This window comes from Mustelus asterias, chromosome 1, assembly GCF_964213995.1.
Source record: "Mustelus asterias chromosome 1, sMusAst1.hap1.1, whole genome shotgun sequence".
In the NCBI taxonomy this organism is placed as follows: Eukaryota; Metazoa; Chordata; class Chondrichthyes; order Carcharhiniformes; family Triakidae; genus Mustelus; species Mustelus asterias.
In genome coordinates this window covers 115110959-115255137 of record NC_135801.1, presented here as the reverse complement: position 1 = coordinate 115255137, position 144179 = coordinate 115110959, and the positions used below count along the sequence as shown (strand labels likewise).

Genomic DNA, 144179 nt, shown 5'->3' with positions numbered 1-144179 from the left:
GCCCCAGCGCGCTCGAGCACGCAAGTCAAAGGCAGCACTGACAGGACTGCTGTCTGCGCTGCCTTTGACTTTCCCTGGTGGGGGGGTGGGGGGAGGGGGGGTGGGATGTGACATCTCTTCCCTGGGGGTGGGGGGTGATGGGGGGGATCTGATGTCTCTTCCCTGAAGGGGGGGGGGGGGTAGAGGGGATGTGACATCTCTTCCCTGAGGAGGGGGTAGGGGGGGGATCTGACATCTCTTCCCTGAGGGGGGGGCAGGGGAGGATGTGACGTCTCTTCCCTGAGGAGGGGGCAGGGGGGGATGTGACGTCTCTTCCCTGAGGGGGGGGGTGGGAGGGATGTGACGTCTCCACCCCCCCAAGGGGCAGAGACGTCACATACCCCCCCCCACCCAGGGGCAGAGACGTCACATCCCCCCCTACCCTTCCCTCAGGGAAGAGACGTCACATCCCCCCCTGCCCCCCCCCCTCAGGGAAGAGACGCCACATCCCCCCCTGCCCCCCCCTCAGGGAAGAGACGTCACATCCCCCCCTGCCCCCCCCCCCTCAGGGAAGAGATGTCACATCCCCCAGGATCGCTTTCGACGGACACCAGCGATCAAGGTAGGTCGGGGGCGGGGTCCGATCCCGGGGGTGGGGGGGGGGGGGGGGGGGGGGGGCAGCAGGAGGGGTGGGCTGCTGGTGGGGCCTGCATCCCAGGGTGGTCCAATCGCGGGGGAGGCGGGCTGCTGGCGGGGCCTGCGTCCCAGGGTGGTCCGATCGCAGGGGGGGGCGGGTGGGCTGCTGGGGTGGTTCGCGGGGGCGGTCCGCGAAGGGTGGTCAGGGGCGATTCGGTGGTTCAGCTGCTGAGTTGAAGCCCTATCGGACTTGAATTCAGCAACACGGTAAATGCGCAGGCGCCGATCGGATCGGAGCCTCGTAAAGTGGGAATCCTAGGGTAAGTTGGGCGCGGGCTTCATTATGACGATTTAAATGCATGCAAATGCATTTAAATCGGCCCGCTGTCCAATTCGGGCGCGCGCCGGATCGGCCGTTGGTAAAGGGTCGGGTCTGGACAGCGTTTTAGGCCCGACGCCCAACTTTACCACGATTTCACGCCCAAAAACGGGTGCGAAGTTTTGGTAAAATCAGGCCCTACGTCCTGCCTCCGGATGATCCTCTTTTTCCATCGGCTGAATTGAACTGTGAGGATGATTAGGTATACCAGGGTGAACAAAATCAGTACTACCGCCAGGTTTGACATTATGCGAAGAAATGGATGGAGTTGGATGTTTGAGCCCCAGTTCCAAAGGTCATCCCACCAAGAGGTGACTTTAATTTCTTTAATTCTCCTCTTCACCTCTTGGGTCTGCTGTATTACTTTGGTGAAGGTTCTGTGGGCTGCAGCCAATTTTACCTGAATCAGGTTCAACTCCTCCGGCAAGGGTTTTAGGCTTGTGTCATATTTCTCATTGTACTCCCCGAGAGTCTGTCAGAGCTCGTCAGTGGTGTTCAAATCTACCCTCTCCCTCTTATGGATGTCTATTAGTTGAATGAGACCCACCCTGGCTGGTGTGTCTGGTTTGATACAGAATGTAGTGTTAGTAATGTTACAATGTGTCACGCCATTCTGATATTGTTTCAGGGAGGTGGTGAGACAGGATCTCCCTGCTCCCTTGTAAGCCACCCGAGTTATGTCTGTGTCCAGGCTACGAGCTTCTACTGAGCAATTTAGGCTAGTGTTTGTTCTGAAGCCACACAGTGAATGCTCATTTAAGTAAACTGGGTATGGGCATGCGATTATTTTGTCAGTTTGCTGACATCTGTCCAGAGTAGTGCCTATGAGCCTCTCTTCTTTCTCCACTGCGTACGGTAAAGTGCCGTTGTACCCTATCCAGATATCCTCATGGATAGTCCCTATATTCTCCACTTCAAAGACCCTCAGTCCGACCCAGTCGTCAGTGATTATGGGGAGCCCTAATATCATTCCCAGGGCTTTTCCTGGAGTCCCTTTGCAGTCATCATTGAACCAGACTTTGGTCAACTGTCGCATCTGGCAGCCAGATAACTCGGGGTGTTTCTTACCCGTAAATAGGTGTTCCATCTGTTCGTCACTAATCCAAGATGGAACCTGTCCACTGCGTACCTGCTCTAGGTTTTCCCTTAGCTGTTCTACCATCCATTGTCCATATGCACTACATAAAGTCCGGTTCTGTTGTCGGTCATCATCCTCTAATTTTTCCCTGATAATTTGATTGATTGTCTTGGCGTGTCCTTCTAATACAGCTACCATGTGGCTGCTGGCTGTGTTCCTGGTCAGTTCCCCTTCAGCATCTTGCTGATTGTCCTCATTGATAGAACTCAGTGTCTGTTTAACCTGTTGGGTCAGAACCCTAAGTTTATTGTCCAGGTCGGCTAAATCAAGGGTGTTGATGGTTGCTACCCCTGCCCTGTATGCTGTGGCCATGTCATTGACTAACTCCCTCTTGGATCTTTCCTGTCTTTCATCCATTCCTACCTTCCATCCTAACAGTCTGCGAGTTAAGTGGAGGTATAATCTCTTAAATTGGGGAGAGCACCACACTGGCAGTTGGGTCCCAGCTACATGCACCATCACAGGTACCAATTCGTGGTGAATGTTGTCATACAAGGTTTTCCCTGTGTTTCAGTATCAATCCATTCTGTGGTCTGGGGGTGGCTTCAGGACAAATCGAGTGGGATGGGTCTGGGGTTGGCTTCGGCCCAGTTCTTATTTCATACAATGCAAAGTTCCCCTCTGAGTGTCCCAGGGCACCACTGCCCGAACTCTAATCCTTTTTCTGGGCTGTTGGCCAGACATCCAATTTCAGGGCACCCATTATTTGAAAGTCCCCACCCCAATCCCCTGCTATGGTGACACTCGTATAACATTCAGTTGAACTGCCATTTGGTTTTTTGTATACCAGCCGCTGGCTGTTACACCTAAACATTATACTCTTCTCGGGGTGCACCTATAACACCCCCTCCTCACATTCCCCCGCGTCAGGTGGGGCAAACCATAAATAACCGGGTTACCACAAGTTCATCTAGCTTGGAGTGTCCTGTGTGCTTATCCCGATGATGAGTCCGATGAGGTAGATTGTAGGTTGCATCTCTGTCGTCGTCTGTCGCTGTCCTGAGGAGATCAATGTAATTTCTGCTGTTATTGCATCCAATATTTGATGTATATACATATATTTAAACTGTCCATGCCCCCCCTTTTTTATTTGAACACTTATTGACAGTGGTGTGGTCAGGAGGACCCGGGTATATCAATTGTCACTTGCATGTCGTTTTTTAAAATTCTAATTGTGGAGCACTACGGAGTAAAAATTTTTGTTCAGATCGATAAATAGATGAGTCGTGGGGTGGTCAGAAAACTGGCCAGCAAAACCAAGGTGGCCAGTTTTAGTCTAGCAGCAGTCACCATTAACTATAGGGATTCGAATAGCACTGGAGTCAGTCTGTAATGACCTGAAGAGGTGTTCGTGCTATAAGTGTGTTGGAGTTTGAAGGTAGGCCGCATGTAAAATTTAGCACAAGTGCCTCGAAGAGTTGAAAATGTAGCTCTGTAACATTAGGGGCAAAGAGACGGCCCTTCCATCCTTAGAACACTGAAAATAAAATTCTCAGTGTCACTTGGGACGCTAAGGAGCCGGGTTAAGAGCAGCTGCATCTTGTACCAGGCTTTTGCACTGTAAGAGTTTTGTTTGTTTTCATTTTCTGTTGAAAATGTAGTCCAGTCGCCTTGACGATTTTAAAATTTAGCACAGCTGCCTCAATGACGTTAGAATTTAGCATAGCTGCCTCAAAGATTTGTATAGCTGGCTTAATGATGTCTCAATTAGAGAAAGGTAGTGAAAGAGCACGGCGTCAGTTTGTATCGATAACCTGGTTAGGTTAATCGTACTAGCAGTATACAAATGAGTCGGGAAACGAGTCGGCTGTACTTAACCGTGGACATTTTACTGTCGGTCGGTCACGGTGGACCAGCAGGTTGTGGCGTTTTTTTTTAAGTGGGTGCTTCCATCAGAGATTCTTGTACCTTGCATTGGTCTGTACTGTAGGCTGAATTTCATCATTTGGAGCAACTTAGATTCCTTCATTCAGCATTTCCGTTAACCAATTGCCCAACAGAGACTCATCTTCTGAATCATTTGTCTCATGGGGCTCCATCATTATCTCCTCACCTGGTTTCCATACCCGTGTCTGTTCATTGAACTGCACTGTGGTGTCTGCGTTTGAATCAGGGTTCAGGGGTCCTTTATCCTCGTGTTCCAGTCTAATTAACCTATGTGTCTGGTCCCTTATCCATGTGGGGGATGCAGCATCGGGTGTCCCCATCAAAATAACCCAGTGTCATTTAGTCAGGGCCGCACTGTTGGGTGTGGGGCTGTTAAGGCTTATGTCTATGGGAGAATCCGTAATGCTGCGAGGGCCGATATCTGGTGAGTCGCGCCAGTCCTCTAGGGTGCGCAAGTCTCCTGTTATGTCTGGGTCGATCAGTACCCCTAGGGGCACTTCAGGTGTGGACGAGGCTCTGGGCTGTAGCATGGTAGGGGTAAGGGTCTGGTCTGAACCTGAAAGTGGATGAGAAGGTGTCCAGGGGAATACATTTCCTGGATGAGGCCTAGTGTCATCCTCCCCTATCTCTAATGAGAGATGGTGGAAGTGATTATTCTGAGTCCCGTAAGCTTTCAGTTGATTGACATGGAACCAATCAGTTTTCCCGTTGGCGATTAGGACTTTATACACTGAGGGGCTTATTTTGTCGGTGATTGTGTGCGGACCTGCATATCTCGGGGACAAGAAAGAACTGGGGTTGTAGAGGGAAATCATCACTTGCTGGCCAACCGTATATTCTACCGGGTGTACCCTTTTATCGAAATATGCCTTGCTCTGTCTCTTTTTAACTCCTAATCGGACAGCTGCAGCTAACTGGGCTGCTTTAATGTTTTTGGTTATCTGCTGGACGGCTTTCTCGTGGGTGAGCACTGTGATAACAGGCTCAGTTACGTCAAACCCCAAGTCAAACTCCAATAGTCCCCAAAGACTATTTCCCCGGGTGGATGGAACTATTACAAGGGGGCATAACTATAGGGTTCATGGTGGGAGGTATAGGAAGGATGTCCGAGTGGTTGGGGTGTGGAATGGACTGCCTGCAGTGATAGTGGAGTCAGACACTTTAGGAACATTTAAGCGGTTATTGGATAGGCACATGGAGCACACCAGGATGATAGACAGTGGGATAGCTTGATCTTGGTTTCAGATAAAGCTCGGCACAACATCGTGGGCCGAAGGGCCAGTTCTGTGCTGTACTGTTCTATGTAAATAGCTCCCCTCATAGGTCGGCCAGTCATTAATGTGTGGGGGGTGAATCCAGTACCATCATGAGGGCAAAGGGAAGTACTGTATCCCAAGTTGTGTTATTTTGCTGCACTGTGTTCTTAATGATCCCTTTTAGCGTTCAGTTCATGCGCTCTACGATTCCACTGGATTGTGGATGGTAGGCGATATGGAATTTCTGCTTGATGCCAAACATAGCCATAACGTTCTACATCACCCTCCCGGTGAAATGTGTCCCTTGGTCGGACTCTATGCTGCGGGGAAGATCCCATCGAGTAAACACCTGCTGGGCTAATATCTTTGCGGTGGCCTTAGCTGCGTTGGATCTAGTGGGGAATGCCTCGACCCATTTGGTGAAAGTGTCTATTATTACCAGGACGTATTTAAATCCATTCCTATATGGCGGTAGTGGGCCGATAGAATCAATTTGGAGATTTGTCCAGGGGCCTTCTACTGGGCGTGTGTGTCTTAGCTCCGCTTTTCTGGCATACCTATCGGGGTTGTTCTGGGCACAAATTAAACAATTGTCGATATAATGGACAACATCATTGTGCAGTTCAGGCCATCAACATAATTCTTTTAATCACTTGGTTGTTGTCTCTATGCCCTGATTGCCATGCCCGTCATGGTACTGGTAGATGAGCTGATATCTGTCCTGGGTAGGGACTACGTATGTGCCTGCCTCTAATATCAAACCCTCCTGAATCTGTATTTTGTCCTTCCATTTCTCATATGGGGCTGGGTAGACTCCTTCTAAAATTTGTTTTAGGGAGCTGTCAGTGCGCTGCGCCTGGACCAGGTCAGCTATATTAGTTTGGCAAATGGTCTCAGCGTTTACTCGCTCTCCTACAGGTGGCTGCCAAAACTGTCCCATACGAGCACCGGCCTTGGCTAGTGCATCAGCCTTACAGTTACCAGGTGGGGAGATCCTGTGGTGGCTTCTAACCTTAATAATCCCATATGTGCGCCCTTCAGTGGCCTGCAGAACGTATTTTAATAAAGGGGCTGACGGTAGGGGCTTTCCATCCGCAGATACGAAGCCTCTGGCTTCCCATAACGGTAGGAACTCAGTCAGGCTGTTGTACACGTACATACTATCGGAGTGTATGTTGGCAGGGGTTGGAAATAGGTCTGGGTGACTCACTACGTGCGCGACTGCTGCTAGTTCAGCAGCTTCAGCACTCAAATGGCTGGGTGGTTTGAGGGCGAGTTCTATTAGTGGCTGTCCCTGTTGATTTTTCACAAATGCCACATCCTGTGATTCTGGTCCCATTCTCTATGGTGGATGAACCGTCTGCATAAATTCTCATGGCTGATTCTGTCCGTTGGGTGGCTGTCTGTTTTGTCGCTGATCCTGTTGTTTTGGGATAAACGGACCTGTGGGGTCCATTGTGTCTATAACCTGACACTCATGTGGATCTCCCCCATAATTTAAATTATCTGCCAGGGACGTGGGCACTTTGGTTCGCTTCACAGTGATGTCCCTACCCTGCAGTAGTAGTGTCCAACGGGCAGCGCGGACCCGGCTTACTGAGCCATCGTTAAGGCGGCCATCCAGCAGAAGCTGGGTTGGGGTGTGTTCGGTGAGGACGGTTATTGGGTTCAGTCCGGTGATATCGGCGAAATGCTGCACGGCCCAAAATACCGCGAGCAGGTGTCGTTCACACCCGGAGAAGCCTTGTTCGACTGGGTCCAATACTCGTGAGGCATAGGCTACTGGGCCTGGCCTACCATGTCTTTCTTGTAATAATACTGCTGAAAGTGTGTGGTCAGTGGCAGCAACTTCTAAGGCGTATGGTAGATCTGGGTCAGGGACTAGTAATGCTGGCGCTGTGGCGAGGGTGAGCTTTAAATCGGTTACTGCAGCTGTGTGCTGCACAGTCCACTTCCAGGTCACGTTTTTCTTCAGCAATTCGGACAGTGGGGCTGCCTTGGTGGCGAAGCCATCTCTGGTTCCGACAGTACCCTACTAGACCTAGGAAAGATCGGAGGGCAGTCACATCCCGGGGCAGTGGGAGGGGCTCTATGGAGTCTATCCTTTTCTGTTCAATCTCCCTCTTCCCATGGGTAATCACTGTACCTCGGTATATAACCTTGGGTTGCAAAATTTGGGTCTTTTTCGGGTTGACTTTGCAGCCTAATGAGTGGAGCAGTGCGAGTAATTCATCCAGCAATGTTATATGCTCCTCTTTGGTGTTAGTCTGTAACAATAAATCATCTACACATTGGACCAAGCACTCGGGTCGGGAAAACCTTTCTAGTCCAGTAGCTAGTCGCCTGTGGAAGATGGACGGGGAATTATAGAAACCCTGTGGTAGGCAAGTCCAAGTGTATTGCTGTCCTTGGAAGGTAAAGGCAAACTTGTACTGGCAGGACTGATTTAAAGGGATGGACCAGAAGCTGTTACTGATATCTAGTACCGTGAAAAACTTTGCCTGGGCTCCCTGTCTCATCATGGTGACAGGGCTTGTGGCTACTGTGGGGGCCGTGATTGGGGTAACCTTATTTAATTCCTGATAATCGACTGTTAATCTCCATGATCCATCTACCTTCTTCACGGGCCATATCGGCACATTATTTGTGGATGCCAATCATCTCAACACCCCCTGCTGTAATAGACTATCAATTACTTTCGCCACCTCCCCCTCTCCCTGTCTGGGGAAACCGTATTGTCTCTGTGGTTTCGGATCCGGCCCTTCAATTAACACCTCCCCAGGTATCTGACCACAATCATGTTTATGCCGCGCAAACACCCCATTGTTTCTTTGAAGCACCTCCCTGATGGCTGGATCACTGCTAATCGTTAAGGGATCAAACCAGAATTCCCCTATTGTGCTAATCCTATTAGCATATGTCCCGAATGGAATGATTGATGGCGCTCTGCTAATCGTAGCCATCTGCCAAATGCATCGATTAGCTGGATCAAATGAAAGATTACATTTATTCATATAATCGGACCCAAGGATGTGTTCAGCGTTTGGGGGAAGGTCAACTAACACCACCGGATGGTCACACACCATGTTACCTAGACGGACCTGTACAGGGGCTGTAATGCGTCCCTCCTGCATGTGTCCTGTGAATCCACTGAGTGTAATTGTGCCTGTAGTTGGCCAAGGGATGTCTGTTTAAAATTTTGATACATTCACGGTAGTTCGGGAGCCTCCGGTATCCCAAAGGAATTCTACAAGGTGGCCTCTTACCTCGCCGTTAACTTGGAGTCTCCCTACGCTATCCCACCTGGTGCTACAGACCCAAGTTGGGGAGGCCAGGCACTGTCAATCTAGGGTTCCATAGGCGGGGACAGTTGGATACAGTGGTGGGCTCATGCTTACGGTATACATGGGGTGGCCAGGACCTTCTTTCGGTGGTGGGCAGTGTTCTCTCTCGTACCTAGGAGCTGCCCTAACTGGTGGAGCCGGTGGTCCTGGTAGTCTCGGGGACCGTGTATATGGTGGCGGGGGTCTCCTACAATTTCGGGCCAAGTGTCCTGGCTGCTCGCAATTAAAACATGTCCCTCTATCTCTCCCCGGGGCTGCTGTGTAAGGTGGAGCTGTACCTCTCTGGTGTTAGTGATGCCCTCTACCCTCGTTTCTCCATACTGGACCCTGGCTAGCCCGCATCGGAAGCATTCTCACCTCCCTTTCTGACTGTGACATTGGGGCTCCCTGAACTTCCTGTTCCCACTCTCGAGCTAAGCGTCGGAGAACCCATGCTTCATTGTGTGTGGTCTCTGCGGGGTCAAAATTAGCGCAGGCTTTCTTGCCTTCCTCTGTGGTGTGTGAGACTAATGTCCTAGCCCATTTGGATGAATCAGTTTCATTCAATCTAGCCCGATCTAATTCCCCATATACTCCCGTGAAGTGGATCCATAAACGACCGGCAAAGGCAGTCGGATGTTCCCCTTTCCTCTGTCTACATTTATTTAACCCATCTACAGGATCCCCTTTGTTAAAACCTACCGCGGTCAATACCGCTTCCTTAATTTCGTTTAAGGTTCCTTCCCTGACATTTTGAGGGGCTGGCAGGGCAGACAGTACAGACTTGCTTAAGCACATGACTATCAGCTTCACCACTTCCCTTTCATCTAGCCCATGCATTATCTTCTGCTGCCTAACATCCTCAAAGAAACTGTGTGGTTCAGCCAATGGCTCAAAGGTTGTGATTTTATTTGCGATTTCGGCCAATTGTGCCACCGTAAACGGGGTCGTGTATGTAACAGCTGGGCCCTGAGACTCTCCTACCCGACGTTCAGTTGTCACTGGGTGCATGGGTACTGGAGGTGAATCGGGGGGTGCGGTGGGTATGACTTCCCCTGGGAAAGATGGTGGTGGACCCCAATCCTTGGTTTGCATAACGTAAAGTCTAGCATTCTCCTTTAACTCTCCCCAATCCGCATTCTCTATCTCCTCTACCTCTACTGTCCCGAAGGTACAAATAAATCCGTTTTGAACTGATAATAGGGATTCCAGAAGTGAAATTTCTCGCTGGCATTTGGAGTGGGCAGCGGTTGCCTGTCTCTGTTCTTCACTGGCTTGATGTAGCGCTTTTATTGCCGCCTGCAGATCAGTGCACTTAGCTTCCAATCGCGCTACCGCCCACTTGGCTTCACTTTTGGCCAAGACAGCGCGCTGGGTGTCTTGGTAGGCTCTCTCATACTGGGTTTGAAAATTGCCCAGATGTAATAAATTTGCCTGGTTGGTTCTCTTTCATTCATCTACCTCTCTGTCCTTTTCGGCTCTTATTTGTTCTATCCTCTCCTGCTGCTGTTCCTTTAGTTTCTTAATCTCCTCCTCCTTTTCCTTCTGTGCCCACTTTGATTCCTCCAGTTCCTTACAAACTGTGTTTAATTCCTTTTCTGTTCCTAGCAGCTGTCTTAAGCAGCTCACAACGGCAGTCACTTTCTCACATTTGTCTGCCCATTTTCCCTGAACTTTCCTCAGATCATCCCAATGCTTCTGCCCTAGGGATCCCGGTCCCATCTCAGTATTGGCACAAGATTCTGCCCATAGGGGCCACACTTTCTTCTCAATATATTCTCTGATTTTTGTTTCCCATATGGGACACTTTGCCTCTGTGCTGTTTCCTGCCATTCTATATTCAACAACAAGAGGTAGGGAGTTGATCGGACTGCGGGTACAGCTTTGGGCTATGTTCCAGTCCTAATCCTTCCGGATTCTAATGCAAACCTACGGAGTTTACCCTATCTTCCTTGTTATTAACAATGCATGCACAATAAACTATTTCCCAAAAGCAGTTATTTGTCCAATAAGGAGTTTACACCTGTTGGCTCTGAGTTTTAAATAATCGTTCAATATAGATTCTGCGGGATTCGGTATCGGAGCAACAAAGTTACTTCTTGTCGATGTCCCGGCGGAGTCGCCAATTGTTGTGTCTGCCGCACAGTCTGTTTTAACCCTTATACGATGGACAAAGAACTGCGAGTAGACGTCTGGTTAGTACAACCAATATTTATTTAAAACACACAATCCATAATCACCCACCCAACCAACAATAAGTTATCTTATAGAAAATACTGAAGTTCAAGTCCAATACAAGACCTTGATTTAACTTTGCGTGACTGGCAAGTACCCAAGCAGATATTGGCCTTTATCTGTGCGCTGGTCTCGGTCGTCCTCTGCGTAGTCTGGTCCTTTGGTCTGGTCTGGCACTCTGGCTCTGGTCTTCCTTCCTTCTCGGGTGTGGTGGCTCTCCTCGTGCTGGTTGTCGCTGGCGACGGTCACCGTTGTTATAGCTCGTTCATGGGGTCAGAGAGAGAGAGAGAGATTCTTGGTTGCACAGCACCCTTTATACCCCGTTGGGTTTCGCGCCCCTTTTGGCCATTGCCAATCAATCGATCAGGACTTGATCACCCTGATCAATAAAGTCCAATCGGGTGCTGCCACACCAATCTCTGGGTGTGTCCCCAATGGCCATGTCTGTAGGTGCTGGGGGCACGTCGAATACACATCTCCCTCCCAAATAAGGCGTTACGGTGCCCCTATGTCTGGTAAACAACCCAGTTTGACCAGAAAGTCCCTTTTGTCCTGGAGATGACCCATATCCTGTGTATTCACTCGTCTGGGTTGCAGCCTGTTTATCTCTGTCTTTTAAGTTGCATCTCACTAACTGTCCTGGATGGACAATCTCACTAACTGTCCTGTCTGGAGACAATACACATCTCTTTATCCTGTGCTTAACGCTCTCTCCACTCACATTGTCTGTACCTTTAAGACTTGATTACCTGTAAAGACTCGCATTCCAACCATTATTTTGTAAATTGAGTTTGTGTCTTTATATGCCCTATTTGTGAACAGAACTCCCACTCACCTGATGAAGGGGCAGTGCTCTGAAAGCTAGTGGCTTTTGCTACCAAATAAACCTGTCGGACTTTAACCTGGTGTTGTGAGACTTCTTACTGTGTTTTAGGCTGCAGCCTGTCGTTTTAGTTCTTGCCCAATTGTCCCAGAATGCTTTACAAATCGCCATTTTAGATGGCCCCGTTTGGCCACAAAGTCAACTGAGTGCAGAAAAATAACAAGAAAAGCTAGTAACAAATAATTAAGTTGTAAAAATAATTAAAGTTTTACATATGAATTCAGAAAGCCAAGAAAGCAAACAGAATTTCAGAATTTAAAAACTATTCCATAGTATCACCTTGTGGCTAGAAACTGGAACTGCTGCAGAACCAAAGTTGTCTTCCACTTGCTTATCAAAGGCCTTCCTAAAGGCAAAATACTGTGGATGCAGGAAATCTGAAATGAAAACACAGATTACTGGAAACATATTGTAGATTACATTACATTGCTAGTTACATTTCCTGTCGCCCCTCCCACCCAACTCCCATAACCCTTGACTCCCTTGCTAACGATAAATCTGTCTAACTCAGCCTTGAACATATTCAATGACCCAGCCTCTCCTGCTCTCTGAGGAAGAGAATTCCAAACACGAACAACCCTCTGAGAGAAGAAATTCTTCCCAATCTCGGTTTAAAATGGAGACTCCTTATTTTTAAACATTTTTTTCTAGCTTCTCCCACGAGAGGAAACATCCTCTCAACAACTAACCTAAGTCTCCTCAATAAGATCACTTCTAATTCTTCTGAGCTCCGAAGAATATAGGCCAATCTATTCAAACTTTCCACATAAGATAAACCTCTCATCCAGGAATCGGCCTGGTGAACCTTCTCTGAACTATTTCCAATGGAAGTATGTCCCTGCTTAAGGTGACCAAAGCTGTACATAGAACTCGAGGTGCAATGTCATTAATGACCTGTACAGTTGTAGCAAGACTGCCCTAGTTTTAGGCTCCATCCTCCTTGAATTAAAGGGCAACATTCCTTTTGCCTTCCTAAATACTTTCATTGTGACCTTTTGTGATTCAGATATAAAGGACACTCAGATCCCTCTGATGCAGCATTCTGTAGCCTATCCCCATTTAAATGATATTCTGATTTTCTCTTCTTCCTGCCAAAGTAGACAACCTCATATTTTCTGGCCAAATTTTTGGCCACTTACTTAACCTATCTATATCCTTCTGTGGACACTGAATCCTCCTCACACCTCGCTTTCCTACCTATCTTCTTATCATCGGCAAATACAGTTGGTCCCTTCATCCAAGTCATTAATATAGATTATAAATAGTTGAGGTCCCAGCACTGACCCCTATGGCATTCCACAAGTTACGGTTTGCCATCCTAAAAATTAACCATTTATTCCAGTTCTCCATTTCCTCCTAGTTAGTCAGTCCTCTATCTATGCTAATACATCACCTCCAAAACCATAAACTCTTATCTTGCGTAGTAACCCATTATACATTGAATACCTTTTGGAACTCCAAACACGTTACAATTTATAGTAGTGATAGGCAACCTAGGCTAGCGAATGGGCCACATGAGTGGCGCTCCTTCATCCAAGTGGGCCACAAGGTTGAAATCAGGCTTGTTCGTTAATTATGACCCCCACAAATAAGATTAAATACATTTAATACACACCACAAATTTCATAGTGAGTTATAGAAAATGCTTAATCATTTTTATATTAATAGAACTATCAACTTCAAATGGTAAAATGGAAGAAATATTTTTGTCCTTCCAAAATGTCAAGCACCCTTGAACATTCAGGTCATATCCTTGATCATTTCCAACCACATTGATGGAATGATTATCCGATAATATTCATTTATTTCTATTTGTGAAGCTGAGTTGTTGACTGGCAGGGTCCATGATAATGTCCTGCTCCTTCATCCTGATTGTTTTCCACATGACAAATATATTTAAGATAGAAATAGATAAATTTCTGGACTCTAAAGTTGTCAAGGGGTATGGGGAGTATGGTGTTGAGATAGGCAATCAGCTATGATCATATTGACTGCCCGTCTTGAAGGGCTGAATGGCCTACTCCTGCTCCTATTTTCTATGTTTCGATCCTCTACTTTGATGAGATTCCGAGGTTCCAAGAGCTGCAACTACAGATTTATGCAGGAACTTACCTTTAAGGTGGCAAGTTGAGAACTTCTGTAGATCAACTTTAACACATTAATATAAAGATTTGAGTCTGCTGGATCCCAGCTGTAATGATTTGATTGTTGCTGTTTCTCATAGTGGTGGTGAGCTGTCTTCTTGAATCGCTGCAGTCCATGGGGTGATTCTCCCAGCCCACTGCGCTGCTCTAGCAGCACGAGTCACCGGCTACCAGATTTCCTGTGATCTCCATATTTAAATCACAATATAAATGCCATTAGCGAGCCTGGGACTGAAATCTCCGGGCCCGCTAGCCTCTCACCCCATCGGCCAGAAGTATTTCACTCCAGCGGGGTTTACAACAGCTCCCCACTAATGGGCAGCTGGTGGCTGGACCCCACTGGAGTGAAGGGGGGCCCTCCTCATGAGGGAAGGGATAAGGGGGGTTCCCCCTGGGCAATGCCAGCCTGGTATTGGCAGCCTGCCCCAAGGGGCAAAGTGGCAATGTCCACCGAGCATCAGGCAGTGTCAAGGGGTCGGGGCCTAGGAGGGGCAGGACCTAATAAGGGTGGGGCCTTTGAGGCAATTGGTGGGGCTGGGGGGTCCTATTGCCACTCTGCAATCGGGATCAGTGGGGGAGGGAAGATAAAGGTACACAGAGTTGGAGGTAAAGTGTTAGCGTGGATTGAGGATTGGCTATCTAACAGAAAGCAGAGAGTCGGAATAAATGGGTGCTTTTCCGGTTGGCAATCAGTGACTAGTGGTGCGCCGCAGGGATCGGTGCTGGGGCCTCAACTATTTACCATATACATAGACGATCTGGAGGAGGGGACCGAGTGTAGGGTAACAAAGTTTGCGGATGACACAAAGATGAGTGGGAAAGCAAATTGCATGGAGGACACAGAGAGTCTGCAGAGAGATTTGGATAGGCTAAGTGAGTGGGCAAGGATCTGGCAGATGGAATATAATGTTGGTAAGTGTGAGGTTATCCACTTTGGAAGGAATAATAGTAAAATGGACTATTATTTAAACGGTGAAAAATTACAACATGTTACTGTGCAGAGGGACCTGGGGGTCCTTGTAAATGAATCACGAAAACTCAGTTGGCAGGTGCAGCAGGTAATCAAGAAGGCAAATGGAATGTTGGCCTTTATCGCGGGAGGGATGGAGTATAAAAGCAGGGAAGTCATGCTACAACTGTACAGGGTACTGGTGAGGCCGCACCTAGAGTGCTGTGTACAATTTTGGTCCCCTTATTTAAGAAAGGATATATTAGCTTTGGAGGGGGTACAGAGAAGGTTCACCAGGTTGATTCCGGAGATGAGGGGGTTAGCTTATGAGGAGAGATTGAGTAGACTGGGTCTGTACTCATTGGAGTTTAGAAGGTTGAGGGGAGATCTTATAGAGACATATAAGATAATGAAGGGGCTAGACAGGGTAGAAGCAGCAAGGTTATTTCCACTTACAATGGAAACAAGAACCAGGGGGCATAGCCTCAAAATACGGGGGAGTCAATTTAGAACAGAGTTGAGGAGGAGCTTCTTCTCGCAGAGGGTATTGAATCTTTGGAATTCTCTGCCCAATGAAGCAGTAGAGGCTACCTCGTTAAATGTGTTTAAGTCACAGATAGATAGATTTTTAACCATTAAGGGAATTAAGGGTTATGGGGAGCGGACGGGTAAGTGGAACTGAACCCACTATCAGATCAGCCATGATCTTATTGAATAGTGGAGCAGGCTTGAGGGGCTAGATGGCCTACTCCTGCTCCTATTTCTTAAGTTCTTATGAGGGAAGGAAGGGCTGATAGGGGCTGCCCTTCGGGATAGGAGCCAGCCTGCCGGAGGGTGTCAGGGCTGTGGGGAGGGGTAAATCGGGAGATCGGGACTGCCGGGGCGGGGGGGGAGTCGGAGCTGGCCCAGAGACATCCGAAAGGATAGCGACTGGGCCATGTGGAGGTCGGAGGAGCAGTGATACAGATTGCTGTGCTGGCCAGTGATGCAGCTGGCCAGCAATCAGGGGGCTGGCATTGCGGGGCTACTGCAATCTCCGCTCTGACAGATTGGCACATGTGCAGTGGCCCGCTCAACGCTATGCTCCCAGCCTCTCCAGTGGGAATAGGCCCCACCCACAGGTTTTTGTAATGATTCACACGTGTGCACCCTGTGATGTATGGAGTGTGGGAGATTCATTTTGAAAATCACGCTTACAAATGCAGGATTTACTCCTATTTTTATGCAAATTCAGCACTTAGAATTTTGGGGGGAGAATGCTGACCCATGTGCTGTAGGTACACCCACAGTTCTGTTAGGGAGGGAATTCCAAGATTTTGATCAGCGACAGTGAAGGAATGATAATATATTTCCAAATCAGGATGGTGTGTGGAGTGGAGGTGAACTTGCTGGTGGTGATATTCCCATGTAACTATTGCATTTGTCTTTCAAGGTGGGAGAGGCTACGGATTGGAAAGTGCTATCGGAGGAGCCTTGGTGAATTGTTGCAGTACATCTTGTAGGTGGTACATAATCGCTGAAAACCTCCATCCTCGCTGGCGGCTGGGATTCTCCAGTGCTGCTGAAAATGAATAGAGCTTTGACTGGTGTGGTGAACCACTGTTACTACATATATGTGCCTGGACACATCCATGCTGCACCTGGCCCGAGACTCCTCCCTTTCCACCTGGGACCCCTCCCTTTCCACCCAGAGTGGGGTATAAAGGTGATGGTCCCTCCTCCTTGCCTCAGTTCAGACCAGGTCAGCTATAAGGGTGTGCTCCTGTTCTCAGTGAATAAAAACCTATTACTTTTCTCTCACTCTCAGAAGTCTTCGCTTCGTAACTGATAGTGCATCAACTGGAATGACAAATTCTCCATTCTCACCTGCAGCGGGCAGACATGGATAAGATCGGAAAATCCCGCCCCATGTGCTTAAAGTGGATGTTAAAGTAGTGAATGGGGTGCCAATCAAGCTGACTGCTTTATCCTGGATGATGTTGAACTTCATGAATATTGTCAGAGCAGCACTAATCTTGGCAAGTGGAGAGTATTCCATCGTAATTTACCTGTGTCTTGTAGATGGTGGACAGGCTTTGGGGAGTCAGGAAGTGAGTTATTTGCTCTGATTTACTCTTATCGCCACAGTATTTGTATGGCTAGTCTAGTTCAGCCTCTGGTCAATAGTAGCGCCCAGGATGTTGCTAGTGGGGAATTCAGTGATGGTAATGCCATTAAATATCAAGGGGAGATGATTCGATTCTCTCTTGTTGCAGATGACCATTTCTTGGCATTTGTATGGCATGAATGTGACTTGCCATTAATCAACCCAAGCCTGAATGTTGTCCAGGTTCAGATGTTGTCTTGCTGCATATGGACACGGACTACTTCACTATCTGAGGAGTCCCAAAGGGTATTGAACATTGTATAGTGATTAAAAAACATCCCCACCTTTGACTTTATGATGAAGAGAAGGTAATTGATGAAGCAACTGACGATCACAACCATCTTTCTTCGTACTAGGTATCCAACCAGTGGAGTGTTTTCCTTCTGATTCCCATTGACTTCAATTTTACTAAGGAACCTTGATGCGATATACGGTCAAATGTTGCTATGTTGTCAGGGGAAACCACTCCCAAGTCACCTCTGGAATTCAGCTCTTTGGACCAAGGCTGTTAGGAGGTTAGGAGCCGATTAACCATGGTAGAACCCAAGCTGAGCATCAGTGAGCAGGTTATTGCTGTCTGACAGCAATGTCGATGACACTTTCCATCACTTTGGTAATGATCGAGGGTAGACAGATGGGACAGTAATTTGCCGGATTCAACTTGTCCTGCTTTTTGTGGGCTGGACATACCTGGGCAATTTTCCACATGGTCTGGTAGGTGCTCATGTTGTAGCTGTATTAGAACAACTTACCTAGAGGCATTGCTGCACAAGTCTGCAGTGCTACATCTGGAATGTTGTCGGGGCCATTGCCTTTGCTGTATCCAGTGCCTTCAGCCTTGGCAAGAAATTCACCATTTTTTCTTCCCAAGAATAGTTTGCAGATGTGCATTCAATGTAAACACAAGGCTACAGCCCTAAGGTTCAGGGTGTCAGTCTCCATAACTTCTCCAAGCAGGAATCAGTAGCTACAATTACCTCGCTCTGTCTGGGTAAGGGATGGGGAAATCCAATGTATGTGCGTTCACTGCCTGTACTTACACCTGAAGCATGGCCAGTTAACCAAGATACAGGAGAATTGTTGGGTGCCAGGGAACCTTAACTCTAGAGGTCTCCATTATCTTCAGCAGAGAAAAGTGAAGAGGTTTGACATGAACAATTAAACGGGAGGCTTTTGGCTAGGTAAGTTGATCTGTTCGTTAATGAAATTAGCCAAATTAATATTTCTAAACTATGTGCAAAAACACCCAAAACATTCATCCGTCCAGTGAAATTGACATTGATTTCAAAAGAAATTCTATCCTGGACCCATCTGGTAAATCCTAGCATCATGTCACATGACTATTTTCCAGCTGAGAAAATATAGCTGAAACTTCTTATGTTTCCAGGCCTATATAAATTCATTTTACTTTTTCAAACCCAGTTATAAAAAGCAGAGTAAAATGTCCTGAGAATGAAGAATGAATGGACATAATGTATGTCGATATAACTTTGAAGTGTGAAAGGCAATCAGATGCTCTTCTATCTTTTTACCACAACATTGTGGACAGTCTTTCCCTCATTGTAATTTATGCAACCATCCCCATTCCATCCTTCCCATGCCATACTCATCCCATTCATTTCATCCTTCTTAGATCATACCCATCCCATCCCCATCCTATTGCTTTTCCTGTGCCAACCCCATTCCCCATTCCATCCATACCATGACATCCCATTCCCCATTCCACACTTCCCAGGGGAACTCTGTTAATGTGCTGAACATGCATCTGGTAAAGGAAGAAGTTGCAGCCAACCTGATATTTTAAAACTCATTTTCAGGGTGTGGGTTTAGCTGGCTCGGTCAGCATTTATTTAGCATTTAGGTCGCCCATCCCTTGAGAAGATGGTGGTGAGCTGCCTTCTTGAAATGCTGCATTCTGTGTGAATCAAGTATTCAACATAGGTCTTCATAAAACTCAGTATAACATAAGTGCAGGCTACTTTTTCCATCCAAATCGATATTTTTCCCCTACCCAGGCTGAAACTTGTTCTTATATCTGTACCTTAACCTTTCCCCAATTAGCATCAGCCATCCTGAATCACAACTACAGCATGCACGCAATTGTCACAGGATTTGCAACTTTAACAACCCCCTCCTTCCATGCCATTCAATCCCCCCCATGCCCTTCCAGCACTCCCTCCATGCCACCACCAACTGCTACCAATGCCACTACCCACTTACTCCCACACCACTTCCTAGCCTCCCATGCCACCACACACTATCCCACGTCTTTCCCCATTCCCATTCTAGGCTGCTCCCCTGTGTTGTTCCACTATCTCCCATGTCAACCCCTCCCCTCCTATGTTGTTACCCCCTTCCTCAACCTTTCCATTCCATCCCCTCTCCCCCTTTCCCATGTCATTCCCCCACGTCATTGCTCCCTTTGTCTCACCCTTCCCTGCTGTCACTCCCTCACCTAACCTTCTGATCCTACCCCATTAACCCTACAATGTCGTACCTTTAAGGCCAGATCACCTGCCCCCACCCTCCCAAGCCACCCCCCTCCACCCCATAATTCTCCACTGCCTCTGTCCATCTCATGTCGTCCCAATTCTCCCATTCCAGAGGGCGGAGAACAGCAAAACTGGGGAGCACTGAGAGAGCTGGGGGCCAAAGCTCTAAACCAGAGTCACACAAACTCAAAACATTAACTGTGTCTCCCTCTCTACAGATGCTCCCAGATCTGCTGGGTTTTTCCAGCATTTGCTGTTCTTATCTCAATAATGAATGAGAGCCCAGTAATCAAGATGAGTGTGCCAGGATCTGCCCACAAAATCAGCCCACTGACCGTGCTATATATTAATCAGCTTTCTCACCAGTAGGTGACACTATTGCACCATAGAAATGCCCAAACTCAAAAAACACAATGAAGCAATTATGTAAAATATTTTGCGTAAACCAAGCATTTCCATACCGTCCCTGCTGTGCTCCAGGACTCTCTGCCTGTTTGAAATTTAGGAAGCACAACAAAAAGCCCCAGCTCCAAAATCCAAAAACAACTGATTCAAACCAGACCAATCTATTGTACTTCACTCTTAATCCCAAATTAGTGGTGCTCTCCTCTCTCTGCTGCTACCTTCACCACATCACCACGACTCTCTCCAAGTGGCTTCGCTGATGCAGTCTTACCTGAGAATGCTGCCAGGTTCCGTCCTGAACCTGCCACCGCCATTGCTAAGGCCATTATCACAATCACTGTCCAGCCAGTTAGTGAGCAGTTTTGACTCAGGTTCTAACAAACTGACTAATTGATTTGACTCAGGCTAACAAACTGACGAATTTGTATTTCCAGTCCTACTCCAATATATCATCCTGCAGAGTCCACAACAGAAAAACCCACTCAATCCCGTGAATGAGCTCCACTTGTGCAGTGCATGGCCCATGTTCAGTAGGCATATTTAACAGTGCTGCAAGACAATATGCAAACACGAAGCAAAATGGTATTTTATTTTCAGCCCCCCTTTGCTCAAATATTTGGAATAGCTGCTGCTCAGGAAAGAGAAAAAGCTCACTATCACATTCTCAAGGGCAGCCAGAGATAACAACAACTTATATTTATATAATGCCTTTAACAGAATAAAATGTCCCAAGACAGGTCACAGGGGCATTTCAACAGCAGATAAGCTGAAACAAGGACAAAGTCAGGTCATAGAGCCATAGAGGTTTACAGCATGGAAACAGGCCTTTCGCCCCAACTTGTCTATGCCACCCTTTTTTTTTAACCACTACGCCAGTCCCAATTGCCCGCATTTGGCCCATATCCCTCTGTACCCATCTTATCCATATAACTGTCTAAATGTTTTTTAAAAGACAAAATTGTACCCGCCTCTACTACCTCTGGCAGCTTATTCCAGACACTCATCACCCTCTGGACCCTTTTGTATCTCTCCCCTCTCACCTTAAACCTATGCTCTCTAGTTTTATACTCCCTGCCTTTGGGAAAATATATTGACTATCTAGCTGATCTATGCCCCTCATTATTTTATAGATCTCTATAAGATCATTCCTCAGCCTCCTATGCTCCAGAGGTGATGGTGCAGAGGTGGAAATAGGTGGCCTTAGTGATGGCATATGTTCCTCACCCTCTGGGTCAATTATTGGTTGTGAGATGTAAACAGACTGTCTTAATCTCGACTTATTGTCAGGGAGAAGGTTGGAGTGAGTAATTAGGAGATGGAATTTGGAGTGGGTCCAGAAAACAATGGCTTTAATCTTCCCAATATATAATTGGAGGAATTTATTTTTCATCCAGTACTGGATATCAGATAAGCAGTCTGATAATTTAGGAAGAGTGGAGGAGTGGAAAGAGGTGGTGGTGAGGTAGAGCTGGACATGGTCAGCATACATGTGAAAACTAGCACTGTTCTTTCTGAAGATATCTTTGAGAGGTAGCATGAATGTAGAGGTTGTTGGGTTGTATAGACTGATGACAAGGGACTAACAAGTGGAGAGACTATTCAACAATCTAAGCAGCTCTTACATGCTGTGTGTCTGCCCGCGCTGGGGGAGAACTCCCACGCTACTGACACATCACTTAATATGTCCACATCATGTGATGTACACGTGATCACCCAGTCTACAAAGTAGATAAGAAATAGGATGGGGTGGGCAGCACTGGGCCTTTCGCCTGATGGGCCAGCAGAAGGGAGGGATGCAGCAGAGGCAGTTGATCAGATAGCCTCCAACTTAGTGACAAATAGGTGGGTGGAGGAAAAAAGGGAGAGAGGTTTTAAAAGATGGTTAGCAGTGGAGAAAATAAGTTTTGGGAGCCACCTTTGCATTAAAGGGGTAATTGTGAGCAGTTTTAGCTGACGAGAGCCGATGCTGATAGTGTTTGAAGTGGTCCAGCCATATCTGATGGTTGATGGTTAAACCAGTTATCTGCCATATCCATTCAAGATTGCATCCTTAAGGGACTTGAGGAAGTGAGAATGAAGGCCATAACAGAGGCAATGGTCAGGGCGAGAGATGGTAGTAATTTTATTGGGGGCTATGGCATCAAAGGTGAGCATTTGAGCAAATCAGCTGCTGCAGAAATGTTGGGTCAAACAGAGGGTCAGAAGTTAAAGAATTGAGAATTTGAAAGTGTCAACGTAAGTGAATAGAAGGATAGCTTTTTCCAGGGTCAGATATAGAAAGAGATAGAGTCAGATACAGAAAGAGATAAAAAGTTTTATAGTTTATTTATTATTGTCACAAGTAGGCTTACATTAACACTGCAAAGAAGTATTGTGAAAATCCCCTAGTTGCCACACTCCGGCGCCTGTTCGGGTACACTGAGGGAGAATTTAGCATGACCAATCCACCTAACCAGCATGTCTTTCGGACTGTGGGAGGAAACTGGAGCACCTAGAGGAAACCCACGCAGATACGGGGAGAATGTGCAGACTCCGCACAGACAGTGACCCAAGCCGGGAATTGAACCTGGATCCCTGGCACTGTGATAGGGTTAGGGTTGGGGCATGGAAAGGAGATGTGGGTGGTGAGTGAATGGACAATAAATGTTGGCCTTGTCAGTGATGCCCATGTTCTGTGAATGAATTTTTAAAGAGTCATGTGATACATGATCCTTTACATAAACGTTGCCAAAAACTCTCTAATTGAACGTTCCAACAAAATTTGAAGTGCCATCCCATTTCCTCTCACACGACATAATCTTTATTCATCTGTGATCTTTTAAATGATTATCGCTTTTGAATATTTTTTGCAGTGTGCTTAAATACTTGACTCAGTCAGCAGCTTGGTTCTATGTTAGCAGCTCTCAGTCTGGTAAAATGCCATTGATGAACAAACCCTCTGAACAAGCTATTTGAACAGTGGACAGTTCACTCCTCATTAGGGCAGTGTAGCAACATCTTGATACTTACAATTGCTCACGAATAATGCAATTCATTTTAAAACAGTCAGTCAGGAATCCATGGGTTGTTAACAGTATTTTGCTCTCACTGGACCAAGGAATCAGTTAAAAGTTGCAATTTTATTTTATAAACAAACATAGTTATCACTAATTTGGCTTTAATTGGTAATGTCAGCCACACAGACCTCCACACAGATGGCACGGAAAATGGAAAACATGTCCCTTGGTGCATGAAAGGATGTTGACGCTGCTAATAGGACAGTGTACTATATCTGACCTGGGAGGGGACAGCAAGAGCCCAAAATGGAAAGTGTCCTAATTCTCCAGCATCGACCTCTCTCCTTTCTTTCTCACCTTAGTGAGCACAAAAAGAATTAGAACATGGAGTTTGAAAAGTTTTTTTTATATAGTTTGTTCAAAACAGTTACACCACAACTAGTGCAGAGCTGAAGTGATGTGAAATTATTTTATCCAAGTGGATTCATCATTTTATTTGTGATGTGGAGATGCCGGCGTTGGACTGGGGTGGGCACAGTAAGAAGTCTCACAGCACCAGGTTACAGTCCAACAGGTTTATTTGGCAGCACTAGCTTTCGGAGTCTCAGGCTCCTTCATCAGGTGAGTCACCTGATGATGGAGCCTGAGACTCCGAAAGCTAGTGCTGCCAAACAAATCTTTTGGACTTTAAGATGGTGTTGTGAGACTTCTTACCATCATTTTATTTCAGTGGCTTTGGCCGGAATTTTACCACCCCATCTGCCACAGGAAGCGGAGAGGGTGAGGGGCGGAGCATGGAAAGGTCCGTTGACCTCGGGTGGGATTTTAAAGTTTTGGGACGAGTGAGGCCATAAAATCACGCCCACAATATCAATCTGCCTTGTGGCAAAGCTAAAATTGTTTGTATCAACATAAAATGTATTGTGTGGCTAGCCTATTAAGTCCTATCAAGTTTTAAACCTTTGTGGGTTTTTTTGAGAATGGTGGCATTGTGTTAAGTCACTGGCCTTGTAATTCAGAGGCTCCAGCCTAATGCTCTGGCATACAGAGGTTCAAATCCTATCACGGCACCTAGTGGCATTTCAATTTAATTCATAAATCTAGAATCTAAAACTAACTTCAGTCATGGTGAACTTGAAACTACCATCGATACCATCAAGTGAACCCAGCAGTTCACTAATGTCCATTGGGAATGGAAATCTGTTGGTATTTATCAGCTTTGGCTTACATGTGACTCCAGACCCACAGCAATGTTGTTGAGTCACTTGATTTAAGGGAAATTTGGGATGGGCAACACATTTTGACCTTGTTGGTGATGCCAACATCCCTTGAAAGAATAAAGAGAGAAAAAGGGTCCCAGCAATAATATTTGTTACAACTCCACTCTATGTTATTGTGGTGTAAAAAGTAACACTCTATGATACTGATCATTCCAGGACAAAAAATGTTGCTATCCTGTTAAGGCAATTACTCCTTGTAACATCCCAACTATATTTACTTATGTTTCAAAACAGGGAATTTGTTTTGAAATTTGTTTTCAGGAAGTGGGCGACACTAGCTGGGTCATACTAATTGCCTATACCCAGTTGCCCTGAGGAGGTGGCAGTGGGCTACCTACTTAATTTTTGTTACAGCTGAGTGCTTTGCTTGACCATCTTAGAGAGTGTAAAGAACCAAGGTATCATGGGACACAGGAATCATATATAGGTCCGATTAGACCTTTAGTTCACCAGTTTGTCCTTCACAACAATTTTTCCCTGTTATTTTTTTCTGGAGAACGAATGATCAAGTTTACTGACCATCGCCTTTGGTTTGTGACAGGGAGGAATCAGTACCCTCCATTTCCGCAGAGACCAAAGGAGACTCAGGTTTCTTTGTTCACCGGTTTATTCAAACATATGCATATATATAGCAATACCGATACACGATGGTCCATAAGCTCCGCGATCAAATATAATACATCATTCTTATACTGTTATAAAGAAAGTAGTTTATTTGCATTTACCAATCACAAATTAGCATAATGTGATACTTTAATACAGTTATCGAGTCAATATCCATATACGAATGGGGAAGCGATGGCCTAGTGGTATCAGCACCAGACTATTAACTCAGAAACTCAACTAACATTCTGGGGGACCCGGGTTTGAATCCCGCCACGGCAAATGGGGAATTTGAATTCAATAAAAAATACCTGGAATTAAGAATCTCCTGATAACCGTGAAACCATTGTCGGAAAAATCCATCTGGTTCACTAATGTCCCTTCAGGGAAGGAAATCTGCCATCCTTACCTGGTCTGGTCAGCATGTGATTCCAGAGCCACAGCAATGTGATTGACTCTCAACTGCCCTCCATTAGTGATGCGCGTTATCACACACGAGGCTTGAGATGCTCAGGAAATAAAGGCTTTTATTTGCTGTAACAACGAAGCTACTAATTATATACACGATCCCAGACTGAGGGGTCCCAGACAGAGCAGAGACCTTTATACCTCTCCCAGGAGGCGGAGCCCGACTGGGATGTACCACAATAACTATAATACAAGGTGTAACAGCCCAACCCTAACCCCAACAGCAACAAGTAGAACAACCCATCCCTAACCCCAACAGCAACATATATACATACTTGTAGTACTGGCCAGACCCTGGCTCAGTACTATCTAGTGGGAACCAACGATGGTTCACCACATTCACCCCTCCTTTGAAGACAAAGGCCGGCGGGGTACAAAAAAACAGAATAATTTGTCATCAGCCTATAAGTTCAGACGGTCAGGGGGACCGCACCGTCGTTGTGACCTCCTCAATACCGGCGATGACACCGGAGTAGGCACTCGCGGTGGCGTTCTCCCCAAGGCGATGTCCAACTGTTCCTCCACAGTCTCACGGGCCGGTTGACCCTGAGGTGATCGTAATCCATGGAGTTCCGACACGCCCTGAAGTGGCGACCATCCTCTGGACTCAGGCAAGCTGTACACGGGAGTAAAAGGGTTAAGTAATGGTCCCGATGCTGCCCGCGCCGTGTCCGGAGGGGAAACAAGAGTTATGGGGTTTGTAACAGGGGGTATGGGAGCGACAGGGGTTTCTACGTCCCCTGCTGGCGCCAGGTCTCGGATCGAGACCGTGTCCTCTCGCCCGACAGGGTCTGCCACATAGGCATACTGAGGGTTGGCGTGGAGGAGATGGACCTGTTCGACCAAGGGGTCGGACTTGCGGGCCCTTACATGTTGCCGCAGGAGGACAGGTCCTGAGTACGTCAACCAAGACGGTAATGAGGTCCCAGAGGAAGACTTCTGAGGGAATGAAAACAGCCTCTCAAGGGGAGTAGCGTTGGTTGCCGTACACAGGAGTGAGCGTATGGAATGGAGCGCATCAGGGAGCACCTCTTGCCAACAGGAGACTGGAAGGCTTTTTGACTTCAACACCAGTAAGACAGCCTTCCAGACTGTAGCATTCTCACGTTCCACCTGTCCGTTACCCCTAGGGTTGTAGCTCATGGTTCTACTAGAGGCAATCCCGTATGAGAGCAGGTATTGCCTCAAGTCATCGCTCATGAATGACGAGCCCCTGTCGCTGTGAATGTAACAGGGGTACCCGAACAGGGTAAAGAGATCACGGAATGCTTTGATAACCGTGGCAGCGGATGTATCAGAGCAGGGAATAACAAAAGGGAATCTCGAGTACTCATCAATGATGTTGAGGAAGTACACATTCCGATCTGTTGAGGGAAGGGGGCCCTTAAAATCGACACTCAGTCTTTCGAAGGGACGAGTGGCCTTGACTAATTGTGCCCGGTCAGGTCGGTAAAAGTGCAGTTTGCATTCCGCGCATACCCGACAGCTTCTTGTTATGGACCTGACATCCTCCACCGAGTAGGGCAGATTGCGGGCTTTTATAAAGTGGTAGAGCCGAGTGACCCCAGGATGACATAGGTCATTATGGAGAGCCTGCAAACGGTCCTCCTGTATACTGGCGCATGTTCCACGCGAGAGGGCATCCGAGGGCTCATTGAGTTTCCCTGGACGATACATGATGTCATAGTTGGAGGTGGAGAGTTCAATTCTCCACCGCAAGATCTTGTCATTCTTGATCTTGCCCCTCAGCGTGTTATTAAACATGAACGCCACAGACCGTTGGTCCGTGATCAGGGTGAACCGTTTTCCCGCCAAGTAATGGCGCCAGTGCCTGACGGCCTCCACAATGGCCTGGGCCTCCTTTTCCACCGCTGAATGCCGAATTTCAGGGCCTTGGAGGGTGCGGGAAAAAAAGGCGACGGGCCTGCCTGCCTGGTTAAGTGTGGCGGCCAGGGCGAAATCAGATGCATCGCTCTCCACCTGAAAGGGGATGGACTCATCGACAGCGTGCATCGTAGCTTTCGCGATGTCGGCTTTTAGTTTATCAAAGGCCAATCGGGCCTCTGGTGTTAGGGGAAAAGAAGTGGACTTGATGAGCGGGACGGGCTTTGTCCGCGTAATTGGGAACCCACTGTGCATAATAATAAGAGAAGAAGCCTAAGCATCTTCTCAGTGCTTTTGCACTAGTGGGCAGGGGAAGTTCAAAGAGGGGACGCATACGGTCTGGATCAGGGCCAATGACCCCGTTTTCCACCACGTATCCGAGGATGGCTAAACAGCGCGTACGAAACACACACTTCCCCCTGTTGTAGGTCAGGTTCAGGCGAGATGCAGTGCGTAGGAAATTCAGGAGATTTGTGTCGTGGTCCTGCTGGTCATGGCCGCAGATGGTGACGTTATCCAGGGACGGGAAGGTAGCCCGCAGCCCGTTCTGGTCCACCATTCGGCCCATAGCACGCTGGAAGACCGAGACCCCATTGGTGACACCAAAGGGAACCCTGAGAAAATAACTATAATACAAGGTGTAACAGCCCAACCCTAACCCCAACAGCAACAAGTAGAACAACCCATCCCTAACCCCAACAGCAACATATATACATACTTGTAGTACTGGCCAGACCTTGGCTCAGTACTATCGAGTGGGAACCATCGATGGTTCACCACAATTAGCAACTAGGGATGAACAATGAATGCTGGCCAGCCAGCGACTCCCATGTCCCATGAATGAATTTTTAAAAACATATTACAGTGACCATACCGTTATGTTTACACAACTGCTACGATGTTTAACTCTAAGTGCCAATGGACAAAGCAGCATCTTGGAACTTTGTCAGAAAACTCCCACCCTGCTCAATTCCCACAAGGTCTTGCAGCTGCATCTTGAGTCCTTATAACACAATTTTACACATATGTCGTTATCAACATTCCCCTTTCAACTTGCTTGCCTGTCACTATGACCACTACACCACCGTACCCCACATCGTCAAAAGATGAAAAAGGTGCAGTGCTCTTTTCCCCCAGATTAACTCCGTAGTTTGGACAAACATCAGTACCAAGAGTGTTGTTAATGCTGTCCTGGAACAGCTTGTCCGCCTTCTAAAATGTCAGGCTCCCACTGCTAATCTCACTGACTGTGGCCTCACAGAGTTGCTCATTTAGGGATTCACTTCCCCCACAATGTTCGAATGAACAAACTAACGTTGATAAAATTCCAAAATGAGAATTACTCTGGATGAGCAAGGACGAGTATGAGCCATTTAGAAACATAGAAACATAGAAAAACTACAGCACAAAACAGGCCCTTCGGCCCCACAAGTTGTGCCGAACATATCCCTACCTTTTAGGCCTACCTATAACCCTCCATCCTATTAAGTCCCATGTACTCATCCAGGAGTTTCTTAAAAGACCCTATTGATTTTGCCTCCACCACCACTGACGGCAGCCGATTCCACTCGCCCACCACCCTCTGTGTGAAAAACTTCCCCCTCACATTTCCCCTGTACCTACCCCCAGCACCTTAAACCTGTGTCCTCTCGTAGCAGCCATTTCCACCCTGGGAAAAAGCCTCTGAGAGTCCACCCGATCTATGCCTCTCAACATCTTATATACCTCTATTAGGTCTCCTCTCATCCTACGTCTCTCCAAGGAGAAAAGACCAAGCTCCCTCAGCCTATCCTCATAAGGCATGCCACTCAATCCAGGCAACATCCTTGTAAATCTCCTCTGCATCCTTTCAATCTTTTCCACATCCTTCCTATAATGAGGCGACCAGAACTGAGCACAGTACTCCAAGTGGGGTCTGACGAGGGTCTTATATAGCTGCATCATTATCCCCGGACTCCTAAACTCAATCCCTCGATTGATAAAGGCCAGCACACCATACGCTTTCTTATCCACCTCCTCCACCTGCGGGGCCGATTTAAGAGTCCTATGGACCCGGACCCCAAGGTCCTTCTGATCCTCCACAGTACTAAGAGTCTTTCCCTTTATATTGTACTCCTTCATCCCATTTGACCTGCCAAAATGGACCACTACTCATTTATCTGGGTTGAAGTCCGTCTGCCACTTCTCCGCCCAGTCTTGCATCCTATCTATGTCCCTCTGTAACTTCTGACATCCCTCCAGACTATCCACAACCCCACCAACCTTCGTGTCGCGGCAAACTTACCAACCCATCCCTCCACTTCCTCATCCAGGTCATTTATGAAAATGACAAACAGCAAGGGTCCCAGAACAGATCCCTGGGGCACACCACTGGTGACGACCTCCATTTAGAAAAAGACCCATCTATATCCACTCTCTGCCTCCTTTGGGCAAGCCAGTTTTGGATCCACAAGGCAGCAGCCCCTTGGATCCCATGCCCTCTCACTTTTTCTAGAAGCCTTGCATGGGGGACCTTATCGAACGCCTTGCTAAAATCCATATCAACCACATCTCCCGCTTTCCCCTCGTCAATGTGTTTAGTCACATTTTCGAAGAACTCCACCAGGCTCGTAAGGCACGATGTGCCTTTGACAAAGCCATGCTGAGTATTCTTGAGCATACTAAACCTCTCTAAATGCTCATAAATCTTGTCCCTCAGGATCTTCTCCATCAGCTTACCAACCATCATAGAAATCATAGAAATCATAGAAACCCTACAGTGCAGAAGGAGGCCATTCGGCCCATCGAGTCTGCACCAACCACAATCCCACCCAGGCCCTACCTCCACATATTTACCCACTAATCCCTCTAACCTACGCATCCCAGGACTCTAAGCGGCAATTTTTTTAACCTGGCCAATCAACCTAGCCCGCACATCTTTGGAGGTTAGACTCACCAGTCAGTAATTTCCTGGGCTATCCCTATTCCCCTTCTTGAAAATAGGAACCACATCCGCAATCCTCCAATCCAATCCTCCAATCCTCCGGCACCTCCCCCGTCTCCATCGACGACACAAAGATCATCGCCAGAGGCTCTGCAATCTCTTCCCTCGCCTCCCACAGTAACCTGGGGTACATCCCATCCGGACCCGGCGACTTATCTATCTTGATGCCATTCAAAGATTCCAGCACAACCTCTTTGCTAAATTCCACATACTCAATCTTTTCAGTCCACTGCAAGCCCGCAGTTCATCCACCCAGGTCTTTCTCCTCTGTGAAAACCGAGGCAAAATACTCATTAAGCACCTCTGCCATTTCTACTGGTTCCATACAGATTTTCCAGCCTTCACCTTTTATGGGCCCTATTCCTTCACGTCTCATCCTTTTACTCTTCACATATTTATAGAACACCTTAGGGTTTTCCTTAATCCTACCTGCCAAGGCCTTCTCGTGACCCCTTCTGGCTCTCCTAATTTCCTTCTTTAGTCCCCTCCTACAAGCCGTATACTCATCTAGATCCCTATCTTTGCCAAGCTCTCTGAACCTTTTGTATGCTTTCCTTTTCTTCTCGACTAGGTCCCACACAGCTTTCATGCACCACGGTTCCTTTAACTGACCAACTCCTCCCTGTCTGCTCGGAACGTTGTCCTGTAGAACTCTAGACAGACATTCCTTGAAAAACTGCCACCTCTCTTCAGTACAATACCTCCTTCCAATTCACTCCTCTAATTTGCTGCCTTATGTCTTCATATTTCCCCTTACTCCATGTGAACGCTTTCCTAGCTTGCCTGATCCTCTCTTTTTCCAATGCAAGCATAAAGGAGATAGAGTTATGATCGCTATCCCCAAGATGCTCTCCCACTGAGAGATCTGACACCTGTCCAGGCTCATTGGTCAGTATCAGATCAAGTACAGCCTCTCCTCTTGTAGGCTTGTCCACATGCTGTGTCAGGAAACCCTCCTGAACACACCGAACGAACTCCTCCCCATCCAATCCCCTTACCCTAGGGATATTCCAATCTATGTTTGGGAAATTAAAGTCTCCCATCACAACAACTCTGCTATTATTGCAACTCTCCAGGATCTGTTTCCCTATCTGCTCCTCCACCTCCCTGTCACTATTGGGCAGCCTATAGAAAACTCCCAGCAAAGTGATCGACCCCTTCCCACTCCGAACTTCCACCCACAGAGACTCTGTAGACAATCCCTCCACAGCATACACCTTCTCTACAGCTGTGACACTATCCCTGATCAGCAGTGCCACTCCACCCCTCTCTTGCCTCCCTCCCTGTCCTTCCTGAAACATCTGAATCCCGGCACCTGGAGTATCCAGTCCTGTCCCTGAGACATCCAAGTCTCCGTAATGGCCACCACATCACACTTCCAAGCATCGATCCATGCTCTGAGCTCATCCCTTTTATTCACTATACTCCTGGCATTAAAGTAAACACATCTCAATCCTTTGGTCTGAGCTCTCCCCTTCTCTATCCCCCGTCCATCCTTCCTCTTGCACTGTCTATAACCCTTCTCTGTTTGCGAGCTAACTTCCTCGCTCCCAGTCTCCTCGTCTCGATCCCCTCCCCCCAACCTATCTAGTTTAAACTCTCCCCAGTAGCCTTAGCCAACCTTCCTGCCAGGATATTGGTCCCTCTGGGATTCAAGTGCCACCCGTTTTTTTGTGTACAGGTCACACCTGCCCCTAAAGAGGTCCCAATGGTCCAGGAACCTGAATCCTTGCCCCCTGCACCAGTCCCTCAGCCACACATTCATCCTCCACCTCACTCCATTCCTGCCCTCACCCTCCCGTGGCACAGGCAGCAATCCTGAGATTACTACCTTTGCTTTCCTCCTTCTCAGCTGTCTCACTAATTCCCTATACTCTCTTTTCATGACTCCTTCCCCCTTCCTTCCCACATCAGCGGTACCAATATGTACCGCTACCTCTGGCTCCTCTCCCTCCCACCTCAGGATCTCTGGGACTCGACTAGCGACATCCTGGATCCCGGCCCCAGGGAGGCAGACCACCATCCGAGACTCCCGCCTGCCCCCGCAAAAACGCATTTAAAGGTACACATTTCACAAACAGCTTTTCCTTCATTGCCAGATCCACAACCCACAGACATAAATAGTTGTGAAATGCATCATTACAAGATATATATTACACAAGATACTGTGATTATAGTGTAAGTGCTGTATGACTCAGGTTTTCCAGACAGTCCCCATTTAAAGGTATAGATCACAACAGCTTGAAGCTTGAATAGTCACTATGTAATCATTGCTCTGCTCCCAAACACACCAGATCATTCTCAGGATTCAGTGAGCAGGACTCTGGCTCGACATCTGCTGGAATCAAAACCAGACACAGAGAAAACTATCAATGTACAAGTTCAAAATAAAATAAATGCTGGAAATGCACAAGGTAGTTAGACCCAAAAGAGAAATATAGGTTCGTTTTTATGATCCCAAAGTATTTATAAGCAAATGTCCTCTTTAGTCATCTTTCCTGCATATCCTGAATGTTTAGTGAAGTCCTGCCATAAGTTTCTAGATATGAATATTGCTGAAAAGGGAGGGATGTCGTTGAAGCTTTTCACTTGGTGACAGACGGATCTAGAGGTGCTCTATATGGCAACAGCACATGCTGTGTGACAAAATGAAGGAGTGACACTCCGAAAGCTTGTGCTACCAAATAAACCTGTTGGACTTTAACCTGGTGTTGTGAGACTTCTTACTGTGCCCACCCCAGTCCAACGCTGGCATCTCCACAAGATGACAAAATGGGAGCAGGGTGTATGATCTGAAATTATTGAAGGGAGACAGAGAAAGGAATAGAATCTTTACATAAAGCAAGCTGGGAGAAGATTTGATCTGGATAATGAGTTTATGGTAGTTGACTTTCTGGCATTTCTGGAACAATGTTTTGATAAGTGTCTGTGAGCTTCATTGTTTTTCACCGTTAGCTGTTGCTATCCGGATTTCTGTAGTCTCAGGAAACCTCGCAGCTTCAGAGAGGCAAGAGCTTGTCAGATTCAGGAGGTGACTGCCTCTACACCTACCTCCAGGATCTGGGTGGCTGCCTGAGGAACCTCTGCAATTGGACAGCCCACCTCCCACCATGATCAACCTCCTACACAAAGCCTCACCAGAGCCCCAATTCTCATGTTTCATTTTACAGCTGCGACAAAATGCGAATACTAACTTTTAAGTCAACGGTCGAAGGTTGGAGCTAAGGCCTTCTGCTCATGCACCGTCCAGGAAATGGCAGCACATGTGCAGTTCAGGATTTTTTTTAACACAGTTCAGTGTTTTCATGCATGCGTCAATCGGGAAAGGGCTGTCCATGCGCAGTTCGTGGTTTTACGTTCTTAGGCTGGTAGCAAACACAACACACCTGCACGGAAGAAAAGGAAGCAAAAAAAAGTGAAACTGTAACTCAGGTGACCTGGAACCAGAGCAGCATTCCAGAGAAGGTGTTCCTTCTGCTGCTGAACCACTTCCTCCCACCCCTGCTCGGTTGCAGAGGTTGCCCTCTTCCTCCCATCCTTGGGAAAGTTCACCTCACTGCACTCCCTCAGACCTTGCAGCAGGATCTCCAGGACCTGGGGATCAGAAGGGAACAGGACATGGGGAGGGGAACAGGGAGAGATCCCAGAATCAAGTCCCAGGCAGGAACAAAGACAGGAATCAGAAATAGGTGCTATTAGGTAAAGTTGAAGGGAAGGAGCAGAGAAAGGGTCTCTGAGTTAAAGAAAGAGATGTAGGGAGCAGACCTGGTGCAAAGCGGGTTTAGGAGAAGCTGTGAAGATCTAAGGAGGCGGCTGAAGGTTAGAGACTCCCTACTGAGGGCCTTTTGGAGCAGTGGTGCTCTGCTTGGCATAGCCGAAGATCTGAAAGTGTGCCGGAAAGGGGAAGTTTGGGTCTCCTCAGAGATCCAGGGGAAAGGAGCCTCAGAAGACAAGATTTAAACCCTGCAGGTTTAAACAGTGATTAAACCCTACAGGTGGAAACTTGTCAAAGTTGTCCAAATGGGAGTCATATTTGGAGAGAATGTCAAAGTGAATTCTTCAAAAGGGCGACACGGTGGCACACTGCTGCCTCACAGTGCCAGGAACCCAGGTTCAATTCCAGCCTCAGGTGACTGTGTGGAGTTTGCACATTCTCCCCGTGTCTGCGTGGGTTTCCTCCAGGTGCTCTGGTTTCCTCCCACAGTCCAAAGATGTGCAGAATAGGTGGATTGGCCATGCTAAATTGCCCCTTAGTGTCAGGGGGATTAGTGGGGTTAAGGGGATAGGACTTGGGTGGGATTGTTGTCGGTGCAGACTCGATAGGCTGAGTGGCCTCCTTCTGCATTGTAGGATTCTATGATTCTTACTGATTTTGCCCCATATTGTAGATATCACAATGTCGAGTTGAGCTGCTGAGGTTTAATTTCCTCTCTTCATAAATTGTCTGGAAGAATATGGTTGTGTTATCATTCCAGCTGATGTTAATTTTGATTTGATTTGATTTATTATTGTCACATGTATTAGTATACAGTGAAAAATATTGTTTCTTGTGCACTATACAGACAAAGCATACCGTTCATAGAAAAAGAAAGGAGAGAGTGCAGAATGTAGTGTTACAGTGATAGCTAGGGTGTAGAGGAAGATCAACTTAATATGAGGTAGGTCCATTCAAAAGTCTGATGGCAGCAGGGAAGAAGCTGTTCTTGAGTCGGTTGGTACATGATCTCAGACTTCTGTATCTTTTTCCTGACGGAAGAGGGTAATAATGGTGAGTCAGATCCCAGAGTGAAACCTGGCTTGATAGATCCCAACTTTTATTTTTTTTTAGAATAAATTCACAGGGGCCTGCTGATGAACCTTTATCACACAGAATAAAACAGTGATTAAGGAAGAAAAATTAACTACACCAGACAGAAACGTTGGAAGGATCTCAACATGAACACAAGGAAATGATTCAAATATTCACGATTCCTTCACGCAGCTATATCTTTACAGGTACATACAAATTTGGTAGATAAAACAATTTACCATATCTATCTCATACTCTAATATTCAGAGTAAGTATGCGGTACCTGTGAATTAACAGGCAAACTGTAGTCAGACACATCACATTCCAAAGTAAATGACAGATGCAACCAAAGCAGATTCCATGGATTTTTCAACAATCCACCCAGACGCTTGTCACACCGTGAGCCAACTGGTCTCACTGAAACTCCATCTTTCTCATGAGCATTTCTAATCTAAGATTTTGTGAATGTTCCATCAGGGTAAATTTATTGTAATGTGGACTAGGTTGAATTTATTTTAACCTCCGCTCCATGTTCACATTGTATTAATGTTATTAAATGTTATGAACATTTTTTTTGAGATGGAATAAAGAAGATGATGTGTCATGATAGCGGAGAAGGAGCACGTTGCTAAAATGTGACCATTTGCTGAGGAAGTAAAAAGAGAAAACAGATAAGTGAATTTGATAGTATAGAATCCCTACAGTACAGAAGGAGGCCATTCAGCCCATCAAGTCTGTACTGAACACAATCCCACTCAGGCCCTATTCCCGTAACCCCACACATTTACCCTGCTAGTCCCCCTGACAATAGGGAGGCAATTTAACATGGCCAATCAACCTAACCTGCACATCTTTGGACTGTGGGAGAAAATCTGTGAGAGGACTGTGGCAGACACGGGGAGAATGTGCAAACTGCACACAGGCAGTGACCCAAGGCTGGAATTGAACCTGGATCCCTGGCATGTGAGGCAGCAGTGCTAACCACTGTGCCACCGTGCTGCCCTGAAGAAAGAGAAAGAAAAGGAATTTACCAAATTCAACTCAGGCTAAGAATTGAAACAGAAATCCTCTCTCATTTGGAGAGACCAAACACAGACTTCCTGATCACTTTGCAATACACCTTCAGTCTGGCCGCAAGCAGGACTCAGACCTCCCTGTCATCTACTATTTCAACACACCATCCTGCTCTCATGTCCCCTTGCCCATCCTTGGCCTGTTACAATGTTCCTATGAAGCCCAACACAAACTGGAGGAACAGCACCTCAGCTTCTGATAAGGCTGGAAGGCTATAAAGTACCTAAACATTGAGTTCAACAACTTCAGAGAATGAACTCTCTCCTCCAGCTTCACCCCATTTCCATTTATTTTATTTCATTTTATCCTTTTTACTTATTATTTTCATTTCTTCCATCATTTCATTTTTCTACCCTTTTTTGAATCTCGCTTTCCATCTTTTTCCCCCACCACCGTTTTCCCTCTTTCCACTCCCCTAGGGACATCTGTTACATGTCTCAGGTTATCCTTTGACCCTCTGCTTACCTTTGTTCTGCCATTTGCAAATTCTGATCTCTTAATGGCCACTATCAGTGCCTTTCTTCACCATGATCACCATCATTTCCATTCATAGAATCCGGTGCGACAGGGGAGTCATAGTAGGTTACAGGAACCGTGATGCACGAAAGCTGTAACGGATTTAGTCAGGAAGAAAAGAAAAGCCTACTAAAGGTTCAGGGAGCTAGGTAATGTTAGAAATCTAGAAGAGTATATGACTAGTAGGAAGGAACTAAAGAGGGAAATTAGAAGAGCCAGGAAGGGACATGAGAAGGCCTTGGCAGACAGGATAAAGGAAAACCCCAGGCATTTTACAAGTATGTGAAGAGCAAGAGGATAAGATGTGAAGGAATAGGACCTATCAAATGTGACGGTGGGAAAGTCTGTATTGAACCGGTTGAAATAGCAGAGGTACTCAATGAATACTTTGCTTCAGTATTCACGGTGGAAAAGGATCTTGGTAGTTGTAGTGCAGACTTGCAGTGGACTGAGAAGATTGAGCATGTGGGCATTAGGAAAGAGGATGTGTTGGAGCTGTTGAAAAGCATCAAGTTAGATAAATCGCCGGGACCGGACGGGATGTACCCCAGGTTACTGTGGGAGGTGAGGGAAGAGATTGCTGATCCTCTGGCAATGATCTTTACGTCGTCAATGGAGACGGGAGAGGTTCCGGAGGATTGGAGGATGGCAGATGTGGTTCCGTTATTCAAGAAAGGGAGAAGAGATAGCCCAGGAAATTATAGACCGGTGAGTCTAACCTTAGTGGTAGGTAAGTTGATGGAGAAGATCCTGAGAGGCAGGATTTATGAACATTTGGAAAGGAATAGTATGATCAGAAGTAGCCAGCACGGCTTTGTCCAAGGCAGATCATGCCTTAAGAGTCTGATTGAGTTTTTTGAAGATGTGACTAGACACTTAGATGGGGGAAGAGTGGTAGATGTGGTTTATATGGATTTCAGTAAGGCGTTTGATAAGGTGCCCCATGCAAGGCTTATGGAGAAAGTGAAGGGGCATGGGATACAAGGGGACGTTGCTTTGTGGATTCAGAACTGGCTTGCTCACAGAAGGCATAGAGTGGTTGTAGATGGGTCTTTTTCAGAGTGGAGGTCGGTCACCAGTGGGGTGCCCCAGGGATCTGTTCTGGGACCCTTGCTCTTTGTGATTTTTATAAATGACCTGGATGAGGAAGTGGAAGGATGGGTTGGCAAGTTTGCTGATGACACAAAGGTTGGAGGTGTTGTGGATAGTGTAGAGGGATGTCAGCAGTTGCAACGAGACATAGATAAGATGCAAGACTGGGCAGAGAAGTGGCAGATGGACTTCAACCCAGATAAGTGTGTGGTGGTTCATTTTGGCAGGTCGAATAGGATGGAAGAATATAATATTAAGGGTAAGACGCTTGGCAGTGTGGAAGAACAGAGGGATCTTGGGGTCCGGATTCATAGGACGCTCAAAGCGGCGTCGCAGGTAGAGGCTGTGGTTAAGAAGGCGTATGGAATACTGGCCTTCATCACTAGAGGAATTGAGTTTAGAAATCGGGAGATAATGCTGCAGCTGTTTAGGACCCTGGTCAGACCCCACCTGGAGTACTGTGCCCAGTTCTGGTCACCTCATTACAGAAAGGATGTGGAAGCCATAGAAAGGGTGCAGAGGAGATTTACGAGGATGTTGCCGGGATTAAGTGGTATGCCTTATGAGGATAGATTGAGAGAGCTAGGTCTATTCTCCTTGGAGAGGCGAAGGATGAGAGGTGACCTGAGAGAGGTGTATAAGATGTTGAGAGGTATTGATAGAGTGGATTCTCAGAGGCTTTTACCCAGGGCTGAAATGGTTGTCACGAGAGGCCACAGGTTTAGGGTGCTGGGGAGTAGGTATAGAGGAGATGTTAGGGGTAAGTTTTTCACTCAGAGGGTGGTGGATGCGTGGAATCGGCTGCCGGTAGTGGTGGTGGAAGCGGATTTGATTGAGTCTTTTAAGAGACTTTTGGATAGGTTCATGGAGGTTAGTAAGATAGAGGGTTATAGATAAGCCTAGAAGGTAAGGAAATTGTTCGGCGCAACTTGTGGGTCGAAGGGCTTGTTTGTGCTGTAGCTTATCTATGTTTCTATATTTCTAATCATAGAATCCCTACAGTGCAGAATGAAGTCATTGGGCCCAACAAGCTTGCACCGACAACAATCCACCCAGGGCCTATCCCTGTAACCCCACGCATTCACCCTGCTAATCCCCCTGACACAGTAAGAAGTCTCACAATACCAGGTTAATCCCCCTGACACCAAGGGTCAATTTAGCACGGCCAATCAACCTAACCCTCACATCTTTTGACTGTGGGAGGAAACCGGAGCACCCGGAGGAAACCCACGCAAACACGGAGAGAACGTGCAGACTCTGCACAGGCAGTGACCCAAGGCCATAATCAAACCCAGGTCCCTGGCACTGTGAGGCAGCAGTGCCAACACTGTTCCACCATGCTGCCCATGAAACGGTATTGATAGACATCAAATCAAATCTGCCGTGGTTGATTCAAAGAGATTACAGAGAAATCTTGTTTTTTTGCCTATGCCATCTTGGTCAATCCCTCCCCTTCATCCTAACAGTATAAATATCATCTTATTTTCTATTATCTTCAGCTCTGATGAAGGGTCATCCAGACTCGAAACGTTGGCTCTATTCTCTCTCCACAGATGCTGACAGATTTGCTAAGATTTTCCAGCATTTTCTGTTTCAGATTCTAGCATCTGCAGTAGTTTGCTGTTATCCTCCCTCATTTGTCTGTCTGAGCGATTGAATGGAATACCTCTCTGTGCCAGGGAAGAAGCCGAAGGAAAAATCCCATGCTTTCGGGGTTTTAAACTACTCAATCTTCTGACTCTCAATTTTATTTTGCTGTGACTTCCCTTTCTTCACCATAGATTTAAAATTCTTTATTCGAAGAGCTTTCATCATGACACACTTACCATCTGAAGTTCTAACAGAATCAAATTGTGTAAAATACCGGATTGCACGGTCAGATGTTGGTTATCATCAGACCTGCCTCTCCAGTTGATTGAGCTGAGGAGCCATGGCTACACCCATTCCGTGAACTAGTGCACTTCTGAATCGCTGTCCATCCCTCCCATTGTGAGCAAGTCCAAAAGTTAAAAGTCAGCTTAGTGATGTGGATTGATGGCTTTCCATCTTTCCTGACTTCTTCCCTCCCCCTGCTTCTGTCTACTTTGGGATGATCAAATCAGTTGGTTCTTCAGATTGAAGGAAAACACACCATGGGCTGTTATAGAACATGGTGCAGTGGTAATGCTGCAGATGTGGTCATCTAGAGACCCAGGTTAATGTCCTGGGGACATGGATTCCAATCCTGCTGAGGCAGTTGGTGGGATTTAAAAGCTATTTTCTGTACAGTGGCTATAAAACTGCCATTGATTGTTATAAAAAACCCATCTGGTTCACTAATGCCCTTAAGGAAGGAAATCTACCATCCTTACCTGGTCTTTGACTTTGATTTGATTTATTAATGTCACATGTATTAGTATACAGTGAAAAGTATTGTTTCGTGCGTGCTGTACAGACAAAACATACCGTTCATAGAGAAGGAAAGTAGAGAGTGCAGAATGTAATGGTCTGGCCTATGAGTTACTTCAGATTCTTAAGTGCCCTCTGAAGTGACCTCGCAAACCACTGAGTTCAAGTGCAATTACAGATGGGCAACAAATGCTGACCTTGTCCATGAAATAAAAAGGAAAATAAAAAGATTCTGCTTGTCAGTTGGTCCAACACAGCCTATTGACACCATTGTGGTGTGAATAAATTGTTTATTCTACCACACAGGAAGTGAGAGATTTATCCCTCACCGATCATCACAAGACCAGCTTTTCTGGTCATTCACCTCAGGACTATTTGTGTGACCTGAATGTTCTTAAATTAATGGTTACACTTTAAATGTACTTAATTGGCTAGGAAGAATTGTGGAATGTTTTGAGGCAATAAACTTGCACAGTTTATTCTTTCTTTCATCCAGGCTTCAGGATGACTAGTTCAGTGTTTGAAACTCATAATCTGAAGCCATGGGTGGGATTCTCCATCGTTCAGGCCAGCAGGATTCTCTGGTCCCGTTGCAGTGAACGGAGATTTGGTTGAGCGCCAAATTCTCCGCCCTCGCTGGTAGCAACAGCAGGGCATGAACGGCCGGAGAATTGCAGCCTCTGACTTCAATTCCTGCTGTGTGAACTTGAATTCAGTGAATACAATTATCCAATACAGTGTAGTGGTGTCAATAGGCACTCCAAATATACGATAAACACTTCTAATTTGTTTGTTGCACTGGAAGTTTACACTATTTTTCACATAGGTTACTAGCGTTGGGACTGTACCAGCCACTTTTGAGCAGTCCATTAGTAAAGCATTCAGAGGAGACAATGCAGTTTTTCTCACAGGGATGCCATCTGATAAGTACGTAATATTATTTAATCTGTTAGTAGAATAAAGGAGCTAGGGAGAGAACAGGGTCTAATGGGACTTTATCAGTTCGGAGCAAGAGATGAGATAGGACAGGAGCCAGTGGTCTGTGCAAGTACAAACAGATGTAAAGGAAGATACCACAACCTAGGCCCACTTGCATCCGTTCTCGTCTGCTGGTGTTTATAGTAAAAGTCTTTTAATGAGCACCCAGTTTAAAGAAATCTACATTTGCACATAACATCCGCTGAAGGATCAGTTTACTCTTTCAGTGCTCTACAATGTTTATTCAATTGAATAGATGACTATGGATATTTGATGCAGAGAAATTCTATTACCACAGAACCACAGAATCCTTACATTGCAGAAAGAGTCATTTGGCCCATCAAATCTGCACTAACTCTCTGAAAGAACATCCCACCCAAGCTCTCCCCCTCCACTCTATCCCCATAACCCTGTGCATTTACCATGGCTAATCCCCCCAACCTGCACATCTTTAGACACTAAGGAGCAATTTTAGCATGGCCAATCCACCTAACCTGCACATCTTTGGATTGCAAGAGAGGAAACTGGTGCACCCGGAGGAAACCCATGCAGACATGGGGAGAACGTGCAGACTCCACACAGACAGTGACCCATGCCAGGAATCGAACCCGGGCCCCTGGCGCTTTGAGGCAGCAGTGCTAACCACTGTGCCACCGTGACGCCCAAATGTGAGAGAATGTGTGCATGAGAAAGTGTGTGTGTGAGAGCCAATGGAGGTGAATTCATGTCTATGTCCACCTCAAGCACGAATGGTGCCACAGGCACAAAATATCATGGGAAACGCAAAATGAGATTCTCACTGGCGAGATCTGGTTTTCTGATTTTCCCCACCCCACCCACCCCTGCCCCCCCACACACCCCCCCCCCGCCCCACACCCCCACCCCTGCCCCCCCACACCCCCCCCCCCCCCCGCCCCACACCCCCACCCCCATCCCCCCCAGGATGGTAAAATCTGGGTGATTTTATATGAGAGTGAGAGCCCCCTACACTTGAGTGAGTGGGAACACAAACCACCCCTTCCTCCTCCTCCTCCCCAAAAACCTATCCACAAAGCAGCTCGGAAGAGGAGGAACCCCAGGCTGAAAGGTCACCCGCTTCCAACATCTGCTTTCATGTGAATTCTGCCAAGGCCAGAATGTGCACCACCAGAGGCGAATGCCAGGTTAGTGTTTGTTAAACCCAACTCCTTAGTTAAGGCCTGGTCCCCACCACTTACTTGCTGACCATGGAGCAGAGTCTGTCTCTCTCTAGCTCTGCTTCGTAAGCAAAAAAAATGGTTTTATTGATGAACTCTGTTGTTTGGCACATTTTAATGGGCATTTTTATTAATAACCCTTTTTTGAAATGTATAACTTTGACAATGGTATTTTTGAAATTGATGACGAATGTTATATGAAACTTTATCTTATTGAAATTTGACTATCAGCCGCTTGGATGGGAAAAAAATTGAAATGTGGCCCACCACCCAAAAAGGTTGGACAAGCTTAGTTTAGATGGTTAACACCATTTGCAATACGAACTGTAATAATGGGGGAAATTTTATTCTGTGTGTTACATTTTTTTTGTACAAGAGGTGCACACACACAGGAACAGCTTTACCTCTTCCCACTACATATGTTACGGTGGCACAATGGTTAGCACTGCTGCGTCACAGCACAAGGGACCTGGGCTCGATTCCTGGCTTGGGTCACTGATTGCATGGAGTCTGCACTTTCTTCCTGTGTCTGTGCAGGTTTCCTCCGGGTGCTTCGGTTTCTTCCCACAGTCTGAAAGACATTCTGGTTAGGTGAATTGGCCATGCTAAATTCTCCCTCAGTATGCCCAAACAGGCGCCGGAGTGTGGCGACTAAGGGACTTTCACAGTAAATTAATTGTAGTGTTAAGGTAAACCTACTTGTGACACTAATAAACAATCTCAAACTATTGCAGTCACAATTAGTTGTCTATCACAAATTTTGGGTATTTCGGAGGTGGCATTATCCTGGAGGAATCTTACTAATGGCACAATGATGAGAAATGGGGAAGTATAACCTTCATTTAACAGTAAGAGTGAGGGAAAGATGGTACAAGCTCAATGAATAAATTCATCTGGATTTATTGAAATAGAGATTCTGAGTTTAGACAATGTGTATTTGATGTAACATAAAGATTTTCTTAAAAAAAAAGGTCTTTAAAACTTTGTGTCATTTCATCATAATAAAATGTTTGAGACTTTAACCCACATACAGTCCAGCCACGCATTCACAATTCGATCCCTTTGAAATCATTTTACTTTTTTTTGTAAATTTTAAAATATAACTTTTCTTTAGACATTCAAAAGTGCAACATGTAACGTGCCTGTGGAGTACATCACAGTCAAAAATATAAACATAGGCAGTGATACAGCTAGACATAAATGTACGGCAGTAACTCAGATGACTACACTGAAATACACATATATATATATATATACAGAAATGATGTATAACATCATTATATATATCCAATGTCCCTTGTCATCTAGTAAGATCACTGGATAAAAGTTTAACCACATTTTAACATTCAAGCCATTCAAAGCTAAAGTCATGTTTCCTGGGTAATGCTATGCTACATCAATTCCTCTGCTGCATTAACTTGGGCTGGAAAGTTCCGGTCTCGCACACCCTACTACCGCAAGAACGGAGAATTTGGCACTCAGCCAAATCTCCATTCACAGCAGTGGGACCGGAGAATCCCAGCCGCGGACGAGGCTGAAGAATCCCGGACATGGTCTTTTAAGGTATTGTCTGAAATCCTTCTCTAAATGGAAACATTGAACAATTCAGCCTGAAAAATCAGGGATTATTTTCTTTACATTTTATCTTACATTTTATAACAAAGATTTCACGTATGTTCCAATTGTCACTTGATATGAGTAATGTGTTTTTTTAATACTAAATATGGAGGAAAATGTTTTCTGATTTCCAACCTTGGCCTGAGTATTAAGAGATCTGTAATATCACGAATGGCAGAATATGTGCCTAAACAACTGGAAGCAGCTGGAAAAGTAGTTTGTTGCCAGTTTCCCTCTGTGATTATTCTATAATGCCACGGTTAATACAGAAAGTATAATGGAATGTATATTATATTGAGTACCTCAGCAGGTAGAATATATCAGTCCCACCCAGTGGATCTGCTGTGTATTGCAGGAACACATTTTATTCTGGATGTCACAAGGCAAGAAAAATATAAAAGGAAAAAAGCTGAGTAGCAATGATGTCTTATTGACAGTCAATACACCTTAGAGCTGGAAAGGCTCATTATGCACTTGGTTCAGTCAAAAATAGATATGCATGTGTGGTGTCTCACTGAATTAGGAGCAAGCCAATGGATGAAGGATGAGTTCCCACAGTGGAGTTTACTAATCTTCAAGCTTATCTCAGTGACAATATTTATTTGAAGCAAGTCATGTGGGAAAACTTGATGACTAGTTTGAATTTAAATCAACAGATTAGGAAGTGATTATATAAATGTAGATAACGGTTGTTAATTGATTTGAGTTGACAAATACTTTCTCAGAAGGGTTCAAACTAATGACCAACTCTGGAAGCTTTCATGATATCTACATATACATTCATGATGTACACAGAAAATCAGAAAATTTAATCCAGATCCTGGATGGATTATAAAGGCCTTCGCTTGCAGTCCTCAGACAAAACTCAATCATTGTAGTTGTATCTGGAATCTGCTGTTTGTAAATGTCAGGAATATGTTATGAATACATACTTTCCTCAAAAGAACTTTTACCATCAAATTATCCAATGTACTGGTCATTCCAAGAAAGCATTCAGTAATACATCTGCCTCTCCATGATGATCAGACAGTCCAATATTCGCCATGAATATATTGTAAAGATGTCAGTTCCACACAATATATTGTAATATCTTTAACTTCTCTAGCTCCAGAGTCGGGGTTATCTATAAGGCTCTTCTCCTACTCCAGTGTGACATCACATCATCACCTCAATCAACATTTACGGAAACCATGGGGACCAATTGACTTCCAGTACATCAGTCGGTATGATAGCATTTACAATATTTACAGATGGAATTCTGGGCTTTGTGGCATCCTCTTGGTTGGAATAGTTGCAGACAAGGAATCACTAAGACCTTTGAGCCTCACTGTGTTGTTTACATTTAAAGCAAAGAATTCTTCTGGTGCCAGGTTGTCCATTAGCTCCTGACTCAAAGAAGAGGCACTTGGCTTTCCCTTTCAGCTCCCTTGAAAGGAAATCTTCTTCAGCAGCAATCCTCTTCATTACTCCTCACGTGCTTCTGTACATGATGTGCACGACCACATCAATTTTCCAAGCTTGACAAATCATTTAATCATTTGGCAGTTGCATTAAAAAACAGGTCAGTTAGACTTAGGCTCAAGCTACTGGCCCAGTAGACTCCAAAAGATGTATAATGCAATACGTCTGCTCCATCTTTGTAATGTCTTAGGATATTCCTGAATTTGCATATGCAATTGAAACAGTCAAATATAGAATCTTCCAATGATGTAGTGGTGTTCTTCACATGTAATAACTTCCAAAAATTGTGCTTTGCAAAAGAAACATCATTATTCATAATGGGTAGGAAGTAAGCACTGAAGAGAACACATTTGGTGGATTTGAACACAACGATAAACAAATTATTGTAACCCACCTGGGGATTGATATAGTCATTGTCTTTCTCCTGCTACAGGGATAATGATATGATACAACATCAGGCACACAGCATACATTCTTAGTAACGGTTATCATTATGTACGTACAAAGCAGTCAGCTAAAATAATAAATGTAGTCAATTATCTGAATAAAGGAACCATCTTCCATGTAGCAAAAGGCCTTTGAAACACACAACTAACTTTGTATGGCCTCATGTTTAGTTCATGGGAATGGCAGTGTGCAACACACTTTAAAAAAACACGATAGAGAGTACCATAATAGAAAAATAATGCACTGAAATATGCACATGATATGTACTACAATAGAAATCATATTGTTTTCCCAGGATTGCTCTCCAAGTTAGCCTCTGCTATGAGATATACCATCAAGTTCCCACCTCAGAGTTCTCTCCTTGGGATGCCTCAAAAAGTGGTTATAGAGAAAGTCATGTCTGTAATGGGATGCAGTTCGTTTTCCCACAATAAATGGAACTGGTTACAGGAAGCTGTCCTCCACCAGGTCTGAGGGATCAATTGCTACGTCATCCATCATTTCCATGTCTTCTATGGTTTCATCCTCACGCTTTATAAAAGTCGAACTGCTGGAGCCTGTCTCGATCGCGCTTTCTTCGGACGTTTGGGAGCTGCAAAGGAAACATAATGTCAAAGTAAAAGGCAAACAAGTGTAATATATGCAAATATCCTGGTGGCACAATGAGTTTGTGCATCCTATGCTGAGCCATAGGCTGGCATGATGTGGTGGGTATGCATGATTCACTCTATAGTGAGCTCCCAATTGTTTAGGTTCAATATAAAATAATGGACGTCTTCCTGGCATTATCCATTAGCAACAGATAACAACATGACATTTGAAGAGGTTAGGAAACATTGCTTCCTGCCCTTCAAACCAGGAATGTTGCATGGCATCCCTAAAGGAAGGGAAATTTAAACATTTAGGAAAATATATATTCAAATTTCATAAACATTCCTTTAGTTATGCTTTCTCTGAACAGTCAAACACACTAGATGATGAACTTTCCTCTGGTTTACCAGGATGTTGCCTGGTATGGAAGGGCTTAGTTATGAGGAGAGATTGGGTAAACTGGGGTTGTTCTCACTGGAAAGACGGAGGATGAGGGATGACCTAATAGAGGTGTATAAAATTATGAAAGGCATAGATAGGGTGAACGGTGGGAAGCTTTTTCCCAGATCGGTGGTGATGTTCACGAGGGGTCAGAGGTTCAAGGTGAGAGGGGGGAGGTTTAACACGGATATCAGAAGGATGTATTTTACACAGAGGGTGGTGGGGGCCTGGAATGCGCTGCCAGGCAAGGTGGTGGAGGCGGACACACTGGGAATGTTTAAGACTTATCTGGATAGCCACATGAACGGAGTGGGAATGGAGGGATACAAAAGAATGGTCGAGTTTGGACCAGGGAGCGGCGCGGGCTTGGAGGGCCGTAGGGCCTGTTCCTGTGCTGTATTGTTCTTGTTCTTTGGTCTTTGACACCTTTGGTAACTAAGATTCTTTCCTATATATCCAGAGTCCATTTCCAGAAATGTTTTGTGTGAAAACTGAAAGTGAATACTCATCAGATACGGAAGCAATGGCATTGTTGTAATAATTTGCAAAACATTTAAGCAATGCATTTCTTATGGGTAGAAACGGCATTTCTACAATGGGTCTGACATGGATTGAAAGCTGCTGTTTTGGGGATATACCGCCACAGGGGATCAACATATATTACAGAGAACATAAACAAACCTATTTACTCAGCCTCTTGTCATAGGACAACAATCTCATCCCAGCAACCAAGCTAGTGAGCCTTTGCTGCACTGCCTCCATTGCATGCATATCCTTCCTAAAATATAGAGACCAAAATTGCACACACTGGTCTCACCAAAGCCCTTTACAATTGTGACAACATTTCTTTCTCATGCACCATTTTCCTCACAATAAAGGCTAAAATGCCATTTTCTTTTCTAATTGTTTGCTGTTCTTTCATGCTAACTTTTTGCCTTCTTTGTGGTATGCATCAACATTTACAAGTTTCAGGCCTTTTAAAAAGATGTTCTGCATTTCTATTCTTATGACCAAAGTGAATAACCTCACACTTCCCCACGCTATATTCCATCTGTCACCTTGTTGCCCATTCAATTAACCTTTCTTTATCTCTGCAGCCTCTTGGCATCCTCACGGTCTGCTTTCCCATTTAACTTTGTATTGTCAGCAAACTTAGATACATAGTTCCCTGTTTCTTAATCTAAGCACTACTATAGAGTATAAATAGCTGAGTCCTCAAATTGATCCTTGCGGCACTTCACCAGTCACAGCCTTTCAATTTGAAAACTTCCCATTTATCCCTACTCTGCATCCCGTGCAATAACCAATCCTCTACACATCCTCTAGCTTATCTATTACCCTCACCTCCATGAGCCGTTATCTTGTATATGAATCTTTTTGTTGCACCTTATCAAACATCTATTGGAAATCCTACCAATGCTATATCCACCGGTTCCCCTTTATCTATTATTTAGTTAAATGCTGAAAAAACTCAAATAAATCTATCAAACAGGATTTCTCTTTTGTAAAACTATGTTGGCGTGTTTAATTATACAATGCTTTACTAAGTATATTGTTAAGATTACCTTAATAATAGATTCCAGTGTTTTCCCAATGACTGGTGTTGCGCTAACTTGACTGTAGTCCCCTGTTTTCTCTCTCCCTCCTTTCTTAAATAGTGGTATTATACTTTCTAACTTCCAGTCTGATGGGGCTTTTCCAGAATCTTGGGAATTTTGGAAAATCATAACCAATGTACCCACTGGGCCCTATTTTACCATTTTGATTCTAAGTGCTGGGCGGATTTGAAACTGGCAGTGTTTCAGATCAGACTTTTAGACCCTTTCTCAGGTGCCCCCATATACACTCTGCCTGCAAACATATCAGCAATTCTGAATCACGCTGCAGATGCCTGTGAGCGGGGCTTAAAGTGCCCAAAATCTTACAGCTCCGATCGGCGTCTCCAACTGCACATGCGCAGAAAAAAAAGAATGCTGCTCCCCTGCCACATCCCTCCCGGGCCGGATAATGCCTCCCCCCTCGACCCCACAGACATTGCCCCACCCCCTACAACATTACTGATCCCCCTATCCCCCACCCCCCCTGTCACCCAGACCGATTGTGGGCCCCTCCCCCCCCTTTTCCCCCCCACCATTCTCAGGCAGAGTGGCAGCGGAACCCCCTTCCCCCCCCACTGATCTCAGGCAGGGTGGCAGCAGACCCACCATTCCCCTCCCCCCCCCCGACCAATATCAAGCAGAGAGGCGTTGGACATTCGGCACTCACTTCCTCACTAATTGCAGCGCCCAAATCGGACTTCTGTGGAGCATATCTGTTTCATGCCAATTCCAGATGGCCGTACGCAGTGGTAAAGGGGGAAGTGTCGGTAACGTTGGGCGTGCAGCCCATTAAGTCAATTGAAATGCATACAAATGCATTTAAATGGCCGTCACACCTGTTTCGGGCCTTGGTAAAGGGGGTACCGGTGCAGAGGTGGCTCCAGATCGCGCTACTCGCCTCATGCCCGATTTTATCAAGTTTTCGTGGCCAAAAACGGGCGCAACCTGATGGTAAAATCGGGCCACTATCTCTGCAACCAAATCTTTTAGAACCCTAGGATGTAGGTCATCAGGTCCTGAGGATTCATTTAATTTAACCTTTTGAGTTTCTCCAAAAGCTTTTCTCTGCTGATATCAACCCCCTTAAATTACTCACTCTTATCAGCATATAGGTTGCACTCTATTTCTGGGATGTAACTTGTATCTTTACTGTGAAGGCAGACACAAAGGGGACAATCTTATGAAAAAAATTCTAAGTTCAGAACGAGTGTGAAAATGGGAGACTCTCTGATCCGTATTTTGGGCGAGTGCAGATTTGTGATCTCATGCACTTAGAGCAGAAAAAAGCTTCTTTCTTTGTCTTACTTATGCCAATGGTACCCACATGCACCAAGTCAACTGGATATTTTTCCTCCCACTCCAAGATCCTATCCAGTACAGAGGAGATGTTCTTAACTCTGGCATCAGGCAGGTAACACAGTCTTCAGGACTCACACTCTCAGCGACAGAGAACAGTTATCTATTCCCCTAATGATACTATCTCCTATTACAACTACATTCTTTTTTGTTCCTTTAACTTGAATTGCTCCCCACACCACGGTACAATGGTCAGTTTACTCATCCACCCTTCAGACCCTGCTCTTGTCTATAAAAACTGCAAAAACCTGTTGGACAATTGCAGGGGTCTGAGGCTCCTCCATTGCTACCTCAGGGTCTTCATACTTTGCAGTCACACCCTCCTGTTCTTGACTCCAGACTAGTTCAGCAGTATCTAGCCTAAGGGTTGCCTAAAACAAAGTGCCCAGGTAACTTTCCACCTCCCTGATGCATTGCAGTGGTATGGGGACTGATGTAAAGATCAGTTGTAATGCATGATAAAAAGATCCAACTGTCAGACTTGTCTAATTTGCAGTGAAACAACTAAGATTTTCCAGCCACACTGGGACATTCTAGGACATGCTTCATCTCATGGTAAATGTTATGATATTTGTACCTGTGCCGGTTTCTTGAAGAGCCAGGTTCGCTGTCTGTGACCGGGTCAATATCAGGCAGAGGGATGATATATCCACTGTCAGCACTTAGCCTTTGCTCATCAAATCCACTTTCCCGATCTTTCTTTTTATCTTCATTAGTGTAGGTGACTCCAATGTAAGACTCACTGGATTCTGCATGCATGCGAGCAACAGCTGGATGGTCACTCTTCAGAAAGTCATCATTCATTTGTTTGTAGCTCTGTTCAGTTCGAAAAAAGAAAGAGGGCTTCTAAGCAAAGTTTCTGTTTGGAGTATATTGGCTTATGCATCATGGGAGACATCCTGTGCCTCATTCATGAATACAATTCACAACAATGGCAACCAGGGGGTGAGCTTAGTCCCTAGCAATGAGCAGTGTCTATAGTTGGCCTATGTGATGCCGATTATATGCCTGGTCAGATTATCTTTTACTGTCAGCTAGTATGCTACGTTTTCAGGATTCACATTGATAGACCTCTTTCACACATTTAACATGGTTCAAAATGATAGCAATTGCCTGAATCCTTGTGGCACAAAGTGTTAGAAATGTGGTATTGTTGATTTAGCCCAATGACTGGCAGTCATGAGGTGAGCTCACGGATGAAATGTTTTGAGTAACTCTGTAAGTCACTTGATTGGTCTCTGTTACGTGAAACTACCAAACAAACATTGGCTGCTGCACAGAGATGGTAACAGTAGGACAACAAGACACAAATTTAAACTATTAAAATGAAAAATTAGGACAGATATAAGGAGGTTCTTCGTTACAAAATATGATCAACACATGGATGGGATGTCTGCAGAGGGTCTTGAAACCATTTAAGAAAGAATTCAATGTTGTAAAGGAGAACTTTACGATTTTTCAGGATGGATGAATCAAAATGGGGTAAATGGCCTTTCTCATTCGTATTGATCTTGTGAGGATGGTTTAATTTTAGGAATAGCAGTATCTAAGGTTCTTTCCTCACTGATCACCATGCTGCTGCTAACTAAAATGCTGGTACTGTACAACAAGCAACAGATCATACCTCCCTGTAGTTCTCTGGTAACAAACTGCCAACAATTTCAGCCAGATGAGTAAAAGAAGGCCTCTTCTCAGGCTCACTATTCCAACATTTCACCATCAGGTCATAGCTACGTTGGTGAAGATTGAAATAAGAAACAAAACATTAGCTTTAAAATTCAAGACAGTTATTCATTTATGTTCATTTCTTTTAGAAACTAAGGGCCTGATTTTACCATTGTGTCACGCCCGTTTTTGGGTGCGAAAACATGGTAAACGTGGTGTGAGGCCACTAACGCGATCTGTGCCCGTATCCGCGCAGATGGCCACTTTACCGAAACCTGGGAATGGCGGCGATCCGCTTCGTGCCCAAAACGGGCGCAACAGCGATTTAAATGCATTTGCATGCATTTAAATTGAATTAATGAACTGCCCGCCCAACTTTATCAGCATTTCCCCCTTTACCACCGCGTTTGCCAGTCCGGAACCGCGCCGTAATGGACCTGCTAAATAAAAGTCTGAATCGGGCGCTCCAGCTTCTGAAGAACACGTTCAGAGCTTCCAACAGCTCTCTGACTCAGGTCAGTGGTGGGGGGGGGGGGGGGGGGGGGGGGAGGAGGGAGGCGGGTCAGATCATTCGCTGGTTGGGGGTGGAGGGGAGTGAGGCCAGATCGTTGTCTGGTGGGGAGGGGGGGTGAGTGAGGCCAGATCGTTGTCTGGAGGGGGGGGTGGGAGGGTGAGTGAGGCCAGATTGTTGTCTGGTTGGGGGGGGGGGGGACGACAGGGGGGGGGGTGGGGAGGCCTGAGGCCTGAGGCCTGAGGCCTGAGGCCCGAGGCCCGATCACTCACTGGTGAGGGGATAAGGCAGATGGACCTCTGGCGAGGGGGGGGGGGGAAGGCGGGGGGGGGGGGGGGGGGGGCAGGGCAGGGAAGGTCCGCTGCCACTCTGTGGGTGATTGGTGTGGGGGGGGGAGGGGGGCAGGGGTAGTGATTGGTCTGGGTAGCGGGGGGGTGGGTGGATAAGGGGGAGAGCGATGTGTATGGGTAGTGGGGGGGTGGATAAGGGGGACAGTGATGTGTGGGTAGTGGGGGGTGGATAAGGGGGACAGTGACGTGTGTGGATAGTGGGGGGGGTGGATAAGGGGGACAGTGATGTGTGGGTAGTGGGGGGGTGGATAAGGGGGACAGTGATGTGTGTGGGTAGCGGGGGGGTGGCTGGACAAGGGGGACAGTGATGTGTGTGTGCACCATCGCTCCCGCTTGTCGCTCTCGGGCCGCTTTCTCCACTGTCTGCAGCCCGGGAGTGATCTGACACGGGCGCGCTTTTCCAAATTTGTTTCCAACTGCGCATGCGCAGTTCAGAGCTCCGATCGTTTCGGCTGCGCTAAGCCCCGCCCACTGGCGATTCTTTTTTCAGGCTGAGTGCGTATGGGAGCACCTGAAAGCAGATTTCCAAGTCGGATCTGCATTACACCCAGATTCAGCACTTAGAATGAAAATGGTAAAATCGGGCCCTAAAAGTCATCAGCTTGTCAGCTATAAACATACACATCAGAAGAAGCATGTTCTGGCTTAGTCATCCTGTATCCACTCTTAATCTTGTTGTAAAAGTTGGAATCCACCATCATTCCTGGATATGGTGTGCCACCTAAAACAGGCAAGATAATCCAGTTAGAAATGATGAGAGATCTGATTATCTGACCTAAAAAGCACGAGAACAACAATTCATATATGACACTAAAAGCATCAAATGGCTACAATAATCTTTTCAGCAGTTACCATGGATCACGCAGAAAACTAGTCTTAACCAATTAACACAATGCTGAATTTGCAGTTTGATCGAGAAATCAGTCATTAACTAAAACAATACAGAATTTCCAAAATTAAGGAAATCCAATATGTAAATAATTGAAATTCATGTTTGAATTTAGTGAACATTAACACCCTGGTTATTTACTACAGCTGGAAACTACTTCTAACAAAATCACAAAATCTTTCACATCATGCCTTGAAGCAAGTTATTCAGTCTTTTAAATTGTGAACGGTCCATTAGAAATGGTGACAACACTGTTAGTAAGATAACAGCCAACACGGTGGGTGACCTAGCTATATTGATCCGATCATTAGGAGGTGATATTGAGCATTAGCGAGGTGTTTCCCTAACAAAAAGGGAGCTGTGGGATGGGTCAGCTGCTGAAGGTTCTGATTCCCGCAGACCAGATGCCTCAGGTTCAAGCCGTGCTCTGTGCTGAGTTACCAGTTCTCAGGCCGATGATGGGGGTAATATAGTTGCACTCAGTTATGGGCTAGGAAAGGCAGCGAGGACTCTTGGAGCTGCCTGACTTTTATTAGAAAATGGAGATATTAGGTCAGCAATCAACCACAATCCACTGTGATCTGTCTCCCAAAATATTTACCTATCCTAACTCCCCAAAGTATGGATTATACATTGCGCATAATTCCATCACACAACTATTCAAATAAAGAACAATTGCTATTAGAATATAAGGAGATTAATATCATTTACATATCTTGCACCTACCCAAGGAGAATATTTCCCACAGAAGAATGCCATAAGACCAGACATCACTTAGCGAAGTGTACAGGTTGTCAAATATGCTTTCAGGAGCCATCCATTTCACTGGTAGGAAAGTCTGAAAATATAATTGAAAAGATACAAATTGACTTTAAAAGTGATAATATAATCATTTAAATAGGCTATTAACAACATATTGTATAATCATTCTGAGATGAGAGCAAACAATAGTTTAGAACATAAGATTAAACATTGGAATTATAAGAATCTATACTGTGACAATTGCAAGGTTGCAGTTCAATACAGACTTTATTCTTGCAGTCACTATAAAAACCCAATAATGGAGATTTTACAATTGCTGATCTAAGACAGAACCGTGCTTGAATCCTCCTTTTAATTTTCTTTTTAGATTGCAGAATTTGTTAAGAAAGCATTTTCAGATCTGAGGTGGCTTGTCTGATACTCACACTGCCTTTGGAGACATAGTTCGAGTCATGCATGATGTCCCGTGCTAGACCAAAGTCACAGATCTTAACAATCTTTCCCTGCGCTAGGAGAACATTACGAGCTGCCAGATCGCGATGTACACACTGCGTAAAAACAAAGAGCAGCAATTCCAATTTTACTACATAAAGCCAAGTCATATTAGATTATCTGTCAAAATAAAAGGAGAGCTTTTGTGGACCTTCATTAGTAGTTATTTAAGCAAAACAATCCATACGTACATTTTTAGAAGCCAGAAATTCCATTCCTTGCGCAACTTGGAAGGTGAAGCTGATTAGATCCATGAAAGAGAGGCTGTCTGAATTGTCGTCTGAGAGAGGGTTCCAAGTTTCATTAGTCTCTGTGGAATAAATGATAAATGTTATCAGTAGCACATGATCATGAGTTTGCATTTATTTATATAACAAAGACGAATAAACAATTGAAAGAAGCAAGAGATTTAAGGAAAAAGATCAGGAGAGGGGAATTGGATGGTGCCATGAGTTAAAAACTGGCCTTTCACTTCTTGGACCAAGGAATACATGGTGACTCTAGTAAGTTACCAGTAAGAGGTACATTACCAGTCAGCATGACTTCACACCTGAAGCAGCATTTACTGGAGAAAAACTGTGTGAAGGGTTCCACCATGACAACATCAATTGCAAATAATGGAATGATATATTTTAAGGCAATTTATTTATTCACATCACTTATTTATAAACCAAAACGTGAAGCATTTTCCATGCAGCCAATATTTCCATAAATTCTTAGAAATTGCATTTTGTTACATGATTTATAAAAACACTATTATATAAATAGCCAGTGGCCCCACTTTGCCCCCGTCTGCTGCTCGAACCCTTATCCATACAATTGTTACCTTTAGATTTCAGTGCATTCCAGGCTAACCATCCTTCACAAGTTTAGGCTCATTCAAAATTCTGCTCCCTATATCCCCCACTTGCACAAGTTGCATTCATTCATTAATCCAGTGCATATTGGCCCAAATTGGCATCAGGTTGAGCAAGGCCTTAATTTTAAAATTCTCTACCTTGTTTTCAATCCCTCCATGACCTCACTCTTCCCTATCTCTGTAGCCTCCTTCAGACCTAAGTCCTCCGAAACATCTGCACTTCTCCAATTCTGGCCTCTAGTGTGTATCCCCAATTTTAATCGTTCCACCATTGGCAGCTGTACCTTCAGCTGCTGAGGCCCTGAACTCTCCTCCCTAGACCTCTCCAGCTCTCAACGACTCCTCCCTGCTTTAAAGTGCTCCTTTAAAAGTCTTTGGCCTGAATATATCTCCGATGTGGCTCAGTGTCAGCTTTTGTTGGGTAATGCTCCGATGGAACATTTTTGGACATTTTTAAAAGTTTATTTATTAGTCACAAGTGGGCTCACATTAATACTGCAATGAAGTTACTGTGAAAATCCCCCAGTCGCCACATTCCGACGCCTGTTCAGGTACACTGAAGGAGAATTTAGCATGGCCGATCCACCTAACCTGCACATCTTTGGACAGTGGGAGGAAATCGGGGCACCTGGAGGAAACCCACGCAGACAATGTGCAAACTCCACACAGGCAGTGACCCAAGCCAGGAATTGAACCCGGGCCCCCTAGAGCTGTAAGGCAGCAGTGCTAACCACTGTGCCACTGTGCCACCCTGTTTTTTGCTACTTAAAAGAAGTTATATAAATGCAAGTTGTTGTTACGGTGAATTTAAGACAAATGAGGATCAGAAGACTCAGCTAAACAAAATGTCACAAAATGTCACCTCACTATGTTATGGGGGGTGCTAATATCTACAAAATTATCAATATTGATTCAGAACTCTTTTCCAATCCAGTCAGCTATTGAGCTTCTTCTTCAGTCAGATGCTCACGCAAGTCTTCTATGTTTCGAATATCATTGAATGAAATAGAACAAGGACAGAAAACTTGCTCTTACCTGTCAAGGAGTTATTTTTTTGTGATGGTGGATGGTCATACATGTACTGCTGAATGTCGGTGTATTTGGAACTGCCTTTCCTTTCCAACATTGGCACATATTGGGTGCTTTCAGCTTGTTTCATGTCCATATAGTCCCCGTTGTTCTCAAAGGACAAGATCACATAACTACAGAAACAATAACATGGTGTTAATCTTCAACACACAAGCAACTTTTCTGACTTGTACAGACTTGTACTGGATATCACACAGTAAGCTGTGACAGTTTTGCCATTTTTTATCAGCCACCATTCCCCCATATATTTGGATAATGGTCCCAGCTGTATTAGTTTCAATTTTACAGAGAAATTGATCTCCACCATTAGAACAAAAGACAGTCAAAGCACACTGGCTTGAAGAAAATTGTCCAATGCTATAAAAGGCTGCCACCTCACTATGAGCACATTTCACAGCAAAGACCAATCTTACCCTCTATATATTGCTGTGTTCTTCATTCAATTTAAAAAAGGTGCACACATATAGCACCTCATCAGGTCTTTTAGAAATGTCTCACCTATGAATTACTTTTAAGTATAGTGACAGATATTATGTAGGTCAAAGCAACAGCAGAATAACCAGATCCCACAAACAGCAATGAGAAGAAAGGTCAGTTTAATTTGTTTTCTGAATACGTTGGTTGAGGAGGAAATGTTAACCATGACATTAGGGGAACTTGTCACTCTTCTCTGAATGATGGTAGGGGATCGGAAACATCCACTTGAATGATTGGAACGAAGTTTGGTTCACATTTTATTCAAATAATAGACTATCTAACAACACGGCACTCCTTCAGAACTGTAGCAGAGTCCCAGCCTAGATTATATGCTGAATCTTCAAATGATGTCCGAGTCCATAACCATAAACCTTTGGTTCAGAAGTGGATATGCCACTAATTTAGTCAAGCTACTAGTTAAATGTTTTGAAGTTGCTTATAGGACTTGAAGATGACTCTTGATTAATTTTCTATGCATGCTGGTATATTATAATTAGCTTGAATTTAATAACAATTAAGTGGAAATGTTGAAGTTACCACTCATCTATTTTTCATGCTTTTTATTAACTAACTTCAAAAAAACCTATTCAGGATATAATAAAAGTCATCATCTTCAGTCCCCTGGAATGAGGGTGGTGTCCACCAAGCTTCATGATTTGTTTATCTTCAAGCGACTCAGCAGACAAATCCTGGAGCCACAGACCTTTGGGCAGAGAGGACAGAACTTGCTATGAGGAAGAGGAGTTCAGAAAGTTCTGCTCTCTCTCCCTCATTCTGCTTTCATTGCTGCTCCACACGGAGTTTATGAGATCAGTTTATGATCGTGTTCAGCCTATTGGAGGACACGCTACCACATGACAAGATTAGCTCCTCTTGCACACCAATGCCATTTTGTTTCCTTTTCAATGAGGCCTGCAGAATGTCCTTAAACCATGTTCTCTGTCCTCCTGAAGATCAGATGGCGTCCTTTAATTGTGGAAAAAGGATGTGCTTCAGATGCTTGTCCAGACCAGAACGGCGGAGTTCATTTCACATGATCCTGGTTGTGAGACTGGTGGAATAGATTTCAATAAGGATGCTGGAGTTTATTCTCTTATCTTACCACTTGACTTTGAGTATCCTGCGGCAAAACCACTGATAGAAATTCTCCAGCATCTAGAGGTGCCTTTGGAAGGTGACCCAAGTCTCACTGTTGTAAAGAAGGCTGATGGCAACAGTAACATTGTAGACTAAACCTTTGTCCTCTTTTGGAGAACTCTATTATCAAGGACCAATTTGTGTAATTTTTGGAAGGCTGTGCTGGCACCGCTGATCTGGTGCTGAATTTCCATTTCACTGGTGACCACTTAAGAAAGGAAACTGCTGAGATATGGGAAGCATTCAATGATTTCTTAAGTCTCCCCATCAATAACAATAGCTGAAGATGTAGGCACTTGTCTGGGGAAAAGGTGGCTGAAGATTTTGGTCTTGCTGATGTTGAGTGAGAGATCAAACCTTTTGTAGCTGAATGGTGATGGTGGTCTGAATGTCACTTGCAATGTGGGCAACAACAGCATAGTCATTGGTACATTGTAAGTCATGGATGTGCCAGAGAGTCACCTTAGTCTTGTCTCTCAGCCAACAGAGGTTGAAAGTTTCCCAGTAAGTCAAAACTCAATCATGCCCCCTTGTGAAAGTTGATCAGAAGTGAATTCCTTAACCAGGTGGGGGTAAGTAGTGAAGAGAGTTGGTGCAATCACACAGCTTTACTGGATGCCAATCCAGATATGAAAAAGCTCATTCTCCAATCCATTGCAAAGGATGATTACTGTCACGCAGAAGTCGCAGGATAGTAACAGGTTTTGCTGAACATCCAAATCTCTGGTAGACTTTCCCAGGGACTGAATGTTTGATGGATTCAAAGGCCTTTGACAGATCAATAAAGGCCATGTAGTTCTTTGTGTTGTCCCAGACTCTTCATATTTCTGATTCCCCTGGATGCTGAAAAACACATTTCGTGGGTTTCCAGAAGTATGGCTTTTTTGTGGGATTGGCGGCAGTTCAGGACAATTTGTGTGAGAACCTTCCTCACAGTGGACAGGCAGGATTTGCCTCTATAGTTCTTACAAATTCATTAATCACCTTTCTTAAAAAGTGAAGCAATGATGGCACTGCAGAGCTGAGCAAGAATCTATGGCCACTAGCTTCATTGATCTCTGCAGGAATTTTGTCCAAACTACATAGCTTATTATTCTTCATCTGTTAGATAGCCTTTATTTTACTCAATATCATCAAAGATTCAGAATATAACCAAAGTAACAATGTTGTGAAATGCTTTCCCTAGAGCCGGGATTTTCTGGCCCTTCCTGCCAGCGGGATGTTCCAGTCCCACCGAAGGCGATTCCCCGCAGCGAGTTCGCCAGCAGCACAGCTGACAAGCAACGCAAATAGACATTTACTTCAGTGGGACTGGAAGATCCTGTCAGCAGCCAATGGCGAGCCACCTCTACCACTGGAAAACCTGCTACAGGGAGGCCGAAAAATCCCAGCCTAGGCCTCCCACATTATTCATAATGCACGTGAAGTAATCCCAGTGATATCATGGTTCATTTAAAGAGAGTACCTTGTTAAGATGATAAATTGATTTGATTGATCACATTATAACTTTGTTAAAAAGTAAATTACAAGAGGCTATATTCCAATTCAGCCACTGAACACACTCACCTTCTTGTGCTTTCATCAGTAGGATTTATACCAAAAATATCCACTTCCTTTTTGCCTTTCTCAGAGTATCGATTTATAAAGCTGTCCCTGTTCTTATGCAGGTAGTTTACCAGATCTCCGTAGAAACAGTATTCGGTGATAATGTAGATCGGACCTAGTGGATAGAAAAGTAAAATCGTACCATGCATTTCAGAATTGAACACACTTTTCGCAATGTTGTGTTGAGTAATACAAGGATGGATTGGTTGAAAGGGAAATTTGAATCTCACCTTGATACTCTGCTAATATTTACAGTTGCTGAAGATGGATTCAGATCACAGTACACAGTAAAGGGGTGAGGGGACAGAGGAAAATAACATGTCAAACAAAGCTCACCTGTTTTGGTACAAGCTCCTAGCAAGTTGACAATGTTTAAATGTGGGCCCAGGTGAGTCATTATCTTCAGCTCTGACATCAGAGCCTGCTTCTCACTGGATCGGGCTGTAGCTGTGAAAACATTTGAAATACATGTCAGCTATAAAATACTAATTGAAAATGGCACAAGTTACACGAATAACACTATTCAATATTTGTAAGGCATGTATTTTTTAATAAAACAAAATTACAAAATTATCAAAAAACCTTATTTTTTGAAAGCAACCAACATTTAATGGCAAGGCACATTTTTAAAAGAGTGTTTAATATTATTTCTTCCCTTCCCTTTTGTCAGTCTTTCTTTACCAACACTATGTCATAGCTGCTCTTAGGTCTCTACCATGACAAAGTAGACTAGAACAGTTTAAAATAGCTCTGCCTGCAGTCTATCTTCCCACACATGAGAAAGTGCATCAGCACTGAGATCTTCCAGTCAACAAAGAACAAAGAACAATACAGCACAGGAACAGGCCCTTCGGCCCTCCAAGTCTGCACCGATCATGTGTTCCTAACTAGACCATCCGTTTGTCTCCCTCTATTCGCAGTCTGTTCATGTGGCTATCTAGATAAGTCTAAAATGACCCTAGCATGTCTGCCTTAACTACTTGCTTGGTAGTGCATTCCAGGCCCCCACCACCCTCTGTGTAAAATACATCCCCTGCATATCTGTATTGAACTTTGCCCCCCTTACCTTGAACTTGTGACCCCTTGTGTTTGTCATTTCTGACCTGGGAAAAAGCTTCCAACTGTTCACCCGATCTATGCCCTTCATAATTTTATAAACTTCTATTCGGTCGCCCCTCAACCTCCGTCTTTCCAGGGAGAACAACCCTAGTTTACTCAATCTCACCTCATAGCTAATACCCTCCATACCAGACAACATCCTGGTAAACCTTTTCTGCACTCTCTCCAAAGCCTCCACGTCCTTCTGGTAGTGTGGCGACCAGAACTGGACGCAGTATTCCAAATGTGGCCTAACCAACGTTCTATATAACTGCAACATCATATGCCAACTTTTATACTCTATGCCCCATCCAATAAAGGCAAGCATGCCATATGCCTTCTTCACCACCTTTTCCACCTGTGCTGCCACTTTTAAGGATCTGTGGACTTGCACACCCAGATCCCTCTGTGTGTCTATACTCCTGATGGTTCTGTCATTTATTGTATAGCTCCCCCCTACATTAGATCTACTAAAATGCATCACTTCGCATTTATCTGGATTAAATTCCATCTGCCATATCTCCGCCCAATGTTCCAGCCTATCTATATCCTGCTGTATTTTCTGACAATGTTCATCACTGTCCGCAACTCCAGCAATCTTTGTGTCGTCCGCAAACTTACTAATCAGACCAGCTACATCTTCCAAATCATTTATATATGTCACAAACAGTCCTGCCCACTAGCGGGATATACCGATGCCACCAAAGTCAATGGACTTTTGGCTGATTTGTGGCATTTTCCAAGGAGGTGTTGCCACGCTGGGGCCGGAAAATGCCGGCACTTGTCTCTTCCACCATGCTGGCACTGCACTTTGTGAAATATTTATCCCTGTAAACTGGAAACTCCCATAAAACAAAACCACATATACTAAAATAGCCATATAAAATGTATTGCAACCATACTGCAACAATTTATAAGATTTCCTCAATGTAAGTTGATGTCAGATCAAGCCCAGCTGTGCAGTGGATAACACAGGCTCACTTACGCTTCAACATTTTTACAGCCACTTTCATAACAGGCTGTGAGCGACTTAAGCCGTATGCAGTTCCTTCAACTACCTTTCCAAAGGCTCCGGACCCAAGAATTCGCCCTTTAAAAAGCACAAAGAATGTGATAATTAAAGTGGTAATAATAATTTATGCTTCTGGAAATTATCATAAACTGACAGGACAAAAATGTCAAGATGATCAAATTCCATTCCAGATAGTAAATTAAGCTTGAATATTTGTTTTAACTTTTTAAAAGTATGTGTGATGGTGTACTTTATATTCTAACTTTCTAAAAGGAACAGCACTTTGCATCCTCATAGGAAAAATAAGCAGGAAATGAGACAGTCGCTGGAATTCTACCAGCCCGCCCACCACGGGAATCAAAGCAAGCGAGAGGCGGACAATGGGGAGGTCCGTTGACCTCGGGCGGGATTTTCAAATTGAGCAAGGCCGTAAAATCCCATCCAACATGTTTTTGTATAAAAGATCCCACAAATAGCAATGATAATCTATTTCAATGATATTGCTTGAAAAATTGGCCAAGACATTAGTGAGACCTCTGCAGCTCATCAATGAATTGTGCAAAGGGATCTTTTATCTTCACTTGAGATATAGGACCTCGGTTTAACATCTCTTCATAAAGACAACCTTGTTGATGGTGTCTACCTAGTTTTTTTGTGTCCTATCTCTGGAGTGGGATTTGAACCCTGACCTTTTAACCCAAGAGTGCTACCACTGAAGCAAGGCTAAAAGGAGTGAACAGATCACCTTATGTAAAAGGGTTAAGTGGCATTTTGCATTATTGCTCAACAATCCTGTTACATTACATTTAAGCAATTGCAATGACTGGCTAGTAGGATTCATGACCAAAACCGCTGAGATCCAAAGCAATGAAGACTTACCAAGGACAAGTCCATCCCGAGGAAATTCCCATCGTGTATCATAGGGAAGTTGCATGGGGTCAACATAAATATATTCGTGCCCATCTGGACTTATTGATTCAATGACTCTCCATCTTATCTCATATCTTGGTTTCTGTACAAAATAATAGGTTCACAATACTGGAATAAGAGAATCTTCTTTTTTCTCCTGTCTTAAGATGACTATATTAAAATCCATTTACTTTACATCATTAAGATTATTTATATTAACACTAATGTCCTGGTGCATCTGTAATTAAACTGTTTCCAATGAAATACAAATACATTTTTGAATATTTTTGGGGGTGATTAAATTAAGCTGCTGTAGGAATCATCTAAATAAATCCTAAACAGTATATTGTCAGGCGGAAAATGGTGGCATAAACATTGGCATTGGACTACTCTGAATCTTCAACACTGATGTCACCAACTTTGTGAGGTAAAGGGTGGGTTCAATTCCTTTAGTGTTTTTGGGGTATTCCTCTTGTTGGGAAGACCGGTTGAGGGGTTCAATACTTACATTAAAACAATGAATTTTCAAGGTTGCAGTTCCTAATTCTAGTCTAGAGTCCTCAGTTGGATTGGTTAACTAGTACACTAGGTTGCTTCCTATAGCAACCACATGCTATAGAAGACCCAAAGTACAGGAATTCCAATTTTTGGAATTGCCTAGACCCACTCTGCTTACATTGATTAACCATATAAGGGAATCACAGGGCCTCTATCCCCACAAAGCCATCCTGGAAACTTAAGTGCAAGTCCAAGACCTTGCATCTTGAAGACCAAGCTAAGTCCTAATGAAATTATAGCAAGTGACCACCAAAATAACTGGATTTCTAGTTCCATCATGAGTAGTTATGTTTGCCCGAAGCCACCTATTTACCATCCCTGAAAAAAATCAATATGTATTTAGAAAGACACTGTCATGCTATAGTCCAGAATTTCCATGAGTCGGACATTTGAAGGGATAAACAGGTCTCGAGGCCTTTGTTCTTCCAATTGGGAACCATTTGCTCAACCTTAATGGGCTAACTTAACTTTTATATTTAAAAAGATCACAGGGTCTTTTTGTAAAAGACACTCATTTTTGCCAAAGAATACACTGGATGGAATTTTTGATTTATTTAAATTGCATTTTGAGAATTGTAACATTAATGGACTTGCAAAACTTACTGACCTGTTTCCAAACTACGACAAGCACGATTAGAGAAATGATCACAATAACCAACAACACTAACACTGCTGCAGCCACCGTCAGTTCAGAATGGAGATCTGCAAAGAGGTTTTAAATGGTTGTTATTCCAAGAGTTATGCATTGTATTAATGCTTTAGGTGGAAAATTTCCATCTGGAAATTAAAAGAGAAAGGGCAGAATTTAATGAGTGGCGGTGTGTCCCATGACATCACCTGAAGAACCAGCTGCAATGGCCAGAATTCTCCCGTCCCGCCCTCCACGGGAATCGGAGCGGGCGAGGGGCGGACAACGGAAAGGTCTGTTGACCTCAGGCGAGATTTTACAGTTTCAGGACGAGAGAAACTGCAAAATCTCTCCCAATGTGTTATTTGGCTGGAGGTAGGACTTCTGTCCCTTACTTGAGAGAAAGCCCCACATCAGGGTGCTTCCAGCCAATCTGATTGGCTGACAGCTGTGTAGTTGTGAAAAGGCAAAGTCAAGTGGAAATAGATTTGGTGATGGTACAAATGAGGTTAGAAGTCCAACTGAGGATCAAGTGTGACACCAAACTTACAACATGTCTGTCTTAATCTCAAACCAGGGGGAGAGGGTCAGTCATTAGGGGACAGAGTTTGTTCCAGGGATCAAAAACAATGGCTTCAGCCTTCCCAGTATTTAATTGGAGGAAATTTCTGCTCATCCAGCATTGGATGCCAGATAAGTAACCTGATAATTTAGCAACAGGGATGGAGTTGAAAGAGGTGGTGTTGAGATGGAGCTGCGCCTTAATGATTGGCTCCTCCAAGAGCTTTGAGGAAAGGCATTTCCTTTGAGTGAAATCAGAATGGATGCAATTAAATAACATCAGGGAGAAACTCCTTGTGACTGACATACTGGCTGCCACTGAATCCCCAATGCATTGCTGAAGTCACAGATCAATTGAAGTTGACTGTCTTTTACTTTTAGCAAAGACTATCTTGATTTCTGTTGTTTGGGTTCTCGAATGGCTGACTATGCTTCCCACACATCCAAGGCTACCTTGCTCAATATCAACATGTGTTTGAATGAATTGTCCTACAATGGGTTTTGCAAAGGGAATCGTCAGCTGACAAACTACATAAGTTACTGATGGCTAACATTGTGGCCATATAGCTGATACATATTTTGCATGGAAAGCATTCATTTAAGTTACCTTCTTGCAAGATGGTGAAGATTATCTTCCAGGTATCAATAAATTCCCTACGAGATAGAAAATTGAATGTTGGGCAACATCTGTGATTCTCCAACAGCCAAAATTCTTAAGTGTCCTATGTTTATTGGGCCAGGCTTTCCAAATCCATTAATTTTGCTTGTTACTATGAAGAGAATTTAATGAACGTTGAGTCAATGAACCATGACTTTATCCTTTCAGTAGAATTTGGCCTATCCAATTCATGTTTAAAAACAGCATTGAAATGAATCATCTTGCGTTTTTGACTTGACCACACAGATTATTTTGAGCAAGGGGACAACATGCATAATAATCCAGATTCAAGAAGCGAAACGTTAACAAAACTGAGGCATTGCCAGAATGAGAGCTATTACTGGTCAATGAGCCTGGGAGAAGAGCAAGTGTGTGACTCGTACTTGGTGCAAGTTAGAATATGGACAGTAGAGTTTGGAAGAGCTCAAATTTAGTAACTTGTCCAGTGGGCAGAATCTTATATCTTTATTATTTTAAAAAGCTCAAACAAATCCTCTCAAAGTCAATGCTTTGCCAGAGCTTAAAAAGTCCCAATTCAATAAACCTATCATAACAAAAACCCTTAAAATAGATACGAATTGATTGCCAAACCCCACAACCAACCTTCCCCTATACAGGGGTGGTCCAAAAGTAGTTTTATATTGAGCAGTTGGAGCTCTGCAACCCAACATTTTTGTGACAACCTCAAGGGCCTTTGATGTTTCCTGAACTACAACCCCAGGTCCTTCCCTCATGCAGCTACCTGGAGTGTCCAACTTTGCACGGTATTTCTCCACCTGAAATTACTGCAGTTCAAATGAAGCATGCAGAAATATGATTTATTGAAAGACACTGGGGGTGATTCTCCCAGCCCACTGCATTGCCCTAGCAGCACAACGGCATGGGAGACATCAGCAGAGACCTGCTTAGCGGGCTCCCTGCTGAGCGCAATGGCCTCTGCGCATCTCCGGAGCCTGGGTTTCCGGCATCATCGAAAACTGCCTGGACTGCCGGTGGGGCAGTGATTGGGGGGGTTGCCATGCCAGCGATTAGGAGGCCGGCAGTGCGGGGCTACTGCGCATGCGACGATCTCCACTCTGACAGATCGGCGCATGCGCTGTGGCCCACTCAGCACTATGCTGGCAGCCTCTCCAGCAGGAATAGGCCCCGCCAACAGATTTTCAGCATGAATCTCCCTAAGGCACTCTGTGATGGTCAGAGTGTAAGAGATTCATTTTGAAAATCCCGCTAAAAAAACCAGCAGGAGTTACTCCAGTTTTTACGTGAATTCAGCACCTGGAATTTTTTTGGGAGAATCCCCGCCATTATGCCACACATTGGACCATTGCCCACAGTATGGGATGGAACAGAAGCCATTACTTACTGTGAGCCACCAGTTTGACTTCACGTGCAACGACTGCAAGCTCATTCTTTGCAATGCATCTCACAGCCACTGTGTTATCAACTTTCTGAAAGGTCAGTTTGCTCTCCACAGTATTTTTCTTTGTCTGATGGGTCTCAATACTAATATCACTCGAATTGTTGTGGAGAACATTCCAGAGCATCGAGTCATTTGCACACCTGTGGGAAGATATAAAATTGTTAAGACTTGTTTTCATTTCACTACCCACTGGGAATTTATCGTATCTTAAAACACTTAAAATACAATTTATTGGCTTCTTGAAAGCAATGAGGGAAATATTTTACTCATTTGGTTTTCCAGCAGAAGTGAAAATTAACAGAACTAAGTTTTTTATTCAAAGTATTTTCTTCACTTAAATATACCGAGTAATTGAATGATTAAGTTCTCACTTTTTTAGGTCTGTACAGATGAGCCATTCGACCTCTGGGCTGGGCGTCCCATCTGCTGAACATGAAACTATCTGACCACTCGCAGAACCATGATGAACATCAACAAGATTGATGATCTTTGCTGGCACTTGTAAACAAAATTTAAAAGATATGAAAAATCTTAATCTGTATTTGCCTACCAAAAAACAATACAGGGCATAGCAACTTGCAAAATATTCCACACCAACATCATTAACAGTATAGATAACACAAGGAATTGCCAATGACTGGGGCGGCACGGTAGCACAGTGGTTAGCACTGCTGCTTCACAGCTCCAGGGTCCCGGGTTCGATTCCCGGCTCGGGTCACTGTCTGTGTGGAGTTTGCACATTCTCCTCGTGTCTGCGTGGGTTTCCTCCGGGTGCTCCGGTTTCCTCCCACAGTCAAAAGATGTGTGGGTTAGGTTGATTGGCCAGGTTAAAAATTGCCCCTTAGAGTCCTGGGAGGCGTAGGTTAGAGGGATTAGCGGGTAAAAAAAAGGGATTAGTGGATAGGGCCTGGGTGGGATTGTGGTCGGTGCAGACTCGATGGGCCGAATGGCCTCCTTCTGCACTGTAGGGTTTCTATGATTTCTATGACTGCACAAAGTTAAAAAATGTCACTTACATGGAAACTTAGAATATCAGGAATCACACACAAAGATCAATTAGACTAAATGTTTAAGGTCCTGGACCATTAATGAAATAAAACTCCAGTCACATTTTGTTCTTTACTTAATAGAGTTTACTTGATCATGATCATGAATGTTTGAATGGCCAAGGAAAATGAAATGATAGATTAACATGAGATCAATTGTCAGCAGTAACTGTGGACCCGCCAAGATCAATTCTGATCTTACCTACTTGGCAAATACCAGGTAGGCGGCCAATTAAAACTGAGTAACTCAATTACCTGCTTGGCAGTCACCCCTTTCCTGCAATTTTAAAATTTATAGGATTAAGTAGGCACTGACCTCAGGAATTCATATTAATCAGGGATAGGATCTTAATTGTATTTTAATCCAATCCAAGTGGGAAAGTTGTCCACTGGACAAAAGCAGGTTAGAAGCTTTCGAAAGGGATAAGGGAAAAGTGTCCAAGGTTAGTGCAAAAACCTTTTTATGTGTGACCAGCAGTAACAGGAGCACTTCTTCAAGCTCATAAGGAATATTGCTGCTCCATTGCCCCACATGCAGACCTTCCCATCCTCCTATCGCCCTGTGGGACCATCCTGAAACCCCTATCCCACAGCTTATCTGCTTGCTGACAAATTTCCCTTTGCCTTGAGCTGTTTCAGGCAGTGCTGCTTGTAGATGAGGCCTGGGCAGCAAAGGCATTTTGCACTCAAGCCACCTCGCCTGGCTGCAACCTGGGCGGCACGGTAGCACAGTGGTTAGCACTGCTGCTTCACAGCTCCAGGGTCCCGGGTTCGATTCCCGGCTCGGGTCACTGTCTGTGTGGAGTTTGCACATTCTCCTCGTGTCTGCGTGGGTTTCCTCCGGGTGCTCCGGTTTCCTCCCACAGTCCAAAGATGTGCGGGTTAGGTTGATTGGCCAGGTTAGAAAATTTCCCCTTAGAGTCCTGGGATGTGTAGGTTAGAGGGATTAGCGGGTAAAATATGTGGGGGTGGGGCCTGGGTGGGATTGTGGTCGGTGCGGACTCGATGGGCCGAATGGCCTCCTTCTGCACTGTAGGGTTTCTATGATTTCTAACCTGTTCAAATCAATCCCATCTTTCCTGACGATTGGTCCATTGCTGAAACATTAGCACTCTTTTGAGAGGTTGCTGGGTCTGCTGTTTATTTCCAGTGTCTGCTTTCATAGCATTTTCAGCATTATGCATCTGTGTTTTTAATATTTTAAATTTACAAGTACCACTACCTCAAATATTCATGTTAACATAGCCTAGCATCACAAAGGAGTGTACGGCAAATACTGGCTAGTTAAAGGGAACAATGGAGCTTGTGCATTTACCTTTAACCTGTAGATAGAATGTATAAATGGTACTATTATCTTCATTTTCAACAACAATGGTGTAAGATCCACTGTCTTGTTTCTTTGCACGAATCAGGGTTAGATTACTTTGATACCTGGAAAACATCAACAGCAAGAAGTAAATAATGAGTCAGTAATTTGAGGTGGCACTGAATATTTCACTTTCTTAAATCTTAGCAAACTGAGAGACTTGTAGTTTAGAGTTACTCCAAGATAGAACATAGAACATAGAACATAGAACATTACAGCGCAGAACAGGCCCTTCGGCCCACGATGTTGCACCGACCAGTTAAAAAAAAAAAAAAACTGTGACCCTCCAACCTAAACCAATTTCTTTTCGTCCATGAACCTATCTACGGATCTCTTAAACGCCCCCAAACTAGGCGCATTTACTACTGATGCTGGCAGGGCATTCCAATCCCTCACCACCCTCTGGGTAAAGAACCTACCCCTGACATCGGTTCTATAACTACCCCCCCTCAATTTAAAGCCATGCCCCCTCGTGCTGGATTTCTCCATCAGAGGAAAAAGGCTATCACTATCCACCCTATCTAAACCTCTAATCATCTTATATGTTTCAATAAGATCCCCTCTTAGCCGCCGCCTTTCCAGCGAAAACAATCCCAAATCCCTCAGCCTCTCCTCATAGGATCTCCCCTCCATACCAGGCAACATCCTGGTAAACCTCCTCTGCACCCTCTCCAAAGCCTCCACATCCTTCCTGTAATGTGGGGACCAGAACTGCACACAGTACTCCAAGTGCGGCCGCACCAGAGTTGTGTACAGTTGCAACATAACGCTACGACTCCTAAATTCAATCCCCCTACCAATAAACGCCAAGACACCATATGCCTTCTTAACAACCTTATCTACTTGATTCCCAACTTTCAGGGATCTATGCACACATACACCTAGATCCCTCTGCTCCTCCACACTATTCAAAGTCCTCCCGTTAGCCCTATACTCAACACATCTGTTATTCCTACCAAAGTGAATTACCTCACACTTCTCCGCATTAAACTCCATCCGCCACCTCTCGGCCCAACTTTGCAACCTGTCTAAGTCTTCCTGCAAACTACGACACCCTTCCTCACTGTCTACCACACCACCGACTTTGGTGTCATCAGCAAATTTGCTAATCCACCCAACTATACCCTCATCCAGATCATTAATAAATATTACAAACAGCAGTGGCCCCAAAACAGATCCCTGAGGTACACCACTTGTAACCGCACTCCATGATGAATATTTACTATCAACCACCACCCTCTGTTTCCTATCCGCTAGCCAATTCCTGATCCAATTTCCTAGATCACCCCCAATCCCATACATCTGCATTTTCTGCAGAAGCCTACCATGGTGAACCTTATCAAACGATAGCATCACTGTTTCAATATTGGAAACAGGGCAAACAATTTGCACACGAAAAGCAGTCAGTCCGTATGACTGAAGTATGGATGAGGAAGAGTTGTATGGACTCAAGATGTTAACACTGTTTCTCTTATCGCAGATGCTGCCAGACCTGCTGAGTTTCTCCAGCATTTTCCATTTTTATTTCAGATAAATTATCAGATAATCTGTTATTTAGTTGAGGGATAACTGTCGACCAAAGAAAACTTTCTGCTTCAAAGTAGTACTATGGGACCTTTTATGTTTCACCCCAGAGGGCAGATGGGGCCTCAGTTTAACATTACATCTGAAAGACAACACCACTGACAATGCAGCAAGTCCCTCAGTACTTAGAAAAATGTGAAGTGGTCTCATTGAAACAGGTACAATTCTGAGAGGACTTTACTGAGTGGTTATTTCCACTGGTTGGGGAATGTAGAAATAGGCAGCACCATCTCAGGGTAACAGGTCAGCTATTTTGGACTGAGACAATGAGAAATTTCTTCCAGTAAACCTTCGGAATTCTCTAGAACTGTGGATGCTCAGTCATTGAGTGTACGCAAAACAGAGATTGGTAGATTTTTAGACACTAAGGCAATCAAGGGATATGGGGATAGTGTGGGAAAGTAGCATTGAGTTAGACGATTAGCCGTGATGTTAGTGAATGGTGGTGTGGACTCAAAAGGCCAGAGAGACTACTGCTCCAATTTCTCATGTTCTTATGGAAATTATCGAAATAGAGAGAGGCATTGAGGAGGCACAGAAGAAGAAGCATCCACTATTCCTCCATTAGAATTTATCATGGTTGCTTCCAGGGGGCAGAATCCAGCAGAGACTGGGTGGGTCCCATCTTCCTATTCGCCCACTGCCTAAAACTTGACATGTGCCCCAAGCAGTCCACTTTGGAAGGAATAATAGGAAAATGGACTATTATTTAAATGGTGAAAAATTACAACATGCTACTGTGCAGAGGGACCTGGGAGTCCTTGTGCATGAATCGCAAAAACTCAGTTTGCAGGTGCAGCAGGTGATCAAGAAGGCAAATGGAATGTTGGCCTTTATCGCGAAGGGGATGGAATATAAAAGCAGGGAGGTCTTGCTGCAATTGTACAAGGTACTGGTGAGGCCGCAACTGGAGTACTGTGTGCAATTTTGGTCCCCTTATTTGCGGAAGGATGTATTGGCCTTGGAGGGAGTACAGAGAAGGTTCACCAGGTTGATACCGGAGACGAGGGGGTTAGCTTATGAGGAGAGATTGAGTAGATTGGGCCTGTACTCGTTGGAGTTTAGAAGGCTGAGGGGAGATCTTATAGAGACATATAAGATAATGAAGGGGCTAGACAGGGTAGAGGCAGAGAGATTCTTTCCACTTAGAAAGGAAACAAGAACTAGAGGACACAGCCTCAAAATAAGGGGGAGTCAGTTTAGAACAGAGTTGAGGAGGAACTTCTTCTCTCAGAGGGCAGTGAATCTCTGGAATTCTCTGCCCATTGAAGCAGTGGAGGCTACCTCGTTAAATATGTTTAAGTCACAGGTAGATAGATTTCTGATCAATAAGGGAATTAAGGGTTATGGGGAGTGGGCGGGTAAGTGGAACTAAACCACTATCAGATCAGCCATGATCTTATTGAATGGCGGGGCAGGCTCGAGGGACTAGATGGCCTACTCCTGCTCCTATTTCTTATGTTCTTATGAATGGAATTTCTAGACTGTGTGATTGTTTCTAATCTGGTATTACAGAGAAACAGAAAGCTGAGAACCTATGCAATAATACATGAAGATGGAATGGTTATTTAACTGGTGATCTTTACAGTGATGCAGAAGATAAATAGTTTTGTATGTGTTACTTCCAAGAAAATGTGTGAAGTGTGATTCACTGTATATTGGGATGGTGGCTTCTCCTTTACCTAATTTCCTGTGTTTTTACTGTGTTGATCATCACCTCGTTGTTATCCTCAAGCAGGGTGATGTTGTTTTTCAGCCACAATACAGTGGGTTCTGGGTAAGCCTCAATGTTGACCACAAACTGCTTGACTTCATGTAGATCTGCAAACTCTTTTGTTCCGTAGTTGGGATCCAAATGGATAAATCCTTTCTCTGGGAATGAGAAAAAAAGAATTGCAAATAAAATCGCATCAGCCCAGAAAGACTTCTTGTAATTTTCCATAATATGGTTATCATCTCTAACCTGAAGATCTAGCTTCTCTGCCAGCTACCACTAGTTACAAAAGCCTTTCCCAGGAGATTGTGTGGTTAGGGAAGGTGTCAATGGGGTTTGGACTTTCACCATGTTTGGAAGGGACAAGTTTAATTCCTATCCTCATATGTTCATTCCCATGTTTCACCCAATGTAATACCGCATTGACAATTAAATTTAATAGGGGAATGTGTCCTTTCTGATTGTTATTAGAGTGCTCTTGTGTATTGCAGAAGTCATGCAGCAAGCCAATAGAGAACAAAACATTGGTCAGTTCTAATTTTGGCTCCTCCCACTGACCCAAAATAATCTCTCACTCATTGGGTGGAATTCTTGAGACTAAGTACGGTGGCTGGTAGCTCGGGCAGCGCCTGTCCCACCAATCAGAATGGTGGGATCTCACGCCAGATTCTGTGCGTGGAACCTCATTAATTATGCACAGGCGGCTTCCCCTCTGACTCTGCTGGCAGGTCAGCAGTTGATTCGCCAGCCCGCCCTCAACTGACGGGTTCAAAGGTCCCGGCACCATAAATAAATACCAGTCCAGCACACTCTTATCACTCTTTCCAGCCCACCTCTCTTCACTGCACCATGCAGGATGTCTTCAACTCAGATGGAAAAGACTAGAAGCCTCGAGAAGAAATCTGTTCCTGGATTTCAACCACCCTTCCCCGAACTGATCATCTATGCGGTGCCTATCCCCCTTGACCATCTGCCCACCACATCTGGAGTCCTTGTGCATCCCCTTGTGGTACCCCTTTGACCCCTTTGTTTTGTGAGCTTTTCATGCAGCCATGTCAGAGTCCTGCTTCCCTCCTGTTGATCTTCCCTCTGCCTTCCACTGTTTGTCTTCTTCATCCACCTCCTTTCCCCTCTGCCTGCCATTGTGGGCCCTCTCCATAGCCCTCCCCCTCTTCCACATTGTCCCTCCTTGCCTTCATCAGGCCACCGCAACCCCTACCCCCTCACTTTAACCCCCACCCCCGTAAACTTCCAACCTTTATGTTACCTGGGCTGTGCAGTGCTGTCCAGATAGACACAGGTGTGTGGCACCAGGGGGGGGAAGGGGACCCCTGTACCCCTCAACCCCAGGCGCAATACTGAACCAAGACGGTAACACAGGAGGGCCCTGGGTCCAGCAGCACAATGCTGTCCATGAAGACCAATTTAGCATGGAGATGGAGGGCAGGAACAGGTCTGCCCCAGCAGAGTGTGAACAGAATATCAGGAGCAGTGCAGCACCTCAAAGTCTCTGGTGAACTGAGGACCGCCTTGTGCACGACACTCTTTGGCAACTGGGATTGATGCCGACATGAGATAAGATTGGAAGGTCTGACATGGGATTGGGATTGATGCTAACATGAGGTAAGATTGGAAGGTTTGATTCATGCCAGCTACCAGTGGGATGACCAGCCGCCATTAACCCACCATTGGGACAACTGCAACATAACTTTGCATTAGCAAGTTTCCAACTTTTTGACTCCTGTTAGATTGACTGCACGCACCCACCATAGGAGAATTCTGCCTTGTGCTTCTTTTCAGCTTTCTATTTGGATGCAACAGGAAATCTGAATTTTTAAAAGTTTGATATAATAGTAGAATGTTACATACAGGCACCTTGAGCATCTGCTTCCACTACATGGGAGTGCCAATGGATGTAAAGAGAGGAAATGGTTGGGAGTATTTAACTTGCCCCACATGCCTGTTCAGTGGTGAGTACCCCAAAATAACACAGGTCTCAACCAAGTGCAAGAGTGATGGTGGTGAGGGGGAGAATGGGGGAAGAGGGGGGGCCTGCGGGGTGTGCATTGGTCTAGGGATTTTAGAGTCAGATGTTAGAAGCGGCATTTAGTAGAATTTTAAATCTGAATCCAACATATTTTGTAACATTGAATGAAACATTTGGTAACCAAGCCAAAGAATGCCTTATGTGACAGGTGAGAATATATTAGAACCCTTTCAAAGATAACTTATTCTAAATGTATATGCCTTTGTTTGTGCACATGCACATGCACCAGAATAAAAAAATAGAAAAATAGTCAAACAGTAATGATTTGTACCCACCACTAACATGGATGTGAACCTGCTTTAATTTCATGGTATCTTGAGTCGCATGTATCACGGAACATTCATAGACTCCAGCATCTTCCAGAGTGGCTTCCTCGATTTGCAGGGTCGTCATTATTTTGAAGCTTGGTTGTCTTAGTTCCTTAATAACCTGTTTTGCCTCAGTTCCCTTCTGCAATGAAACAAGGAATCCCCCATGTGAATAATTATGATTTCTCCTCAGAATAAGAGTTGGGCCATTTAAAACTGAGAATGGGAGGACTTTCCTCACTCAAGAGAGTGGCAAATCTTTGGAATTCTCTACTGCAGAGGGTTGTGGAGTTCAGTCATTGCACATATCAAGACAAAGATCAATAGGTTTCTGGATATTAAACATATCAGGGGATATGAAGATAGTGCAAGGAAATGGTTTTAAGGTAGAAGATCGGCCATGACATAGTTGAATGATGGAGCAGGGTCAAGTGACCAAATGGTCCACTCCTACTCCTATGTACCTTCAGCATTATTTATTAAATCGCCTTATTAGCCACATTTAGAGCATTTTTCCTGTGGGTTTTTGTTCCTTAGGGGAATGTATATTTATTGTGTACTACAAATTAATTATTGAAATGCTTGTCATTGTTTATTATTTCTATTAATGTGGTTTCCCAATCAACCTTAGTCAACTCAGTCCACATGCCTACTTAATTTGTTCAGTTTTCAGATCTTAATTTGCAACTTAGTTAAATCATTCTCAAATTCAATATAAATTCTAACCCTCTCAAGAGGTTCCTTTCTTACAAAGTTATTAATTAATCATTAACTCTGTTTCTCTCTCCACAGATGCTGCCCCACCTGCTCAGCTTTTCCAGCACTTTCTATTTTTATTTCAGATCTCCAGCCTTCACAAGATTTTGTTTTTACATTAATTAATCATATCTCATTGCACAATGCTAGATCTAAAATCACCTATGCCCCAGTTGGCTTCTTTGTATACCCACTGAGAGAACTATCTTAAATGTGAAATTATTTAAATCTCGTATTAAATTGGAAGAAATATAGTAACTGGTATCTTCAGGCTTATATCATAATGTACTGTTAGAAATATTAGTTAAACCATGAAAATATCACACCTCTAAAATATTCGATAGATAAGCACTGTGCTCCCAAATGTTGATTCCACCCGAGGCAACAAAATACATAAGAAAAAAAGGAAAATCGGTTTTACTTACATTTTTTCCTGGATAATTCCATTCTATATCCACTACTTCATTATCCATTACTAGACAAGTCACCAAGATGGGTTCACCCACTTTCAGTACAGTTTTCTCAGCTTCTATTTCAACTTTAAGGTCCTTTGCCACTAAAACGTAAGGTACAAAAAGTTAATGTTAAAATCCAATTCAGTAGGAACAGATATAATAATATTTATAATATTTCTTTTCAAGTACTTTGGAATAGACATGACTTTCAACTTTAAGTTAAGTATTAATCCTCAAAAGGTAACAATAGAATTAACCACCTTTAATTGTCTTTACATTTAGTCACTGGAAGAATTTCTTTTGCCCATTGGATTATCAGGTAATTATACAAAAGTTTGTGATGAGATCCATGTGGTGTACACCATGCATCCCAGTGAATGAAGTCCAATGGAATGAAAATCTCTTCTATTTTTTCATTACAAAGGCTTAATGTGAACTTGGTTTTGGCAGTCCCCATTTAGTTCCTAATTAGGCTGGGTTTCACCACCATTAATTTGGCAATGTTGCTCAGAAGCTAAAAGGAAAAGATAAAGGGCAAAGAAAGACTTGTATTACGTAGCACCTTTCACAAATTCAGGACATTACAAAGTGCTTTACAGCCACTGAAGCATTTTTGAAGTGTAGTCACTGGTGTAATGTCGGAAATTAAGCAGCCAATTTGTATACAATTTACCAGAGTGTGATAATGTCCAATTATTCTGTCTTTGTGATTTTGGTTGAGAGGTAAGTGTTGGCCAGTGATAATACCAATTTGCTTCTTCAAGAGAGTGTCATGGGACCTTTTCCATCTACCTGAGGGAACTCAGCGCCTCAATTTAACCTGGCACGCAAAAGATACAAAAGTCTGAGGTCACGTACCAACCGACTCAAAAACAGCTTCTTCCCTGCTGCTGTCAGACTTTTGAATGGACTTACCTTGCATTAAGTTGATCTTTCTCTACATCCTAGCTATGACTGTAACACTATATTCTGCACTCTCTCCTTTCTTTCTCTATGAACGGTATGCTTTGTCTGTATCGCGCGCAAGAAACAATACTTTTCACTGTACATTAATACGTGTGACAATAAAAAATCAAATCAAATCAATACATTATAACTAGTGCTGCTCAAATGAAAGACAAGAAAGTCAAGTGTTGCTTCACCTTTAAATCTATTAACAATGTACTCTATTGAACTGTGCTCCACACCATTGATTGTTGCAATGCAAATGTACGTCCCCTCTTTGAAGAGACCACTGAATCCTTCTTTATTATAATAGGTGGCAGAGATCATGCTCTTAGTATCAATATTCTTCAGAGTGACTTGGACATCTGGATCAGATACACGACATGGGATTTCTGCAACTTCACCCTCTGCTGCCATTACTACATTTTCAAAATACGTTGGCGGGATGAAGACATAGTTAGGATCTGAAAAGAAAATAATGCATTTAACAATAAACTGCCTTGACCTTGTTTGAAGGAATGACAATATAAGATGACTGTATAAATGTAAATGCAATGTCCCTTGCAGAATATCACAATCTGCCCCTTGCAGAACATCACAAAGCATGGTGGCACAGTGGTTAGCACTGCTGCCTCACAGAGCCAGGGCCCGGGTTAATTCGGCCTTGGGTGACTGTTTGAATGAAGTTTGCATGTTCTCCCCGTGTCCGTGTGGGTTTTCTCCGGGTGCTCCGGTTTCTTCCCACAGTCCAAAGATGTATGGGTTAGGTTGATTGGCCATTCTAAATGGCCCCTTAGTGTCCAAAGATGTGCAGGGTTATGGGGATAGGGCAGGGGCAGGCCTGGGTAAGATGCTCTTGCGAAGAGTCAGTGCAGACTCGATGGACCAAATGGCCTGCGTCTGCACTGTAGGGATTCTATGAAATCTCCAATAAACAACATCAAAAATACTTTGACCATAATCACTGTACTGGAGACTATTTTTATTTCACATTAACACCTTGCACTATTTGCACTCTATGACTTACATCCTATTGGACTGCTTCTGTTAGCACAACAATTTAGACCCAATGCCCAGCAGGTTTTCAGTAAGAGTTACGATATTGTTTTCACCACTGAACTTTTACATGAAGGGAGTCCAGCACTATTCATGAATGCTGGATTACAAAACTTTGCACCAGTGTCAAACCAAGATGACACCCCAGGGATTTTAGTCACAGTTATGGTTACAGAAAACGATCTAATTCAAACTGCTACATGTTTGGCAGCTAAGAGGTTGTGACATCAACTAATTTCTCTTGGTTTGAATGACTTTCAGCTGCTCGCAGCCAGTTTGCAGAAGGGAGGTGCAGTTTAAAGAAATGGAAAAAGTGATGTCATCCAACTTGTCACTCATATTTGACTTTGTGCAGCCAAGCACAGAGCTGGAAAGCGCCCAACTCAAACTGCGCTCACCTTCCAGATGGAGAGGTCACAGTTTTTACATTAACTCGCTGTGAGAATGAAATAATCTAATTAGAAGAAGTGTTGCTTTTATAAATAAATCTCTGGAATAAACAAGGATGCCTCTGACCCCTCTGTCCTTTTGAAGCTACTGTTGGATTTTTGAACTGAAGCCTGCATTTGTTAAGTAACAAGGCATGTGACCTTACAATATATAGCAAGCAGCACTTTAAAACAGCCTAAACATTTTAACCCAACCCGCCTGGTGTGACCAGATTCGCCTGCACTTATGTTTAAAAACTGTTTGCATTAGCAGTGAAGTCAGTGGAGATTCACAGTCAGTTTGAGCAGACATACAAAAGGAAGAGAAGCAACCTGTAACCAGGGGGAAATTGGCAAAGCAAGTCAGATGTGGAAATATTAACAGCGGAAGCTGAGAGACATTAAAGACAGGATGGGAAAGCCAGGAAGAATTGAGGGTAGATGATCAGGCATGGGAGACAGGGTTGGCACACCAAGGCAGGAGTCGAGAGCATTGATAGTGTGGTGGGCACTAACCTTAGTCATGATTTATGACTTAGGGAGGGCAAGCGAGGGACGATAGGGCTGTTGAGATATAGATGATAAGGATGGAAGATGACTGCTGGTAAAATAATTTAAACACATCGCTGCATCTTATTTGTGAAGATATCTATCCATGTGACATTCCAGATTCAACCATCCCTGCCAATAAAGAAAATCTATGATCTTTACTTTCCTCTGATGTTAGAAGAGGTGAAGGCAGGAAAACCATGCAACAGTAATTTTGACCAATTTTTAAGCCCTATCATGCATTCTGCTCCACCCCCCGCCAATTAAAATGTTCTTTTCAGTTGATATGGTAAAATCCCGATAGATTCAGCCTTTGTGAAATTTGTGTTAGATGCTGACTTTCCTGAGGGATTTTGGTGACATCCTTCCTGGATGTTGCCTTTCACTTTTCTGGTGTTGGTCCACTACAGTTGACTAGACTGCTATCACTTCCCTGGAACGGCCGATATGTTATTCCAGATCCACAGCAATGTAGTTGACTCCTGATATGCACCCAGCTATTAAGCATTGGCATTAAATGCCAGCCCAGCCAGCAAGGCCCACCATGAATGAATAGAGAAAAATTCTGAAGTAAAAGGAGGTAGCAGTAGTTCTCCTGACAGTTCAGAAGTATAGACAATGCCAAGCATGGAATTGAGCCAATTGGAAATGCCAGATTCAATCTCCAGTCTGAGTTAGCTGATCTCAGCCAGGTTGTTATAACCAGTGGAGGAAGAAAAATAAATTAACTAACATTCCTTTTTACTATCCAATGAATCTTACTGGAAAGGATGTGCTTGTGAGGCCATGAGAGATCTCAATTACAATCCTTGCAACACTCACTGGATTGGCATACACTTAAAGAGTGGTGACAGGCTAACATGTGCCAAAAACGTACCCTTAGAAATTTACCACAGCAGCACAGGACTTTCAGAAGAATTGGGGCAAACAAAAGTGTGGGAGGGATGTGAAAATGGCAGCTAATAAAGCCATTGTCGGTTAAATATAATAATTTCTTGTATACAAACTTGAACTCTTCCCTTATCCGTGCACACACCTGGAACAAAAACATAGATATCTCGTCCCACCAGCTCATCATCAAACTGGAGTGCAGGGTAATAGCAGGTATACAGGCCAGTATTGATTCCTGTTGCATTCAGGATCTCAAGCGTTTTCACAAAGTTTCCGCTGTTGTTGTTTTCATCTTTGTTCCTGATATTCTCGTCATGGGATTCGTAAAATGGCCACTCCCAATCCACTTCATTCTCCCCAGAGCACTTCAGACTGAACGATGTATGGAGAGCAACTCTTAATTCAACTTTGTTGGGATAAACATCTGGTAATGTTTGGCACTTGGCCAGTTGGGGCCCTGAAAGCAAGAAGTATGGTCATCATTCATAGAACTAAACAGACACTCTGCTGTGCCCAATTATCTTCTGTCAGGGTTAATTGCTTCAATATCACCACAAACAAAATGAAATGCAGTTCAAACATTGGAATGCTCAAACAAGGAATAATCATTTACAGAGCTCCAAACTTCACTCTTCATCCCGGTGCTTTGCTTTATGAAAGAGCCCTGTACCATTCATAAGTGAATGGATGAGTGCCCTGGCCGCAGACTCCTGCCAATCCGTTTCTGTCACATTCTGCTAGGTGGTTCAGGGGAGTGTTTCCAATAAAATAACTTGCATCTGCTTGGCTCCTCCCCTGATGGCCTGGCTAAAATTGGAAGATCACTAAGGCAAGCATTGGATAAGTTACCATGGAACAATCTATAAGTGTGCCAATATTTTGTGCCACCAGATCACAAAAAATGTTACTTTTAATTTAATTCTGAGAAAAACTAGCTCAAATACTTTGTCATCAACGTAAAGCGGATAATAAAAATTGCCTTTCTGACTCGACACGTTATCCGTTCTGTTTCTCTCTCCACAGATGCTGGCAGATCTGATGAGCTTGTCCAGCAGTTTCTGTTTTTTTTATTTTATACCACATATAATAAAAATAGAATGTTGGAATTAATACAGGCTATGGAAACAAATGATGGGCCATTTTCCCCAAATGAAAGTATTCAGGGTGACACCTCACCCACCAGGAGTACATTTTTAAAAAGATTGTCCATGACTTTCTGTACAAATGGATGAAAACTCAGAAGGAGCATGCTCACTATTTCCTAATATCTATTCTTGGCTGATGAAAGTCCAGGCCGAAGCTTGCATTTGGAAAATAGAAACAACTTTTCTCATTATTGCATGTATTATTCTGATAAGAGCTGAGTGCCAAGTAAGGATCAATATCTAGAGCCATCAGAACAATTTGGCTACTCTATGGACAAAGGTACTTCCATTACTTCAGTGCTCCCTACAAGCCCCATGTTAGTTCCTCACAGTTGCTTTTGCAAGGGCTGTAGGCAACTTGCCTCAGCTGAGCAACCAAGTTCAACAAGTGCACCTGCTGATTCAGTCCTGAGGTAAATAAGCCTATGTGGTAGATCTGGTGGAAAATCATAGGTTGCTTGATGATGGTCACTTCCTTGAGGCAACCATAAGTTATTCTTGTTTTTGGGCAAGGGCAACAGGATTAGTTTGACATTGCACTTCTCCGCTTATGACCAAAGACATCAATAACTGATTCATGGTGATGGTCTCATGATTCCTAAAAACTGATCCTACAATCCTCAGTGCCTACCCACATGCCAAACAAACACTGACAAAGAGAGGAAATACGATGAAACTCTGCACTAAACCATCTCCTTTTCTTCAAAGGGGGACAAACTCACCCTCCTTGGAGATTTTAATTCCTGACTAGGCCAGGACCACAACAAACAGGAGGGGGAACATTCGTTTTTTCTGTTTCCCATTAAGATTTTATGTCAGTTTAATATTTTCAATTGTACTGTGCAACCAAAGATGCATTTTTTGAATTTTCACTTAGAACACATACTGAAATGGTTACCTTTGAAGACTTCCAAGAAGAGACAGTCCACTATGAGGAATATCTTCCAGAATATGCCCATTTTGTGGAAAATTACTGGAGAAAGAGAAGAGAAGAGACAGTCTGTGCATTATTCCATAAACATTGGTAGATTTTTCATGGTTCATTACTATGTTCAAGGAATGTTACACTCAAACAGTGTGAGCCTGTATAACTCACTTGATACCATTTGAGTTTACAGCCAAATGCCTGACATTGCTCGTGATTTTCAGAAATTGTAGAATTATAATAACAAGGGTGCATTTTGGTAGGGAGATTCATACTAGTTTACAAAGCATTTGATTCATAAATCAGCATATTCAGAGAGTGCTGTGAAACAGAAAGCTTCTGATGTTCAGTTACTTCTCCTTATCACTCTTTGTAATATGCACCATTATAAATTGCAAGTGAATCTTTTCAGCTACTTTATGATAGAAACCTACATAGATACCTCAGCCATTTGTCTCCAAATTGGCCTGTTCACAGATAAGGGCCCTACCCTCACTCAGTTTGACCTGTGCTAACCCTGAAATACTGCATTTAAATATAGTAAAGCCAATAGCCCAAGTACAAACCAGGGCTCTTTATCTTTTCAGCCAACCCGAGCTTGGACTTCTTGAAAAATCTGCTATTTCCCAAGATACTTAAAACTGACCCAAACTAAACTTCTCTTGGTCAAACCTGAATGGCCAAAAATTTAGTATCAATTGAGAACAGTTGATGGAGAGACCATATTGCTTGTGCAACTAATAAACAATTTACTGTAGGGTCATTGTATTAATTTTTTTAATTTGCTGTGAAGCACTAGTTTGACATTCCCACAAATATAATACCACTCCATAAATCCAATTGCCTATGAATTGCTGGAAAAATAATCGTGAGTTTATGGTGCCTGCCATTACTAATACGTAATAAGAAACAGAATTTATGGTGAAGAAGAGAAATGCTGTGAGTTCCAATTCGTTACGGATGGTGAGGTGATTTGTGCCAATCTGCTGTCAACCTCACCAAAACCAAAAAGAAATCTCATCATGAAACTGTTGGATAAACCTCGTTAATAGGAATTAATCTCACCACACACATTCTGGGCTGATAATTCATGCTGTAAGAATGTGATCCACGATCCCAACATGCCTCTCAAGCTCGGAGGCCTGGAAACAACATTTCACTCCCACCGGTAATAAATTGTTCAAGCTTTCTGAATTTTAATTTTTTTAATATACTTTTCCTTTCCATTTGTTTTCTCACTTCTAATCCACAGCTTCTTTCCCTCTCTTTATTTCATTTTCTGGATTAGGGCAGCACAGTGGCACAGTGGTTAGCACTGCTGCCTCACAGCGCCAGGGACCTGGGTTTGATTCCCAGCTTAGGTCACTGTCTGTGTGGAGTTTGCACATTCTCCCTGTGTGGGTTTCCTCCCGGTGCACCAGTTTCCTCCCACAGTCCAAAGATGTGCGGTTTAGGTGGATTGGCCATGCTAAATGGTCCCTTAGTGTCAGGGGGGTTAGCAGGGTAAATATATGGGGTTATGGGGATAGGGTCTGGGTGGGGTTGTGGTCGGTGCAGTCTTGATGGGCCAAATGGCTCATTCTGCACTGTAGGGATTAGATGATTTGACTCCGATTTGCCCTATTTCCTGCTCTGTCGTTTTTCGGAGTCATTCGCCATTGATAAACGTCATTGGGTAAGGAGATGACTTGAAGGGTGTAAAAAGTAATTCATGGCACTTGTCAAGAGAAGCACCCTTTCAGCAATTTCAGAGCCAATTATTCCAAGCACTGTACATTTACTATTGTTAAAACTAGACTTGAAAGATCTGGAAATCTTCAGTTATCCAAACTTGAACAGCCAACCAATGCTTAGGAGAAAACCTTTTTTTCGTGAGATGTGGGTATCACTGACAAGGTCAGCATTCATTGCCCATTCCTAATTTCCCTTGAACTGAATGGCTTGCTAAACCATTTCAGAGGGCTATGGTCTGGAGTCACATGGAGGCCAAACTGAGTAAGGGTAGTAGATTTCCTTTCCAAAAGGATAGTAGTGAATCAGGTGGGTTTTGAAGACGAGGATAGTTTCATGGTCACCACAACTGAGACCAGATTTATTTTTTTAGATTGAGTAATTACATTTAAATTCCAGCAGCTGCCAAGGATTCAACCCCAAGGGTATTTGGACTCCAGTGACATTACCACTAGACCAGTGACATTACCACAAGACCACTGTCTCTCTCCAAAGTCATTTAGCCATTCAAGAACAAAATTGTAGCAATTTTTTGTGTGTGAGGAGGTGGGGGGGGGGGGGGGGGGTTGGTGGGGGGGGGGGGGGGGGGGTCACTGCTTTGACATGATCAGCCGCTGTGTGGTCTTATCTGAGCTTTTCTTTCATTGACTAATCTGATTGGACTGGTACGCATCAGCTTGGTTTTGATGCTGTTAACATCACAGCCAAAAGATCAGAGGGATATATGCCCATTCCAAGCAATCCTTCTCATGGGAGATGTACTGTGAGGATTTTGAACATTACAGCTGGCATGGGATGTATACCTTATGTGACCACAGTTTGAAAATTAAATAAACTCAGATTTGTCCATTGATCATCTCACAGGGTGTCTCGTTCTTTTTCTCACACCCACAACGCCAGCCTACATTGCCAAGAACACCCACATTCCAATTGGACGCCAATGCAGAATTTCAAACCTACACTGTTATTCTTTAGCATTCCACAAAGCATCACCCGCCTAATCTAATTACATTTGACTCCACCAGGTATTTCACACATTTTCTCACTGTTCCTTCTCTCAATCTCTCTTCCTCTTTCTGTAGGATAACAATTCCGAAATGCTGAAGATATATCATAGGTTGTAGCGCATGCAAACAGATGACAACACAAAGTTGTTTTTTTTTTGCAGAATGCCCTTATTCTCTTTAGGTTTTTCGCTTCTTTCTGCAACCACAAGTCTCCAACCATTTGCAGACTGTGATGTCAATGCTGGCTGGAATCAGTTGGTTGAAAGCCCACTGAAGGGATGTGGAAGGGCATGGTCATCTTTTCCATTGGTGTAATTCTACCCGCTTGTAATCTGATATGTGCAGCATTACACATTCTGCAAGCTGAATATGAGCGCTGGTCTAGACAAAGATCCAAAACTCCAGAGGAAAATGAAGCTACATGAGCAGAGTATTGCAAGACCATTATAGATCTGAAAAGAAAATTCACAGAGAATGTAAAGTTGAATGAATGGATTGAGTCAGTGAATAGATTTGTCAGAATCCCGTTGGGAGAAGGGGATGTACACCTTGAGCTCCTTCATTCTGATTCTGCTGGCTGTAGTCATGCCCGTTTGAGACTTTAGTTCTTACCCGCGTCAATCTCAGGATGCTCTTATCTCCAAACTGTTTGGTGATGGTAGAACAATTAAAAACCCTTATTCCATATTAATGTTGGCTCAAGGTTTTCCTAATTTTCCTCATTGATTATCAGTCATCTAGCAGTCAGCTCATGCTCTCATGAAAGGATAGAAAGCCAGATATAGGATTCAAGGTAAACATTCATTTTGGTAATAGTAAAAATGTGTTTACATTGCAATAAGATAAAGTCAAACATAAATAATTGGTTGAGGATCACCTCCAGAATAGTCTGAACCTCCTACCTAATGAGCACAGTGCAAACCTCCAAGTGGTTCATATTCACTCTTTGTACATGCCCTTGATGAGTGAGTTTGTGTTGGAGATAGAACATGATCTCTATCAGTGAGAGGAAGAAACCAAGTGCACATCTTGTTATAAATAAATGTCCTGGGCTGGGTAGACAGAATGAAATTTCAAAGTTTGCTGATGGTATTAAACATTTTAATAAAGTAAGTAGTGAGGAGAATCATAGCAGACTTCAGGAGGACTTAAGCTGTCAATGTGTAGACAGATACAATCTAATTAGGTTCAATGTGAGGTGAAGCACTTTGGGAGCAGCAATATGGAGAGACAGTAACATCTAAATTTACTATTTTGAGGAGAGTGTAAGAACAGGGACTCCTGGAGTACATATACACACATTGTTAAAAGTGGCATGGCAAGTTGATAAGGGAGTTAAGAAAGCATATTGGATACTAAGTTTAATGAGGCAAGGGAACCATGTGAAACCTCTACAAATCTCTTTTTGAGCTGGGGTATTGTGTACAATTCTGGACATCACACTTCAGGAAGATATCAAGGCCATTGAAAGACTGAAAAAAGGGACTTTGGGTGAGGAGATGGTGGCATAGTGGTAATGTCATTGGGCTAGTAATCCAGAGGTCCAAGCTAATGTTGTGGAGACAAGGGTGCAAATTCCACCATGACAGCTGGGGAATTTAAATACAATTAATAAAATATGGAACATAAAACTAGACTCAGTAACGGTGACTGTGAAACTATCATCAGTTGTCGAAAAAAAAACCATCTGGTTCATTAATGTCCTTTAGGGAAGGATATCTACCATCCTCCAATGTTATTGACTCTTAGGGGGGAATTTTCCCGTCCCGCCCACCACGGGAATCGTAGCAGGCAGGGGGCGGACCATGCAAAGGTCTGTTGACCTCAGGCGGGATTTTCCGGTTTTGGGGTGAGTGGAAAATCCCGCTCTTAACTTGGAGCAGAGATGGTTACAGGAGATTTAATAAAGGGTTCCAAATTCATGAGGAGTTTTGATTGAGCAAATAGGGAGAAACTGCTTACTGTGACAAGTGAGTAATAGTCATAGAGTTTAAATAATGTCAAAATAGATACAGGGGAAATACAGAAATTTTTGCATTAATGCTTGTTCAGATGTGGAATGCATTATCTGAAAGAGTGGAGTAAACAAATTCCCTCGGTAGTCATTCTGAGGGACAGTACAAATTGTTGACTGGAAGGGCACAGATTAATTACAGATTTATTAAGGAAGGTCATAGCTGATTAATTTGTTTGAATGTTTTGATGAGGGTAATAAGTTTGATACAGTCTATTTAGATTTCAGCCAAGTTTTTGACAAAGTCCTACATAGCAGACTTGGCAGAATCCAAGGCAAGTGGCAACTAGATCCAAAACTGGCTCAGTGGGAGGAAGCAAAGGGTATGTGGATGTGTGCTTTTGGGAGTGGAAGACTGATTCCACTGGCATTCAGCAGAATTCAGTGCTAAGACCTTTACTTTTCATGATATTGTTCAATGATTTAGACTAAATGTAGAGATATGATTATGAAGTTTGCAGATGATACAAAAATTGGTTGATTTTTGGTGAAGAAGAAAGCTGTAGACTGCAGGAAGATATCAAAGGACTGACAGCTTGATTAGCAACAGGGGGAACGGAACACAGTCCAGGGAAGTGTAAGTTAATGCATCTGAGAAGGACAAACAAGGCAAGGGAATAAACAATGAATGGTAAGATACTGAGAAGTGTAGAGAGATCAAAGGGGCCTCAGACTTCATGTACACAGATTCCCGAACATGTATGAGGTGATCAAAATAGCATACGTGATACTTTCCTTTATTAGCCAAAACTAATAACAGGGAGGTTATGCTGGAATTGTATAAAATATTAGTTAGGCCACAGCTAGAGTACTATATACAGTTCTGATCACCCATACTACACAAATGATGCGATCATCCCACAGAGAGAGGACGGGACAAATTTATGAGAATGTTTACAATGGAGTACTTTAGTTCTGATGAAAGAATGGATAGGCTGAGATTGAGCAGAGATTTAATTGAGGTGTATAAAGTTATGAAGGAATTAGATGAAATGTAAAGGATTCTTGGCAAAAAAAATCAATAACCAAATGGCATAAATTTAAAGTAATTGGTAAAGGGATTAGAGGGGATGGTTGTGGAGAATTTTTGTCACCTAGAAGGTGGTGGGCTCTGGAATTCACTCCCTCAAAGGGTGATAATGACAAAAGCCCTAATTGCATTTAAAAAGTACTTGAATAGACAGCTGAGTTGTCTTAATCTCGAAGGCTGGAGGACAAGAGCTGAAAGTGGGATTAGGCTTGGCTAATTTGCCATGAATTTACGATGTTTCTATATAGTGTTGACTGGACACATTCCCGGTGATAGCAAACTGCCACATTGTGAGGTTACCATTTCAGGCCATGTTCTGATTCCAAATTTTAACTGGAGGTTCAGTACATTAAGTCATCATTTTAAGCTGCCCCATTTTACATCATTCCACTTTTACGCCGGTTAGTTAATAGTATTTGTGTTTAGCGTCAGGAGTTTTATTTTAACATTCTGACATAAGGTCAGGTGACCCAATCGATGCTATTTTGGGGCAGCCTTTCCACTACCCGGTCTGCTCGTGGTTACTGCCAACCCTCCCTATCATTGGCCCGCCCTCTCATTGACCCTCCAGCTCATCAACCCTCTGACCCTCCCTCTCGTTGCCTCTCCAGCTTGCAGCTGGCCTCTGCAACCCTGAACCTCAAAACAAGGAAGGTTCAGTGAGAGGGGTTGATAAGAAGGTGGGAAGGTCAGTGACAGGGGGGGTCGAGGAGAACATAGAACATAGAACAGTACAGCACAGTACAGGCCCTTCGGCCCTCAATGTTGTGCCGAGCTTTGTCCGAAACCAAGATCAAGCTATCCCACTCCCTATCATCCTGGTGTGCTCCATGTGCCTATCCAATAACCGCTTGAAAGTTCCTAAAGTGTCCGACTCCACTATCACAGCAGGCAGTCCATTCCACACCCCAACCACTCTCTGAGTATAGAACCTACCTCGGACATCCCTCCTATATCTCCCACCATGAACCTTATAGTTATGGCCCCTAGTAACAGCTACATCCACCCGGGGAAATAGTCTCTGAACGTCCACTCTATCTACCCTTCATCATCTTATAAACCTCTATTAAGTCGCCTCTCATCCTCCTCCGCTCTAAACAGAAAAGCCCTAGCTCCCTCAACCTTTCCTCATAAGACCTACCCTCCAAACCAGGCAGCATCCTGGTAAATCTCCTTTGCACTCTCTTCAATGCTTCCACATCCTTCTTATAGTGAGGTGACCAGAACTGCACACAATATTCCAAATGTGGTCTCACCAAGGTCCTGTACAGTTGCAGCATAACCCCATGGCTCTTAAACTCAAACCCCCTGTTAATAAATGCTAACGCACTATAGGCCTTCTTCACGGCTTTATCCACTTGAGTGGCAACCTTCAGAGATCTATGGATATGAACCCCAAGATCTCTCTGTTCCTCCACATTCCTCAGAACCCTGCCATTGACCCTGTAATCCGCATTCAAATTTGTCCTACCAAAATGAATCACCTCGCACTTATCAGGGTTAAACTCCATCTGCCATTTTTCGGCCCAGCTCTGCATCCTATCAATGTCTCTTTTCAGCCTACAACAGCCCTCCACCTCATCCACTACTTCACCAATCTTGGTGTCATCAGCAAATTTACTGACCCACCATAGAACCATAGAAAATTACAGCTCAGAAACAGGCCTTTTGGCCCTTCTTGTCTGTGCCGAACCATTTTATGCCTAGTCCCACTGACCTGCACTTGGACCATATCCCTCCACACCCTTCAGCCCCCTCCTCCAAGTCATTGATATAAATCACAAATAGCAGAGGACCCAGCACTGATCCCTGTGGTACACCGCTGGTAACTGGTCTCCAGTCTGAGAGGGCGGGAGAGTGAGTGAGAGGGGGCATTGACTGCTTTTCAATTGGTTAGAAGGGGAAAATCCAATTCATTTAACATTATTTTGTTTAAAGTTTCACTTTTCAGGAACACACCTACACATATTAAACAAGAACTTACTGAATCAGTGTGAAGTGGAAAATGGCTAAACAGTGAGAGTAACTGAACTTAACTAACACCTTAATAACCCTGAGTTGATCAACAACAAATCAAATGGAGGTTGAGCAGAATACAGGGCAGCCTGAAGATGATAAAACCTGCCATTACATTGGATTTGGGCTGGCTGTAGAGATTTCTGACTTGCAGCTAGCAGAAATGTTCAGGATTCACCAGTACTCAACACTCATTGACCTGGTCGTTCTGGCATCTAACTTCAGCAAACACAATAATCTACTTTGGGATTGCTACTTAATCATGCTCCATAAGACCTTCTTGTATTAGCAACTATTAGCTTGTGCAGCCCATTAAGTGCAGTACATAAACACATATATTCAGTATGCAGTACATAAACACATAAACCTCTATAGGTGTAGAGATATATATATATGTGTGCATGTGGTAATGATGACATGTGTGAATGATTGTGCAGAGATGAATGAACGTATCTGTGTGCAAGGGACCTGTTTGTGCACATCCAGATTTTTAAAAGAAAATCACTTACATTTTCACATCATCCCATCGACTTACTAGTCACAGAAATTCAAATGTCAATGCTTACAAAGCAATCATCTTGTACTGGAATGTTTGGAAAAATTGTTGTTTAAACTTGCACAGTTCCTGCTATATGTGTACAGTGCTATCCTGTATGTAATACAATAGCTTCCTTCATTTGAAGAATGGGGACCCCACTATAATCTTTTAGCGGAAAGGCAAAATAAAGTCTGAAAATGAAGCAGTATTTGATAAGAGGGGAGAGGATGGAGAACTGCCAATCAATCAGCCCTTAAACAAACAAATGGACTTTAGGAAGTATTTCATTGTATTGTACTGGTAATTGCTGAAAACATTCCATTAAAACCTCAAGAGTCAAATATCAACACATACTCCCTGTTAAAAGATGCAACTCATCACTCAATAACAAAATTATAAAATAGGTTCCCTAAAAGCCATTTCACCGATCAATATTTTCACTTTGATTTTGCTACAGTAATATCCATAAATTAAATTAAAGATACCATATTATGAGCTTTTTAAATTGTTTTGGTTGACTGATAGTCTGGATCTGAAAGTTCCAGTAAAATAATATCTCTGGATTATTCTATGACCGGAAAAAAAACAATCCCCTCCATTAGTTGTGACATAGTTGTGACACATTACAGTATAACTCTCTGAAACTGTCACTAGACAAGCAAGAGACTAAAGAGCAAAGGAAAAGGAAAGAATAGGACTTGCATTTATAAAGTTCAGATTCCAGGCTTGACCTCCATTCACAGCAGCTTCCTGCAAAGGGCAAGTTTCCCCAGGCTCAGCCTGGCGATCTTTAGGAAAAGAAGACCTTGACGTGGTAGGTGAGAAGGATGCTCCCCACCCACTCTCCAACCCTTTCCATCCCCTCCCTAACCATCCTCCCTCTCCCAACCAGTACCCCCTCTGCCCAAATATCCATCACCTAAAGGATTGAGAGAGTCATGGTAATGATTGCATCTGTGGTAATGAGTGCAGGCTGAAATATCTCAGGAAATAAACTCCTGTTGAGCAGTGAGTAATCCAGTACAAACCCTCAAATGCTTGCAGCTTTCTCTCTATGGCTATGAATTTGTGAGCACTGGTGTCTCTGATGAATGACTAAACATTTTATAGACAAGTAACTTATTTCCTCTTAACAAAGTAGATAGAAATTAACAAAAAGAAGAAAAAGTGTGCTTATGACAGATGTTAGCTTCATAGCTCAGTGCTTAGAGTGCTGGTCTTGTAAACCAGAAGTCATGAGTTCAAATTACACCGGAGCTTGTGATTAAAATTTAAAGGGGCAGTACAGTGGAACAGTGGTTAGCACTGCTGCCTCATAGTGCCAGGGATCCGGGTTTGATTCCACCTTGGGTAACACTCTGAGTGGAGTTTGCACATTCTCCCCATGTCTGTGTGGGTTTCCCCGGGTGCTCCAGTTTCCTCCCACAGTCCAAAGGTGTGTGGATTAGGTGGATTGGACATGCAAAATTACTCCTTAGTGTCCCAAGGTGTGCGGGTTAGGGGGATTAGTGGGGGAAATACATGGGGTTACGGAATAGAGCCTGGGCAAGATGCTCTTTTGAAGAGCTGGTGCAGACTCGATGGGCCGAATGGAATTCGATGATTCTATGGCAGGTTAAAAATACAATTGAAAATCAAACTGAATACGGAAGGTTCAGAGGAGAGGTGAAAAAATAAATAAGAGAAGCAAGGGGGAATTTAAAGAGGCCAGCAGCTAGCATAAAAGAAAAATCCTAAATTCTTCTATAAGCATATAAATAATAAAAAGGTAGTGAGAGGAGTAGATCCGATTAGGGTTGAAAAGAAAATTTACACATGAATACAAATGGCATGGCTGAGGTATTAAATGAATACTTTGCATCTGTCTTTACCAACAATGAAAATGCTATCCAGATCATGGTAAAAGAGGAGATAATTTAGACATAGATAGGTTTGAAATTAAACAGAGGTATTGGATAGGCTGTCTGTACAGAAGGTTGATAAGGACTGGATGAAATGCATCCAAGGCTAGTGAGGGAAATGAGAGCGGAAATTGCAGAAGCACTAGCCATATTCTTCAGACTTCTTTAGACAAAGAGTTGGTCCTGGAGGACTGGAGAATTGCAAATGTTACACCCTTGTTCAAAACATGGTTTGAGGGTCAGTCAATTAACTTTGGTAAGATAGCCAATACAGGTCAGTCAGTTAAACTTTGGTAAGATGCTGGAAATCTGAAATAAAAACAGAAAATGCTGGAAGGACTCAGCAGGTCTGGCAGAATCTGTAAAGAGAGAAACAGATATAATGTTTCATATCCCTATGACTCTCTCTCTCCATAGATGCTGCCAGAACTACTGAGTCTTTCCAGCATTTTAGTTTTTTAGTTTAATTTCAGTGGTGGGGAAACTTCTAGAAACAATTGTTCAGGACCAAATTAAAAGTTACATAGAGAAATTCAAGTTAATTAAGGTAAATCCAACATGGATTTTTTCACAGAAAATCATGTATAATTAACTTGCTGAAATTTTTTGAAGAGGTATCAGTGATGGTTGATGAGGGTAATGCTGTTGATGTGGTGTACATAGACTTCCAAAAGGCAACGGACTTGTGAGCCAAGTTATAACTCATGGAATAAAAAAAGAAAATAGTGACATGGATACAGAATTAGCTAAATGACAGAAAACAGAGAGCAGTGGCTAATGAATGTTTTTTGTGTAGGTTTGCAGTGGAGTTTCCCAGGGGTCAGCTTTAGGACACTTGCTTTTTCTGATATATATATTAATGACCTAAATCATTAATGTGGCAGAATTTCAAAGTTTGCAGATGACACAAAACTTGGGAAATATTGTAAACTGAGAAGAGGACTGTGTCGAACTTCAAATGAACACAGAAAAGTTTGTGGAGTGGATGGACAGGTGGCAGATGAGGTTCAATGCAGAGAAATGTGCTGTGATTCATTTTTATAAGAATAACATGGAGAGATAGCATAAAAGAAAGAGTACCAGTTTAAAGGGGGTGCAGGAGCAGAGTGACCAGGGTGTATGTGTACATAAATCATTGAAGGTGGAGTGAATGGTTATTACAGTATACAGTATCCTATATTTTATTAATAGAGCCATGACGTACAAGAGCAAGGAAGTTATGTTGAACTTCACTAGATTGGCCTCAGCTACAGTGTTGTGTTCAGTTCTGGGTGTTGCCCAGGAAGGAAGCAAAGGCATTAGACAGGGTGGAGAAAAGGTTTACAAGAATGGTTCCAGGGTTGGTTTCAATTATGAGGATAGACTGAGGAAGGTAGGGTTATTTCCCTTGGAGAAAAGAAGGCTGAGAGGAGATTTGATAGAGATATTCAAAATCATGAGGGGTCTGGATAGAGTATTTAGGGAGAAACTGTTCCCACTCATGAAAGAATCGAGAAAGAGAGGGCAGAGATTTAAAGTAATTGGCAAAAGAAGCAAAACTGAAGTGAGAAAAAACTTTCATGCAGTGAGTGGTTAGGGTTTGGAATGAACTGGCTGAGAGTGTGGTGGAGGCAGATTCAATTAAAGCATTCTAAAGGGAATTAGAGTGTCAACTGAAAAGGAAGAGTGTGCAGAGTTACGGGAGAAGGTAGGGGAATGGATTAGATAAGTTGCACATTCAGAGAAACAGTACAGACACGATGGTCCAAAGGGCCTCCTTCTGTAACATAATAATTCTGTGAATCTGATTCTCCAAGGCACAAGTTAGGAGTGCGATGGAACACTCTCCATTTGCCTGGATGAGAGCTGCTCCAACAACACTCAAGAAGCTCAACACCATTCAGGACAAAGCGACCACTTGATTGCCCCATCCATCATCTTCAACATTCATTCCCTCCACCACTGACACAGTGGAAGCAATGTGTACCATCTACAAGATGCACTGCAGCAATTCACCAAGGCTCCTTAAACCGCACCTTCCAAACCTGCAATATCTACCATCTGGAAGACCAAGGGCAGCAGATGCATGGGAGTACCATCACCTGAAAGCTCCCCTCCAGGCCACACACAATACTGACTTGGAACTATTTCACAGTTCTTTCATTGTCACTGAGTCAAAAACTTGGAATTCCCTCCCTAATAGCACTGTGAATGTACCTACGCCACATGGACAGCAATGGTTCAAGGGAGCTCACCACCACCACCTTCTTAATGGCAATTAGGTATGGCAAATAAATACTAGCCTAGACAGCAACATCCACATCCCATGAAATAATGAAAAAAAAATTTAATAGATCTAAAAATTGTCAAAGTCCTATCAGCTTTCAATCACATTCACAGATATTACTGTAGCCTGGGACTTACAACTCCCGGAATGCCTCAAGAGCTTCTGTACATGTAAGGAGCGAGAGTGAGCTGTACATGTGCAGAAGGTGTCTATGTGAAGAGAGAAAAAAAAGAAATGGAGCAAAAACCTCGATCATGTGATCATGAGCAAAGAGAAATAATCAGAAGAAGTTCCAGATCAGGGACAGTGGGAGAGTACAGGAAGAGGTCCCGGTTAAGAAGAAAGAGAAGCAGTGAAAGGGACTCCTCCAGAAAAGGGCTGCAATTGGCAGATGTGGGCTCAGAAGAGGACCTGGCAAAGAAGGGGTTTAAGGCTCCGAAAGCTTGTGTGGCTTTTGCTACCAAATAAACCTGTTGGACTTTAACCCGGTGTTGTTAAACTTCTTACTGAATCAAAGAGGACTCAGGAGAAGCCCTGGAGATTGAAGAAGGCAGCAGAAGGTTGGTGACTGCATGCTTGGGGTGAAGCTACCACTTTGGAGCAGTCGTGTTCTGTTCAGCGTGGCCAAAGAGCTAAAGTTGTGCTTGTGAGTTGGTGCTTGAATGCATATTCTGGAATCCAGGGGAATAGAATCTCGGAAGATCAGACTGAAGCCTTGTGATGCAGGCTGCTGTTGAGACAATCTGAGTTGGAGTGACTTTTGGAAAGAATTCAGAAGGAAGATCTTCAAAGGTGAAGACTAGAGTCCTTCGGGAGAGAGACAGAATTTCAGCAAGATTGGTTGACTCAGTGTTTACCGACATCTGGATGGGTTGTTGAGAAATCCATGGATTCTGCCCTGGTCACATCTGCTATTTATTTTGCAATACAGTGTGTTCGAACAATTCGCCTGTTAATTCCAACTCATGTTAGTGTATAAGTTAGATATTGTAAAATGTTTATCTTCCTGATCTTGTGTAGTAAAGTTCATCTTTGTTCAAAACCTGTAGAATCTTGTGGCATTATTTTCTTCGCAGGTATCTTAAATCTCAAACTTCGCTTACTTTAAACAAAGGGTTACTGGTCCCTAACTGGATTATACCAAAAACTTGGGGGTCTGGTCCAGGATCATGACACTTGTTGAATAAAGAAGCTGTTTAAATTTTCATTACACATACAGAGCACAAGAATTATCCGCCAGTGGGGAGATTCTGATGGCCAACATGTTTGCTGTACAGAGCTATCTCAGTTCTATTGCTCCAATTCCTACAATAATACTTTAACAACACCACAGTATGTGGGATAGGAGAGAATTTGGGGGCATAAAGGTTGGAATTCAAATATATTAGAAATGATTAAATTGTGCCAACTTTAAATCATTCAAATAATATATTACGAATTAACAACAATTTGCATTTCCTTTTTAGTTTTCATATTGTAAAGCATCCCAAGGTGCTGAAACAAAATTTGACACCAAGGCACAGAAGGAGAAATTAGAATTTTTTAGTGAAATCATAATCCTTTAAGATGCATTTGTATTTCACCAGAAATACTGGCAAATGTGCCCCTCTCCCTGGTGTCACGTGAGTGTGAATTTCATTTCATCCTCTTGATTGCTTGTTGGGACACATCAGATTACAACAAAAATACCACTCTCCACCCCATCCCTCACATACCCCAAACTACCATTCTGTATGTTTCTGTATAGATCCTGCTTTGCAGTGCTTCATCTGTAATTATTTGGCAGATGACCGCTGAATGGGAGGAAAATCCCTGCCACTACAAACTTAGCAAATTGATAGCATACTGACCCCAGAGACAGTACTTGCAGACAAGGTTCCCCCAGACCCTGAGTGTGCATTATGCACAACATTACATCCTCTCTCGCTGTAATCTTAGGGAGCAGTCACAGAATGAAACTGCGATCAAAATCATAGCTAGGTTGCAGAAGCTAGCAGGTGAATATGGGTAATTACTCAAATCAAATGACATTCTGTTGTTTTGATACTTCCTGCTGTTTTTAAAACAATCTGAATTCAGAATTGTGCATTTGTATGGTGGGGAGATTGATTCAATTGTGGATTTGTATTGTTGGGGGAGAGGTTTCACTGCGAGATTGATTCATTTGGTTTGGGCTGGATTGATTGCATCTGCTGTAATGTTACACAGAAAAAAAATTGAAATATGTGCTTAGCCATATCACACCTTCTTTACCACATATATAGCAAATGTGTAGTAAATAGTTTGGGCAGCCAGGACTGACAAGTGAGTGTTTGGGACTGGAGCTGGATAATCAATTTCTTAACATTTTTTAGCAGCTGCATGTTCAGTCAAATGATTGAACATTTAATGGTAACTCACTTACTTTTGGACTGATTTATTTAGAGTCATAGTCATAGAATTTGACAGCACAGAAAGAGGTCCTTTGGCCCATCATGTCGGCACAAGCCATCAAGCACCTATCTATTCTAATCCCATTTTGCAGCATTTGGTCCGTAGCCTTGTATACCATTGTGTTTCAAGTGCTAATCTAAATGCCTCTTATATATTATGAGAGTTCCTGTCTCCACCACCCTTTCCGACAATGAGTTCCAGATTCCCACCACCCTCTGCGAGAAAGGATTTTTCCTCAAATTCCCTCTAAATCTCCTGCTCCTTACCTTCAAGCTATGCCTCCTGGTTATTGACCCTTCTACAAAGGGGAAAAGTTCCTTCCTAATTACCCTGTCTATATTCCTCGTAATTTTGTATATCTCAATCAGGTCCCCTATCGGCCTTCTCTGTTCTAAGGAAAACAACCCCAGACTAACCAGCCTCTCTTCACAGCTGGTTAATTAAACAGTGTTAATGATATTCATATAAACATAGAAACTAGAAGCAGGAGTAGCCCATTCAGCCCCTCCAGCCTGCTCAGCTGTTCATCTTGATCATATCCTCATCCCCGCTTCCTCCCATATCCCTTGATCCCTTTAGCCCCAAGAGCTATATCTAATTTATTCTTAAATTCGTATGATATTGATGTGATATTAATTATAGCATTGTCGTTTAAATAGATGTCTTTGCGATGAACTTCTACATTTAGAAAATAGTCCCAGCGCTGCAGCAGGCCATTCAGCCCATTGTGTCCTGTACAGACTCTACTGGAGCAAACTCCGCTAGTCCCACTCAGCTGCAATTGTCTTCAGATAATGATCCAATTCGCTTTTGAATGCCACAGTCCTCCCACCATAGTCTCGGGGCAGTGCATCCCAGCTCCTAACTATAAAAACAGCTTTTCCTCATATTGCTTTTGGGTCAAACTGCGTTCCGCTCGAAAGCGATAAGCGGCCGATTGAGAACTTCGCTGGAGAAGCGGGAAAGCGGACGGTGAACAGTGTAAAGTGTAAATGTGCGGGAGATTGTCCACGAGGTGGAGCTGTGTCTCCATGGAACAGCAGCCGACATGCAGCAGGGTGTTGTCTGATCAGTCACCCTATCATTTAGAAAGGCAGGAGAGTCAGAAAACTCCTTTGCAAAGACACAACATCCTACTCTAACTGTATATTTTGCTGCCTGTATTTATTTCCAACACTGTAATTTTAAACTTTTTCAAAACGTGGCTATGCTACTGTATTTGCAATTTAGCCTCTGAAAGGGAAAACAATTATCCGAGTAAATCTGTGTAATTCCGACCCAGTAAAAATACAAATCAAATATCTCCACATTAACATCGATGTGAAGAGCAGCACACGAAAAGGTACCCCGTTGCAATAAGTAAAACGCATTCCTTTAAAGACAATTCTAATTAATTTGCTTAATCGCTTCTTGGATTATTTACCTAATCAAATTAGCGTGGTTTTGACTTCTACAGGCAAAATAAACAGAAAATCCTCATTCTTTGTGACAGATGATTTATAACGGGAACCTACTGCACTGAGTTAAATGAAAACAAACCTTTATTGGGAAGTTTGACTGCATACAAAGGGGGCTTTCCAAATACATGTGATTTATTTGCGTGTGGGTGTCACAGCAACCAGACCATACAAGCAGAAATCATATTTTTAACAATCATTTCTGAGAAATCGTGCAATCTTACCAAAGACAAAACTGTCAGATTTCTAAATTAAATTTCAATCAAGAGCGTGTGTGTGAAATTTCCCAGAATGTTCATCTTGCCGTTTAGTTTTGGATAAGTCGGAGCTTGAAAAGCACAAGCTCGGAGAGGGAGGATAAATGGGCTATTTTAAAGATATACTCTGCCCCTGAACTGAAGGTTAACTAAAAGTGGTCAGCATGTAATAAGCAGGATTGTTTACAAACACTGACCACTTTCGGAGACCCTGGCGCTATGGGATCACCAAAGAACTGCTTCCAACGGAAAACTGGCTTTCCAATACATCTGAGAACATTGAATTCTCCCAACACCATGCAAGCAAAGCCTATTGAAGCACGCCAAATTTTAAAATGCCCATTAAATGTATTTAAATTTTAAATGATTCTTGTTTCCCAATAACTTGTGTGGGGTAAAGGAGTGAACGTGCATAGCTTCCTTGGAAACTAGCTATTGTTGCACGAGCGAGAGTAACCGGCCTGTCAATGTTATGTCATTTATTGTCATAACATTGCGGTCAGTGTTAGTTTTGTTCTGCCACGCTGGCTGGTCTGTTATAACTCGCCAACGCATTGTGGGCACCGAATCCTTCTATAGTCATATAGTCTATGATTAGTGTCCGTTTTTGTAAATAGAAGCCCACAAGTGTATCGCTCCCCCGATACAGACACCAGTAACAATCTCATTGCGATATCACACAGACAACAATGAGTGGAAACAATCCTTGTCAATTCGATTACCCCCTGGAAATGTCACTTCCTGAAATCTAGTTATTGCCATTTATTCGTAGTCAGCAGGGAGCGAGGGTGGCGTAAATGAGTTACTTTTTGTCTTCAATCCCAGCTGCAATTCTACTCTTACCCAGAGAGGGGGTGCTAGATGCTCGCATGGGGCTTTATTTACATGTATGTACATTTATATTCTATTTACGATAGTGAAATGCTGTGTGAGGGATCGTGTTGATGGGCGTTGTTTTGTTAGAAATGTATGCTCACACATTGTGTTCTCCAAATGCTTTGAGCAGTTTTAGGAAAAATAAATACAACCAGTTGCCCCATCATGCGTGTTAACTTGTGGGAGGCCGTCATTTGTCTTAATACTGTGACACTTTTAATCCTGGTTTAATGGTTGCAAGATGTGACATGAACAGAAAGTGATGTATTCAGCATTTAAGTTACTTATTCAACATTCTTCATTGCAAACAACGTGCCCTTTGAAAAATACAAAGATAAAACTGGATAAGCACTTAATTTTACCCATGCTACAAATAAATAGAGTAACCACCCACCTACAAGCATTATTCTTGCAGGGCGCGAGGGTCAATGCCACTCAGTTGTACCTTTAGGCTATTCAAGCCTGTACAGGTTGGGGTTTTTGATTTGGAACCCAACAGCTAGTGATTTGTACAAAAGATTGATCCCTACCCCGCATCCTGTCTGCCAGCGATTGGTCACAGGAAGATGAGTTGCCCTGTACGAAAGGGGGCTTCACACTAACTGTGCAAAGGGGGCTTCTCACTAACTGTGCAAAGGGGGGGCTTCACACTAACTGTACAGAGTGCAACATCAAGCGCATTTGGAGACTGTGTGATTTATGTCTACAAACTCGCACTGCTTAGTAGAAGTCGAACACAACCCCTGTGTTTGTTTATCAGATTCTGCGAACCGCCTCGAATGTTCAACTTCTGGAGTCCATCAAAGAGGGGGGCAAACTCCAGGGTGACAAGGGCAGAACCAAACCCATCGCCAAATGCTCCAGTCAGTCCCTTACAGACTTGGAGGGGCGATTGGTAAAAGAGCGCCCCTCTCATGTTACAAATGAAGGAAGGTTCTGTGAAATGACACCCTCCTGGGCTGCTTTGAGTTGGCAATCTGACTATGTTGAGAGGAAATCCTCCTCAGCCCGAATATCTGAGAAAGAGACTTGCATCACTCGCTGGTGGGAATCCGGCTGAGAAATCTTGCTCAACCCAGCCAGGAGTTAATGAAAGATTGAATTATTCTCACGGAGCGAAACTGCACGATCACAATTTTCCAAAACCGCCAGGTTGTACTGGTTTATAACAGTCGCCTGAAGGGATTAAACTGAGACAAACAGAAAGGATTTCCCTGGGACAGGAATTGTTTTATCAAGATAGGCTTACAGGAGTCCCATTGTCTCAGACTTTACATATCTAAATAATGCTGCTCCTTAAAGTGCCAGCGACCAGCACAGCACGGATAGCCCGCTCTCTGTGCGCTTTCTTTAATCGCCTTGGCTTTCCTTAACCCTTTCAGCGCCACCGAGCTCCATCCCCGGCTGCTGCGAGGCTCCCGCAGCGTTTTGGCACTTAGATAATGAGCTGTGACAGCTTCGGGCCAAATGCTTGTTTGCTCGCCCGTCTGCTGCTTTTCAATCTCCTGTGAGAAAAGGGGAAAATACAGGGGAGGGGAACAAGACGCACAGGGAAAAGGTGGGGGGGGGGGGTGGGGTGGGGGGGGGGGGGGAGAGATTGCACCGGGAAGATGGTACCCAGGGAAATGGGGAGCAGTGCGGCTGGACAAGCGGGGGCTGGGGGAATTAGAAAATCAGATCGTTCTTTCAATAAAAATCCAAAAGTACAAGAGAGATGTATAATAGATTACAGATGTATTCAAGCGGGGTGGGGGAGAGAAAAGGGATAGCGGACATGTAAGGGAAAGAAAGAGAGAGGGAAAGATGGGAGGGTGGGGGCAATTCGGGGCTTGGAGAGAACAAGGGAATTGGGGGAAAGTTGTATTGACATTCCCAATGATTGGGGTAAAGAAATAGATACAGAGTGGGCTGTGAGGGCAAACACGGCCAAGAGGTGATGATGAATGGGAAATGGTCAGAGACACTGAACTAAAATCAATCTTTCTTTCATTCCTACCTCGGTTCCTCCTTCACTTCCCCGGCTCGTCCCAGCAATAGTTTCACAGAAAGCTCTCGTATCGTCCTTCACAGACTCTCCAACTTTGCTGGCACACTTCTCCTTTCCTTCCTGTTTACGTGATTCATCCGCATGGCAGGACTCCTGAACAATCCCAAAATCTCTCCCTCCGCTACCCTCGATCCCAGGACAGCGGAGTATTCCCAGAGAGAGAGAGAAAAAAAAGCCTCTTCGAAATTCCTTAAATCCCTGACGCAGGCACCCGATGGCTTCCACAGAGAGCGCCAATGTGTTTGTCATTACAGAGTTTACGCAATGGAGCCATCAGCTTAAAGGGCTGTCCAAATGAAAATGCAGCAGGCGGGCTAACGTGACCCAACAGGGTCCAGAGAAGCGCTCACTGCAGAGCAATACAACACAGACATGCTACCATCCCAGATAAACTGCTCATCCCCAAACTCAACACATACATCCAAGTCCAAAGAAACGCACAATTTTCATTCACTATGTCTTGCCAAAGTCAACAGTCTTTTGAGGACAGTCGGGCGATATTGAATACGAGCAGCTGAAGCCTCACAAACAATAAAGTCGGAACAATTCTACAAGTGTCTGGATGTTTGTGTGCATCCAGACTGGGCGAAGATAACTCTCTGCTTCCAAATCTCTGGATTGCCCCTTCCTCCTCTACAACGCTTTGCTAAATCTGTTACACAAGGAGATGATAAAACAAACTACCTCCCCCTCAATACATCTACACTCCCACCCCCCACCCCCTTTTCCCTTACCTTGCTCAAAGTGGAAAATCCACAAACTCCTATTCCAACCAGGGCAGCATGTACATTTAACACTGGAGCCAGCCTCGGATTCTTAATGGGAGCAAGGAACGGCAGCTTGTAATTGATTCAATGTTGCAGTTCCATCCTTCCAAAAAAACTAATCATCTGCTTTAAGTAAATAACTGTCAGGAAATGAAGTCCCTGTGGTCGCTTCAGAATAAGAGTCGGCACATTTCAGTCGGCGTTGGGAGTCCTGTAGCTTTCAGACTGTGGAGGTTCGGCCTCCGAAACTCTTATCCAAGCAGGGCACCAGTCACATCCAGGGCTGTCTTGCTCAGAGAGTTGCCATATGTGCTTTTTGAAGAAAGTTTTATATGGAGGGAAATATGTTTTTTCTCCCTCTTTTGCATCCCCCTCCTCGTCTCCTCAGCCTTTGTGAGAAGGCGCTAGCGGGTTGCTGCTCTTTATGAATGGGTTCCCATCTCAAACTAACCCACTGGCCAGAAATGCTGAGTACAAATGTACCCTTACAGAAAGAGTAGCGTTAGTTGGCTAGTTTCACTCAAATGAAAACAGCTTGCAGCTGAGGGGTTGGGGAGATAGGGAGGTTGGGGGCGGGGGGGGGTTTGGGTGGGGAAAGAGCTGCACAGAGAGTTTTTACTTTCCTGAACCTTGTCAACCACAATGAATGTGAGGAGGGAAGAAAAGTTTGTTTTAGGGTTAGTGAAAAACAGAAGGCATTCCTCAACACTGGGTCTAATTATTCTCTATGTGGTGAATGTTCAGCAATGACATGAAACAACTTCGGCCAGTGAGAGAAGGAGGCGCCCTTGTTCTGTACTTCTGTAATTCTGATTGTGTGTTGTGTGTGTGTGTGTGTAGAGGGGATGGGGGTTACTGGCCAGACCTGAGCTGATCCCGGCAATTGCCTCGTATCTTTACATTGAAAATCCCAACTGGGGAATATGGTCGTTTAGAAATGTTTGTTTGTCCAGCAGGCTCAGTCGGTTCCTCTTCAGTAAGGAAGAGATCATCACTGGGACAAAACAAAAACACAGCCCAGAGAGTTGAGGGGGGGGCTATTGAAATAAGTCAGGGAGCGGGATTTTGTAAACGACTGCGTAAAGTAGGTGCTTGCTCTGGGTCTCTGTTGGAAGGAGCAGGGTTGGGTCGTTCTCCTGTTTTTTTTTGCTGCTCTGTGCTGTTTCTCATCTTGCCTCCAGCCGCTCGCTGCAGTAATATATCTTCAGCGCTCTGAGTGTACAGGCCCAACTATTACTTCCACATGTGCATCAGGAAATCATTGGAGGCAACAGCGAGGCCAATCTGGGGAGCCTCTCAGATACCGTATTACCCCGAAAGGAGCAGTCAGCAGTATCCTGGCACAACTGTGGAATGTTTTAGCTGTAAACAGGGGCATGTTATAAAGTAATCATGAGCGTCATGTGTTGATTAATAGAGTGGGTTTCCAAACGGGGAAGGTTCTAGTCTTTTCTTTTGCATCAGTACTTTCACCTCAATCTCCTCGCTTTCTATTTTCCCAACCCCGTTTGCCTTCTGTGTGATTCAGTGTGTGTTTCTCACTCTTCCTCTCTGGCTGCCCACTGTTCACTCTCTGTGTTGGTAGATGCGCGCGGTTTGGTCAACTGTTTTCACATGAGGAAATTAAAGACGTTTATTCAATATTCAAATCTGTAACCCCGCAGACAATGAATGAATGATAACCCATTGTGATTTGAGTGCAGTTATATTATAAATACAGCCTGGGATAGTGCTCGTGTCTGCATCTTTGCATAGATTGAGCGGCATTTCGTTTGAGTGAATTTATTACACCCGGAAAGCCATTGCTGGCCCTTGCAAACATGCAGAGAATTGACTGGCGGCTGGTCATAGAATCCCTACAGTACAGGAGGAGACCATTCAGCCCATCGAGTCTGCGCTGATAACACTCCCACCCAGGCTCATGTAACCCCAAGTGTTTACCCTGCTAGTCCCCCGACACTAAGGGGCAATTTAGCATGGCCAATCTACCTAACCCGCACATTTTTGGAGTGTGGGAGGAAACCCACTCAGACATGGGGAGAACGTGCATGGGGAGACTCCACACAGGCAGACACCCGAGGCTGGAATTGAACCCGGGTTCCTGGCGCTGTGAGGTGATGTGGAGATGCCGGCGTTGAACTGGGGTAAACACAGTAAGAGGTTCTTGCTGTGAGGTAGCAGTGCTAACCACTGTGCCACCCTTGATGCATACAGCAGATGTGTCAAGTGCCGAGCAAGCTGGATGCAAGGCGAAGGTGTGATATCTGTTGCCGAACAACTAAAATGCCTTTTACCAGCACTGGGTCGCCCCCTGGGACTCCACCCTGCTCCATATCCCTCCGAGCACTGACCTGGGGAGTTGTCTGGAGCAGGTTGGAGGAATGTCACCTCCAGTACCCAAGCCCCCACAAGGAGCCTGGCTGGGTGGTCAGTAGCCATTGGTACTCTGGGTACTTCTGGCCTGTCTGACGGAGGTTCCGGTTTCAACTTCACACCACTAAACATGTCACCTTGATTCAGCGCTAGACCCCCCTCCCCTCCCCTCGGGGGAATGTGCAGGGTGGATGAAGGCAAAGCTTGGCAAGTTTGGCCCGTGATAGGTTGAGCTGAGTCTCCTAGTGTATACGACCCCCCGCATCTGCTGCTGTATATCTGAGGTCAAGGAGCAGAGACACAGCAGAATGGGGTAAGCCCGCCTCTGCCCTTGTTATCCAACTCCAGAGTGAGCCAGAGTTTGGCAATGGGAGGTTTTGGTCGTGATGCTCAGACATGTTAGGAAATCAGTCGCGCAGAATGTTTCTTCGGAGATAAAGGGAAATGCCAGCGTTACTGTCCACTCCACCGTGCAGATATGCTTAGATCAGCAGTGATACATGTATCTTTACACAAGCGGCCCACATCATAAGTACTTGAAGGCGACACTCCAATCAAACACCAATAAACCTAATGCTAACTCCTTTTCAAGCTTTATTCTGGGTACAGTCACTGTTTATTCCACACAATTCTGAGTGTCCGCGACACGGTGTATTTGACTCCCACTCCCCTTTACAAGAAGTGGCCTCATTCTGCACCCAGGCTGCTACTTGGGAGTTTGTTTTCCATCTGGATCGAGCCCTTGTTCAAAATGGATGTTTCAATGTGCGAGCTTTAAACAAATAAATCTGTGCCTAACGGCAGCCTATGGAGCGGAAATCCGGCCTGTTTGATTGTGGGCATTTCAGCTCGGTGCAGATTCGGTTATCCGCAGCCAGAGAGCGGGTTGTGTCCCTCACTGGAGAGTGGCCAGTGGTCATCGCACTGAATTCCCGGCCTCATTCCAAGCTGCTCTGCTTTGCGGCTCCTTCACAAACATTCAGCAAGAAAACAGTTCCCTTGTGAGAGAAATCATTTGCAGGTCTTGGAGTTTAGCGGAAGACGTGAAACACAATTCCCCATCACTTTGGCTAATCTGTTTAATTTACTTTAACGAGAGAGGAACACTCTTCATTTGGTTGCCTCGATTTTATTGGGGAAGAATCGATGTAAATATCACTGGTGCCAAGATACACCATTCACCAGGTGGGAGACTATTTGCGAATCCCTTTATTTGAAGCAGCCCTTCACTCCTCCTTCCTTTTGCTTAACGCGGGGTTGTTCAGTAAATCGGAGCAGCTGGAGCTGTGGAGAGAATAAATCTACCGGGGAAAGCAATTAAATAAACTGGCCAACAAACAGGATGGCTCTGTGTGGTCCTAATGGGGAAAAGGAGGGTCAAATATGTCTCCCAAATTGACAGGGCTGTTTGTTTATTTGTTTCTTATCAGGCTAGAGGTCTGATAGAAAGCGTTAAAATGCACACCATATGTGTCCCTGGATGGCTTGCTGAGGGTCCCGAGTCACATCAATGCCAGTCCCCCCCCCCCCCCCCCCCCCGCCCCCGGCCATATGTGACACAGCGCTGGCGGACAGAATGACCAATCACAGTGATAACAGCCTCTTATCAAGCCCAGTGTTGTTTTGTGGAATATTCAGTAAAACATTACCTTCCCGCACAAAGCTGGCGTTTGTACAAAGTGAACTCTATTGGAGGGCAGCCTCAGTGACAGATTGTACCCACAGTACTTGCAGTGAGTCTTGTTCATCCATTCAAGGCAAATCATTTGCTCCTTATGAATCGTGCCTGAAGCTGAGGGGGAGAGTGGGTGTTTTTTTGTTGTAAACTATTTAGACGGAGTGTGTGTGTCAGCGAGTACAGTCACATCACGAATGTAGCTCGTTCCCCGCGTCTTGTGATCCCCGCTTTAAAAACAACAGTTTGACAAACTGATGCCCGCTCAATGCTTAACATTTACAATGAGTAATCAACGATTTCCAATGTGCGAGCTTGATTCGATGAGCAGACTCGATCAGGTTTGTTTGGAGATGGGGAGGTTTGCTTAGCTCCGGGGTTTCTGTAATCTGATACTGGGTGGAAATTGTGTCTAAGACCCGCTCCTAAAAATGAAAGTTGGGTTCATTCCATGAAGAGAGAACAGAACTAACGTGTGGAGACTCGAAACGTCAGCTCGATTCTCTCTCCACAGATGCTGACAGACGTGCTGAGATTTTCCAGCATTTTCTGTTTTTGTCTCAGATTCCATCATCTTGCGTTAAATCCCAGTGGTCCCACTAACTCTGCTAATGCTGGATTCCCCAACTTGATCAGTCTGGTTCATGATAATTTAAGAATAAATTATCAATTTAACCCAGGCACAGGGAGATTTAGGAATATTTCCATAGGACTAATTGCACCTATTGGTCTTCTCATTGTATCCTTCAACCATTTCTTTCTGCAGAAAGGCATCGAATTGGCTGCAATCTGTGCACTGTGTTTTCATCATGGGTGTTCTTCAGTCTGATGGTGACAGTGTTGGCCGAGCTATTAAACCCATTTGAAAAATTGGGAACTTTTAATGTCTTTTCGTATTAGTCCACAAGTTCACCGAATCACAGAATCTTTACAGTGCAGGAAGGGGCCATTCAACCCATCTAGTCTGCACTGGCTCTCTGAAAAAGCATTCCACCTAATCCCACTCCCCTGCCTTATACCCATAACCTGCATATTCTTTCTTTTCAGATAGCAACCCAATTCCCTTTTGAATACCTCGATCGAAGCTGCCTCCACCACCTTCTCAGGACATTCCTTACCGACTCCAACCACCCTCGGGTTGAAAAAAAAATCCTCACATCATGTTTATTCATTTTGCCGATTATTTTAATCTGTGCCCTCCAGTTCTTGACGCTCTCTTCAGTGGGAACAGTTTCTCACTATTTACCCTGTCCATACCCCTCAGGATCTTGAATACCTCGATCAAGTCTCTTCTGAGCCTTCCTTTCTCCAGGAAAACAATCCTAACCTCTCCAATTTATCCTCATAGTTATAGTTCTTTTTCCCTGGAATTATTCTTGGGAATCTCCTCTGTACTCTCTCCAATGTCTTCACATCCTTAAGTATGGCACACAGAGCTGGGTGTTGTAGTATTTCCTGAGGGAAAGGGGAATGAGGAAAGACATTCTATCAATCGAACTCATTCTACTATAAGAAGTCTCACAACACCAGGTTAAAGTCCAACAGGTTTCCTTTTGGTATCAGGAGCTTTCTGCTGCTCCTTCATCAAGTGAATCCCTCGCCTGATGAAGGAGCAGTGCTCCGAAAGCTCGTGATTCCAAATAAACCTGTTGGACTTTAACCTGGTCTTGTGAGACTTCTTTTTGTGCCCGCCCCAGTCCAACGCTGGCATCTCCGCATCATTCTACTATGATACAGATCACTCTTCAGTATAAACGAGGGTATCATTCATTAACGCCATTCTCTATTTAACCATTCGCGTTTTTATTCTTGTTGGAAGTGTTGTGGGCTGCGGATTAATTTTGGGTTGTGCATTGGGACTGATGGCTCGAATCGAATCCTGAAGTGTCCCCCTCGTGTACAAAGTCAGGTAACATGAGGCTTCCTCATACCCGACCCCCACTCCAGTTCCCCACTGGAAAACTATGCCGCCATGGGTTGGGTTTGGCTGGGGAATATGTAACTCCAGTCTGATATAAAACCTGTGTTTAGAAAGTGCTGAAATAATTTGCTGCAAATTATAAACTTAGCACTGAACTTGCTATGAATTACCTTCCAAAACTGGATCTCAACTTATCTAGTCAACGGAATGGGACTTTGTGCATGAATGTGGAGATTTCTCTCTGTCGGTCTTTCTCTGTGTCTCTCTGAACTGGGTAAGGAGCCTAACAACACTGTGTTTACCCCAGTCCAACGCCGGCATCTCCACATCTCTGAACTGGGAGCAGCCTGCAGTATAACTCAGTATTTCAGACTCAAACTCACACCAGTAGCGCAGTGTTTTCGTTGCATCCCGAAGATCTACTGCTGTCCTGGGATACAAGCTGAGGTCTTGCACTCTCCCCGGTGCTTACCCAGGGTCTCAGTGCTGATTCTATGAATTCAAATGTTTCTAATGGTCGGAAGAAGCTTGCAGCCTCTCCACAATTGGTGCAAAATGTAACATGACATGGCATACGTTTTATATCGAAAAACAGCAGTTTTGAGATAAATCGGAATGTAAACAGATAGAAGGCACCAGAATGGATGTGATAGACATGTGTAGATCAGTGGGAGTCAAAGAGAAGTTTTTAAAAAGCGATAAGAAAAGAGAGACTGATTTAAATCCTGTTTGAAAACCGGGCGTTTAATCCCATTGTGACTATGGACGGCTCCCAGAATATTTACACGAGGAGAGAATGTTACGCAAGGTGAAAAGTACAGGGTTAATTCATGAGAGCCAGTAAACAACGCTGGCTTCCTTTCCACACATTGTCCAATAATTACAGCGATCCTCTGAGTTTAAAGGAGATTTTGTGTTGCATCGCTCTCTGGGGCAGAGCCATTCAGTGAGGAGAGATAGGAAAGCGTGTTCACAAAAGCTGTGTCCTGTTGATCAGGACAGCAACTGTAAAGTCGAGAGCCTGAATGGAGAGCAACAAGATAATGGCATTGCTGAGCTTGTCACATTTCTGGGTGACTAAAGAGGACCAGTCTGCTTCTCAGAACCACAACATTCTGACATCCCAGTACTTACAATAGTTATCTCCCAATGAAAGATTTTCCGGGTAGGGACTGGCCATGTCGCTAAATACTTGGCGCAACAATCATCACAACATTCTGGGAACTTTAGGTAAATCGCATGAATGTAGCAACGGCCTCTTGTCCTTTCACAGTGATTTTTACGCGAATTGATGAACTTACTCGAGACATACAATGGGTGAATCCATTTAGAAATTATGTTTACTCTAGTGCTTTGCAAAGTCAAATCCAACAAAATAATGAGATGAGGCACCAGACAGCTGATAAGAAGCCCAAGTGGACCGAGTATTATGGGTTCTATTGTAGTGTGGAGAATGTAAAAGAAACAAAACTCATTTAACTAGTTAAGGAGGAGGCGATTTGGATTTTGAGGCATTTTATCAGCCGCAGAGGCATATTGCTCTGGAATGTGCAATGTGTTTGCTTTGTTTCCGATCTTAAATTACAGAAGGCAAATATAAATTGCGACTTTATATCCATGGAATTGGAAAAAACAGTTCATTGTAAAACAGACAGAACATGGGCATGTGTATCACTAAAGTGTAGACTGTACATCAACACACTCTCGTGTTCATTTGGACTTTGTCTCTCTTTATTCCACGGAGACCGCTGTTGTTAAATGGAAGAAAACAAACTGAACCGGTTGTGTTTAGGAAATCTCGGGTGAAATTGCCTCAGGTCCAGTGGTTGTAGATTAGCAATGAAGGAGTTCCCCTGCCCTGAACGTGGGTTGAGTCTGATCAGACTGCCCGCCCCACGGCAGCCGCTGCTCAATGTGGCGAGCTGATGGCCAGCAGAGGGCGCATGAGTCCGGCAGAGGGACTCATGAGTCTGCAGACTGTGCGGCTGGAGGAGTGACTGCAGACTGTGTGTCTGGAGGACTGTCTGCAGACTGTGTTTCAGGCGGAGTGTCTGCAGACTGTGTGGAGGAGTGTGTGCAGACTGTGTGTCCGGAGGAGTGTCTGCAGTTTGTGTGTCTGGAGGAGAGTCTGCAGACTGTGCCGCTGGAGGAGTGTCTGCAGACTGTGTGTCTGGAGGAGTGTCTGCAGACTGTGCAGCTGGAGGAGTGTCTGCAGACTGTGTGTCTGGAGGAGTGTCTGCAGACTGTGTGTCTGGAGGAGTGTCTGCAGACTGTGTGTCTGGAGGTGTGTCTGCAGACTGTGTGGCTGGAGGAGTGTCAGCAGACTGTGTGTCCAGAGGAGAGTCTGCAGACTGTGTGGCTGGAAGAGTGTCTGCAGACTGTGTGTCTGGAGGAGTGTCTGCACACTGCGTGTCTGGAGGAGTGTCTGCTGACTGTGTGTCTGGAGAAGTGTCTGCAGACTGGTGGAGTGTCTGCAGACTGGTGGAGTGTCTGCAGACTGGAGGAGTGTCTGTGGACTGGAGGAATGTCTGCAGTCTATGCGGCTGGCCGAGTGTCTGCAGACTGGAGGAGTGTCTGCAGACTGGAGGAGTGTCTGCACACTGGAGGAGTGTCTTCAGTCTATGCGGCTGGATGAGTGCCTGCAGACTGGAGGAGTGTCTGCAGACTGGAGGAGTGTCTACAGTCAGTGCGGCTGGACGACTGTCTGCAGACTGGAGGGGTGTCTGCAGACTGGAGGATTATCTGCAGACTGGAGGAGTGTCTGCAGACTGGAGGAGTGTCTGCAGACTGGAGGAATGTCGGCAGACTGTGCGGCTGGCTGAGTGTCTGCAGACTGTGGGGCTGGAGGATTGTCTGCAGACTGTACGGCTGGCTGAGTGTCTGCAGACTGTGTGGCTGGAGGAGTGTCTGCAGATTGTGCAGCTGGCGGAATGTCTGCAGGCTGTGTGGCTAGAGGAGTGTCTGCAGACTGTGCGGCTGGAGGTGTGTCTGCAGACTGTGCGGCTGGAGGTGTGTCTGCAGACTGTACGGTTGGAGGTGTGTCTGCAGACTGTACGGTTGGAGGAGTATCTGCAGACTGCAGCTGGATGAATGTCTGCAGATTGTGTGGCTGGAGGAGTGTTTGCAGACTGATGGAGTGTCTGCAGACTGGAGGAGTGTCTGCAGACTGGAGGAGTGTCTGCAGTCTGTGTGGCTGGACGAGTGTCTGCCGACTGGCGGAGTGTCTGCAGACTGGAGGAGTATCTGCAGACTGGAGGAGTGTCTGCAGACTGGAGGAGTGTCTGCAGACTGGAGGAGTGTCTGCAGTCTGTGCGGCTGGATGAGTATCTGCAGACCGGCAGAGTGTCTGCAGACTGGAGGAGTGTCTGCAGACTGTGGCTGGAAGAGTGTCTACAGACTGTGGCTGGAGGGGTGTCTGCAGACTGTGGCTGGAGGGGTGTCTGCAGACTCTGGCTGGAGGAGTGTCTGCAGACTCTGGCTGGGGGAGTGTCTGCAGACTCTGGCTGGAGCAGCGTCTGCAGACTGTGGCTGGAGGAGTGTCTGCAGACTCTGGCTGGAGGAGTGTCTGCAGACTCTGGCTGGGGGAGTGTCTGCAGACTCTGGCTGGGGGAGTGTCTGCAGACTCTGGCTGGAGGAGTGTCTGCAGACTGTGGCTGGAGGAGTGTCTGCAGACTGTGGCTGGAGGAGTGTCTGCAGACTGTGGCTGGAGGAGTGTCTGCAGACTGTGGCTGGGGGAGTGTCTGCAGACTCTGGCTGGAGGAGTGTCTGCAGACTCTGGCTGGAGGCGTGTCTGCAGACTGTACAGCTGGAGACGTGCTTGCTCCATAATGAAGGAATATTGACCCAGTGAGAATTGACCTAATTCCACAGCGGGAAGCATCACAAAGTGCGGAGCGGTACCGTGGCGTCCCAAACAAACTCTAAACCAAATCCGGGGTTTCCCTTTAAATTACATGAAGGATCTATAACAACATGGAATGGATATTTGATTATTCATAGTTCAGACTCCAGTATTGAAGAAATGCCCATTAATGTACACTATAACAATGGTAAAATGATCCCTGAGGTTGTGTGGATCACACAGTTCTAGATGTGGTCACCCCGCAGCTTAAGAATGTTCAGGAAGAGAGGGGAACGTGTGACCATCAGATAGTCATGAAGAAACAGGCAGATAGTGCAGGAGACCCTCAGTGTATCTAATTTCCACTCAGTATTCAGTTTGAATGCTGTTAAGAGTGATGGTTCATCTGGGGAGTGCAGCCAGAGCAAAGTCCATGCTGCCACAGGTGGGTCAGCTTTACAACATGGTAGAAGGGCAATAATGATAGGCGATTCGCTATTTCGGGGAAGAGACTGGTGTTTCTGTGGCCACAGATGTGAATCCAGGAGGTGTGCTGACATCGAACCACAGGAATGTTCCGGTACAGAAAGAGGCCGTTCAGGCCATTGTGTCTGCACCGGCCAAAAAAGAGAAAAAAAGAGACTAATTACACATTTTAATCCTACCTTCCAACAGCTGGTCTATAGCCTTACCCCAGTTCAGATGCAGATCCAGGTACCTTTTACATGAAATAAAAACAGAAAAGCTGCATAAACATAGCAGGTCTGGCAGCATCTGTGGAGAGGGAAACAGAGTTAACACTTTGAGTCCGTAAGACCCTTTGTTAAATGAGTTGAGTGTTTCAGCCTCAACCACCAACTTTGACAGTGAATTCCAGCCACCCACCACCTTCTGAGTGAAAAGGTTTTCCTCATGTCTCCTCTATTTCTTCTACCAAACACCTTTAATCTATGCCCCCTGGTTAATGATTCTTCAGCTAAGGGAAACAAATATTTCCTGTCTAACCTGGCTTAGACCCCTCATAATTTTGTACATCTCAATTAGGTCCATCCTTAGACTTCTCTGTTCTAGGAAAACAACCCTAACCTATCAAATCTCTTCTCATTGCTGCAGTTTTCAAGCCCTGGCAACATTCTTGTAAATCTCCTCTGTGCTGTCTCCAAAAGCAATACTGTCCTTCCTGTAATTTGGCAGCCAGAACTGTACACAAAACTCCAGTTGTGGCCTATCTGGCATTTTTCACAGTTCCAAGATGACAGCCCTGTTTTTATAGTAATTCCTCACCCAATGAAGGAAAGCATTCCATATGCTTCCTTCATCACCTTGTCCACCCGACTTGCCACCTTCAAGGACCTGTGGACATGCACTCTCAGGTCTCTCACTTCCTCAATTCTTCTCAATATCTTCCTGTTTATTGAGTATTCCCTTGCTTTGTTTGCCCTCCTCAAAGACATTACCTCAGACTTTTCCAGATTGAATTCCATTTGCCACTTCTCTGCCCACTCAACCAAACCATTGATATTATTCTGGATCACCAGCTACCCTCCTCACTATCAATACACGGCCAATTTTTGTCTCATCTGCAAATTTACCAATCATGCCACCCACATTTAAGTCTAAATTATTAATATATACAAGAAGCAGCAAGGGCCCCAACACAGCTCTGTGGTTCACTAATGTCCTTTAGGGAAGGAAATCCTGCCTGGTCTGGCCTACATGTCCAAAGATGTGCGGGTTAGATTGATTAGCCATGCTAAAATTGCCCTTAGTGTCCTGGGATGCATAGGTTAGAGGGATTTGTGGGTAAATATGTAGGGATATGAGGGTAGGGCCTGTGTGGGATTGTGGTCGGCGCAGACTCGATGGGCCAAATGGCCTCTTTCTGTGCTGTAGGGTTTCTAAGATTCTAAGATTCTAAGACAAGTGACTCCAGAGTCACAGCAATCTGGTTGACTCGCAACTGCCCTCTGAAATGGCTTAGCAAGCCACTCAGTTTTATCAATCGCAACAAAGTCAATAAAAATAAATTAAACTGGATGGACCACCTGGCATCATCCGAGGCGCTGGAAAAGACAACGACAAAACAAACAGCTCTGTCGACCCTGGAAAGTCCTCCTTACTAACATTGGGACAGCCGTCTCACAGAATAGTCAAGCAACAGCCTGACATAGTCATTCTCACGGAATCATACCTTACAGATAACACCCCAGACACCACCATTACCATCCCTGGATATGTCCTGTCCCACCAGCAGGACAGACCCAGCGGAGATGCCGGCACAGTGGTATACAGTCGGCAGGGGATTGCCCTGGGAGTCCTCAACATTGACTCAAGACCTCATGAAGTCTCATGGCTTCAGGTTAAACATGGGAAAGGAAACTTCTTACTGATTACTACATTCTGTCCTCCTTCAAACAGTAGGACAGAGTACAGGAATGAGTTAGAGAATCTGGTGAACTGGTGCGGCAACAATAATCTCTCCCTCAACGTCAACAAAATGAAGGAGATTGTCATCGACTTCAGGAAGCATAGAGGAGAACATGCCCCTGTCTACATCAATGGGGACAAAGTAGAAAGGGTCAAGAGCTTCACGTTTTTAGGTGTCCAGATCATCAACAACCTGTCTGGTCCCTCCATGCCTACGCTATAGTTAAGAAAGCTCACCAGTGCCTCTACTTTCTCAGAAGACTAAGGAAATTTGCCATGTCAGCTACGACTCTCACCAACTTTTACAGATGCACCATAGAAAGCATTCTTTCTGGTTGTATCACAGCTTGGTATGGCTCCTGCTCTGTTCAAGACTGCAAGGAACTACAAAAGGCCGTGAATGTAGCCCAATCCATCATGCAAACCAGCCTCCCATCCATTGACTCTGTCTACACTTCCCGCTGCCTCGGCAAAGCAGCCAGCATAATTAAGGACCCCACGCACCCTGGACATTCTCTCTTCCATCTTCTTCCATCAAGAAAATGATACAAAAGTCTGAGGTCACGTACCAACCGACTCAAGAACAGCTTATTTCCTGCTGCTGTCAGACTTTTGAATCGACTTACCTTGCATTAAGTTGATCTTTCTCTACACCCTAGCTATGACTGTAACACTATATTCTGCTCTCTCGTTTCCTTCTCTACATACGGTATGCTTTGTCTGTCTAGCGCGCAAGAAACAATACTTTTCACTGTATACTAATACATGTGACAATAATAAATCAAATCAAATAAAATAAAATAAAATTCAGCTGATGAATCAGTACTCCTCCATGTTGAACAACACTTGGAGGAAGCACTGAGAGTGGCAAGGGCACAAAATGTTCTCTGGGTGGGGATTTCAATGTCCACCACCAAGAGTGGCTCGGCAGCAGCACTATTGATCGAGCTGGTTAGTCCTAAAGGATATAACTGCTAAACTGGGTCTGCAGCAGGTGGTGACGGCACCAACAAGAGGGAAAAACATACTTGTCCTCATCCTTATCAATCTCCCAGCTGCAGATGCATGTGTCCACGACAGTATCAATAAGGGTGACCACCGTACAGTCCATGTGGAGACGAAGTCCTGCCTTCACATTGAGAATAACCTCCATCATGTTGTGTGACACTAGCACTGTGCTAAATAGGACAGACTTCGAACAGATCTAGCAACTCAAGACTGGGCATTCATCGAACAAAGAACAAAGAAAATTACAGCAAAAGGAAAAGGCCATTTGGCCCTCCAAACTTGCACCGACCATGCTGCCCGACTGAACTAAAACCACCTACTCTTCCGGGGACCATCTCCCTCCATTCCCATCCTATTTATGTATTTGTCCAGATGCCCTTTAAAAGTCACTATCGTATCCGCTTCCACTACCTCCCCCGGCAGCGAGTTCCAGGCACCCACCACCGTCTATGTAAAAAACTTGCCTCATACATTTCCTTTAAACCTTGTCCCTCGCACCTTAAACCTATGCCCCCTAGTAATTGACTCATCCACCCTGGGAAAAAGCTTCTGACTATCCATTCTGTCCATGCCCCTCATCATCTTGTAGACTTCTATCAGGTCGCCCCTCAATCTCCATCGTTCCAGTGACAACAAACCAAGTTTCTCCAACCTCTCCTCTCCATATCAGGCAACATCCTGGTAAAGCTTTTCTGTACCCTCGCCAAAGCCTTCACATCTTTCTGGTAGTGTGGCAACCAGAATTGAACACTATATTCCAAGTGTGGCCTAATTAAGGTTCTATAAAGCTGCAACATGACTTGCCAATTTTTAAACTCAGTACCCTGGCCGATGAAGGCAAGCATGTCATTTGCCTTCTTGACTACCTTCTCCAGCTGCACTGCTACTTTCAGTGACCTGTGTACCTGTACACCCAGATCCCTCTGCCCATCAATACTCTTAAGGGTTCAGCCATGTACAGTATATATCCTATCTGTATTAGACCTTCCAAAATGCATTACCTCACATTTGTCTGGATTAAACTCCATCTGCCATCTCTCCCCACAAGTCTCCAACCAATCTATATGCTGCTGTATCCTCTGACGGCCCTCATCACTGTCTGCAAATCCATCAACCTTTGTGTCGTCTGCAAACTCACCAAACAAACCAGTTACATTTTCCTCCAAATCATTTATATATGCCCAACCATTATACAGGCCGAATCAGCTCCACGAGGCGCTGTGGGCCATCAACAGCAGCAGAACTGTATTGCAGCACAATCTGCAACCTCAAGGCCCGGCATAACCCCCAGTCAACCATTACCATCAAGCCAGGGGATCAACCCTGGTTCAATGGAGAGTGCAGGAGGGCATGCCAGGTAAAGCACCAGGCATACCTAGAAATGAGGTGTCAACCTGGTGAAGCTACAACACAGGAATACTTGCGTGCCAAACAGCATAGACAACAAGTGATAGACGGAGCTAAGCGATTCCACAACCAACGGATCAGATCCAAGCTCTGCAGTCCTGCCATTGTGAATGGTGGTGAACAATTAAACAGCTCACTGGAGGAAGAGGCTCCACAAATATCCCCATCCGCAATGATGGAGGAGCCCAGCACATCAGTGCAAAAGATAATCACAGCAATCTTCAGCCAGAAGTGTCGAGTGGATGATCCATCTTGGCCTCCTCCAGTGATTCCCACATCTCAGATGCCAGTCTCCAGCCAATATGATTCACTCTACGCGATATCAAGAAACGGTTGGAGGCACTGGATCCTGCAAAGGCAATGGGCCCTGATAAAGTTCCGGCAACAGTACTGAAGACTTGTGCTCCAGAACTTGCCGCTCCCCTAGCCAAACACTTCCAGTACAATTACAACACTGGCATCTCCCTGACAATGTGGAAAGTTGCCCAGATATGTCCTGTACACAAAATCCAACCCAGCCAATTACCACCCCATCAGTCTACTCTTGATAATCAGTAAAGTGGTGGAAGGGGTCATCAACAGCGCAATCAAGCAGCACCTGCTCAGCAATAACCTGCTCAGCGACGTCCAATTTGAGTTTCGCTAAAGTCACTCAGCTCCTGACCTCATTACAGCATTAATTCAAACATGGGTGAAAGGGCTGAATTCCAGAGGTAAGGTAAGAGTGACAACCCTTGACATCAAAATTACATTCCACCGAGTGTGGCATCAAGGAGCCCGATCGAAACTGGAATCAATGGGTATCACGAGGTGAACTCTCTGCTGGTTGGGGTCATACCTGGTACATAGGAAGATGGTTGTAGTTGCGGAGGGTCAGTCATCCCAGCTCCAGGACATCTCTGCTGGAGTCCCTCAGGGTAGTGTCCCCGGCCCAACAATCTTCAGCTGCTTCATCAATGACCTTCCCTCCGTCATAAGGTCAGAAGTGGGGATGTTCGCCATTGCACAATGTTCAGCATCATTCACGACTCCTCAGACATTGAAGCAGTCCATGTTCAAATGCAACAAGATCTGGACAATATCCAGGCTTGGGCTGACAAGTGGCAAGGAACATCTGTGCCACGCAAATGCCAGGCAATGACCATCACCAATAACCACCGCCCTTTGACATTCAATGGTGTTATCATCACTGACTCACCCATTGTCAACATCCTTGGGGTTACGACTGACCAGAAACTGAACTGGACTCGCCACATAAACACAGTGGCTACAAGAGCAGGTCAGAGGCTAGGAATACTGCAGCAAGTAACTCACCTCCTGACTCCCCAAAGTCTGTCCACTATTTCCAAGGCACAAGTCAGGAGTGTAATGGAATACTCCTCACTTACTTGGATGGGTGCAACTCCAACAACACTCAAGAAGCTTGACACCATCCAGCACAAAGCAGCCCACTTGATTGGCACCACATCCACAAACATCCACTTCCTCCACCATCGACGCTCAGTAGCAGCAGCGTGTACTATCTGCAAGATGCACTGCAGCAATTCACCAAAGATCCTTAGAAAGCACCTTCAACACCCACAACCACTTCCGCCTAGAAGGACAAGGGCATCAGATATATGGAAGCATCACCACTTGCAAGATCCTCTCCAAGCCTATCACCATTCTGACTTTGAAATATATCGCCATTCCTTTGCAGTCGCTGGGTCAAAATCCTGGAATTCCCTCTCAGCATTGTGGGTTAACCCACAACATGTGGACTGCAGCAATTCAAGAAGGCAGCTCACCACCACCTTCTCAAGGGCATCCAGGGATGGACAATAAATGCTGGCCAGCGGCACCTGTGTCCCATGAATAAATGTTAAAAACACCACTGGAAACTGTTTTCCATTCACAAAACATTGATCATTACATTTTGTTTTCTGTTACTGAGCCATTTTGGATATAACCTGCCACCTGCCCATGAATCCTGTGAGATCTCACTTTTCTGACCAGACTGCCATGTGGTACTTTGTCAAATGTCCTTCCTGAAATCCATGGAGACAACATCCATTGCACTATCCTCATCAATCCTCCTTGATACTTTCTTAAAAGATTCTATTAAGTTAGTAAGACATGATCTTTTCCTAATAAAACCATGCTGACTACCCTTGATCAATTTGTTCCTTTCTAACTGACAGTTTATCCTGTCTCCCAGAATTGTTTCCAATAATTTGCCCACGACTGAAGCCAGACTGACCAGCCTATAATTTTCTGGCCCATCCCTTTCAACCTTTTTAAATAATGGTTCGACATTCACAGATCTTCAATCCTCTGGTACCTCACCTGCATTGAATGACAATTGGAAAATGATCCTCTGAGCATCCGTTATTTCACAGAGTCACACAGTGCAGAAAAGGCCCTTCGGCCCATCGGCTGGAAGTTTACCGCCCCGCCCGCCACGGGAATCATTGCAGGCAAGGGGGCGGATCTCAGGAAGGTCTGTTGACCTCAGTGGGATCCCATTGCGTCTGCACCGACACGTGAGAAATACCTGACTTCCCACCTAATCCCATTTGCCAGCACTTGGCCCATAGCCTCGAATGTTCTGCTGTGCCAAGTGCTCATCCAGTACTTTTTAAAGAATACTTTACCAAAGTTCTATATAACTCCAACATGACGTCCCTGTTTTTGTAGTTTATGCCTCGATTGATAAGGCAACCATTGAGGGAAAGATATCCTCTCCAGCACTGCAGTGCTTTCCTTAATACCACGATTCCTCCTCCTTTTCTTCCTTTCCAATCTTTCCTGAACATTTTGTATTCAGGAATAATTAACACCCGAAGATTTAACTCCAAGTCCTGCCCTTCTTTGAGGGAGGTCTCTGTCATCACCACAACGTCATATTTCCACATGGCAATCTTCACCTGTAATTCACCAATCTTATTTACCATGCTCCTTGCATTCACATACATGCATAGTAACCCTGACTTAGACTCAATGAGCAGAATTTTACGGCCACTTTACGTGGCGGGGAAATGCTGTAAAATCGGGCAGAAAGCGGCCAGCGTGAATGGTGCTGGCGTTCGCGCCTGTCACAGATTTCCAGCGTGGTCAGCCTCTCGCTGGAAAATGGCTGATTAATTTATGTAAGTTTAGGTATATGCTCATTTCAATGTGTTTAGTGAGCCCGGCACTCAATTGTCTGGGCTCGCTTGCATTTATGGCCTCGCCGAGAGAGGTTCTTCTGGTGAGGAAAACCCCCGGTCTCCGTGAACAGGGAACAGCCATGTTGGCCTCGCCAGTGGAACCGGAGGCCATTGAGGCCCCCCGGGGAGGCCGAGTGCAAGGCAGGACAGTGCCAGACTGGCAGTGCCACCTGGCACCTGGGCAATGCCCAGTGGGCATCTGGGCAATAAACAGTAGCAGTGCCAAGGGGCGGGGCCAATGGGGTGAGGGGGACCCATTGCCACTCCGCATGTGATCGCTGACGGAGGGAGGGGGCCGCGATCAGTCTGGGCGGCAGGGTCGAAATCGATCTGGGTGACGGTTTGGGAGGCAGGGGAGCAGCAGGGGCTTCACCTTAGGTCGTGGGCCGCCGCAATCGTAGGGGAGGAGCTAGTTGAGGCAGCCTCCAGTAGCAGGGGCCTGACAACTCACTCTCTATCTGTCAGACCCCTTCTACAGTTAATGCGCATGTGCAGCATCAGAGGTCTGCACATATGCAATACATCCCTCTACAGGCTGCCTGGTGAGTTAAGCCCCGCCCACAGCCTCTCTGGCTAGAAACTGACAAGCCCATCTTTTCAGAGATAGAGTGCATAAGATTGGGGGTGAAAACTCACCCAAAGAATGGATCTGGAACTCTCCCAATTTCAGACTAGCTGGACACTTAGAAAAAATCTTGTAAAATTCCACCCTATTACTTTCTCTTGCACTCTTACCCACCTATTAACTTACTATTTCCTATTCTCGTGCTATCTTTTCCAACATTCTGTCCAGCTTGATATTACTCTCTGATATTATCTCATGTTTCTCACATCCTTGCTCTAACAAACAGTCGCAAAATTTCTCGTAGGAAATTCTGTCCCGGAAACTTGATCTGTGCCTGCAGTGCAGCTTATAGGCAGAAAACACTGCTGCTACTGTGCATTGGTGGTGGAGGGAATGAACATTTGTGAATGGGGTTCCAACAAATTGGTTTATTTGTCCTTGATGGTGTCAAGCTTCTTGAGTATTGTTGGAGTTGCATTCATCCAGGCAAGTGGTGAGTATTCCATCACACTCTTGACTTGTGCTTTGTAGATGGTGGACAGGCTTTGGGGAGTCAGGAGGTGAGTTACTCATTGCAGTATTCCTAGCCTCTGACCTGCTCTTGTGACCACAGTATTTATATGGCTAGCACAGTTCAGTTTTTGGTCAATGGTAACCCCCCACAATATTGATAGTAGGGGAATCAGCAATGGTAATTCAATTGAATGTCCGGGGTTGATGGTTAGATTCTCTCTTATTGGGGATGGTAATTGCCTGGCACCTGTGTGGCACGAATGTTACTTTCCACTTGTGAGCCCAAGTCTGGATATTATCCAGGTCTTGCTGCATATAGAAATGTCCAGCTTCAGTATCTCAGGAGTTGTGAATGGTGTTGAACATTGTGCAATCATCAGCGAATATCCCTATTTCTGACCTTGTGATGGAATGAAATTAGTTAGTGTTGTGGGGGAATTAAAGTGATGGACACAAAATGGTTGCCTGGCACACAAAATGGTTACCTGGGAAGGACATTAACAGGCACTGGCTTTTAGCACAGACAGTTACTTAAAGTTAAAACATGCAGGAACCGAAATGCTGCAGGAAGCTAGTCAGAGCTTGAGGCACTTTAAGATAAGGGCAGACCCAGAACAATAAGTCTGATAATAAGGTCAGCCACAGATGGGAACGTAAATACATAAATGCAACAACATCAGCCACTGACTGTATAGATCGAAACCAGTCATTGATAGAGGAAATGTATCCATTCTATGAACAATGATATGTTAACTGCCCATGTCTGTACCTGTCTGCTTGTAACGATGTGTCAACTACCGATGTCTGTAATCTGTCTACTCAACTTATAACGATGTGTTAAACAGCTAGTGTCCGTACTGCCTATTGTCTAAAAGGTATAAAAATGATCAACTGCCATTGTGTAATTGAGAAGGTAGCTGCCAAGTACTGTGGAGTACCAGTGCTTTCTCCCAAAGCTTTGTGTCCGAAATAAAACTGTATTGTTGAAATCTCCAAGTCTGACTCCGGTGGTAAATTTCCCACGACAATTGGCGTAGTCGGCAAGGATCTCATTGCTGGTAAGTTTTGATCGATTGGCCACAATCGGAAAGCCGGGGTAGAGATCACTGAATCTGTGGGAGTCAGATGAGGTCAAGAATACAGTTTAAAAGGGGTTAAAATTAAGGGGTATTTATAGTAATAAGTATTGATTGTATATGGTATAGTGATAAGTACTAACTGCTGATAGTGATAAGTAACTGTTACTTGTGCTGACCGACTAGAGGACAAGGTAGTGCCTGTCTCAAATGCGCAGCCTTAGATCAGTTGTTAAGAGGGGAAATCCCCCACGCGAAGGTCAGGAACCTGAAGTGGGCGTAGAGGCACCAAGGGCACTTAGGATTGTGAAGCACAAGTGGCAAAGGTCAGTTAACATCAAACTCTGTAGTGGCGAACAAACACAAAGTTGCCACCTGTTTGCATGAAAGTTTGTATAGTTGGGTACTGGACTGTCAATGTTGTAAAGCGGTGCGGAAAAGGAGCTGATCAACTCTGACCTACAGCCGGACTCTGGTGGAGAAGCACATTGCTGAGGTGGTAATAGTGGAAGCCGTGAGTATAAATTGAAACCCTGAGATGGTAGTGAAACACGGTGCTAGAGTAGTAATAGTGGCCGGGGGTAGTTAAGTCCCTACGGTAGAGAGCACACTTTACTAGGGAGTAATCGTGGCTGTACGGTGCCTAAAACATGTTGCCAAGGCGGCAACAGTGACCGGGGGTAGTGAAGTCTGCGAAATGGCAGATAAAGAAGTTAAGTGGGGATCTGCAGGTTCTCTCATTGAAGTGTACATGACAGACAGGCAAGCGGTAATAAAGAGGATGCAAAGGGATGGCTGGGATACTTCTCAGACCTTAGAACAGCAGAGAAAGTGGATAGATGGAGAAAAGAGAAACAAGACAAAGAAGATAGGGGTATTATTAGTACATCAGATAGCTGGACTAATTGAGCAAGTAGTCGCCTCTACTAAAAAGTGGAGTGAAGATAAAAGATTAGAAAGTTAGAATCCAGAGTAAGAGAACTGGAGAAATGAAACCAAGTGTTAGAAGAGAATCAATGGAGAGGGGAAACTGTTCCTCTACCTCCTTATGAGTCCACACGACAGGGACCAACCTCTCCTCCGGAGGAGTGGGAAGTGCTAGAACACAATTTAGCGCCAGTAACCCAAGGGGGAACAGATGCGCAGCCAAAAGCGAATTATAAACCATTCCCCCCAGGTGAGAGGCAGCAGATAATGGCTTCCCTGGATAAATTACAACCTAGAAGCACAAACACTAAATTATGGGAAGGATTAGATACAATTTGGGTAGGACACCAATTATACCTGAGAGACATACACCAACTGGTCAGGGCAGCCTGTCCAGTGGATAAGTGGAGGCAGGTAGCGGGTGGACCCGCCGCTCCTCCAGCACAGGATTATAGTGGGGGATGGTGGACACATGTAGTCGCCCTAACAGCAGAAATAGATGCCCAACAGGCACCCTTCACCCAGTTTAAGACAGAAATTCAGAGAGTTTTAGGGAATGCTCCTACTAACTGGAGCAGAATTACCACAACCAAGCAGCTAAAGGGGGAAGGAGCTTCTGAATACAGGGAACGGTTGTTCCAAGTATACCAGGAATGCTCAGGGCAAGGAAACCCAGGTCATGGGGATCGAGCGTTCATCCAGGTTTTCAAGGATGGACTCTCTCGTACTCACCAAACCATCCTAAAAATGGGAGTGATTATGTCCCAGGATTATGATGAACTCGTAGAATGGGCTAGTGGCATACCTGGAGGTGGAGAGGAGAAATCTTAGTTTTTGTATTTCAGTGTGTTTGTGTGGTCTGGTTGCTTGTCGAATGTAGGGGAGCAGGAGTTGTTGAAGCCTGTTTGTTCTTGTGGAGTGTTTGTTGCAGGCAGTGGATACAGTGCTTTGCACCTTAGTTTAACTTCGGGGGGCTGGGGAGGTGTTAAAACTGTTAAAGATTAAAGTGATAAAATTTCTTGAATTTACTTCTGTTTTGAGTTTAATTACAGTTTGGAAGAAAGAAGAATAAAAGCAACTGTGTTAATCAACGTTCTATATTCCCTTTAAGTGTTTTATTTTCATCCCAGTTTAAGTTGTTGAGTTTGAATGAAAGAGGAAGTGCTGTGGAATGAATGTTGGAAGCTTCCATGTGTGTCTGTGTGTGTTTAACAAAGTGGTTGCGTGGATGTTTTTGTTGTTGTTTGCTTTAATGTTTTAATGTTCTTCCCCTAATTGTGATTTTACAACAGTGGGTTTGATACAGAGTTTAAATAAAAATTGGAAAGTAAATTGAAATTTAAGAAAAGATTTAAACCTTGTAGGGAACCATGTGCTCTTTCCTTTGTCTTGAAGTAGAAATTATGAGAGAGTTAGTTGAGAAGTTAAGAGAAGAAAATAAGTAATTTTGTGGAAAAGTAGAAAAGTGGGAACAAAAGAATGAGGTAAATATATTGTCTCACCAATGCAAATTGCCCAGTTAGAATGCAGTGTTAAGGTCCACAGAATATTGTGATTTACGAACGTCTGATAGTTTAGTATTCTGTAACTGGTTAAAATTATGTCGGAATTTCATGTGCCATCTATTGTTCAAGGTTTGCCAAATATAAAAACACTTCAAAACTTAACTCAGTTAAAAAATAGAAACAACTTCAATTAAAAGGGTTTGGATATCACGGTTATGATGTGTAAAGTGGTATGATACAACTGCCGTTTGATTATTTTTTTTATACAGTATCGCACTGCCATATAGACCCGAGAATAAAATCAAATCCTGAAAAGCCTTAACCAATTTTACATAATATATTTATATATTATATATTGTGTATTGATAAAAACATAATTCTGTAGGAGCTTCCTGTTTTCCTCCATGAAAAGGCTACTTATCCCAAGCATTTAACCATTCTTTGCCATAGTTTGTAAGAACTTGCACAACGCTGCTAAATGTTGGTGCTCAGCATTTGAATGCAGTTCTTTGTAGGTTGGGTAGTGGCATTTTGTGAAGTACTGTAATGCGGCGCTTGCACGCAACAAATCATCAAATTAGATATAATGTAAGAGTACATCATATAAAGATTGGAGCTGTATGGCATGTGATTTTAATGGGGAAAGCGATGTCTTTTGATGGGATTATATACAAATGAATGGATGTCCAACTGCAGACAAAAAGCCAGTGCAAAGTGTTATTTGATTCACACTAAGCTTTCTATGGAGGGGGGATATGTAATTGAATATTTTACACTACTGACGTGTAAGTGAATTGACTTCAGTGTTCAGTATTCTAAGGGTTAATGTGACTTGCCGTTTCTTATGTCTGAATCTGTAACTTTTCAAGTCCCCAAAACAGGTGAAGACTGCAAGCAAGAGTAACTGATGCGTTCGGGTTGACAGTATGACTTTTGAAAATTGTATAACTTACAGTATTAGGATTGATACTTGCTCATTGCGGATATGTATGAAATCGCGTATATAACTGTATTACTTTGCATTGTTGCGACTGTAAATTTGACTGGGCTGGAGGATAACCTATTTTACAAGCTCATATACACTTACACAGGAATCGAACTGTATGTTACCCGTTAGCCTAATCGGTAGAAGCCCTATTTGTGGCCACCCCTGGGTGGACCCCTCATGACTTATATACAGTAGATACCTCAGACGCACCCTGTAAAGGACAAATTGGCAAATATAAAAGAGGTATACAGGGAAGATGTGTGGAACTTGTAAATCCCACAGATCCTGTGTGCAGGGGGCTCCAACAGGTGGGAGGAAGAGCTTGCTTGGATAATGCAAGCTATCCGCTTTGTTTTACGGGGCAGGGATGGGGATGTGCATATGCCTTGGTCCCCAAGAATGATTCCTGCATACAGACGCAGTGTGTCCGTCAGCATTGTCGGGTTAATAAGGGTCAGTTTACTTGCACCTGTGATGAACAGAAATGCCTGAATGTAACCACGGGGAGGCAGGTCATTTGTGGACAGTGTAATGGGACTCGTGTCAGCTCAGCCGAATGGACATACCCATTTGATACTTACCAGGTGGTGGGATCAAACGGGGAGTCAAGTAAACCGAGCAATTGGTGGTATAAACAAACTAATAATCGGGACACTGAATGTTACTGGGCTAAGAAGGGATTTGTATTCCTCTTCAATGGTACTTGCACGACAGAAACACCAACCCTCCCGATCCTTTTTGCAGTAGGAACAATAGGACCACTCACTGTTCCATGCCCTCAGAAGGGGCATATCTGGAGAAAGATAGTAACCCGGGCTATCAGCAAAGAATTCTGCGCTGATTGGGAAACCCCGGGCACAATGGGATCATCACTGGGATAGGGGTTCCCTGGAACTATCTCTGGGGGGAGGGGGGCAGCAGGAGGAGCAGGGGGCAGCAGGAGTAATTAGTGCAAAAAATAGGAATCATATTGTTTGTGGACTAACAGTCCTGGGAAACAGCACTCCAAAAGCACTGGAGGCTGTCAACCAAGAAATGGCTGAATTGAGATTATATGCATAGCAGACACGATATGCAGTGGACTACCAGTTAGCACAACAAGGGGGAGTATGTACAATCATAGGAAACAAATGCATAACCCATGTCACAGACGAATCCTATAACATTACCCAAGTCATTAATAACATCAGAGAACAACTTGATAACTTCAGACAGGGACCCAAGAAAGGAAGTAGCTGGCTGGAATGGCTAGTGGGGGGATCCTGGGGCTCCTATTTACTGCATGGACTGATCATACTCATTTCAATTGTAATTGTCTGTTGCCTAATTGTTGGATGCCTTAATGTCTGTTGTAAAGCAATGGTGACACGAATTGTGCCAGGAGCCAGTGTCACCATCGAGGAAGAATACATGATGGGAACCCCTGAAGATGCCGAAAGATACAAAGAAGGAAAGAAGAAGATAGACCTCTACATGTGAAGATGCAGCTGTTGGTCTGGGGATTATTAACCCATAATCCTGACCAAAAAGGGGGAGTGTTGTGGGGGAATTAAAGTGATGGACACAAAATGGTTGCCTGGCACACAAAATGGTTACCTGGGAAGGGACATTAACAGGCACAGACAGTTACTTAAAGTTAAAACATGCAGGAACCGAAATGCTGCAGGAAGCTAGTCAGAGCTTGAGGCACTTTAAGATAAGGGCAGACCCAGAACAATAAGTCTGATAATAAGGTCAGCCACAGATGGGAACATAAATACATAAATGCAACAACATCAGCCACTGAATGTATAGGTTAAAACCAGTCATTGATAGAGGAAATGTATCCATTCTATGAACAATGATATGTTAACTGCCCATGTCTGTACCTGTCTGCTTGTAACAATGTGTTAACTACCGATGTCCGTAATCTGTCTACTCAACTTATAACAATGTGTTAAACGGCTAATGTCCATACTGCCTATTGTCTAAAAGGTATAAAAATGATCAACTGCCATTGTGTAGTTGAGAAGGTAGCTGCCAAGTACTGCGGAGTACCAGTGCTTTCTCCCCGAAGCTTCGTGTCCGAAATAAAACTGTATTGTTGAAACCTCCAAGTCTGACTCCGGTGGTAAATTTCCCACGACGGTTAGGTAACTGGCTGATCAGCAGGAGACAGAGTGTCAGGGAAATGGATAAGTGCTGCAAATGCCAGGATGTGGCTGGTAGAGTCTGCAATGATCTATTTTGGTGCCACAACCATTCCCCATGTTTATTAACGACTTACAAGCAGCAAGCCACATATCCAAAGCAGTGTAACACTATAGGCGGCATTGGAATAGAATAACATTTCAAAGAGCTGATAATAGTTTAGGTGAATGGGCAAAACTGCGGCCAATGGATTTCAGTATAAGTAAATGTGAGATCATCCACTTTGGACTTCAAATGAACATAAGAAATAAAGCTCGGAAGAGTGGCGATCCAAAGAGACTTGACAGTCCAGTTACATAGATCATTAAAATGTCTTGAACAGGTATATAAAACTAGATCCAAAAGGCTAATGGGGTGCTGGCCTTTATATTTAGAGCACTTGAATGCAAGGGAGTACAAGTCTTGCTTCAACTATACAAAGCCCTTCTTAGACCATACGGAGAGCGAGCAGTTCTCGGCATTACACCTTATGAAGGATATATTGACCTTAGAGGGAGTGCAGTGTAGATTTACCAGAATGATACCTGAACCCTAAGGGTTAAATCATGAGGAAGGATGACACAAACTGAGATTGTGTTGTAATCTCTGGGATTTAAAAAGTCAAGGGTGATTTGATTGAAATTTTCAAGCTATTAATGGAAATAGATTAAGTATGGGTGGATAGATAAGAATGGAACCAGATAAAGGCAGTCACACCAGTTTTGACAACAAAGGAGAGATGTTTGACGATGGGGTGGTTAACTGCGCCAGAGGCTGCAGACAGGCCAAGAAGGGTGAGGAGGAATAGTTTCTCTTTTCTACAGTCACAGTTTTGTTTTAGTTATATCCAATCAAAATCCAATCAAAGTCCAATTAAGTCCCTACAAGAGAGACATTACAGATCCAAGCTGACAAGACAGGCTCCCCATTTCCTGTCTTGGGCTTGATCAACCAGATCCAAGCTAATAGGAGCAGGCATTGCACCCGCTCCAGTGCTTGATCTGAGCTCCATCTTAGCCAAAAGGCCTAGATGGCGTTTTTAAAAATTGCTTCAAATGAAGCCTCGGTGTAACCTCATTGACTTTTATCAAGTGCAGGAGAGCAACTGCTACACTTGATCTTAGCCAAAAGGCCAAGAAGCGATAAGTTATCAGCTTCCAGGCAGAGAATGGATCAATTCTTCAAAAGTAGGAGCACCCAGAGCAGAGAGCCTCCTCCTCTAATGCAGAACTCCTCCTTCTTCATGTGAGTGGTCCGGTTAGGAGTGGGCGGATACTCCATCCCTAATAAGGCTAGGTATGAATTGCCAGATCTGTTCACAGGTCAGGATCTGTGCACCCAGCTTGGTTTCATGTCAATCTGTCAGACCTCTGCCAGAGTTTTGGTGGGAGTGTGCTGGAAGACTATTAACATTTGGCCCATTATAGGATTAATGATTCAACCTTTTAGTTTAATTGCCATGCCAGCTAGGCTCAGACACTAGAAAATCCAGGTATAAACTGTGCCTGAATTTCCAATTATTTAAATTTATGATTTGAAAATGAAATGTCAAATTTCTGAATTGCACTTTACTGGGAAGACAGCCCATTAATAATGTAAAGGCAGAAAGTGACCTTTGACATTATTTAAGAAACCAATCCAAGAATGCATGAGTTGGCATATCAAGGCAATCTCTCGCAAGCGTCTCTCCAAATCCTTTCAGTAGAATTATATACACCTCCTCCACTTCCATATTCCAGCACCCCAGCCCGGTGATCGTATAACTTTCCAGACCACAATGAGCAATGCCATGCAAATTACACTAGTAATTCACATAAGAACTCCTCATACAAAGACATTCCCCTGAAATATTTTATAGATCCAATTTTCAATATTTTCACACTAGAGTGACGAATATTCCTCCATTTGATTTGCGAGCAACGTTCAGTTTCCTAGATCAATAATGTCCTTATAAATTACATTTCATGCACTTTTTTGTTTCATACCCTGCATTTATATTGCTAGGAAGTGACGTATTGACTGCTTGTCCTTGTATTGACTGGGGAAAGTGACATTGATGCATACATTCAAAGAGCACTCTCCTCGAACTATCCCTGTTCAACAGTCTCAAGAGTTCTCAAAACTATTAGTGCAAATGTACTTTGAAACCCTGGTCCTCCTTAATATGGCGATCAAATCAAATCATTCATCCCCTTCCAGGTGCTTTGGTCTGTATTGTGCGTTGCTATGTGAAACCGAATATTTAACATCTATCTTTAGCTGCACAGTGTTGGCTTTTCTGTTTACACAAGATATGGGGGCAAAAGTCAGCCTTGTTCTGCAACTTTTATTTGGCAACAGCTTTCAGTCACTGGACAAGCCGGCACTGAGATACAAATGGGTATTGTATTTTGTACACAGTAAACCCTAAATGAGAAAATACAAGGGTTTATCTTGTTTCATAATCATATCTCTGACTTGCATGTAAAACATTATCTCTTAACTAAGTTGTCAATAATTCTTTAATAAAGTTTTTAGAAATATCCTGTTTAACTAATTCCACCCTTCCTGACAAAGTGAGATCTCACATTGACATGTTTTAGTGAAAGAAAATATAATCCCGAGTATTGCAACATACAAGCCACCTCTATTCTAGTTTTTTTGCCTCAGGACTTCTACCTTTTATGTGGCATGGGAATACAGCTTAACTTTGATTTAATGTCATTAACTCAAGGCAAATTCAAATTCTAGAATGGAGAATGGCAGCACCTCAGGAAAGTAATCCCATTTGCACTTAAGTTATGTAAGAATATCTAATTAACCCAAATAGCTAGCAAGCAAATGAAACTCCTACTGCAACAATCTAGGTTAGATTTAGAACCAGAATCCAAAAGTGCAAAGCTATCATTAAGAGAAAAGTGACTAGATCATATTAATATTTGATTAATAATAATAATAATGAAGCCACAAGACTCCCCGGCATTAAAAATGTCACCTGTAGTCAGATGCTCTGATCTCTCCCCACGGATGCTGTTAGACCTGCTGAGATTTCTCAGAATTTTCTGTTTTTGTTTCACACTCCAGCATCCGCAGTATTTTGCTTTTATCAGATACTGGTGACTGGACCTCAGTATATTTGTTTAAGTCCTTAGGGGCAGAGGGTTAGTTGGCACAGATGGCACAGCATGTTCCAGTGTAACTTGTTGCTGCCAGGTCAAATTGCACTAAGTACAAATACAGGTATAATTTATTTCATGTAAAAGCTTCAATATGGAATCTTGAATGGATGTACAACCTTCCAACACAATGATGTCATTAGATAAGCTATGCATGAAATTTCACTCCAGTAAGAGAGCTCCCAACATCAGAATAAAATACTAAAAATCCAGGTATGGATTTTCCATGATTTTCCATCCATTAGAATTATTGATAAGTGTTTCCAATTTTAAAAAGAATATTCATGGTATGTAGCTTTGTTGGCTAGTCCAGCATTTATTGTCTATCCCTAATTGCCCTTGAGAAGGTGATGGTAAGCTGCCTTCCTGTACCACTGAAGTACAGGTATTGTAGGTACACTCACAGTGCTCTTAGGGAGGGAGTTCCAGGATTTTAACCCAGCAACAGTGAAGGAGCGGCAATATTGTTCCAAGTCAGGATGGTATGTGGCTGGGAGGGAAACATGCAGATGGTGGTGTTGCCCTTGACCTTTCAGATGGTAATGGTTGTGAGTTTGGAAGGTGCTCGCTAAGGAGCCTTGATGGTACACACTGCTGGTACTGTGTGTCAGTGTGAAATGAATGAATGTTTGTGGATGGAGTGCCAATCAAGCAGGCTAATTTGTTCTGGATGGTGTTGAGCTTCTTGAGGGTTGCTAGAGCTGCACTCACCCAGGCAAGTGAAGAATATCCCATCACACTCCTGACTTGTGCTTTGTAGATGGTGGACAGACATCGGAGAGTCAGGAGTTGAGTTGCTTGCCACAGGATTAATAGCCTCTGATCTGCTTTTGTAGCCATAGTATTAATATGGCTGGTCCAGTTCAGTTTAGGGTCAATCCTAACCCCCCACCCAGGATGTTGATAGTGGGGGATACAGTGAAGGTAATGCTATTGAGCATCAAGGGGCGATGGTTAGATTCTCACTTGTTGGAGTTAGTCATTGCCTGTCACTTGTGTGGAACAAATGTTACTTACTTGTCAGCCCAAGCCTAGAAATTCAGTATTTGAGGAGTCACAAATGGTGATGAACATCGTGCAATCATCAGTATACATCCCACTTCTGACCTTATGATGGAAGGGAGGTGATGAGGCAGCTGAAAATGGTTGGTCCTAGGACACTACCCTGAGGAACTCCTGTAGTGATGGCCTGGAGCTACGATGATTGACCTCCAATAACCATAACCACTTTCCTTTGTGCTCGGTGTGACTCCAACCAGAGGAGGGATTTCTCCTGATTTCCATCAGCTTTTCTAGGGCTCCTTGATGTGGCACCCAGCCAAATACTACCTTAATGTCAAGGGCAATGACTCACATCTCACCTCTGGAGTTCAGCTCTTTTGTCCATGTTTGGACAAAGGCTGTAATGAGGACAGGAGTTAAGTGATCCTGGCAGAACCTAAGCTGAGCATCAGTGAGCAGGTTATTGTTAAGTAAGTACCACTTGATTGCACAGATGATCGAGAGTCCTCAACATTGCATCTGGACCTCATGAGGTCTCATGACTTCAAGACAAACATGGATAAGGAAACCTCCTGCTGATTACCACATCTGCCACCGCCCTCCACCCCCCACTTCCACTCTGCCCAATAGGAGTGATTAGTTGCACTATTGGGGCGGCAATTGATTGGGTTGAATTTGTCCTGCTTATTGTGCACAGGATATACATCGCTGGGTAGATGTCAATGTTGTAACTGTACTGGAACAGTACAGCAAGTTTCGGAGCAGAAGTCTTCAATACTATTGCTTGAATATTGTCAGGGCCCACAGTCTTTGCAGTATCCAATGCCATCAACCGTTTCCTGATATTACATGGAGCAAATCAAATTGGCTGAAGACAGGCATCTGTGATACTAGGCTCCTCCAGAAGAGGCAATTCTGACTGAAGATTATTGCAAATGTTTCACCCTTATCTTTTGCACTGATAGAACATAGAACATAGAAAAGCTACAGCACAAACAGGCCCTTCGGCCCACAAGTTGCGCCGAACATGTCCCTACCTACTAGGCTTACCTATAACCCTCTATCTTACTAACTTCCATGAACTTATCCAAAAGTCTCTTAAAAGACCCTATCGAATCTGCCTCCACCACCACTACCGGCAGCCGATTCCATGCACCCACCACCCTCTGAGTGAAAAACTTACCCCTAACATCTCCTCTGTACCTACTCCCCAGCACCCTAAACCTGTGACCTCTTGTGGCAACCATTTCAGCCCTGGGTAAAAGCCTCTGAGAATCCACTCTATCAATACCTCTCAACATCTTATACACCTCTATCAGGTCACCTCTCAACCTTCACTTCTCCAAGGAGAAAAGAGCTAGCTCTCTCAACCTATCCTCATAAGGCATGCCACCTAATCCAGGCAACATCCTTGTAAATCTCCTCTGCACCCGGCTTCCACATCCTTTCTGTAATGAGGTGACCAGAACTGGGCACAATACTCCAGGTGGGGTCTGACCAGGGTCCGATACAGCTGCAGCATTATCTCCCGATTTCTAAACTCAATTCCTCTATTGATGAAGGCCAGTATTCCATATGCCTTCTTAACCACAGCCTCTACCTGCGACGCTGCTTTGAGCGTCCTATGAACCCGGACCCCAAGATCCTTCTGATCTTCTACACTGCCAAGCGTCTTACCCTTAATATTATATTCTTTCTTCCTATTCGACCTGCCAAAATGAACCACCACACATTTATCTGGGTTGAAGTCCATCTGCCACTTCTCCGCCAGCCTTGCATCTTATCCATGTCAGCAACTGCTGACATCCCTCTACACTATCCACAACACCACCAACCTTTGTGTCATCAGCAAACTTGCCAACCCATCCTTCCACTTCCTCATCCAGGTCATTTATAAAAATCACAAAGAGCAAGGGTCCCAGAACAGATCCCTGGAGCACTCCACTGGTGACCAACCTCCACTCTGAAAAAGACCCATCTACAACCACTCTTTGCCTTCTATGGGCAAGCCAGTTCTGAATCCACAAGGCAATGTCCCCTTGTATCCCTTCGCTTTTTCAATAAGCCTTGCATGGGGCACCTTATGCTCGGCTTCTCCATCATCGAGGATGGGGATATTTGTGGAGCCTCCTCCTCCAGTGAATTGTTTAATTGTCCACCACCATTCATGACTGGATGTGGCAGGACTGCAGAGCTTAGAACTGATCTGTTGGTTATGGGATCACTTAGCTCTGTCAATTGCTTGCTGCTTCCACTGTTTGGTATGCAAGTAGTCCTGAGTTGTAGCTTCACCAGGTTGACACATCATTTTAGGTATGTCTGGTGTTACTCCTGGCATGCCCTTCCGCACTCTAATTGAACCCAGGATTAATCCCCCCACTGCTTAATGGAATGGTAGGGTGGAGAATATTCTGGGCCATGAGGTTACACATTGTAGTTGAGTACAATTCTGCTGCTGCTGAAGGCCCACAGGATCTCATGGGTGCTAGTCTTGAGTAGCTAGATCTGTTCGAAGTCTATCCCATTTAGCACAGTGGTAGTGTCACACTACACTATGGTGGCTATCCCCAATGTGAAGATGGGACTTTGTCTCCACAAGCACTGTGTGGTGGTCACTGCTACTTATACAGTCATGGACAGTTACATCTCTGGCAGACAGCTTGGTGGGGATGAGGTCAAGTATGATTTTTTTCTCCTGTTGGTTTCCTCACTACCTCACGCAGGCCCAGTCTAGCAGTTATGACCTTTAGGACCGACCAGCTCAGTCTGTAGTGGTACTACTGAGCTACTCTTGGTGATGGACATTGAAGTCTCCCACAGAATATTCTGCACAGCTGACAACCTCAGTGCTTCCTCCAAGTTGTGTTCAACATGGAGGAGTACTGATTTATCCGCTGGGAGAGTGGTGAGAATGTGGTAATCAGCAGGAGGTTTCCTTGCCCATGTTTGGCCTGAAGTCATGAAACCTCATGAGGTTCAGATGCAGTATTGAGGACTCCCAGGGCAACTCTCCCATTATTGTGCAATCATCTTTGCTGGCTCTCTCCTGTCAGTGGGACAGGACACACCTAAGGATTCAGGGATGGTGACGGTGGTGGTTGGGATAATACCTGTAAGATATGATTCCATGAATATGTCTGTCAGACTGTTGTTTGCCTATTATATAGCTTGTTGATGACAAGGTAAAGCCAAAACCTCCTCAAAATATACATGGAGTAAATACATCAGACAGTGTGGTTCATACTAAGCCATACAAATAAGTTGATTCACTGGTAAGTGATAAATTGGCTGTTTTCAGTGAAAATCCTCAAATACTCTTAGTGATGAGAGGTAATATAAAATAAAGGGTGCAATTTTAAAAGGGGTGCAGGAGCAAAGAGGGATGGGTCTATATCTGCACAAGTCATTGGAGGGGGCAAGGAAGGTTGAGAAAGGTGGGTAACACAGTGGTTAGCACTGCTGATTCACAGCGCCAGGGACCTGGGTTCAATTCCCAGCTTGGGTCACTGGCTATGTGAAGTTTGCATGTTCTCCCCGTGTCTGCGTGAGTTCCCTTCAGGTGCTCCGGTTTCGTCTCACATTCTGAACAGGCGCCGGAGTGTGGCAACTCAGAGAATTTCACAGTAACTTCATTGCAGTGTTAATGTAAGCCTTACTTGTGACTAATAAATAAACTTTACTTTACTTTCTAGTTAATTAAGTAGATGAGATCCGGGGCTTTATAAATAGGGATACTGATTGTGAAAGCAAGGAGATTATGATGAAACTTGGAAAAAAAAACTAGTTCAGTCTGAACTGGAGTATTATGTCCAATTCTGAATAACATACACTTCTGAAGGATGTGAAGATATTAGGAGGTTGCAAGAAGATTTACAGGGATATTTCCAGAGATGAGGTGCTTCAGCTGCATGGATAGATTGGAGGAGTTTGTTCTCTTTGGAGAAGAGAAGATTAGAAGTAGATTTGATAGAGGTGTTAAAAGTCATGTAGGGACTGGACAGAATGGATAGCAAGGAACTGTTTCCATTCACAGTAAGGTCCAAAGAACCAGAGGGCACCAATAATTAGCAAAATAAGCAATGGTGACGTGAGGAAAGGTTTTGTTTGCACAGTGCAAGGTTAGGATCTGGAATGCCTTGCCTGAGATTGTCGGCATTCAAGCAGGAATTGGATTATTATTTGAAGCAAAATAAATTGCAGAGTATTGAGAAAAGGCAAGAGTGTGGGACTAGATTGCTGATTGTCAGATAAATCCATCTGGCTCATTGATGTCCTTTCAGGAAGGAAATCTGTCATCCTTAGCTGGTCTGGCCTACATGTGACTCCAGAGCCACAGCAATATGGTTGAATCTCAACTGCCCTACAAGGCCAACTAGGGATGGGCAATAAATGCTGGCCAGCCAGCAACGCCCATGTTCCACAAGTGAATTTTTAAAAAGTTGAATTGCTCTTCCAGGGAGCCAGAATGGACATCAAAGGCAAAATGCTCTCATTCTGTAAGCATCCTATGATTCCGATTCTACAATTCTATGTATAGTTATATTGAGTCTTAAAAAAAAAGCTGTGCTGGAATGCTCAATCAAGATAGCAATTGGTTGATGATTTCTGGAAGTGTGTATGTAAAGATGTTGTGGTAGCACAGGATTGGTTGGAACCTTGTGGTGAAAGGCACACCAACCAGGTTTATATGTACATACGTAAATGTAACCAATTAAATTTGTAAGACTAAGCATTTCCAGAGAAGAATATTGAAGTGGAAATGCTGGGGCTCGGTGCGGGGGTTGGAGTCGCTAAGATGAAATCCAAATACCTGTACCCTGGAATGAAAAAGGGACCCCACATACTCTATGGGTCAGGTATATATTATATGTTTAAATTTGTCCAGGTGCATTTGCCCACAGAATATCAAAGCAAGACTTTATAGGTTTGGAAGTGAATATAAGTATTTAGTTTTCACTGTGATTAAAACGGGGGAATGGATTGAGTATTTCTTTAATCCTGTGATTTCCAGCCATTTTACAGATACATCGAAACGGCAGTTTAACTGTCCTTTGTTGTTCCATGCCTGGAAAAAATGCGAATAAAGTTTAAATGTTTTCGTAACCTCCGTGTTTCAGCAAATTAATTCAGTGACTACTGGAAGGCCAGAGATCTGTCGGTGGCCTGTTCTGAGGTCAAACTGGGATGCAGCTAATCCATTATGATCTCCTCTTGGAGACAATCCGACAATTTCTACTGAAAGTGTGTGGGAGTACACTCTGGTATGGATTGTACTGGTGTCGAGGTTTCCAAATGTTGCAGTAATGGGAGTGTGCAAACATCAAGCTAACGTTTACAGCAAACATAAAATAACCAAAAGGGGAGAAAGCATGGCTCCCGAAATCCCTTGATGTTAAAATCAACCCCAACATTTACTCAGTCGAATGTTTTAAATCCAACTCAGCGACGGAAAAGGTCAAGAAAAAATCTCTAGATGTCCAAATCCACACTTCCAGGTAGGGTGAAAAGGTTATTGATCGATTTTCTCACAGGCATATCAATGCAATTAATAACTGCAAGAGTAACAGATTACAACCGAGGTATCTGAAATCCTAAAGGTTAGTTTCGATTAGTAGCCAGTGCTCGGGGATCCAGTGGGAAGATTATCAGCCTTTGTGATTATCACTTTACATGGGCTATCGTTAAAGTATTAAGTGGGATTGAATGAAGCCTTAACCGCCACGTCTGTGTCTCAAGAGGGCCATTCTTCAAACTCTTGGGATTGTTTCTAGCTGGATTGGGTTCAGGAGTATGGCAGGATATTTATTTTTATAATTAGTTATTTCCGTGGTAGCAATTCGCTCCCCTCGAAGAGAAAGGAAGAAAAAATAGTGCTGGTACCAAGTGCTCGCCTAGATACAGTGATTGGAGTGACTCACATCCTCTGGTAAGGTGCTTTACCTTTCCCGCAGACACCTCGCTGTGTAACCCAGTAACATGAAATCATTGAATTGAAGTGACAAAGAATAAATCAGAAAATCAGCGTGTTATTTATTGCGAGATTAGAACGCCCATCAACACTTCTCTCACGGAGTTCCTTCAAGTATGGAAACAGGATGCACTTCTACGTCCCAGTTTCTTACACTAACGAAACTGTTGTAATTCATAGGCAGTCATTATGGTATAAACTCTGATTGTAATTAATTCATCAGAGTCTTCCAGTCACTGAGTGAAGTTCCTGCCCATCCAACTCTCCAAGAAGCATGTTTATGCGCCCATTCGAAACTAGACAAATGTTATGAATATTTTAAAGAAACATCCTAATATTGCTTAATTCGCATTTCATGTTAAAGTCGGTAACAAGCGTCGTGCAGGACAATATAGGAACATCATGTGCCTGTCATTCATATCACTCGCGGTTAACATCAATCCTGTTTAACTGTGGGTATTCAGTACAGATCTTAGGATATTGCTTGCATTGTACAATGTGAAATGTCGAGAATTGATAACTTTTTATCCTCTATCGTAATGTCGCATTACATTATTATTTCTGATATTTTCAATTCCTGATATGCAAAATTATGAATTGGTATCGCTCATGCAATAAGGCCCAAACGTTTATTATTTTTAACGAAATGCATTTACTTACTAACGTAAAGTGTGTTTTGCGAATTACTCATGTGCTTGAATGGCGACATGATTTGTTAGATTCAATGTTTTAATCGTTTAATGGACTGATAGGAAATGGTGCCTTGAGCGGTGAGTGGCTCCAGGTGATGTGGACATTGAATTGGATCTGATTCCTACCGCTTCCAATCCGCACATGGTAAAATCCGAAATGACATCTGTATTGTTATCCTTCGGACCCTTTCCCTTCTTAAAAGTCGTACCGTCATTTTCATTCAATAAAATTCATGTTAATTATATTAAAGCATTATATCTGTTCGTCGGGTAAGCGTTTCACACTGTGTGCTTTCGCGCACCATGAAGCTATTTGAAATTAAATGAAAATATTTGCTACTTTTATAATCAGTGGTAAAATTATAGTTTATAGTCAAAAGTTATAAGGAATGTGACCGAATAAAATGGCGTTATATAGCGAATGCCTAGTCTGGAATGCTCACAAATGATTAATTATTAGTAATTTTACTGGTTTCACAACAGACCCGCGCCTAGTGTTCCCCAACATTTCATTGCGTTGCAGATTTCAGTCCAATTAGACAAATTTTCTTGTGATTTCTACCCGCTTGTTGTCTGCATGAGCGCACTAAGGTGTGCGTATATTATTTGAATACTCTAATCCAATTCTCTTCACTCTTGTATTAAAGCAGCCACGATAATCAAGGACGCCAGACATTCTCTCTTCCACCTTCTTCCGTCGAGAAAAAGATACAAAAGTCTGAGATCACGTGCCAACCGACTCAAGAACAACTTTTTCCCTGCTGCCATCAGACTTTTGAACGGACCTACCACATATTAAGTTGATCTTTCTCTACACCCTTGCTATGACTGTAACACTATATTCTGCACCCTCTCCTTTCCTTCTCGCCTATGTATTTTATGAACGGTATTTTATGTATAGCGCACAAGAAACAATACTTTTTACTGTATCCCAATATATATGACAATAATAAATCAAATCAAATCAAGTGAAAACTCCATTTGTGTCCTCTTAGTTGTTTGAGCATAATGAGAAAATAAAATGCAAGATCCAGGAATTATTAACAATTTATTCCTGATTGTATACATCTATTAGCATTGCTTCTGGGTTAGAGGACTGTCCTGTTGAGTGAATGAACGGAAATAATCTCTTCACTCAGTTATTTAAATAAATCGCATTCTAGAGTCAAAAAATTATTTTGTTTTTTTTTACAATATATTAAATATTTAAGTGAAAATGATTGCGGGTTTGTTCCACAGATTATTAAAATGTGCTACAACATTTACCTGCGTAACCACCTTCTCAAGGGCAATTAGGTATGGACAACAAATGTTGGCCTAGCCAGCGACGCCCACATCTTGAGAAATAATTTTTAAAAAATCAATGATTGACATATTTCTGAGGGAACATGTTAAGTTTATATTCTATGAGCTGAGTAGAAGTTCAATATCGCTGTTGATTCCAGTCACAGAAAAATCACTGTCCGTGTTTTTAAAGGAAGCCCCAGATTGACTCCCTACCGTAGCTTCTCCCGAAGACTTCTCGCCTAGCGCCGCTTCGGGTTTGCTGCAATTTGTCTTGGTTTGTCTCTTCGCTTCCTCTTTCTTCCATTTCATCCTTCTGTTTTGGAACCAGATTTTGATGTGCCTTTCGGTAAGGCTCAGCATTGCTGCTAGTTCAATGCGCCGGGGTCTGGAGATGTACTTGTTAAAATGGAACTCCTTCTCCAGTTCCAGCAACTGCCCTCTGGTGTAGGCCGTCCGGGTCCGTTTGCTTTCATCGGCGTCCATCGTGAAGTTGTTTCCTAGCAGAAAACCAGATGCGTGATCTTTACTCGTTCATTAATCGCAAACGACACACAAACTAAGGAAATGTGCTGATAGAGGAACTTGTAATTTCAGCCCTCTAGGTCAGGATATGAGGGCCCTTTTAAAATAGAAAAAGATGTATTTTGAAAAAACTATTTCATATTGTTCGTGACGGTTACAGTAACAATAGTTTTTTAAGCAACGTATTTTAGGACGGCGTGATGGGTTGACATTCAGTTTGGGGAAGTGGCCTATGTACAGTTGGGAACAAATGTCACAGCATTACAAAATTACAGGATAACGACAGAGGTGAAATATCACATCTACCTTTTTTAAAAAATGCATATCGTAAGTATCCGAGGCGGCCTATTCCTTTCTAAGGGCCTTTCTTCTCTACAATATTAGTACTTTGCGAAGGTAACAACAAGACTACTAAGGAAGATAATTCCCTTTGTGTTCTGGTCCATTTTGTGAAGGAATGTATTGAATTTGGGGGCTTTTTATGCACACATATCTACAATTCTCTGAAACTCCCATGTCCCCATGAACGTCTGAAAGCAATTATACTTTTTTTATGACAGATTGTACAGCGGGCATCATGTGTGTCGTTAAACTCCTTAATTAATTAGCCTAATATCAGAATTACAATTGAGAATCGAATTTTACAGAGGAAAAGCTAACAGTGTACCAGTGGCTGGAGTGAACATGCCCTGTTACCTTTCGTCATAAAGACTTGCTTTTTAAAAAAACTCCTTGTGCATAACTAAATTAACACAGGATTTTAACAGAGTCTAAAACGTAATCTGATCAAATATTAAATGTATTGGTTTATGTACCATTAACTTCTTCTGTATCTGAATATTGACGACGACTGAAAAATAATTTTGTAACAAACACGGGGGGGGGGGGGGGGGAATTATCGGCTGCATTTCTCCAAGGAAGAGCATTACAGTGTCAAGTAAAAAATACAGACATTACAATACAAATATCTTCCTTTATAACGAGCCACATTCTCTCCTCGGTTAGATATCGGTGTTCTGGTCAAATCATTTCCTCTCATTCTGAGCTACCAAGCTCATTTTAGTACATGTGAATCTCGCCTTCCATAAATGTATCTGTAAGGGCCTTGTGATTAAGATTACACATTTGCACAGAAGCTTTTTGACTGTTCGGCATGAGTGTGTCTTTTATCGTGGCGGTGTATTGAAAGCTGCTGGGTTATTCCGAAAGCAGATTAAGGGCCAATTATCCCTTGTCTGGGAATGCAGGTGTATTTGTACTGTAATATCTGTATTTTCTACTTGGCATTGTAATGATCTTTCTTGGGGAAATGCAGCCGATAATTCCCCCCCCCCCCCCCCCCCCGTGTTTGTTACAAAATTATTCTGCCAGGCAGTACGATAATAATGGATAAAAGCAAATTGCTGTGGATGCTCGAATCTGAAACCAAAAGAGAAAATGCTGGAAAATTTCAGCAGGTCTGGCAGCATTTGTAAAGGGAGAAAATAGCTGACGTTTCGAGTCCAGATGACCCTTTGTCAAAGCTCAGAATAATAATGGGCTCAGAATAATAATGGAACAACTCCCAATCTTAAATACCTTAATGTTTGAAGGGAATTTGGTGATATATTGATTTGTAAGAGAAAAAGACTGATGATCTAAGATTTAAGTTTGAAAGTTAACTTGTAGAAATAATGTTATGATATTCACTATGGAATCTGGAGAAAGGTTATTACCCACAACGCTGTTTCCAATCGTCTGCCAGGTAAATGAACGTGGACAAACACAGATACGATCTATGTACTGTTGAATTCAGTGTGGGTCTGTATCTATCTAGTACTGCCAGTTTCAACCAAAATGGCCCTTTCTTCTATTGGTACACAAATCTGCTGTATTAACTTTTTATGAATTCCTTTGCAACCCGCACACCGACATTCCACACTTACACAATAGGCCCAAACCTATTTTTCTCATCCTTATTGCACTTTTTGGTATGATATTGTTGCGATAAAGGTGTTAATGTGCTTCAGTATTCACTAAATATTATCATTCCGCGAGAACAGATGGCTAAGCCTTAAAGTTCTCAACTAGTACTTAGCACTTTTAAAATAATATGCCGCAGCAGGACCATTTGAGAGGCTATCTCATAAAAATGCTAGCCAGACCTGATCAATGGGTTTTATCCTTATATGTCATGTCCATAACGAACATTTCTACAATTACACACATCCGAACGCCCGGAAATACTTGATAGAAAGGCGCCGATTAGTAAAATTTAGCACTAAGAGAATCAGCAAAAATACGGATGAGAAATTACGGAAGAGAGCGGCCTCCGGGCCCTCTCCTCACGCCTCAGTTCCACAGACTCAATACAATTGGCAATATTGTGGATTCTACCCACTCTAATCGGGGCGGGAGGTGAGGGTGAACAATTAAAGAAGATAGCACTGTGACATTATTCCAGCCCAATCGATTATTTCCCCCCCCTGTCATGTTTCCCTTAGTCCCCACCTGCACAGCAACCATCAGACTCAACAAGGTAAGCAAATCAAGTATGTACGCAGCGAATTGGCTCGGTTGGTGGAAAGCGTGTGATGTCGGTGTATTTTTTCTTCAGTCGTTTCCTATCGTGAATTAATTTTGGTATTAACAATAAGAGCAACAGAAAGTGAAACGGTTCATTGATTTGTAATTGTTTTCAGTTGTGAATTCTATTCTACTTTGTGTCTTAAGGTAAAAATGTAATCTGGGCAGGTATTTACATGTACATAATATGTGCTCTGGTATTTATGTATCGGGGTACTTGTCCATAAACACACACATACAATGTTTTTTTAAACGTAGATATAGATTTAGTTGCATAGTAAATATTATTTTATATCTGAAAAGGTGCTGGATAAAGATCCAAAGATCCAAAGATGTGCGGGTTAGGTTGATTGGCCGTGCTAAAATTGCCCCTTAGTGTCCTGAGATGCGTAGGTTAGAGGGATTAGCGGGTAAATATGTAGGGATATGGGAGTAGGGCCTGGGTGGGATTGTGGTCGGTGCAGACTCGATGGGCCAAATGGCCTCTTTCTGCACTGTAGGGTTTCTATGATTCTATGATAAGGGCCATTAAAAGTATGTTCGTTCCAGTTCGTATTTATCATTAAACTCAAGCAAAGGCTAAACTTATTAATCGATTAGCTTGTGGCCGTACCTTCCCACTGATTTCTCCAAGTGTAAGTGTGTGATTTTGTGTTCTTCATCCAGGGGAACGGGTAGCGGCCCTGAGGCTGGAGGTTATCGCCGTGCCCTGTGTTGAAGTAGTTGGGCTGGCAAATGTAGCCGGACTTTGGGTCTGTAGTACCGTCGTAGTGAGTGAAATCCGTCATGTTATGCTGGTTCAAATCCCCGAAGCAGGATCTCAGGAGAGAGGGCTGCGGAGTCCTGGCGTAGATGCAGGCAGGTGGACTCTGAACATATTCTGGGCTCTGGTACCGGCACGCACTCTCAAGGTAGTCCACCTCTCCGTCCATAACTGAAATGAGATCTGGCATCAACGGAGGTCTTCTGTCAACGCTTCTACAAACTGTGAAATGCCCAGTTTCACATGGAATGAACGCTGACACCTGATCTGTGACTCCTCACCTGTTACTTTATCATGTGATTACTTTTGAGTCACTGATTGGTAGACAGCAAAGAGGCGTTTTCCTTCATAAAATCTCTTCTAATACATCAAGCTGTGAGCCACAGTAAAATACTACCGCAGTGTGTAGTGCGAGAAATGTAGTCTTTAAAAGTTCACATTTATTCGTTTGATTATATCATAACAGGCCAAACATAGAAGAGTAAGTTGTGATAACAGACTGCAAGTTCCACCAGACTTCATTGCGCAAAAAGGAGTTTGGAAAAGTAATTACACTATTTCTATGAACTATGGACCAACTTATTGATTACTTGATTACTAAAATCAAGTAAGAAGTAATACAAATGCAAATATACTTTGACAAAATGACTGATGATTGAGACATTTGTGGACGCATGTATGTGAATATCAAATAGATTTGAAATATCTTAAAATCAGCTACAAAAGTTCTTCCAACTCAGTAAAATGTAGTCACATAGTATCCATACACATACAAAAATATATGTGCGGCGCGGAAT

The 144179-nt window shown here is 44.0% G+C and overlaps 2 protein-coding genes and 1 non-coding gene across 4 annotated transcripts; all 3 read right to left on the bottom strand.

Annotated features, from left to right (window-relative positions):
* Positions 1-42984: 42984 nt before the first annotated feature.
* pdgfra (platelet-derived growth factor receptor, alpha polypeptide) lies at positions 42985-101953 on the bottom strand. 2 transcript variants are annotated; one of them, XM_078217210.1, is made up of 23 exons: positions 101813-101953; positions 81479-81553; positions 79581-79892; positions 76709-76975; positions 75537-75667; positions 74323-74497; positions 71969-72158; positions 68652-68767; positions 66662-66788; positions 66234-66430; positions 63631-63725; positions 62436-62568; positions 61530-61634; positions 59783-59893; positions 59408-59561; positions 56174-56340; positions 54471-54589; positions 54213-54335; positions 53752-53863; positions 52758-52857; positions 51235-51340; positions 50188-50426; positions 42985-46216 (listed from the first exon to the last, which is right to left on the bottom strand). In XM_078217210.1, exons 2-23 carry the CDS (start codon positions 81537-81539, stop codon positions 46069-46071), a joined length of 3288 nt encoding a protein of 1095 aa, XP_078073336.1. In that variant the 5' UTR covers positions 81540-81553; positions 101813-101953; the 3' UTR covers positions 42985-46068. The 2 variants fall into 2 exon arrangements, with proteins under 2 accessions (XP_078073336.1, XP_078073335.1); XM_078217209.1 differs by lacking the exon at positions 101813-101953 and adding an exon at positions 101028-101221.
* Positions 101954-128380: 26427 nt separating this feature from the next.
* LOC144502103 (U2 spliceosomal RNA) lies at positions 128381-128572 on the bottom strand. Its single transcript, XR_013499261.1, has one exon. It is a non-coding gene; the product is annotated as a U2 spliceosomal RNA (small nuclear RNA).
* An 11077-nt stretch (positions 128573-139649) lies between these two features.
* On the bottom strand, positions 139650-143572 carry LOC144498873 (pancreas/duodenum homeobox protein 1-like). Its single transcript, XM_078220727.1, has 2 exons — positions 143233-143572; positions 139650-140029 (listed from the first exon to the last, which is right to left on the bottom strand). Exons 1-2 carry the CDS (start codon positions 143570-143572, stop codon positions 139650-139652), a joined length of 720 nt encoding a protein of 239 aa, XP_078076853.1.
* Between the last annotated feature and the right edge of the window lie 607 nt (positions 143573-144179).

What these genes read in the sequence shown, in the direction of transcription:
- pdgfra (XM_078217210.1), bottom strand. Translation starts at nt 81,539, where the DNA reads ATGGGCATATTCTGGAAGATATTCCTCATAGTGGACTGTCTCTTCTTG. An exon ending in GGTTCACATCCATGTTAGTG is followed by an intron (nt 72,159 to 74,322) that starts GTGGGTACAAAT and finishes TCTCATTCCCAG; the next exon opens with AGAAAGGATTTATCCATTTG. An exon ending in GTAAAAACACAGGAAATTAG is followed by an intron (nt 68,768 to 71,968) that starts GTAAAGGAGAAG and finishes GATGTTTTCCAG; the next exon opens with GTATCAAAGTAATCTAACCC.
- LOC144498873 (XM_078220727.1), bottom strand. Translation starts at nt 143,572, where the DNA reads ATGCCAGATCTCATTTCAGTTATGGACGGAGAGGTGGACTACCTTGAG. An exon ending in TTGGAGAAATCAGTGGGAAG is followed by an intron (nt 140,030 to 143,232) that starts GTACGGCCACAA and finishes GTTTTCTGCTAG; the next exon opens with GAAACAACTTCACGATGGAC.